Source organism: Rhea pennata, chromosome 4 (assembly GCF_028389875.1).
Source record: "Rhea pennata isolate bPtePen1 chromosome 4, bPtePen1.pri, whole genome shotgun sequence".
NCBI classification, from domain to species: Eukaryota; Metazoa; Chordata; class Aves; order Rheiformes; family Rheidae; genus Rhea; species Rhea pennata.
Window position 1 is genome coordinate 10,412,172 of NC_084666.1, and position 130,594 is coordinate 10,542,765.

The window sequence follows — 130,594 nt, forward strand, 5'->3', positions numbered from 1 at the left end:
TTTTTGAGAAAAATGTAGCCTTATATGGCTATATTAAAATGCCTTCTGTCTGCCAGGGACATTCTGATCTTGTTCCAGAGAGCACAGGGGACTAATTAGAAAATCACTTCAGGAGCTCAGATCCTGCTCTTGAGAGGGGTTCATCAGATGTCAAAGAATAGAAGAGCATCCAAATGCATTTAAAATAGCATTTGGCACTCGAGTATTCAGTTATTCCCAACCAGTATACAGAGTGGCACTTAGCTTTCTCCAGTCTTTTCCTTCCTATTCCCCCTGCCTCACAGCCCTATGGTTATCCAACACATATAAAGCAGAAATTAATACATAGTTACCCAACAGTATGCTGTAGAGCTCAACAAGAGCTCAACACTCAAGAGTCCTCAACAGTCTTGGCTAGCCTCATAGCTGACCCTGCTTGATCAGGAGGTTTGACTACAGACGTCCTGAGGTCCCTCCCAGTCTGAATTATTCTGTGACTCTGTGACGATTCTGTCAACAACATTGTTCCTGTTCTCATACCCACTATTAGAAGTATGCATTCTTTTTTTTTCACCTGAATCTTATTACTGCAGATGATTAGTAGGTTTTTGATTTTTAAAATGCAGTGGAAAGTGAAATTTTCCTTTTTTCTGCCTAGCATTTTATTGTTTTATTAAGAAAGTTACATATTTCTACATTAGAATCATGTCAGAATTATTGCCTTGAATTATTTTGTGCTGAGTCTGTTCAGCAATGGGCCATATCTGTGCATGGGGAATATAGGTGTTGATAGGAAACTGTAGCTCTTTTTCCCATTGTCCATCATGGACGTTATTGTTCATGATGACTCATGGTCATTCTTCCACTAGACTGCTGCTGCATTGCAGGAGCAAGTATAAATGCCATGCATAATAGGAGAGGTAGTCACCTGAGAGGTTATCACTTATAAAGTGAAATAAAAGTTGAGGTTATCTACATTTGAGTGGTTCATGAGAAGGGGAAATTCTAATATGTAACTGATATCTCACAATTAAAATTCTAAATAGGTTATGGTTAGCAAACTTCTTTTTGAGAGGCTTGGAGATAACAATTCCAACTTGCACTCGGCATTATTAGGGTATTTTGTTAGAGGAAGCCATCTCGGGATGGGTTATGGTTTTCACCTATGATGAATAAATGGAGTAACTGCTAATGGTTTCTTAGGCAGTCAGAAAGCTAAGTGTGTGGGTGTAGGGGAATACAGAATGAAAAAATACAGCTCTCTGGTGTGTTAATACAGAATTTGAAATGAGCAGTCATAATTCCTGTTCAACCTAGAGTCACAGCCCATGCCAAAGCTAGGAATAGAATATTTGACAGTGAATCTTTCTCTATGACCTTCAGGAAGTCTGTTAGGAGATCTGTGCCTGTCTTACCTTCCACCCCCCTCCCTTTTTTCCCTTTCCCTAAAAAGGAGGGGGGAGGGAGAGGGGTTACTGATAAATCACTCCTTTCTAGTTAAGTTAAAGTTAGTGTTATGTGGTGATACATGATGTCTGAATGTCTTAATGTGTTGGGGGGTTTTGATGAGATATGCTAGAGAAATATATTTTAAGTGATGATACTTTATTTGCTGGCTGACTATAATTTGTTTTAACATAAACAGGACATATCAGAATTTCAGATCTTGGATTAGCTGTGCAGATTCCGGAAGGAGAAACAGTCCGAGGGCGAGTTGGGACTGTTGGTTATATGGGTATGTAAAGTATCTTTAGTTGTGTTTTACCAGCAAGTTTGGTTAAACTTCTGTGAATACATGAATGACTTGTCCAAAGAACTGTATTAGATCTGGATTAGTTGTTAGACTCTGTGTGTGAAGAAAGGTTAAACTATGTGTTGGTAGATGTTAGTTGTCAATCGCCAGCCTTCTGATTAAACTCAAGCTTAATTTTGGAAATACTAACTTCTAAGTAGAATTTTAAGAAAGCACCTAATTTCTTTTGAGGTTCAGGGAAATCTAGAGTCACAGATAGGCAGCCTATTTCTTTTGATGCTGACACTTGGATTTTTCTTTATACTTTGGAAAAACTTCATGCTCAGTTTGTAAACAGTATGGATCTTAAACACTTCAGTGCTTCGGTTGGATATCCACAGAATCTTCACTGTAGAAATTAATATTTATACAGGGTACAAAGAATCTTTGTGCAGTACCAGAAAACTACCTGGGAGTTTTTCAAAATTTAATTAATTTAAAGTAAATCTTCATAAGAAATCTTTTGGTTTGTTTTTTAGCTCCAGAAGTGCTCAAAAATGAAAAGTATACCTTCAGCCCTGATTGGTGGGGCCTTGGGTGCTTGATTTATGAAATGATTGAAGGACAGTCTCCATTCAGGAAGCATAAGGAAAGGGTCAAACGGGATGAGATTGACCGAAGAGTAAAGGAAGACCAGGAAACATATTCAGACAAGTTTTCAGAGGAGGCAAAATCCATCTGCAGGATGGTGGGTGAAGAGACCTAGAGGTTTGAAAATTAAATTTCTAGCCCTTTCTAAGCGCTAAACTGTTTTATTTTAACATCTTTTACTGAAAAAGTTGGGTTGATGTGGAATAAGGGTTCTTAAATCTTTCTCTAGTTCAGATAAGAATTTGTGAGAACTCATCAATTGTTCAATTATGTTATCAAACGTGGAGAATTCAGACTTTTTTCCAACTTGAAGAAAGGCTGAATAAATCTATTTTTTAAATTCATGTGAAAAATACTGTGTTTTACATGCAGTACTCATTTGTGCCACACATGATCATAGTACAATAGCACACTCAATTTTGATACTGTATAAGAAGATATGGCAGAGTAGTATACTGGTTTTCTTGTGTTAGTCTGTACAAGACAGCAGCTTGTTAAAGGTAACATGCCTATACAGAATAAAAGGTTATAAAATGTTTTTATTTTATGGAAAATATGTAGTACTTAAACTCACGGAAATAAACATTAATATGTATTTCATGAAATTAAGGTCAGTGTACTGCAAAATCTATTCAGCCTGGCATTGATTAAAATATCCTCATGTATCTTTGGTTATAATCTTTACTTTCTGAATAAGTAATGGTCTACTTTTCAGGGGGCGTGTTCTTTTTTTGTTGGTGTTGCTGGATTTTTTTTTTTTTTTAATTTTGGATACTGAAAATCTTTATGCTGCCAGACTGCTGTTGTAGTTTGATATTTAAGTTCATTTTGATAGCATGAGAAAACTAGTCTTATAAGAAGGCCAAGTAACCAAATTAATTCTTCTTATCCTGAAAGATTCTGTATATAGTTTTTTTTTTTTTTTAATTACGGGATGATATCACTGAATCAGCCTTCTTATTCTTATTTTTGCAGTTACTTGCCAAAAATCCAGAAGATAGACTGGGTTGCACTGAAGATGGAGCTGCTATTGTAAAACAACATCCTATTTTCAAGAATATTAACTTCAAGAGGCTGGAAGCTAACATGTTAGAACCTCCATTCTTGCCAGATGTAAGTAGGTGAGACAGATTCGATTAGTATCTAAAAAGGCATGAACTGTCATAGTTTTATATCAGTAATCTTATATCAGCAATGGAATGCCATGTTAGCAAATAATAGCTAGATGTTTTGTGGCATTTTTGTCTGAGAAGATTAGAAAACACTTCACAACAGTCATATTGCTCTATGAGACTTTGTAGCTGATTTCTTACCTATTAGAACCTGACTTCCTCAGCTCAAGCGCTGAACAGATAAAGATTAGCCTTGAACGAGTTGCTGTGGAGTTTAACGGAAGGAGACAAAGGACAGATGAGTTCTGATGACCACTGAGAAGTCTAGAGAACAAGTTGCACACTCTTTCTGTATCTGCAGGATGGATTGAACTTCTTAGGTGCCTTATGACAAGTTACTTTAAGCTTTTGCGTTACTGCTGTGTACTATAGTGTAATTTGGTGATCAACAATGTGAAATATAAAATTGCAAAAATTATCACCTCCTACTTCTCATCTAGGGGATGAGGGAGGGGGACTTAATGAAACAATCTTGTATTGTACTGCAGCCACGTGCGGTGTATTGTAAAGATGTCCTGGACATAGAACAGTTCTCAACAGTAAAAGGAGTGAATCTGGATACTACAGATGATGACTTCTATTCCAAATTTGTTACGGGTTGTGTCTCAATCCCTTGGCAAAATGAGGTATTGTATATTTCAAAGGTGCTTTTTTGTACAAAAATACGAGTTAATGGGGAATATAATTACAGTGTTAATTTTCTCAATAAGATATGTGAAGAAGTTTCTGTTTCAGATTTCTTTGCCAAGGGACATCAGAGAGGGAAAAAAAAATCCCCCAAATATTAACAACTTCCTAAAGGTGGAAGGATTACCCTGAATTTACATAAAATGGAATATGGTGTCTTGTTGCCATAGATACTGATTCTGATACAGTTCTGTATGCTGTATGATCACATTTTCCTTGTTCTTGTATTATGATACTGAGTATTCCTCTTCATAGGAGGAGGATAGCATACTAGTCAAACTAATACAAAAGCAAATTGGCATTGCAGCTTCAGTGTTTTGTGCATGTATAGCAATAGAATATCTGAGTAATACGTAATACAGAACTGAAGATTCACCTTTTCTAAGGTTTCCAGACTATTTCTATTCAACATCAGTTAAGTCAAACTTTATCTTAAGACTTTTTCAACTGACTAATAAATGTACTCATTTATTAGTCTAGGATTCTTCAAAGATAATCATTCCTCTCATTCAATGTTTTGTTTATTAATATGTTCTGTTCAGGTTATAAATAACCACATTCATATTTATTGTATGAGACTGTTCTGAAATCAGCAGAATAGAAGAGAAGAAGATCTAATATTTAACAAGGCACAGAGTAAATCCACTTCTAATTCTAAAAAGCTTCTGCTTCCTTGCATCATGAGCCTTACTGAAGTGAGCGGCAATCTTAGGGCTTGCTTTCATGATAGTGCTGGTGATTGGTTCTCCGGACGCACAAGAAGGTTTAGTGTAGACTTTGTGCCTTCCTTCATGTAGGTCTGTGAGTGGTGTAGTTCAAGAAGCATAAAGTTGTAAGTAATAGATTTGTAATTTGTTAGGAGTACACAGCCAGAGTAAAGGGATAAGAAATGGAACATGTCTGAGGGGCTTGTTTATATTTCATTCACATTTCATATTTTTTCATAGATGATCGAAACAGGATGTTTTGAAGATATCAATGCATATGAAACTGATGGTACTGTGTCACCAGACAGAGAGAGGTCTCCTAAACCAAAGAGAGGCTTCTTTCACAGACTTTTCAGTGGAGAGGCAAGGATACTTATTTTCTTTCGTAAGAAAATTACCAATAAAATGTTAACTTTCAATCAGTTTTAATATTTTTAAATATTATTTTATGACATGAAAAATTGTTCTCTGAATGAAATGAAATCTGGTTTATTAGGGCTTTATCTTGCATTCCCTTTCAGAAACTGTGGCAATTTCTATAATACCAAGAGTCTGTAGCCCATCTGCACATTCCCCTACCCACTTTTTTATTCCTCAGTGTTCTGTTTTCCTCTTGAGATGCCTAGCTGTTATATGGGGCAAGTTAGCTGTTAACAGCTGAGCTGGTCTTTCCTCCCTGACTATATTAATTTGGGTCATGCTCTTACCTATTCCCTGGCTTTTATGAAACTTCTGGGGAGGTGACTTCAAAGTTAATTAAGGTCCCTCTGTAAAAACTTGTCTGAGGCTGATATGAACTGAGAAGCGGGTGTGACTGGACACCTCAACTCATAGTGCTTGCTCCATTAGAAAGCTGGACTGCCAGTGCATTATTCCAGGGTATAAACTAAGCAGTGATATCCCCTAAATGAATAAGAGGTGTTATGAAACAAATGTTAAAATATATTAGGAAGTTTAATGCCATCACCAAAACAACGACATACTGTATGTTTACATAATTTTTGATAATACACAGCCTTTTCATACATGCATAGCTGGTATTTCTTAATAAACATTTAGAGGTGTAAGAATTGAATCCCAAATTTATTTTACCTTCTAAAAGGCATGAAAGGTAGTGTACTTGCTTATAGATTATGAGAAATAGACTATTGGTTAGGTTCTTTTTTGTTCCAGTTGAAGATGTCATATGCCATTCTGCTTACTCAGTATGCCTGCACTTAAAATTTCTTGAGATGCATGATTATATTCTAGTAAAGAACACTTCTGTAGAAATTACTTTTACTTACAAGTAGAAATGTAGTTATTTAAAATTGCTAGGAGCATATCCTTAAGTAGCCACAAGGCCATATATTAAAATTGCATGATGGTAACTTTTGTTATCAGCTGGTAATTCCTCCCTGTAAAATGTTATGTTGCTAATGGAATTTATAATACTGCCATTTTTAGTTTACCTTTCTGAATTCACTTTTTCCCATTTATAGAAATGGAATTGTTAAATGTACTAATAATGACACATAGCTATAGTTAAAAGTTTTGTCTTACTGTAGGCCCATCATGCTGAATCATCAGGGTTTAGGCCATTACTGTCCTGAGATAGTTTTTGGATTGAGAAAGAGTCCTTTAAAAATTTAATATTGATGGAGAGCTGTCAGTTGCTTTTGAAATGTTAACATTGCAGTTAACTGCTTTGTGAAGTCATTAAGAGAAGGTAAGAACCTATGGTTAAATGGAGTTTTAAGGACTTGAGTTTGAGTTGTAGTTTCCTTTGATATTTCTAAAGCATTTAGTTGGTATGGATCAAAAAGTACTGGAAAGGAGCCAAAACCCCAAAACCTTCCCTGTCCCACAAAACACCTAGATCAATAAAAGTGCCAGTTCTGCAGCTAAATTGTCGTTTTGTCTTCTCACACAGGTCTGTTTTAAATCTGATTGCAGTGATGATGAACAGGAGTCCTCCAGACTTTAAATCATTTTACTATCATCAGAAAGGATGAGCGAACTTTGAATGTTTTATATCTCTGTAGCAAAGTGTATTATACATATTTTTTATCTGAGTTCAAGGATTTTTGTACATTTGTACTTCATTTGTTTTAAGATGTATATTTTCACTAAAGTTTAACTGTACAAAAGACAATGAGTGCCATTTGAGTGAATGTGTGTTTCTGTATGTATTCTGATTTTATTTTATTTTTTTCCAGTGGAATGAATCTAGAAATACTTAAAAGGATTTTAAAGCACAGAGATAATAATTATGGCATAAACTTGACTTTGTATGCTCCTGGTAAGACTCTTCACAAGCACTATTTCTTGTTTGTTAGGATCTTTATTTGCAGTATTCTTAACAGCAGAATTGCTGTACTGATGAATTTCATAGCAGTGTTGTGCTGCCAGATAATAGCAGAATTATTATCTGATCTCTATCAAACTTCTAAGGGAGGGGAAAAAAAAGTTCTGTGCACCTGTTATTTATTCTGAAATACTCTATTGTTTATATCTGAAGATTATCTTGAATCTCTATCTACTTATATATAGAATTCTGGACATTAGCTGAATCTTGTAGCAAACTGTATTGCTCCATTCTTCTCTTACCTACCCATCCACACATCATCTCCATACAGTTTCTGGGTATAGATCATGCAAGTAGACTCCTGTCAATTTTATAAGTAACTATATTTTATGTACTTTGCTGCTTTTACTAAAAGAGTTTCTTTTAGCTGTGAGGGTTCTCTCTTTTTTTTTTTTTTTTTTTTTTTTTTCTTGTAAACAAAACTGTTTACAACTTTGTGCTGTAGGAAGATACAGTTTTATAATGGGTTTAAAATCAGAAAGCATCTTACTATTTATTACCTGCCTCTCTCCTTATTATAATGTCTTATGTTACTGGGTTGACAGTGATCACTGCCACTTAGGGAAGGACAAAGTAGTGTGTTAGGTATCAAATTAATTATGTAAATAATCTTTCCTTATAACCTTAAAGTTAAACATTAACCTGCTTTTAATGATTGCTTGATGCAAATCTGGAGCTGATGTTGATGGTTTTAGTTAAGATTACCTGATATTCATTGGTAAAAGACTGTTTCCAGATGCTTGGAAGCTCGTTGGATTTCCAGTCTTCTGGGCTCAAATATGCCAGATATTTCTTCCCTTTTTCTCTTGTGAAATTTCAGGTAAAACTATTCAGCTGTGTATGAGAATAAATTTAGGGAACATCTTTCATTGATATTAGAAATATCTGTCAGTGTTCCATTAAGAGCCTCTTCTGTTTTAAAATTTTGAATTAGGGACTTCAGAAATACAATGCAATGTTCTTGAATTTGGAGACATGACTTTTGTTTTATGTTCTGCTCTGTATTCTGAGGATTGTCTCCACTGAGCATTTTTTTTTTCCTTCCAACTCTTCAGGGTACCAACCAGACCACATATGTATTATATGCACAGAACAACTGAATATCCCTCTGCCTCAGTAGCTTTCTGCTTGTGATCCACACACCCATTGGGAGAAACTTAAGCTACTTCTGAGATGCTTGCAAGATGCAGTTGATAGTAGAGCTTATTGTCAGGTTTTATCTCACAATATTGTCTCTAGTGCTTTAAAGGACTAGAATTTGAAAAATGTTGCGGGGAGGGGGAGGGGAGAGAGAGAGGGGGAGCAATTTTACAGCATGCTACAGGGCCTGAGCTGCTGATGTCTATCTGAAATTGCTCCTCTTGGCTACTGTACCATAGGGATGAGGAAAGAGGCTGTGAAGAAAATGGATGAGATGAAGAGAAAAGAGCAGTTGCTCATAAGAAGTTGTTGCTCCCTGAATTATTTTTACCTCTGCTTCTTTCAACAAGGACCTTGGACTATGCAAGAAAGTTGTTTTGCTTTTTAATGAAGCTTCATTTAGGTTCAGTCCTCAAGTTGTTCCTGATGTTCTGGACAATTTTTTTTTTTTTTTTTTTTTTTAAGCAACTACATGTTTGCAAGATTAGGACCTAAATTGTGTGGGTTTTTTTCCAGTAGGTTTAAACTGGCGTTTTTCCACTATAAGTTTGTCCCTTTTATCTCCATTTGAAGAATATGACCTAACTCCTTGTACAATTTAGTAACTTTATTACATAGCCAGGAAATAAATACATTAAATCTGTCCCTACCAGTGCAGATATCAAAGTATTGCAATACTGTCGATAAGAAAAGAAATATAACCACTTAATAATGTGGTAAATAGTAATTTACTAATGTAAATTCCCTAATGAATGAGAAAAGGCTAGAAGCTGAAGGAGGAACATAACTCTACTTAAATGGTACACGGAGATTAAAATGTTATGCTACTTGATCTAAGGCAAGTAATACTGTTTAAATATCTTTAGTAGTATTAGCATATTGGAGATGATCTTTGGAATTGGGGAAATGGGAGAAGGGAAAACACTTGAAAGCAAAATACTGTGGTGGGATAAATTTTAAAAACTGCTCTTGCTTTTTGGAGGATACATAACTGAGACAAAGAATGGAGAAGGCAGGGGGTCATGTAAACTGACTATATAGGCTTTTATCACAATTGCAGAATGGTTTAGGTTGGAAGGGTGCTGTGGGGATCATCTAGTCTGACCCCCCCTGCTCAAGCAGGGTCACCTAGAGCATGTTAGACCAGATCATGTCCAGGTGGTTTTGAATGTCTCCAGAGAAGGAGATTCCACAACCTCTCTAGCCAGTGTTCCTGTTATTTTCATGAAGCTGTAGAAAAAAGACAAAGTAAATTCTTGTCGTGTAGTGTGACTTCATTAAACCTTTCTGAATTCAGATCAAAGGTTCACGTCTTACAATACTTTAATAGCAGTGTGACAATCCCAACAGCCTGACTGCTTTGTTCTCCTGGTACAAGATAGGATAAAATTTATGGAATTCTGTGGAGTTAGTTGTATGAGATTGATTGTTATTGTCTGTGGTTTGTGTTTCCAAGCAATTATGTGTTTAAGTCTTAGCATTTGCTTGAGCATACCTCATGAATCTATATATTTAGCTCAAAACTCAAACTGTGAAACAACATAACTTACTTATTAGTTTACTTTTGAATGTTGTGACCAACAGAATTAAATCTAATGTCTCAGGGTGTTTTCTTTTTTCTATAAAAACAAACTTTTTGCAGAGATAGTGTTCATAATAATGATGGCATCATGTTTCTGGATTATAACAACATCAAAACAGCCCCTGTTAAGGAAAAAAAAATAAAATAAAAAAAAAGAATGAGTACTTAAGTAATTGCTGCACAATAGAAAAACTTGAAAACCTGTGGTATCTCAGTAACAAGGATATAGCTGTTGCCAAATTTTAACTTTTAATAAAAAAAAATGCTATGCCTTTTTTATTACTCTTAATAGATCTAAAGGCAAAAATCAATTTTTAGACTGCATTTCAATTATTTTTCAAAGAATATTGATGGGAGGTATTTCTTACCATCACTTAAAATCCAAAATACTGTTTACAAGATACTGAAAATAAGTCAACAGAAGTAGTATTATTTTACTATGGTTTACTATTTAGTATTATAATAATTTAACACTTGGGTTTATCACCTCTGTTTTAGTGTTGATTTCTAGAAAGTACTTCTCTAATACTCACAAATTGGAATTAGTTTAAAACTTTAATGAAGAACATCTTCAAGCTAAATTTATGTGCTTCTTTTTTGGTGTGTGTGTGCGTGTTTGTGTAGTTTCTTTGAATGATTTGTTTGTTGTTAATGATGTCTCTTCTGCTGTACGTCTCTTTAATTTTGTAATTGTCCATATGGTGTAACTTATTTTTTTGCACATAACACATAGATAATTTCTCACATGTTTTACATGTGTTGAGAGCACCAGAATTCTTTCCAAGTGTAACCATTTTGATGGCTAAATGTGATGTGTTGCTTCCAGTATTTCCAAACCACTGAATTGTTCTTGTATGAGCTGTTTTCCTGGATGTTCTAGCATTTGTTGCTCCTGAAATAAAAGAAAAACACTACTGCATGTCTAAATCACATGTATTATTGTCTTAATGTGATTTATTCACTATGTCTGTCATGGCAGCTGAGATAGATAATGGAAAATGGTGATTTTTAATTCACAATTTGTTGAAGTAGAAAATGTGTATTTTATGTTGCAAGTTTTTTGCCAAGTAAGACTGTCAGATCCAGGAGACAGTACTCTAGCTCTGTATTTGCTCAGTTGATACCTAAAATCTTGGTCTGATACCTAGTTTTTTTCATACATTTCAGTGTGAAAATAGAGAATTATGGTGATTGTCTATTTTTCATTAATTCATTTATTGTGCTAACACTATGAATGTGAATGCAAGACTGAGCAATAGTGGCTGTAGTTTCGCTTGTGATCAGTCTTATAGATAGTGAATTGTCCATAATCAAAGGAAAGCACCTGGACATCACTCTTTAGCTTGACATTAGTTGGACTTTTTTCTTGAATGCTTTTCAACAAGTATATCTCAGTTTTCAAAACTTTTTTGTGCAACAATTTTCACTCTTAATTTTGTAATTTACGAATTGAAGGCCTAAGCACTCAATTGCTATACAAAACGGCATCTATTTAAGTGACTTTAATGATAATATAACTCTGCTGTGGCATACTGTAAAATATACTTGCATATATCTACATGGGCCAGTCATCTCATGAAGTCTATTGGACTATTTCTCCTAGTGGTGCCAAGTACCTTCTTGTGTTTGTGGAACCACAGAAATGTAGGAATGCAGGGTCAAGAGTGACTTCAGGAGAAGCATTTGTACTGTGATAGAGCTACAAATATTCTTGATGTGCTCGTCTAACCTGTTCTTGAACACGCTTGTATTTCACAAGCCTGTGCTTGGGAAACTTCCACATTCATGACCTAAATGGTCTTCCTTTTACATAAAATAAACGCGTCTTCTGTTCTCCTTCTGGGAGCGGAGACAAACTTATCACTGTTCAGTAAAGTATATATAACATTTTATGTATTGGGTATTACTCCATTAAGTGTATGACTTTTGGGTTTTTTTGTGTTTTTTTTGTTTTTTATTCCTTCACGGTAATGACTGCCTTCCTGCTGTCTAACGCTGTCTGCTTGTTCATGCCCCTTGCCAGTTTTCTGTGCCTTTATTTCTGTTAGCCTATCTGTTTTGTGGGGCTGCTATTTGAATAGGACCAGTGACATGTGTCAGCCAATCTAAAGTGGGAGAACCTGTTAGTATCACACTTGCCAAAGAAAAAGCTCAATACAAGATATGCCTGGGTGCTTTTCTTCCAGTTATCCCAGCTCATGGGTGTAACAAACTCTCTTGGGTGCACCAAGACAGTCCAAGAAAACAAGAACAAAGAGTGGTGCTGCTTTAGGGGCATACATTGCCTTAGCATTTCTGCCAGTGGGTCAGCAACCCTTAGGGGACTGTACATATTTTGATCTAAAGTTTCAAAACAATTGTGCAAAGCCTGCCTTGATAGGGGACTTCTTCAGCCTTTATAAGGGCTTATGCTCCTTTTAATGTACTTAAACTCATTTCAAAGTGTGGAGTGGTACATGCAATTTGTGCATACTGAATGCAGCCTTCTGCTCTTTTTTTTTCAATATATCATTTGCCAAATAAAAAAAATCAGTGATCATCTATATGGTCTGGAGAAAACTCTGCAAGCTGTGTCGTAAGATAATAGGGAATCGTATCTTACTCTTACCTTAAAAGTTATGTCCACATTCAAATTGAGAACTTCTGTCATGCTTTTATAATGAAATTGGGGCTTTGTAATAATCTGAATTGCTTTCAGTACTATAGATGCCCAGCTGACTTCTGAGAGGTTTCTCAATGGTGTATGTCCTGTTATTAACATACTAATAGAACTACTAAACAGTGTTTATGGAATATTTGGCAACAATATCTCTTTCTCAGGGAGGCTGTTTATGGCTTTTCCAGTATTTACATAAATGATGGAATATGAGTTGTAGAGGGTAGGAAATTTGTGCACAGGGGCTAAAGTTCAATACTACTTTTTGTGATATCTGTCTCATGAGAGAACTGCTCTTTTAGATTTTTTCTCCCCCCTTTGTAGGCAGTTTCTCCTAACTTCAGAGCAGGAGAACCTGTCACTACTTAAGTGTTCCTGAATACTCTGAAGTAGAAAATGTCCTCAGGTAAAGCAAAGCAGGAAGCCTGAGAGGAGTGGTAGAAGTCGTAGGCTGACAGCGTTTAAGCGTTTTGTTCCTGTAACTGCTTTCTGGTCCCACGTCCACGGTGGGCACAGAGCCGCTTCACAGAGCCAGGAGGGCGGGGCGGAGCAGGCTCGCCGGAGGCGAAGCGGCGCAGCCGCTGAGTGCCCAGCGGCCGCGCCGTCCTTCGGCATCCTCGGGGCCGCGCACGGCTGCTGCGGGGCGGGTGCGGTACCTCAGCGCGGGGACGCCTCACCGCCCCTCCCCCCAGCAGCGGGCGCCGCGCTGGCCGCGGGGCGAGGCAACCGCCCAGCGCGCGGCCAGGGGGCGGGGTCGGCAAGGGGCGGGTGAGCGCCGTTGGTCCGCGCTACGGACCGGCACTTGCCAGAACCACAGTGCTGTGACCTTTGGGGGGGAGTGGGCGTTTCTGATTGGTCAGCGAGGTTGTCGCTCCCTGGCGCCCTGCCCCTCATCTCGCCCGCGTGCTTCTGTATATGTGTACGTACGTTAGGGGTGCGCACGTGACTGCAGGCTGGGCGACGGGGGCGATTGAGCATGCGCGCCGCGCGCGGCCGTGCCGGCGGTTGGAACCCGGCTGCGGAGCGGGCGGAGCGGCGAGGGAAGTGGGGGGGCGGGGCAGCGGCGCGGGGGATGACGGGACGGATTCAAGATGGCGGCGGGGTGGCTGAGGAGCGCTCGCGGCCCCCTCTGGCGCCTCCCTCATTCATTGCGGCCGTGACGGGCGGCTCGGCGCAGCCACCGGCGCGGCGTGAGGCGGCGGCGCCTCGGCTGGCTTGAGCGCGCCGGGCGAGCCGGGAGGAAGGCGGGGCAGAGTCGGGCCCGCGAGGAGGAAGGCGGGCGCCTGCGAGAGGGCCGGTGTCGCCGGCGCGGCGCGGCGCGGCGCGGGCGGAGCGGGTATGGCCACCATGGAGAAGCTGATCAAGGCCTTCGAGTCGCTGCGCTCCTTTCAGCAGCAGCAGGGGCCGGCCGCCATCCCCGAGGAGCCGCTGCAGAGACCGTGAGTGACCGGCCCCGGGCACTGGGAGGGCTACCCTCACTCGCAGGCTCCTGAAACGCTTCGGCGACATCCTTCCTTGTGGAAGGAGAAGTCTTATGTCCTCCCAACCCCCTTCTCCCGGGGAGCCCAGCCCGCCCTACCGGGCTGCTGCCGCTCGGGAACTGCTGACAGCCTGAGCGACAGCTGGTAGCCGCGCTCCCCCGGAGGAGTGCCCTGGGGGTGCTTCCCTCTCCTTGGCAGGAGGCTGTACCTGTGGACGTGTTTAGGAGTGCTCCCTGCTTTTTCTTTACGAAGTCTAGAGTTAGAGTAACTTTCTGGGTAAATGCGGTGGAATATACAGTTACATGGGCAACGAACAGCAGATATAACAATGGTATATCGCTTTAGTAGGCTGTTTCTAGAAAGCAGAATGTTATTTTCAGCTAACACGCTTCTGAAAAAATGACAAGTGAACATGATTTAAAGTCTAAGCTCTTTATTTATCAATTTTGGGGGACTTGATGTGGATGTCTGTTTCTGACAAACTTCATTTTAAATCTTGTCCTGTGACTGACTTGCTGTAGTGAGACCCAGGAAGAATTAATTTAAATGTCTATGATATCCTTTTGATTTCTTTAAACTTTAGGCACAAATGCATTGAAGAGGCATTTTTTTACATCCATGTGATGTTCTAGTCTCCAGTCCTAGTGCTTTGTTGGAGGACTGGGCAAGGAGCTGTTCAGTACCGGAGTGCTGCGTATTACATTATTTTTCTCTAAAAATAACTTCTATTGAACAGGTGAAAAGGCACTGAAATTTTTACTAGATAAATACATGAGTCACAGTATTGCTTTTGCTCCAGATATTAGTGAAGCAGGAGAAGCAGAAGGGCTGAGGAGCAGGTAACTTCTAAATTGGCAGTTTCAGAGTGTTTTGGCAGGTGATGATAAGCAGTAGAGCTGGGCTCTTAGCCACCTGCTCCCACAATACACTCTGGTATGTTTGCCAACTAAATTATCATGGTTCATACTGTTTGGAGAGTGTTTTCTCAAACAATCTCAATGCATTTTCTCACTTCGGGAGTATAATAGATGAAAAAGTTGGCTCATCTCTCCTTCATGAGCCAATTCTTTTCAGATGTCCTTGTGTTTTGCAGGGACTTACTGTGCTGTTATGTGGATTTTTTTTTTTTTTTTTTTTTTTGTTAGTACTTTGTGTGACACGGTGAATAGGTTAGCATCTAACTTCAGTCTTTCTTATATGGAATGGAAAAAATCTGTCTAAGAAGTTATTGATAAGATCACGTTCTTAAAAAAGAAAGGCCTGTTAATTATTTGTGATGCTAGCTGAGGGATGTAATGTTTCTGGTTTGAGGGTCTGAATTTAGGCCTGCTATACTCAAACTACTAAAAAGCAAGGCTTGTGATTGTTCTTCCTGACTTTGCTTTGTGTTTAAAAATACACTGTATGTTCTCAGAAAGCTGATAGTGTTGCATGCCTCCAGGAGCTTTACAAATTCAATAATAACAGCCTCACAAAAGGCTGCGACGGGATCTTATGGCAGTCTCTGCTGAAGAAGTTTCCCAAACTTCTTGTTAAATACCAGGTGACATACTATCATGCTTCTGTCTTTGTGGTGTTTTTTTTTTTTTTTTTTTTTTTTTTTTTTTTTTTTTTTGGTAATGGACTTGAAAGGAAAAATGTCAATGTATTTTCCTTGCTTTTTTGCGGGAGGGGTAGTCCTATTAATTGTGGTTGTGTACAAGTTGCTCTTAAATCTTTTGTCCTTGATGACAACTTTCTATCTGTTATCCATGTACTGTTATGGAGAGGGATGCCACTCTGCTAGTCAGTAACAAGGGAATGAATGAATTGGTGAATGTCCTGGGAAAAATGATAATAATTTGCTCTTTAATTGTTTCATTAAATGTCTATTTAACACTGTCTGTTGGATCAGAGTTGTCCTGTTACCTAAATTAGATGAGACTGGCTATCATTCCTTCAGTTGCAGAGTTACCTCATTATTACAGATTTTATTAGACAATATTATTATGTGGTAGAAGTAAGTGGATGGAAAGTGGTGTTTTTTTTTTCTTTTTTCTTTTTTTAAGTTCAAATGGTAAAATAGATTACAGTTAAAAAGATGCCTAGAAAGGCACGGGCTTGAAATCTTGTGTTTTCAAGTGCTTAAGAAGCCTCAATTAAAAAGATACAAACAACAACAGAACGCTGGAATGGGGTGCCCACAGAGAGGTTGTGGAGTCTCCTTGTCTGGAGATACTCAAAACTCACCTGGAGCTGATCCTGTGCAACATGTTCTAGGTGACGTTGCTTGCATAGGGAGGTTGGACTAGATGATCTCCAGAGGTCCCTTCCAACCTCAACCATCCTGTGGTTTTGTAAAAAGAGGGTGGAGATAGCTTGCAGTAATGTAAACTTGAGGACAATCTATTGTTAAATAGTGAGTGTTTCAATGAAAATCCATGTGAAAGAGATGCGGCTGGGGGGATGTATACCCTCTTTTGCAGCAGCTATGTTTATCTGCTGCCATGAAAGTAAGACTTACTGCTGATCTCTACTGTTTTTCTTATTTCCAGATAAGTTACTTTAAATTCTGATAACATAATGTTACCCCTACAAGATTAAAAAAAAAAAAAAAAATCCTTCCTATTAGAATAGGCCGAAACTACCCTTTAAAAATATTTAAATATTTCTGTTAAAAACTGAGCACTCTGTCTGGTTAGTGAGTGAGTCCTGCTAAGGGTTGTTTGCCTGATTATGTGAAATATTTTAAGACCACAGAGAGAAACTGAGAGTTTAGTAGGACACAATTTTTTGCATAAATATGTTGAAGTTTTTTTTTCCTTCCATTTTCTTCTTGTAAGATAAAGCTAGGATATTTGTTTTATCAAGATAACAAAAGTCTTTTATTATTAAAATATTAATTGAATTCAAGCTTTTTTCCAGGGAGGTAAGAGCTTCTTCTGTAGATTAAAACCTCTCACTATAGAAGAGTGTGGTACTCTTAGACCTTATCAACGCAAGTCAATTTCTGGCCTTCTCTCCATGAAAACAGGTTGAGTTTTGTCACCATATTACTTCTACATGCTTCTGCTGTGACACTTTATTTTCTCTCATATCTATTTCTTACTTCTTCCAGACCTTTAAATTTTGAGGGGAAGAGGATTGGCTTTTTGAATACAAAGCTCCCACTGACTTAAATTTTGATTAGTTTGATGTAAAAATTCAGAGTTTAATCAGTGAAACTGAAGAATAGGTGAACTGTTAGACCACATCTTATTTTCTGAACTCTATTCATTTTTACAACTTGTCAGTGAATGGAGCAGAATGACTTGCTAGTGTGTCTTCTGGAAGAGTATCCAACTTTGATTTAATTGTTCCAAAGGTAAAGAATTCACCTTTTCTCATGTTAAAATTGATCTAATAGTTAATTACTATGATTATTCTAAACTATGTTCTATTTCCCATTTGACTTTTTTTGACATTTGGTTCTAACCATTAGCTTTGCAGCAAAAGATTCTTCAAGCACCAAAGAACTTTTCAGTATTAGGTATTTTTCTGTACTTGAACAACTTTTTAAACTTTTTTTTTGATTGCAGCTGTTGTCATAGATGTATTTTATGGGTGCAGTGTATATTGTTATCAGTTTCCTGCTTCTTGTTACTCCCCTGCTTAACAGAGGACCAGGTGAACATAGATAATTCCCATTGAGTTTCTTGTCAGTGGCAATTCCTAGACAGTTCTTGGAGTTATTGTGTCTAGGATAAGGTTTTCTAGTCTATTTGACTGTTGAATGTACAAATACTCACTTTTTTTGCAGTGCCAGTTGTATTGGGGCTTTATTGTATTTCAGTTATTTTTTGACCAACTTGTATTTCTGTTCTTCACTCACAGACTCTTCTTTGGATTTTCCCATTACTTTACACAAGATTGATGTCAAGCTATTTGCCTTGACTCTTTTTCTTAATGCTGTGTCAGCATTAGAGCTTTTGCAGTCTCTTTAAACTCTGTTAATTCCAAGGGTTAGTAAAAATCAACACCAGTGAGTTAGAATGCTTACTAACATAGAACTTAAAGTTCTAGGACTTGGAGTGCATAATTCTTTAGGCTTGCTGGTTTTCTTATATTGCTTGTTTATCTTCTTGGCTAGAAACTGTAAAAGCAAGAAGATTAAACTCCTCTGCCTGTGAGATAAGGCTCTTCTGTAGCTACCTGCTACTTCTAATATCGTCTGCCTTCTGTTGTCCATGGAATTGGAATGAGTGGCTTGCTATTTCAATTCTCTTCTAAGAAATGTGTAATGGTGTTACTGTTGTTGTCCCTCCCCAGCTATTGTCATCAGCAGCTATTTGCCTGAGGACTTTGTAATACTACTAAATAGTTCTTAAAAAAAAAACAAAAAAAAACAAAAAAAACCATGAATTCTGTCTCAAGCTAGAAAATATTTTTCTGTTATCCTTCTCACTCTACCAGCAGAAAATCTGTGCATGCACATGATGCATATTAGGTGTTTGTCTTCAGCCTTTTCTTTCTTTCCTTCAAAAGGTGTTTTCTTGGAAGCTGATTTAGGCAATGGCAGATGAAAAGACTGAGTGCTGCCTGCTCAGTTCCATGCTTTTTCTTCTTCCCCTTCATTCATAGTGACTGGTTAGTTTTCACCTCTAATTTCTATTCTTTAAGTTTAAATGATAACCTGTGGACTACATGCATTTCTTCTTTTTCACATTAAAAACAAAAAATACACTCCAAATACAGAAAGCTTGAGTTACTCGTTTCAGACATAAATTCAGTATTAGATGAGCTGTTTATTTGCAGAAATCTTCATAAGAGATTGATCTGTACCACTGTGGGTAGTATTGCATACTACTGCTTGCCTTGTTCAGGGCTATACTGTATTTAAAGAACTTTATTCTAAAAGCAGTCTCATTCAGCAATTTTAGTGTGTTTTGTATCTGAAATAATGAGCTCATGGCAAGTTCAAATGTGCCTGGAATTGATAAACTGTATTCCTAGATTGAATATGTATTGAAAATGATGTTAGAAACAGGGGTGGGCAAGGCAAGGTTAAATTTTTTTAAAGCTTGAAGTGATCTATTGGTTTTTCTTAAGTATTATTGATGAGAACAGGCACCTAAGTTACAAAATCACTTGGATGTTTTAGAATATATTTACTGTTTTGTTAGAGGTGATCTGAAAGTGCTGCTAAAGGTTCTGTCGTGCTCTTTCAAGAGCTAAGAGAGAAAGTCGTTGTATATTTTTATCAAATTCAGGTTGGTTACTCATATTCTGCCAGTTGCTTATTTTTGGGTATGACTTTCTCATCTTCTGTCTTCAACAGCTTTTTGTTTGCTGATTGTTAAACTCTTGTTTAATGGTATTTAAGTGGCTTTCTAGTTGAGGAAACTTGACATTTAAATTTACCTACAGTACTTTACAGGTTATTTGAAGATGAAAGGTTATTTTAAATTACAATTAGAATTTTTGTCATATGTAAACCAGAAGAAATTACTTCTATTATTTTTTCCTTCTGTGTTTTGTGTGTGGGGGCGGAGGAGAAAGGAAAACGCAGTCCAAAGAAGAGATCCTCTTTGAGGAGGAACACTGAAGCTGATGTAAACAAAATGCTGTCCAATGTGTAATAGACAAATATTTTTATTCCAGACTATTATTTAAACTTTCTAAAGGGAAAATATTTCTGGAATGAGATTAGAGGATTCCTGGGAGAAAATCTGAAATGTTCATAGCAAATGCTTTTAAACCTTTGCCTTTCAATCTGCTGGAAGAAGGATGAGGAGGGTGCTTAAACTGTAAAAATTCTAACAGCTTCAACATAATGCTCTAGTAATATTAGTTTCTGAAATAAGTTGTTCCTTTTAAGTCCTCAAATTTTTTTCTTTAACAATATTTTGTGTTACCTTATTTTAAAGTAATTATTGATTAATTACTGTTGGTCCTCAATGTCATGTTAATTATGTTAATGTTACTGCTCAAGGCTGTTTTAATCTTTTTCCAACTTCTCATTTCAAAATGATTTTTTGCTTCTTTAGAATTGTAAGACAGAAATTAAAACTAAATGTTAAAAATGCAAATGATTTAATTTTCACTTGAGGAAAAAAAAGATTCTCTGTTGTCTTTGTTATGATACAAACACAGCAGAAGTACTTTTGGGTGTGTAGTTCAGCTCCAGTATTGTTACTGGTTAATTATTTAAAACATCTTCTTTCAAGTGATTCTGTGTCAAAGTTAAGAGTAGGTGACATTGTGTATAGTGGGAGGGGGGAAAACACTTAGCTGTGGTTGCTGTAAACCTATCTCACTTTCTTCAGCAGTTTTTTTTGGAAGGGCTGGGAGTGAAGAAGGAAAGAAATTTCACTTGGGTATAAAGACTTACAGAAGTTTACATTATGATAAAGTGAATGATAAAAAGTTTCATAGAATCAGTAAGGTTGGAAGGGACCTCTGGAGATCATCTAGTCCAACTGCCCTACTCAGCAGTGTCACCTAGAGCATGGTAGACAGGGTTGCATCTAGGCAGGCCTTGAAGATCCCCAGAGAAGGAGACTCCACAACCTCTCTGGGCAACCTGGTCCAGTGCTTCGTCACTCTCACAGGGAAGAAATTCCCCCTCACGGTCAGGTGGAAGTGCCTGTGCTTCAATTTCTGCCCGTTGCCTCTTGTCCTGTCGCATGGGTCAACTGAAAAGAGTTTGGCCCTGTTCCCTTGACACCCTCCCTTCAGGTACTTGTACACATTGATAAGATCCGCCCTCAGTCTTCTCTTCCCCAGGCTGAAGAGGCCCAGCTCTTGCAGCCGTTCCTCATAGGGCAGGTGCTCCAGCCCTCAGTCCATCTCTGCTGGACTCTCTCCAGTAGCTCCCTGTCTCTCTTGTACTGGGGAGCCCAGAACTGGACACAGTACTGGAGATGAGGCCTCCCCAGTGTTGAGTAGAGGGGCAGGATCACCTCCCTCGACCTGCTGGCATCACTCTTCCCAATGCACCCCAGAATACCATTGGCTTTCTTGGCCACAAGGGCACATTGCTGGCTTATGGTCAATTTGTCATCCACCAGCACTGCCAGGTCCTTCTCTGCAGAGCTGCTCTCTTCATGTTGTGCTCTGCAGTGGTTTTAGATTTACAGCCTTACTAGAGGAAGAATTTTTTTTTTTCTTTTTTAACCCTTTTAAATTTTATTAGCTGTTACACTGTTAATTGAATCCGAGTGTTAGACTACTTTTGAGTGGTCATGTAGTTTTTCTTTCTAACAGCTTGAGTAGTAGTTGACATCTCTTGGAATAGATTAAAAATCCTGGATTAAAAATCCTATATTCTGTTACCAATGGAAATGTGATGTCTAAAAGCAGTATTATGCAAACTTCATTGCAAGTTTGCTAGCCTGTTAGCATTTTATTAAATCTTTGAAGCATTAGGCTATTCATTATGTTCATTTTCATGGAACATTTGATAACAACCAGCAAGGGCTTGAACATGCTGGTTCACGCAGATTGAGAGTGCATCTTGAGAAAGAGCATAGCCATGATTTGAGGCCATTGTAAACTGAATTTCTCTTTTTGATCTGCTTATTCCTAAGGCCATGAATGAGACCTGTGGTTTGTTTGACAGCTGACTTTTATATTGGATTTATTTTTTCTGTGTACCTGATTTCTTTCAAAAATGCGTTCTTTTCCATAAAGCTTCTTTCTCTTTCTGGGCCTTATCTGTTAATCAAAAGGATCATCTCAAGTTGGGAGGTAGGAGAGTTGAGTGCTGTTTTCCTCACTGTTGTCACACTGTTCTCCATTATCAATTTGAATTTTTTTATTCTTGATATTTTTTCCTGATGGTGTGCATGGAACTATCCTAACTTGAGGTGCTGGGGCTGGGGTGGGAGGTATTTGGTTGGTAGGCCATATGTTGTTATCCTATGGAGCGTCAGTGATCTGGGCTTGCAGCATTTTATTATCGTTCTTTAGCTAATGGGTTAATAAAATGTGTCTTGTGATGTGTCATTTGTGTTGGATCAGACTGAAGAATGATTCCCAAACCTCTGTGGTTGTGTTCCCCACCTCATTGGGCTCCTGAGTCCAGATCTTTGTGAGGCATGCAGCACTTCGTTTGGTCATGACCACATAGTTAAGAAACTGCTTTCCTGGAACTTTGATTGCTCTCAACCCATTGCTGCTTTGCGGTATGTTGTTTAATGGCATGGAACTACCACTGTCTCAGTAGCCTTGAGGGGAGAACCTCTGTGTCAGCTACCGTAAGGGGCTCCTTAAAGGACTCCTTAAAGGACTGTTTTATGCGGATGGGCCTTTGAGGAAAGGGCTTTGTGGTTAATAGGGTTACGTTACACCATTAGACCCTTCCATTCGGTCATACCTTTTGCATATCTGAGGGTGAGAAGTACATGTTTTATCCTTTACATTCTGGCAAAAATGATGTCCTTTCTTCCAGTAGTTTAGACTAGGATTAGAATTTTGGATGCTGCTATGGGTATTATTCTGGAGAAGATTTTGCCTCTTGTGAGGAATATGCTATACGCGTTGCCTCCCCTGAGTTCTCAGGTTTTTCATTTTCAGCATTGTAGAGACCTACTTGGGAATATTTTGTCACCACCTTGATGGACAGCTGTATCAGAATAGGATTATAAGAAGATGCCCTTAAAATAAAGTGGGAAAGGGTGCTTCATTTCATCTACAGTGTCCCGTACAGTTACAAGAATGCAAGGGAAGAGAGAGAGATTCAGTGTGATCTGGCAGATCTACTAATGTCAGGAAAAAATGGGTAAGGTGCTGGTCGCAAATTCTGGATGACTTGTCCAGTTAGAGTTGGAGAGATTCTGGAGATGTCCTTATTAAATTTGTAACTTAAATGGCATCATGAATGTCTCGGTTTACGTTCTTGTGGACAAGAACGTTCTTCTTACGTTCTTAAATGCTTATGATAGTATGTTGTTTAGTTTGTATTGTGTTGCTGATGATAAACTAATAATCCTGTGACAGTGGTCATCTTAACTTGGTTGGCATTAATGAAAAGTACCTGCAAGTCAAAGTGTTAGACTTCAGAAGTTTAGGTAACTCTTACCTTGCTCTTATGTCAAACCTTGAACTGAAAACTCTTCAGGGACTGCTGAGTTCTGGAGCAGCAATCCTAAACTGTCTTGTGGAGCATCTTGGAGATCTCTCTGGTCATATTGTACTGCAAAGAGCATTACAGTGCTGTTTGAATATAAAAACAGCCGTGTTATGTTAATAGCTGTAATTGTCCCATCTGTAATTTTAGTATTCATTTTCTTGAGGGGAAAGAAGCCAGAGTCTAAGTCATTCTGTCAATCCAGCATGCACGTGTGCTTGAAGAAGAGCAGTTTTGCACTTTTTTCCAACAGCTGCTTCACTGCTCTTTTCACTCTCACTTATTTGCTCTCTCCCTGGAGTTAAGAGTTCAAGGTTCTGACATTAGTGAAGCAAGTAGTTACCTGCCTGGTGTACTATTAAATCATCTTGGAACAGTAAAAATGCTTAAAATCATCTTTGCAATCATTCTTTGACCGTTGTGAATTCTATTCTCTTCCCTTTTAACCTTGTTTGCTGCAAGTTGGCTAAGCTTGATCTTGCCTGGACTATGCAAGTGTTACCTTATGAACATTACTCTTGACATGCATAGACTGTGGTACAGCTTTATGGTACAAAACCATTTTGGAGAATGCAGCGTATGGTAGGATTACCTCAACATCCTTTCCAATCAGTCGTTCTCTTAAAAAAAAAAAAAAAAAAAAAAAAAAATCTAATGTGACACTACATGTGAGAAAGGTCTTTTAAAAGTGTTTTTTCTGAGTTTTCAATGCTTGTTCTCATTGCTTCCTTTCTCCAGCCTTTTTATCAGTGTCTTTATTTCAGCTTCTCTCTGTTTGACTTTTTCCTCCCTTTCTTTCTAGTCCTCTTCTTTCTTCAGTTTTCTATTTCCCAAATATTTTCCCAGTTATGGAATTAGTATGACATTTTTTGTTAAATGGTTCATTCTTTTTATAAGTTTGTACCCTTCTCTTTGCTTGAGTGCCTGTTTGCCCTTATGTGCATGCTCTCAGCAGTTCTAGTGTATGAGATCCTAGGGTCTAGGGAAACAGTTGTTTATATGATAGCTGATGCACCTTTTTCTTGTATAATCATTAGACTCTGGCAAGTGTATTTAAATAGTTACCACTCACTTTTGAAATCTTAGCTCAGATAATACTGTGTTCTTCTTTTAGAAAGAAAGAACTTTCAACTACCAAGAAAGATCGAGTGAATCACTGCCTGACAATATGTGAAAACATAGTTGCTCAGTCGTTGAGGTAAGGCAATGTTTGTCTGTAACTTATTGTGTTAATACAAATAACTATTCTACAGTGTTAGCTGTTTGGAAGCTTTTTGATAATTGCTGATTTTTCAAAGTGTGTGTGTGTGTTTGTTTTCTAATCAACCCAAAGTCTAAGAAGTAATTAAGCATTGGAAGAGTAGACATTGCCTTTCTACCTCAGTGGAAGTGAGATACAGAGGTCAAATAGCTGCGAGGTTATGTAAGGAAGTTGGAGAGGACAAATGATGTAGATCTCCCCGTTCCTGATGCAGTGCCTTATCCATTAGACCTCTACTCCTCTCTTATAATTTTGTATAGAGTATATGTGATTGGATTATGTACCCACCTTCCCCACAAATAACACTGTTGGATTTATGTAGTGTACACACTAATACTCTAATGCTTGTTTCTTTAGAAATTCTCCAGAATTTCAGAAACTACTGGGGATTGCTATGGAACTCTTTCTCATCTGCAGTGAGGATGCAGAGTCTGATGTCCGTATGGTTGCTGATGAATGCCTTAATAAAGTTATTAAAGTAAGAACTTTATATATGGTGTTACCAGGCTTGACCTCTTCTGAATGCAGTGTCCTGTACGAAGTCAAACTGATGTTCTTTTTATTGCTTTTCTTCATTCTTGATAATTTGTCTTAATGTGTTTGAGAGGTCAAATAAGCCTGTTTGGGGAATTTTGTATCTCCTCTAAGAAGAGGTTTTTGTATGCAGAGAAGGTATCTAATTTAATCTGATCACAGTTTTAACTTCTCTTCTGTACTTTGATGTTCTAATTTATCTTTCTTCAGTCATTTATTAACTTTGTAGAGAAGCATTGCTAATTATGTAGTGTTATCTTATAATGACAGGGAGTGAGGAAGTGGGAATATTTTTTGCTTTTTTGTTTTGCTCTATTGCCCTACTTTTTTATTCATTCTGATTTAAATATTTTTCCACCTTACAGGAGTTTAGCATTCTATGAAATGTGTACACCACTACATAACTGTTGATTTGTTTTTCAGGATGCTTTGAAACAGACTTAAAGAATGGTAACTTACTTCAGTTTTCCTCCATTCCACCAAACGCTTCTGTAGGCTTGATGTGAAGTTAACCAATTAGGTTACCTAAAACTTCAGTTACCTAAAATCAGAAAGTTAGTTAGTCCACTAATCTGTTTAATGATTATTGCTGCTTTCTGGCACATTGCTATGTAAGCTGAGGAACTGTACTTTATCAAGATCTGAGCAAAGTTAGTTTTTGTTTTAAAGATTAAGAGGATTCTAAATGGCAGCCTTTCTTTCAGCCACTGTTTAGTCACAGCTATGAAATTGTGGTTGTGATATTCCAACCCCATGTGTATATTAGTCATTGACCGTAATCTAAGCTGGTTTTACTTTGTATTTTGTTTCTGTGTTTTATGCTGTGTGGAAGCAACTTAATTTTTAATCACAACGTTGTCTGGTGTCTAAATGCTGAAACAAAGATATACAGTTTTATTTTTGATCATACAAGTAACATTTTTGTGACGTGGAACAGAAGGGTCAGACCCCTAAACTTGCATATAAGTCTGTATTCTTTTTTTTAATACCTCAGATATTTTAGAGGGGAAATAGTATTATTGAACTAATTCTATTGCTAGAAAGATGCTTTATATTTCTCTCCTTAGATATAAGAATATAGAAATAAACTTTAGCTGTGTAACTGTGTGTCCATCTGGTGATTATGCTGGCTAGTAGAATTAAAGCACCAACACTTTTGTATGAATAAGGCTATAAACCAAAGCAAAAAGATAAATTTAGATAAACCTCTGTACGTCATCCTTAAGCATCATTATTCCTGCCTGTCAGAACTTCATAGACAGCATAATAGGCTCAAAGTGTAAATAGCTGATTGTTTTTTGTTTTTGTTTTTTTAATAAAGATATCAAGTTGGGTGTCATCAGATGTTTGTAGGTGAGGTGTTATGTCAAATTGCTTCTGAAGCTGATCTACAAACTTGTAGTGCTAATAATGTTGAGGAGAATGTTAACACCAATGGTAGTACAATTAGTCTTGTTTTTTCTGGCTGGGGTGAATTTTTAGATTCTAGCCTGATAAAAACAATATAGGTTTACTTTTGTTAAAAGAGTTGCCATGGTTGTGTGTGACGTAAAGAGGAATTACCCTTGAAGACAAGTTGTAGTTGATGCTTTTTGGGGTTGCTTGGTATCCTTACCTACAGCACCAGTGAACTTCCCATATAAATTAGGTTTGAGTAAGGTAAGTGGGATTAATCCCCATCTAGCACAGTCTAGGTGTACCTACAATTAATAGTTGTGGTGTGTATGATAGTGTAAGGTTGTAGGCAAGGTAAGATTTTTTTTTTTTTTTTTTTTTTTTTCCCTGGGCAAGGTAGTATCATTTTATTAAACTGCCTGGTAAAATGATGTGGAGGAAATGAAGTTCTTAAACACGCAGGTTTAGGATAGGGGAGTCATCCTCTGGAGGAGCCCAAGTTACTTCAGTGACTGCGCTTAAGCGGTTTTGGGCTCTACATCAGCATATACTGCATAAGATTTTGTTGTCATGGGTAGTCCTATCAAGATGTGAACTTAATGGTTGATGTTCAAAAAGCAGATAGAAAATAGAAGCTTCTAGGCAAGGAGTAAAGAATGAAATACAAAATGATGTAATGCTACTGTATAAATCCGTAGTGCATGAACTTGCACATTGTATGAAGTTCTTATTCCACCTGGGGGAGTGATGGTGGAAGTATTTTATAAATAGTATGTGCTATGTAGGGAAAAAATTTGAAAAGTAAGGTTAGTCGTAGGTATAGAAAATACTTTGTCGGAAAAGATGAGATTACGTATATATAGCATGACCATTTTCATTTTTTCTCTCCTCCTTATGAAAGATGGAGGGAGAATGATTCAGTTGAAATGAACAGAAAATTATTTCTTCATTTTATTTCACTTTCATTTCATGTACCCTAATTCTTAACCAGGCTACACCTTTTTCAGAAGCTGATAAAGGTAATGGTGCAAATACAGCCTCAGTTTCTTAAATACCTGAACAATAGGCCTGCTAGAAGCTGGGGATATATAGTAGGGAATAACTCTAATTTACTGTTAGTGCATAGTATCATTATGATTTGTTTGAGTCTCTGATCCTTGCCAGAAAGCATGTTAAGCTGGCTGTAGCTCTAGTCCGATCTCATATGGCTGTTCCTAGGCAGGTTGAATGGATGCTGTAATCACTGTTACCTGAGAATATCTAATAGGGTTTGTGAAATTGTATGCTTTTTTGTTTTTGTGCAGAAGATAAAAGGCGTCCCGTCTTAATATTCACCTTGTCTTGTATCTAACGCTTTCCTCCTTATGTCATATATAAGGACACATATTATGACAGTTACATAGTTCCATACTTTTCTAAAGCTGTTTTGCTGCAAGTGTAACATTGTTACTTTAGAGTGCCCCTGTTCTGATGCAGTATATTCTCAATGCATTTTATTGCAGGCTTTGATGGATTCAAATCTTCCTAGGTTACAATTAGAACTGTATAAAGAGATTAAAAAGGTGAGTTTAGTTTTTTTTCACATACTTTTGAATACGTCAATTAAGAAGTTTTTTAGTATATTCAAATATAGCATTAGTATAAATAAATAGTGTGTGTTTTTAATGTAAAGGTCAAATCTTCACTTTGGAAAGATCTGTGACTGTTGAACATATTATTCTACTCAATTCCTCACTGTTGACCCTCTTGTTAGATTTTAGCACCCCTGAAAGCTTATCTGGCTGAAAATGTATGGACATTTGCTGTGAATAGCACCCCCCCCCCCCCTCCGGAAGAAATCTTGGAGAACGGAGTTATATAGCTCTTACTGCTCACTCACACTGTCTTTGACAGCAGTCTGTCTCTGACAGCAATCCCTATTGCCTTGTCCATTTTACCCGTTGTGAACAAATGCAGGGGTGTGCTTGGTTGTTCAGGTGCCATGTGCTTCTTGAATAGCTGCTGTTAGACTCATAGGATAGGTGAAAGAGAGAGGTATTGGGTATAACAAACACACAGAAGACCCAGATGTAACGGCATTTGACTTTTAAATCACTTTGGGAGCCATGCCAGAATCTGTTGTATGACTCTAAACTTGAAAAACGCACACTTTGTATTTTGGATGCAATTTTTTTTATTACTTACTGTCCTTGTAAGGCCACGAACCTTTTATATACAAGCTAAAAAGAACTGAAAAAATACAGTTTAACACCTCCATCCTGTCCTCAGAGATACTTGATTTGAGTAGTATTTTGGTTAGGTTCAAACTAAATTTAATATGTAGTTTTCACAGAGAGGGAGGTTAGAACAATCGTGTTTTTGATTTGAGCCAGAATTTGTTTAGACCTAATATTGGAGGATATATTACAGCTCCTTACTATTGTTGAAAATGTAGAAAACTGGAAATTATGGTAAGTTGTCAATAGAGACAAATTGCTATTAAACTTCAGAATGCAAGCCATTATAAAGTGATATAGATAACTGCATGGAATCTTTTGGTGCTCTTAGGAACTGAAGATTATTTACATATCTGCATTGCTATTAGTTTGTGCTGTATTTACATCTGTGCAAATGTTCCTGTAACTTTTCATATGCTCTTGTATCATCAGTCTTTTTTTTAACTGGATACCACTTTCTCTGTAGTATTTTAAGCTGATTTCAGCAGAGTGGGGAGGCAACTAGAAAAATGAAGGCAGTGTGGCTTACAGACACTTTACACTTTTATCTGTTTAAATATATACGCATACACACACACTTTAAACAGTTATAGATTATTTTTTAGAGTAAAAAATATTTGCTTTCTGAAATTTAACAGTTATATAATTTGTCTAGAATGGTGCTTCCCGAAGTCTACGTGCTGCACTGTGGAGATTTGCTGAGCTTGCCCATCTAGTTCGGCCGCAAAAGTGCAGGTAAACTCACCGCGGTGATGAATGGCCCTGGATACGTTTATCAAAATCTAGGTGTTAACAAAATATTATTGTTAAGCTTTGCATAACCCTCCCAAAAGTCTTACTCGTATCTTACTGTCTTCTCTGAAGTAGTTTTATTGGATTAGTTTTCTGTAGCAGAAGTTTAGTTGTGCTGTACTTTACTTTGGGGGGACGGGCAAAAAGAGCATGTGAAGACAAAGAAAAACACGTTTAGAAAATTACAAGCATTTAATTTCTTCTGTCTTAATATTCTAAACACAGTTTGCAGAAATTTTCTTGTTTTTCCACATGTATGTGTAATTATTGTGTGTATATTATATTTTGTAGTAATACTATGGAATATGAGCATGAATTAATAACAGCATATGTGGTTTGGACAAATGAAATTGTTCTGATCTCTAATTTTTTTCCGTTACCATGCATAGGCCCTACTTAGTGAACCTATTGCCCTGTCTAACACGAATAAGTAGGAGGCCTGAAGAATCTGTACAGGAGACACTGGCTGCAGCGATACCAAAAATCATGGCTGCATTTGGCAACTTTGCAAATGACAATGAGATTAAGGTATCTTTCTGTAACATATTAATACTCCCTGTTATGTATCAAGGCACAGTAGGCTATCAGTACCATCAGTCAGTTGTTAAAGAAAGCAGTGTTATAGCTGCACATGTGAATTAAGACAAAAGTTGCTCTTGCTTGGTGTACGTTACTTAATATCTTGAATGGATACTTTTCTTCTATAAAGTAAATGTCTTTGTTTTCAGGTTTTATTGAAGGCTTTCATAGCTAATCTTAAATCCAGTTCCCCAACTATCCGTCGAACGGCGGCAGGATCAGCAGTAAGCATCTGCCAACATTCACGAAGAATGCAGTATTTTTATGCCTGGTTATTGAATGTACTTTTAGGTAAGATTCAGGGGAAATGTTTAAATTTACTCAAGATGGAAGCAGTAAAATCATTGTTCAGCTAAGACTTTTCATATGTGAGAGGTTTTCAGACAAGGCAAAAGTACTGACAACAGGTTAAATACTTCTAATGCTTTCTGTCTTATTTGCTAAGTTAGCTGAATATAAGATACTAAAGGTATTTGTATCTCTGCTGAAATACTGATTCATAGTGTTTTAAAGAAACAGCCAAAGCTAAGGAAGCAAGTAGTATGTTGGAAGATAAGGAACTGTAGGGACTCAGGAAGAAGTTAGTCAGGAGTCTTGAAGACTGCGTTATTGAGGTGGAAGATATGAGTTCCATTCTCAATGTCTGTCATTAGCATATACTCTGTAACCTTCTTTAGAAAGTGCCCCATAAAAATCTTGTTGAAAACCTAGCTCTGACATCAAAAATGGAATATCTTGATTTAAAAGCACATGACTCTGAGTGAGGTAATTGTTTTCATATTCTTCTAGCTGGGAAGTTTGCACAGTCTTTGGGGATTTGTAGAACTGATGATGAGAGACTTGCACTAATTTCAGTGGGAACTTTTGCCTCAGTTGTGGCACTGATAAGAGATTCTTTCATATATAGACTATATTAGAAAATGAGAGGTAAGGAGGACAGAGGTAGATGCATAAAGCGTATTTCTTTTCAGAATGAGTAAAAAAATACAGCTTTCATGTAGTGATTTTTCCATGTTCTGTGTGACTTGAAAATGGTGTACTTCTGCTCACTCCTCCTTTCTCTGTGCACATACATCACTCTTTTCTGTTTCAGAGATAATAGTTTAAATCCAGTGGTACTGGATTCAGACAGTAGCAGTAACAGGAGCTTCATGAATTGATTCTAATTTTTCAGTTAGAATGTTGTGATTTGTTACTTAACTTATTGTTCTTAATGTATTTTGGGTTTTATTCCTTGTGATTAGCAGGCAGGTATATTGGCAAGGTTTCCAATATTTCAGAGAGGAGACGAGAGTATCAGTGTCATTCACAGTAGTGGCAGGTAGGAGGAGGAGAAAGTATGTGTGTAGCCTCAATTAACTTCCTAAGTGGAGAGAGGAGGGGGAGAATCTGGAGCAAGGAAGTCTAGATCCCTTGGTGAAATAGCAGGGATTATGCAAGGTAAATTTCTTGTGTTTTTATTGGGCAAAGAGTAGTAGGGAACAGAGGAGACAGGGCAGGGTGTTTTGACCACTCTCACATTTAGATCTTTGTTGTGAATATTAGATAAAATACTTGAAAGTATGTCTACATTCAAAGTATGCTCTAGTTAACGGCTATTTTTTTAAGAAGCTGTTAGGGGAACTACATCAAATACTACTTGTGTTGAAACTGGCTGTTACCAGTAAGTGGTTTGACTTTTTTCCCTGTACCACTAGGCTTGTTGGTTCCCGTAGATGATGATCATCCTACTCTTTTAATTCTTGGTGTATTGCTTACACTAAGATACCTCATACCTTTATTGCAACAACAAGTAAAGGATACCAGCCTGAAAGGCAGCTTTGGTGTAACAAGAAAAGAGACGGAGATTTCACCATCGCCAGAACAGCTTATACAGGTGAAAAATGAACAGTAATGTTAATCTGAATAGTACTGTTTGGGGTGGGGGAGGAGAATTCTTGCATATGGTGTGATACAGCATTAGTTTGGTGCTGGATATGCTGAATTCTTTTCTTAAATTTCTCTTCATTCTGTTATTTGACCTTTTGTCCATTGATTGGAATTCTTGATAAGTATTTTTAATAATCAGAAATACGATGAAAAGCGGTAGGTACTAGGTTTTTCCAGAGGAGCTAAAGAACTGTGTAAACCTTACTACTGTTCTTTGATCTTATTCTCCTTTTACAAAAATAAAAAGAATAATGAAGAGATTCTATCCAAAAAGGAGTTAAGTGACATTTTTCTTGTGGGAAAGGATGATACAGGTAAAGCGTGTCAGTCACATGTAATGCACTGCTGAAATTTAATGTGGTATATGAGTGTATCTTGTATATCTTGTGTTTTCAGAGACACTTAAACTAGCACTTGATTGGGTTTTTTTAGGTTTATGAATTGACTCTGCATTACACTCAACATCAGGACCACAATGTTGTGACTGGAGCTTTAGAATTATTACAGCAGCTCTTTCGAACGCCACCACCTGAACTTCTGCACGCCCTGACTGCCTCTGGGGGCATTGCACAGGTCAGTGTATCCAAAGATGAATCTACCAGCAGGAACCGCAGTGGGAGCATAGTGGAACTTATAGGTAAGCTATATTTTTGATCATTTTAGTTTAAGGGAGATGAGTATACCTCACAGCGTCTGTTTCTTAAGCTAGTCAAAAGTATAAAGAATAAAATCAAATGTTTAAAATTGTGAATGAAAGCTTTTTTTTTTTTCCAGGTATAGTAAAAGACTTTCTTCTTTGCTTTGAATGGATTTGTGTATATTGTGTAATGTCAAACTCCAGTGTATTTATTGCAATTTGTGTTTTGTACTAGTGGTTTTTTCATTATACAGAGTAAGTTAACTTTGACTGACTTTTTCACAAAATTAATGTTCTTATCAGATATCTGGCAACTCTCAGTTGATTTATAGAAAGCTGATCTAATTGGAATTTATGTTAGCTGAGAACTCCTTGCTGAATATCAAAACCAGCATGAAATTAAAACACTACTGTTAAGTTTATTCTTAACTTCTAAAATCAGCTTTCAGTGTTCCTGTTTGAGAAGTGCATGCTCTTAAAAAAATATTGTCTCTTAACTGCTAGCTAATAATTTCAAAAGGATCTCTGGTTGGATTGCTGTAAGAACTGCTGTAATCAACTAACGGATCATTCTAACATTGCTGCTATTAGAAGGTAATTCATTAGCCAGGAGCAATCATAGCAGTGAAATATAGAGAATTTTTTTTTTAAAAAAAAAAAACAAATTTTGTCGTGAGCTGCATGGAATAATAGTCACTTGACAGCAGCCTCTTGAGAGTTATGATCCAAAAAGATGTGAACCTCAAAAGGAACAGGTTTGCTGTTTCTTCCTGGCTTTTAGTTTTCTTTTTTAATCACATTTGTGGCTATTAGAATTCCTTCATGATTTCAGCAGCTCTAGCCTTGCCCTGATGTGTTACTTTCTGTGATTTGCAGCTGGAGGGGGGTCTTCATGCAGCCCTGTTCTTGCGAGAAAGCATAAAGGTGATTATTTTCAATAACAAAATTTTTAATTGCATTCCTTTCTGATTTCGCCCACACACTTCATTGTCTTGCTGAACTCTGGTCTTCATTCACAAATGCCTTCTTGTTATCAGCTGAGCGTAATCAATATAAATCTTATCAGAAATTATTGCAGATTTCTTTTCTTGCAACCAAGATACACTGAAACTATTCAAAACAGTATCGTGTTTTTTTCTGTAGTTCACTGGCAAAATTATGCTGATGGATATTGATCCAATTTTCATTTTAAAACAGCACATCTAAAAGTAATCTCTCTGAACAGGACATTCTTCCTTTTGGTTATATTTATCCTTGAATGTAACTCACAAAGCAGTTAACCTTCCTGGTTTTGTTAGGCCTGTTTTTTTTTCCTCTTCTTTCACTAATGCACGTGTATGTTTGCATGTTTTGATATGATGTTTTTTAGTTTATTTTTCTTTCCTGTCCTTGATGACTAACAGTACTCATTTTGTGTCTTAAAGTATGTATTCTGATTTCTTCAGTAGGTGATATGTGAGTAAGATTTAAAAAACATAACTTACTGTGAAGTATCCCTTTCCCAGTTTGTGCATGAAAGAACATCATGTCTAGTTATACATTTAAACTTCGCTTAAAAAAAAATCACTAGTGGAGTTGCTCAAGATATGACAGTATAACAGATCATTTACATGTTTTAGGTTGATGAAATCTTGCCACTGCAGTGGAATGCACGAATATAGTGCAGTCAGTACAAAGATGATAGATGGAGAGGTACAACACTATTAAAAGAAATTTATTCAAAGAAAAATAGTGTAAGACTAAGTAGTATTATACAGACTTTAAAGACTATTATAGTACCTGCCTTACACTTTTTAACCAAATATGTCTTCCTGTCTTTCTTCTGTGCATACAAGAAATCTTTTGCCTTTTTGCTATAAAAAGGTACTTAAATGTGAAAAAGTGGTAGTTTTGAAAGACACAGAAGCTACCACTGCAACACTAAGCACTAACTTAGAAATGATAGAGTGAAAGAAAGGGTATTCTGAAAAGAGAAGGGCATTGGTGCAATATCCAAAGGTGGGACAGAATGTAACAGTACAGAATAACAACTCCTGTCAATTTTAAAGTGTAGTGTTAAAATTAACATTTTGATATTTAAAATGTGTCAGTGGTCTTCAATGAAACATTGAAGTATTATAACTGTAAATTAAAGTATATATTAAAACAGTAATCTTTTTCTTCACTGGGTGGTAAAATACATGAACTATCAGGTTCCATCTTCTTGATGTGAAATTGTATTGTCTAAAAATTGATGTAATTGAATTTGAAGAACTCTGATCAGGATTCTGTACTTTGTACAGATTTAATCTTAAATTTCAAATTGTTCATTTCCTTCTCTTCATCGTAGAATGGAGGGCAGAATTAAGTGTATTCACAGTTCCTTCTTGAAATGGTTTTACAATCAGTCTACTGTCAGTTTACTATCAGGAGGCTTCTGCCGTTAGCAATAGGTAAAACTTGTGTAAAGTGAAACAGATCTACTGAAGCAGGTGATCCTGACTTCTAAACTCAAATATTCCATACCTTTTTTGGTCACTCTGCTTCATACGAACTTTAGTTTTGAGGAGCTCACCTGTGTTGGTTTACTTACATTCCAGCTTCAAAAAATTCTTTGCAAAAAAGGCTGAAAATTCATCTTCTGAATGAAGGCCTATGTCTGCATCTTAAGTGTTAATTTTTTTCAAAATAAAAGAAAGCTATTTTGTGGCTTGTTTTATATAATTATCTAAGCATTTAAGGGCTAATATACTATATTAATAAAGTGTTTTTCAGTATCCTTCCTTTTTTCTTTCTTACTTTTAAAGGTGATCAGCTACGTGGAAAACTGAAGACTGTCCTGGCTTATTTCAATGAAATATATCTAAATTGGGGAAAGAACATAAAAGAAAATACTAGCTTTTATGCTTTTGGTTGGGAACTCATAGCAGGAGTTTACTTGTTGTTTTGTAGGAATGTGTACTTCTATAATATTTTATTGTACATAGAATGTGCATCAAAATGTCATGGTTACTTTTCTGCCTTAACTACAGGTTTGAATAGCATAAAATACATCTTTTTCTAGAGGAAGACAAATCTACAGTATTTTTTCTACATGTGAAAGCAATTGTGATAAAGTGAATACAAAAATCTGTTAATGCTTTCCTGCACTTGTAACTCTAGAAACACAGAAATGAGATAGGAAAGAATTCATCTAGAGTTGTCAAAACATTGATATTTTGCATGGTAGATCTTGGACCACCAGTGAAGCTTATTTTAAATTGTAAAACAGTCTCATCTCTAGTGAGTAGTCGTAAATGTGTATGTCTCAGCAAGTGACTTGTGAGATCCAGAAAGATGGGCTCAGTTGCTCCCTCTGTGCTTGATCTGTATCCTCTCCCAATTACAGCCTTTTCAGTGCAGTTGCATCCTTGTTTTACTCCCAAGGAGTATATGTTTGCAGATATATTCCTCTCTCCATTGCTTCTGTTTTAAACAGATATTAAACTGAGTGAGTTCTGAGATTGTTGTGTTGGCTTATCAGTGGTTCTCTTTTTTTTTCCTATGGTTAAAGTCTCTGTAAAGGTATTTTTGGCTTAGTGGCCCCTGAATCTTAATGATTGTTGTCCACAGTTCATCTTTTCTCACTCGTCTTGTCTTGTGCTTCTAGTCTGTTCTACTCTTCCTGTAAGCATTTTCCATTCTGTTTTTATTGGAGTTACAGGCCCCAAAGTGCCAGTAGCCTTTGATCAGTAGCTTTTGTAGCCTTAAAGAGGGAGAGGTTATTCAATTATATATCGTGCTTAATGTCCCTTTGAGCCCTTTGGGCAGACATCCAGGTGCCAGCCATCTAGCCCTCAGCAATAGGACATGCTGGAAGAAATTAGCAGTGGCTTAAACATAGTCCATAAAATTAACTGGAATAAATAAGGTCATAAGTTGTCTCCCAAACTGTTATGATGAAGTTAGTTAATTATGTGTCTGCTTGTTATTGCTGTCCTTTTCTATCCTTACCAGATAGTGAGAGGCTGGATGCTCACTTTCTTCGTTCCTTTCTCTCTTCCCTCTGTTGCCTGTCATAGCTTTGAAAAATAAATCAGATAAACTTTTAAAAAATAGTTTTCACATCTAACTGACTTCAAATGTTCAGCATTTCAAGTTGACTATAATATTGGAAAACTAAATGTATTTACTCTGCCATTTTTCAGGTAAAATACTTCTTGGTGAAGAGGAAGGTTTGGAAGATGATTCTGAATCTCGATCAGATGTCAGCTCTGCATCCTTTACAGGTAGGTGTTTTTCCTTTCAGCAATGAAATGAATGTGCATTGTTTCATTGTAAATTCACTCTATTACTCCTATGTAAAATATAAAAGTGACGTTTCATGGTGACTTTGGCTTTTGTTACCAAGCTTTTTGAGTGCCCAGCTACTCCAAACCACGGTGGCCCATGTGTATAAAGCTTAAACTTACCTCATTAACTGGAGCCTGATCGCAAAAATAAATAAATAAATAGAAAGCTTTGTCTGGAAAGCTGTTACATGTAGCTGCTAGATATAGATAGAACAGCATAAAAGCGAGGAGACTTGCTAAAAGAGGTATGGATAATTATTTCCCTACCTGTAGTTTAACTACTTAGTTACAAACTTTGCATAGAGTAACTTAATATGAATAGAGTTTTTAACTCTTGATATGGATACCTTTAAACATAAGTTTGAACACTTTTTGGCTCATTAGTGTCTTTGTGTTGCAGCTTCTATGAAGGGTGAGATAAGCAGTGAACTAGCTTCTTCATCTGGTGTATCAACAACTGGGTCAGCAGTGAGTTCAGCTGCTGATCCTACTGGACATGATATCATTACTGAGCAGCCACGTTCACAACATACGTTGCAATCAGACTCAGTAGACCTGACAAGCTGTGATTTGACCAGTACAGCTACTGAGGGAGAAGATGATGATGTGCTTAGCCGAAGCTCCAGCCAAATCAGTGCTGTCCCATCAGATCCCACTATGGACTTGAATGATGGTACACAGGCTTCCTCACCAATTAGCGATAGCTCTCAGACTACTACAGAAGGTCCAGACTCTGCTGTAACCCCTTCGGACAGTTCTGAAATTGTAAGTGTGCAATGGGCGGGGAGGGGGGATGTTCTTTTACTGAGGGGCCCAACATACCTTGGAGCCCTTCCATGAAGGGTTCAGACTTGGATTCATCTACTTGCTCGGCTTTTACTTTTCTATTCTCAGCTAGTAACAAGGGAAAGGTCAGCAGCTCACACCTTTATTGGAGAGCCTGACCTCCTTTTAACACTTTCACTTCAGCAGTCATTAAAAACAAGACTACTATAATTGGTCTGGTCAGTGAAGGCAAATGCCAAAAGTTTATCACTCACTGGAAGAATGTCAGTATCAAAGGCTGTACGTATTTGTCTCCTCTTACTAGCACATCCTTTAGTTTCTTAATAGATACATTACTTAATTTTTATTTTTTTATTTTTTTAGGTATAGAGGGGCTAATGGAAGTGTTAAAGGGTGAATGTTCTATTTGGAATGGTAGAGTATTTTGAAACCTAGTATTTCACATTTTCTTCTGCCTATGCATTCTCACTTGACAACAGAACTCATTTTTATTCTTTTTGTTCCAGCTTATGAATTTCTCCTATACTGGCCAAATGTTGCTTGATTTGCTAACGTAGCAGTTATGTATCTAATAAGTGCCTGAAATAACTATATGCTATAGCTATTTTAAGAAATTCATCTCTTCTGGGCAAATATGCTGTGAGGTTGTAATAAAAACATTGAAAATATAACTGGAGAGAGACCAGAAAATTCAAAAGAGCAAACATTTAGAATGTATTTTTCAATTCTGTTTTCAGATATTGTCCATCTTCTGACTTAAGTTTGCTAATGGTAACTTTGGAAGAGTTAAATGTCAGTTACTAAAAATGGTTAATTTACAATTATGACAAGCATAAACTCTTGTAAGTGTGAGGATTTGAGAACCAAAGGAGTGACAGTAGGTGCTCTGACTATAATGTAAGCAGTGCAGGGGCTAAAAGGAGTAGGTACTTATTGGCAAGTTGCATTTCTTAAATTCTTGTCTGACTGTTAGGCACGTCAGACAGTTTGTATACAATTTATAAGCAGTAGTTACAAATAAAGTTCTACTGACAACTAAGGGTCATCCCTTTTGCCCACACATGGGCTTTTTTGACTAACAATTTCCAGATGCTTCTACAGTCAGGGAATAACTGTAGTAGTATCTTTTATCTTCCAATAATCTTACAATGAAATGTTTCATGTTTTATTCTTAGTATGGTTATCACTTTTATGGTTATTTTTACGTATTTCATTAAAAATACATTGGTACTAAGTGTCAAACTCTTTCAGAAGTATCCATTTTAGTGGACTCTGATTATAGAATGAAGGAATTAAAATATGTTCAACCTACTTTTTTACTTTTTTATTGTATACTGTGCTCCCCATTTGACTTTCCTGTAACTTTACTCGTTCTGAACATGTAGTGTTTGACACAAGACTTTTTGGGACACATTCAAGTTGTGACAGTGAAGCTGTTGATTATGGTTTGCAACTATTAAGATAGTGATAGTGTTTAGAAACTTCTGAAATGAGAGGCAACTATGCTTTTAGAATAAGGAAGCAGTGGTAGTTGAAGAGAAGGCGATGCACCATGTATTTGACCTTCTCAGTCTTAGCATCCAGGTTCGTGATTCAAGTGGGAGACTCAGATGTAACCATGGGCCCTAACAGCTTAAACGCTTGAGAAGGAGGAAAACTGCTTCGGGACCTGCGTACAGCTATATGCCAATATGTATCATGCTTACTTTGCTTGGAATTATTTCTAAATTGCTAGAATTACTGCAGAGTAAAGATTACTGCATGTTTGAGATTCAGTACTGTGTGTTAAACTAAATTATTCTAAGTCCTGTCTTTGCACTGTGTAGGTTTTGGAGGGTACTGAAAGCCAATATTCTGGTATGCAGATTGGGCAGCTGCAGGATGAGGAAGATGAGGCTGCAAATATTCTCCAAGATGATTCATCAGAGTCTTTCAGAAATTCTTCAATTGGTATGTTGATAAATAAATAAATAAATAAATAATGGTTAAAAAAAAATACAGAATTGGTATCTTCAAGGCAGCTGCTGCAGGCGCTGTGTAACTTCTAGAGGACTGACAGCTCTCTTAATGGATATGGGAAGCAAAAATCCAGGTGGAAATGTAAAATAACATATTTCAGCACTTCTAATGAATCGCTTGTTTAGATCAGTGCTAATTCATTGTTCATGTTTTTACAATGAAGCTCAATTAAACTGCTTTTAATTTGCCTCTAAAATGGTATTTCATGAATTATCTTTTTTTAAAGCTGTTCAGCAGCCTCACCTGTTGAAAACCATGAGCCATAGTAGGCAGCCTTCTGATAGCAGTGTGGATAAATTTACATCAAAAGAAGAAGCAGCAGATCCTAGTGATCATGAAAATAAGGTGAGATGTGGTCACAATAGCCTGGTTTAAAGTTTAAAGCAACTAAGCTTTTTTAAAAAAAAAAAAAGAGAGAGAGAGAATTCATGTAAATTAGTGATAGGTATAGGAAATGTATGTATGTAGTATACTTCATTATAGGATGAAACAACCAAGGTTGAATAATAAGTCTAAGTTGCAGCCTAAATTTTTTTTTAACATGAGATAGATAGACAAGTGTTAATATCATGAATGCACCACCAACAAAAGCAAAACTGGATGCACACTTAATCTGTGAAACTGAAGGCAGCAAAACTGCTGAGGAGAAGGCAAACCCCCCCCCCCCCCCCCGTCTATGCCTTGGCAGGGTGCACTGAGACTTCAGATTATTGTCTGAAATATCTTTGTGCTGGTTGCTAGTTGTATAAGGGAAAGACTCCTCAGAGATTCTCTTCTGCCTGTCTGAGCTGTTTCTCTGCACAGAGGTTCGTGTCATTCTCTGGGTTTTTAGTTCAGCATTAAACCTTATGCTGAGCAAGGGAAAATGGAGAGTTGGATTTGCAGCAGACAGTTAAATCAGGTTGGCCTGTTGTGGAGATCAAAAAAGTGCAAAAGATTGCCTTTGCCAAAGAAGCCTTTCTTTGAAAACAACTTAAGAATTAATTGCCTCTCATACAATGCTTCTAAAGGTCATTACTCAGTGACAAAAAAGTCGTTTCTCAAACTGCTTCAGACACAAGCAGTAAGTCTGGGTAATTTAGAAATCTACTGTAACTATTGTAGTTTCTGTGATTAAAATTAAAGTGATTCTGATACTAGAGGTGAACTTTCCAAAACCATCAAAGACTGCATTTTGCAATATGTATTTAACATATTTTATAATATAAACTTTATAGTTTTTGCTTTGCGCAGTACTTCAAAATTTAGTTGTGCTTAATTTTTGTTTAAATTGAGGAATAATTTGTATCTGTGTAACACCTGTGATTTGCTTTCAATAGCCTTCCAGAGTAAAGGGAGACATAGGTCACTATACCGATGGGAACTCTGCGCCTTTAGTGCACTGTGTTAGACTTTTGTCAGCCTCTTTCTTACTTACTGGGGAGAAGGGAGGTAAGTTTTTGTTCAAGGCTCATTGGTTAATTGTTTGTCCAGTGTATAATGTTGTAAATGTGATCAATTTATTCTGCCAAGTTTTTAAACTCATTTTACTGAGGAATTTTGATTGCTGCTTCTATGACAACCACTGGTTTAAATGATTACAATAGAGTACAGAGAAACGTAAAAATGCCTAGACACTTATGTCATTTTGTAAGGAATCCAATTTTGAACCATTTGGCTTCTTAAAATAAAAAAAAAAGGTGCTACTGTAATTTTCTTGTCAAATATCTGGTTACATTTACCATGTCAAAAAAAAAGAACTCCCTAGAGATGAGTTTTTAGAATTGCTACACCTTTAATTTTTTTGTGAGGCCACTTATAGATTGTGTGAAACTGGCAAGACAGCCCAATACCAATATTTGCTTTTAATCAGTTACTTCAGAACACTCAACTTGTCTGTTATAAAAATACCAATACCATAGTAAAAGCTAAAGAAATACTTTTCTGAGATGCAGTCCATTCTACAGAAATTCCTAAAAAGTTTAGAAGAATGTAGTCCTCTCAGATACTTGTTTTAATATTCTTTATCAATTAGTTATATTTAGAATACCAAGCTTGTGATAATTAAAACAAGATTAAAAAGTGTATTTTTTAGTTTTACTACTCAACTGATGTTTTAATTCAGTGTTGTTTTTTTTTTTGAATATACTTCAGGTAGAGGAAATACAAACAAGCAAAACAGTATTTGGGAAATGTAACTCTGAAGGTTAAATGGTTTAGCTGTAGTAAAGAGGAGAATTGATGTAAAGTTTTCAAAGACATAGCTGAATTTGGAGTTCCAGCTATTTTTTTCTAACATTTTATAGCATCTGTGTAAGTTAGTGTGGCCATTCTTTTTGACTGGATTTTCCATGTGTGATAATGAAAAAAACTTTTAAAAATAGGTGATGGTTATCCCAGTATGATTTTGATCCAAACTGAGCATGATGTGTAGCACATGAGCTACTGAAAGCCTTCATTTAAAAATAGGGACATTTTCCTTCTAAGAAACTGTCCCTTTCTCTAATATCTGTAATTCCTTTTAGAAAGGGTGAATATGTTTTTATCCTTACTTATTTAATGCAGACCTCTTACCGGTAGTGTTATTTCTGTTTATAAAGCTGTATTTCAATGGCTTCTCAGAAAGGCTGTCTCAACAGAATGCGTGACTTATGTTGGCTTCCATCGAAGTTAGGCACCTATGTAGCAAATATTTTTTCATGCAACTGTACTTCCTTCAACTGTTTTCTTATTTCTTAAAGCTTTGGTGGTATGAATCTAGAAAGGTGTATCTTCAAGAAAAAATTATGTGCTGGAGGATGTTGATGTAGCAATATAGACTTTCTCTCCAACTATAAAAGCATTTTGCAAACGACCTTTTCTTAGCTGACTTGCATATACATGTACATATGTTCTACAAGGCTCAAGTTGCTCTGTTGCTAAAGTAGTGTTTTTATTAGAAAGCCAGGTGTTTTTTCCAACCTTACTTATGTTGTCTGATCTAATCACTGAAAACACTTATACCTGTGGTACCCTCAGGGAACTGATTCTGACAGATGTAAAATGTTAATAGTTTCTATCTAGTTAGTTCTACCTTTTTTTCACTTGAGTCTGTATCACAAGGGTGTTTGTGTGTGTCGTTGTTTATGATTGAAGTGAAGTGATATGAGTGAAGTGAGTTTTTTTTTTTTTTTTTTTTTTTTTTTTCTTTCCTGAAGTCTTAATGTGTTTTTCTAATGCAGAACTTTTGGACAAGCAGTATTGTAACTTGAAGCAGATAGATTTATTTATTTATTTTTAGAATGTGGTAATGTGGTATATAATTAGTGCTTCTGGTAACAAGGCCTACTTGTTTTGCCTTCAAAATCAAAACAAATTTTTTTTGTCCAGGCTAAACTGTTTATACCATCTAGAGTTACTAATTAACTTAAGCTTTTTTTTTCCTTCCTCTCCCCAGCTTTAGTTCCTGATAGGGATGTGAGAGTCAGTGTAAAAGCCCTAGCAGTAAGTTGTGTTGGAGCAGCTGTTGCCCTTCACCCTGAGGCTTTCTTCAGCAAACTGTATAAGACACCACTCGAAGCCATGGGAGAAGAGTATGGTATGTTGTTGTTTACATCATCTTATTATTATTTTATCTTATTTATTATAATGTGTTTGGATTTTCAAGTAAGTGAGGCATCATCTCTACCAAAAACTCTTTAAATCCAATTTAATATTTGCAGATGTGTAATATGGGACTAGTTTCAAATACATTAGCACTGTCCATTACAGAGCCACTGGCAACTAGGCTATAGAAAGTAGTGCACTTGTTCGAGTGTTGGGTTTTGTTTTTTTTTTTTTGTTTTGTTTGTTTGTTTTGTTTTTTTTGTAATCAGACTCTCAAGCTCTGTGGACGGACTTGTACAGCTTCAAACAACTTGAAGTTGTTTTAGCACAACTGCTATACAAAAGTGGTTTGTTTCTGTTAAAAATGGTTTCTTCTGATTTATTTAAGACCATTTTATAATTGCTTTATAGGCTGCTAGGTTCACTTCTATGAATAACAGTGTGAGCTGCAGGATTTTGAAGTATTTGGTTTGATACTGATAGTGGCTAAACTAGAGGATTGACCAAAACCTCTTAGATTATTCTAATGCCCCCAGAGCATTTTGCATTTAATATTTTTTTTAAAAAAAAAAAAAAAAAAAAAAAGCTATGCAAATTCTCAGCAGTTTTTAGTCAAAGCAGGTGAGATTCTTCCCTAAAAGGTCATCCTGACTGAAATAATGGACATGCTGATCTGAATTGTTTCCATGTCTCAACCTGTAAGTTAACTGTGTGACTGCTGTATTCGGAGATTAGCAGTTAAATTTAATCTTAGTATTTTTAAAATAAAGTAGTTGTAACTTTTTTTTTTAAGAGGAGCAATATGTATCAGATATTCTGAACTACATTGACCATGGAGATCCCCAGATTAGAGGAGCTACTGCCATTCTCTGTGGAACAATTGTCAACTCTATTCTAATTAAGTCCCGCTTTGATGTGGAAAAATGGCTAACAACTGTCAGAAGCTTAACAGGTAAAAATAAAATAAAAATAAGATTTTTGTCTGTCTTTTTTTTTTTAACTTAGCCAAAAATTTTATTTTGTTTCATGTTCTGAATTCCTTTTTTGTTAGGAAATCTCTTTTCCTTGGTAGACTGCATACCTCTATTACAGAAGACATTGAAAGATGAATCCTCTGTTACATGCAAACTGGCTTGTACAGCTGTGAGGGTAAGGAAAAGCAGTGATTGTCTTGCAGCACTACAGATCATAGGGGCCTTAGTCATCGGCTACAATACTGTTATACTCAAATGTATAAACGTGGAGCAAAAAATGACTGATTGCCCCAGAACAGTGTTGTAGAAAGCATGAATCCAGGCAGAGAAATGAAGGAACAATTAGAAAACGATTATTGGTCGGATTGCTAAGCAGTATTCTAAAGATTAGATTTCATATCATCATAAATGTACAGGAATGAGCTGTAATGGTACATAAACCCAAAAGTAGGATGAGTGCTTTGGATATATGGGAGATCTAGTCTGAATACGGAAGTGTGAATGTATAATCTCTGGACATAGTCTACATTTAGCGACTAATTAAAAAAATGAGAAATGACAAGTGATAGTGATTATTTCTTGAAATAATAAAAGAAGTAAGTATTTTAATTTGGGTGAAGGTTGCATCTGGCAGCTCTCAAAGTAGAGATAATAGTTTAATTTCCGAGCAGAATGTAGAACACCATAGAAGGTGTCGTATGAAGAAACAGAGGTGAACGGGCAAGGTCTTTACTTGGGAAAATTTCCAGAAAAAAAAAATAGAAGAAAAAAGAGAGAGGAGGACAGATCAGTGGCCTAGGTAAGCTAAGACAGCAGGGAAAAGCACAGCGTTGCTGATTCTGTTGCTGCTTATAGATCAGTGAAGCAAGGTGTAGCTTTTAGTACATGTAATTCAGTGTAAGGAAAGTATAATTTCAAGTGATACAGCTGAGTAAAGGACACCCAATTAGCAAATTACAATGGTGCAGAAATGTGGAATATCCCCTCCCCCCACCCCACCCCACCCCCATTTACTGATACTGTTTTAATATTTTGTTCTGTGATCTTACTGTTTGTGTCTAGCAGTTTCACTGACAAATCACCTTTTTGGAAGACTTACTAGATGTTGTTCAGTTCAGGCAACAAATGCCAGTGAATTTTGACTTTATTTTTAAAATTCTTTTTTTAATCTTTATACCTAATGTGGTTGAGGTAACCTGGAGTTACCATTAGCCATGTCTACTTTCCTTTTAAATATTCAGTAGTTACAAGACTTTCCCCATTTTGGCAGAAATGCATTGTGGGTATTAATCCTCAAGAAAGAAAATGTTTTCACATACTAAAATAAGACATGGGAATAGAGTTCCATAACTTGGTTGCGAAGACCCCCCCAGTCTAAAATTTGTTGAACAACCATTAAAATAGAGGTATGAATAAAATAACTTTTGTGGTAGTTTACGTTCTTTGGTTCTATAGTATAGCTGAACATTTTTGTTTTTTCTTTTTAGCATTGCATCATGAGCTTATGTAGTAGCAGTTACAGTGAACTAGGTTTACAGTTAATTATTGACCTCCTTACGTTGAGGAATAGCTCATATTGGCTAGTAAGAACAGAACTCCTGGAAACACTTGCAGAGGTAGATTTTCGGTAAGTGTATGTATTTTTCTATGGGCATTGTAGCTACAGTGCCAAGCAACTGTGTATAGGAGGGTGGGAGCGTAACGGGGAGGTTTCTTACTGAAAAATTAATGGGTTTCATAAAAGTAATGTGGACCAATCAATCATATTAAGAATGTTTGAATTCCTAATATGGATTGTAGGAAGCTAATACTAACTTCACTACCAAGTCCAATCCTAGTAGCACTGTGCTTAGTTTGTTTTATCTTAGCTTCTAAAAATCTATAATCAGATTGTATAATCTAGAACCTAATTTGGATTTCATGTAGTAAAGAAGTCCTTGATCAAACAAAGGTTGTTTTCCATTTTTGATAACTCTCCTCTAAGTTTTTCAGTTGTACTGAAATAATTTCATTTGCTTTTTCCTGAATTCTCTCATTCTCTATGGGTTTTTCCAAGCTGAAAGACAAAAAATCTTTTTGTGAAACTCTATCATTATTCATACAAAATTAGACTCTTTCTGAATAGTGCAATTTGGGATGTGTTACCTTCTTTTCAAAGGAATCTGATTTAACCTGCATGAGAAAAATACAATCCTAATGTATAAATCATGTTTTTTAATTAAAGAAATAAAACTGTTCTGTTAGGCTAGCCAGATCATAGTTTAGCATGTAGCTTGCCTTCCAAAGGTAGCTAAAGTTATGTTTACTCCCTACATTTATGGTGCTGATTACTCAAATTCTTTTTTTTTATCATAGTCTAGTCAGTTTCTTGGAAGGAAAAGCAGACAGCCTGCACAGAGGTGGTCATCATTATACTGGTGTAAGTAAATTAGTATTTAGTCAATCTTCTGTGGTTCTGGGTTAAGGCAGGAATGCCATCTCAGCACTTGATGTTTAAATTCTGTAAACACTGGTATGTTACAAGTATGGTTTACATAAGTAGACTAATACTCTAAGATCTGATATTTAATTGGAAAGATACTTTACTACTAAGATATAAATATTATAGTGGTTTGTGTGTGTGTTTCCTAGAAATGTAAAAAGATTTATAAAGTATCAACATGGTCTATTCATCAATGTGGAAGTAAGTGTCACCTTACCAACTAGGATAACGGAAGAAATTTCACTTGTTAAGAATTTAAGTGTGGTCTGAATGATGAAAACATTCAGTGAACTTTCTGGTGCTAATTTATTTCCTAGCTCCTAAAACTTCAGGAGAGAGTGCTCAATAACGTTGTAATCTACCTGCTTGGAGATGAAGATCCAAGAGTACGACATGTAGCTGCAGCTTCATTGATGAGGTATTTGTTAAAACGAAGGCGTTCAGAAAGATATTTGCGTGTTATTGTGTCCACAACTAGTGCTTAGTGGGTTTTATTTTATTTGAATGGGGGATAGGAGATACACACAGTTTTTGATATCTGAAATGTGCATTGTTCTTAAGCATCAGATAGTTGTGCTTTGATTTTATACTATTACAATTATATTTAACTATATTACATTCTGAGTAATATAGTTGCATCTTCCTCAAGTCTTCTGGATGGTGAAGTGATTTGTTCAGCTGACAATTTATCCTGACAGTAGTTAATGGGCTTAAAATTTAGCAATTTTAGTGAGCCTTGCTCACACTTGATCACTGTAGGGTCCACATGATTATGAATAGTATATGTTCCATGCTCATTGATTATAGTAAACTGCTAATCTTGTTAAAAAACAGATGTTTGCTGTTAATCCATTAGTTTTAATTGGTATCCCAATGAAGGCGCTAAACAGTAATAACAACTTGGTAGTTTAATTTATTTGAGTTCAAGGTCTTGTCTTTTACATTTAATTTGAGGTACCCACTATTGAATTCCTAGAATACTTTGTCAGAGGAGTCTTTCCTAGTTCTTCAGACTATTGCTATCCATTCCTAATAACATAAAGGACAATTGGCAAAGAAGTCATAACTGTTGCATTGTATTTAGTATTAATTGCTCTTATTCAGGGACATGATTTGGAAATAAAGTTATTTTGTTAAACTGAGTTTGTTATTAGTCAGTTTTCTCTATGTTTATGTCAACTTTGTGTATTGCATATGTATTGGAAGAAGAGGAGAGACTTACTTTCCCAAGAAAGTTGTTAGTTTACAGGCTCACAGAAGCCTCTTGAAACAGACAGAATGGGCATTAATTGGATGCGCTGTCAGTGAGCTTATAGATGTGTTTTGTAGCTTTTCAGTTTTGCATAAGCTGAAAATATTATTGTTCAAGTAGAATTAATTTTATTGTGTGTTTTAAATTTTCCAGCATAATAAAATCAGATGGTCCAAAAATGTGACATTTACTGTTAGTTAATTTTCAGCTGTCGTGGGTGTCAATGGGGAAGATACCTGTGGAGGTAGGGGAGCATGGAGAGAGAAGTGCTGCAGAGATTGTTATATACTTTTGCACTGCTGTAGTGTATATTGCATTGCAGTATACATTCAGGTCATTGTAGCATATATTTTTTGAACTAACATATGTAGAACAGTTCTTTTGTCCTAATTTGAACCCTTTGGTTTACAATAAAATGTAGTCACGTGAATTATGCATAATGATTAGGCCAATGTGAGTTTTATTAACAGTTTTGAATTACAATCAGATGCATGTAGCTTTCTGTATATAGAAACATTTTTTTTGTATATAGAAACATTTCTGAATAATACTTTCCCTTTTTTGACAATTGTCATTAAGGCTGGTTCCAAAGCTGTTTTATAACTGCGACCAAGGACAAGCTGATCCAATTGTGGCAGTAGCAAGAGATCAAAGCAGTGTCTACCTGAAACTACTCATGCATGAAACACAGCCTCCATCTCACTTTGCAGTGAGCACTATCACCAGGTACAGTATGTGGTTCGTCTCATTTTAAAATTTAATTCAAAACACCTAAAATCATAGGATCATAGAATCAGTAAGTTTGGAAGGGACCTTTGGGGATCATCTAGTCCAACCTCCCTGCTCAGCAGGGTCACCTAGAGGACGGTAGACAGGGTTGCATCCAGGCAGGCCTTGAAGATCCCCAGAGAAGGAGAGTCCACCACCTCTCTGGACAACCTGTGCCAGTGCTCTGTTGCTCTCACAGCGAAGAAATCATATTTAGGTCCTGCAAGTTCATATGCTTATGCATAGTCTCTCCAATTTGTAAAAGCTTCTGCAATAGTCTTAGGCTGCTCGGAAACAGGTGTAGGTCTGAAGGATAAACTGACATGAGACTCAGTAGTGATATGCTCACACTCTGATCATAGGATATTATTGTTCTGTGATAAACATTAACATCTTCTCTTGATCCCATAGTCATCCAGTTTACCCATTAAATTGCTCAGGTGCAGCTTTGTAAGCTAATCATAAGTGTGCATTATTGTTCTTCAGGTATATTGATCATGATTTCTAACTGTTCACATCCTTATTTAATGACTGTAATTGCAAAAATCTGTACTACCAGTATAATTTAAAAAATAATTTTAATATTGATAATGTGATCTCGTTGCTGTCTCTTTGTTGCCGGATAGTTCTCAGTCTTGCAGACAGAGAGTTGTATATATGTATGGGCTCTTTGCTTCTGTCAATTTGTCATGTGAATTTTTAATTATACAAACTTTTCCATACAGGATCTTGATAATGTTACTCAGATTTATATATAATAGTATGGCCACAACAGAACTTCATAGGGAATATGTTCTTTCAAATACAAAATAGCTCTTTTTAATGCTACAGTAATAATCACAAGCTTGAATGTGCAAAAATGTTAGATGAGTTCAAGCAGAAGCAAAATGTAATGCTAAATTAGTGGGGATTTCTAGAGAACCTGTTTGGATATTGAATTGGTTTACTGTTTGCTAAAAAATTAGATGATTTATAATCATCTAATCATGAAGTAGAGATGCAAAACTATTAAAGTATATTTATACGGTATTTAGAATGCACTTGTTTTTTTAATTAATTTTAACAAGTTATCTATAAAATGCATAATAGTAACGTAAGCCATAATCATTTCTGATTAAAGTGTTGTTTAGCTTCTTAAGTACATGTCCTAGTAGTATAAATATTTTTATTTCAGAACATACAGAGGTTACAGTATGCTGCACAGTCCAACAGATGTCACTATGGAAAACAATCTTTCAAGGGTTATTGGAGCAATTTCCCATGCATTGACAACATCCACTACAAGAGCACTTACAGTAAGATTTCTTAGACACTGTAGCAACTGACTTTTTTCTTTAGTTGAAATTTTTTTCTGGCTATGTGTATCCATAGCTTTGGTATCAGGACAGTGTTAAATATAATTAAATATGTTAAATATAACAGTGTTAATTCCCACACGTAAGGTGTGGTGTGATAGGCTTTTTTCTGTTTGTGCGTGTGTGTGTTTGCACACATGCACACTAATTCTTCCATTGATGAAATTGATTCTGACTTGTCTTGACTTTTCAGTTTGGCTGCTGTGAAGCTTTGTGTCTTCTCTCTACAACATTTCCAGTCTGCACCTGGAGCGTGGGATGGCACTGTGGGTATGTTCGTTCATTCAGTATTCAAGCTTCTAGTGTTCATGTTTACAAAAACAGAGAACACTCAGGTATTAGAAGTTCTATTTTAGATATTTGCTGTTAAGCTTGTCTTAGCAGCTGTTTTAAAACTTCATACAGAAGGGTATAAGATCAGGTTGTCGTCATATTAAGTGTCAGCACTGTCATCTCTGGAACCGCAGCGTGTATCATAGGGGTTGGCTGCAGCTACTGTAATAAAAAGGTATGTAAAGTCGGTGTCTACCAAATGGAGATAGAGAGGTAGTAGGAGAAATTTTCCATGCTTTTAAAGAAACGTGTGTCTTCAAGTTGTTGAGCATATTGTATTATCTCTTCAAAATCTTTTTCACCTCGATCTCGTGTTCATGCTGGAAACGGTGTGTAGAGGAAGCTGGTTCATACTTGCTTTTACAACTGTAGAAGTGGCACATCCATTTAAGTTGTTCTTGTTACCTGCGCTGGGTAGGAACAGCAAATGAGGTGCCTATAAAACTTATGTATGTGTTATGTAGGTAATATATGATGGTCCCAAAGTACTTATATTCTGAAGAAACTTTTCAAATTTAGCTATACAGTTGACAGCTCTAAAGCTTTGATCTTGCATTTGGCTATCAAGGTGTTGTACCACAAGTTGTAAAACAAGCTGCTTAGCATGTGTGAATTTTGGGGGGGAGGGTGCTTGGGGGTACATAACATTATTTGTGTTGATCTGTTGTTGTTTTGGTTACATTTTAGAGAGTTGTTAATAAATGTTAGCTGTCCTGCTGTTTCCTGCGGTTCCCATCTGTCTGCTCTTACCAAATTCAGTCACATGTAGTCTCTGTTACATAATTGTTGAGATGTATGTACTGCTTTTGAGTCTGTGTACTTCGGTTGCTTAGGTCTCTTCATATTTAAATAATTTTTCATTACTATGTGCTCCTCTTTCCAAAGACACTGTCTACTTTTTCTTTGTCTAAATTGCAAGAGGTGTCTCTACTCTGATTTTACTCTTAGTATCCTGAATTTCTATTGTAAAATCTGTTCTTATGAAAAGGAAGTTGATGCTTTGCTTATCAGCAATATCATAGAATCAGTAAGGTTGGAAGGGACCTCTGGAGATCATCTAGTCCAACCTCCCTGCTCAGCAGGATCACCTAGAGCAAAATATCCTTTCTTTCCTTGCCAGACGCAAATTAGTGACACTTACTAGTCCAGCTGTTCAGTGTGATGTGCTCTGCATATGCATTTTAAGATGTCTTGTCTCTTAACAACTAGGGTAGGTGCAAATTTGAGCAGTGCCTATCCGGAAGACAAAAAATAAACACGGAGTGCTTCTAGAGTTAGGACTGGTTATTTAATAAATTGTGTGTGGCCATCTGGGTCTCTGTTTCTCATTTGCACTGTTTGTAATCAATTTTAGCATTCTCTAAGCTTTGTTCTCTCAGTTGCGAAGCTAGTTTGTTTTATTTTGAATATACCTTCCTTATTCTCATAGAATTGCAACAATGTGTCTTCTGTTCTACCTGCCTTAAAAAATGCTGCAGGATGTAGTAATCCTGGGTGATGCAATGACTTAGAATTTGCCCTTTCCTCTAATTCCTTCTTTGCAAATTTCCCCACGCTCATATTGATTTGCATTGTTATTTTTTTGTGCAATATGAGTTTCTTACAGTAGATAATAAGTTTTGGTGTCTAGTGCTGTGTAATGTGAACGTGATAATTTATTAAAATTCTTGTCTGATTGACGTGTTGACATTCATCTGGTCTTAAATAAATTATAATAAAAAGAGAAGTAATGGAGCTGCTGCATTCCATCTCTGTACAATCCAGCAGAGACTAATTCATGTTTTTCTGAAGTTCTGCCTAAAATAAGCAACACTTGCATATTAAAACATAAATTTGATTTTGAATGAAAGGCAGTGTATATTGCTAGTGCAGCTTTGTCAAAGTAAGTTACGCTTAATAAAATTGTTCTTGTGGTGTTAGACCAAAGCACTAGATTGAAAGATTTTGAATTACAAAAGAAAAAACCCTTAAAAGAACTCCTTTATTTAGAGGTTGCTTAAAGTGCTGCTCTGAGAGAAAGCTGGTAGTGTTGTGCAAGTCTTAACGTCTTTGGAGCAATGTGTATGATTCACATGGTATTCTCACAAACATCTTCTGGTGAACTATGCCTGTTCTTTTTGAAACTTGTATTGTGTGGGACAGTATGATTTTAAAAATATTGTAAAGGAAATAGTATGCAGCAGCAAATTAAGATTTGATTGGACAGACTCTATTCAACATCAGGAAGAATTGATTACAATTGGTTGATTAAATTTTTGTATCTTGTTACATTGCAGTGCTACTGCTTTAGATTTCTCATTAATACGCTGCATATTTCCAAGTATTTTAATTAGAGATAGCTTAGGACTGTATTTGTTAATTCTTCCTGTTTATCAGTAGATGTCACTAGCAGCTTTGATATTTGTTATTAAAAAAAAAAAAAAAAAAAGCTCGTCAAGCATACAAATTTGTTAGAAATATGTGTGTGTTTTAAACTCAAACCAGAGTGTTAAATATTTTTTAGCCAAATAGTTTGAATATTTCTATAGCACTGATTTTTTTTTTTAAGATTAGTAGTTAGTTTACTCAAATGCTATTTATCTGAACCTTTAAACTTAGTTATTTTTTAACATTCTACAATAAAACTTTCAGTGTTTCCCAGCCAAGTCCTTCAGATGAAGCTCAGAAGGGCTGTACCATTGGAATGGCTGGCATGGTCCTCTCTCTCCTTTCATCGGTATGGTTCCCTTTGGACCTTTCTGCACATCAGGATGCTCTGATTTTGGTTGGAAACTTGCTTGCAGGTATGGAGGGAACAGAAAAGTAGAACTATCCTGTTATCTCTTCTGTTAGCATCAGGTTGTCTTTATCTTACCCCATCCTGATTGTATACAACAAAATATCTCCATGATTGAGTAGAAGAAATAAAGGAAGAAGGAACTTTGTGCACCCAGCAAAGAGATTTGAAGCACTTTTGGAAAGAGAAAAAGCTTTGATCAGCTAGACAGCTAACACTCATTCACAGCTGCTAGCTAGATGCATAGATTAATGTTTATGTCTCTAAGTCAATACTGTAACTGAGATACTGTCATCTCTCTCCCAGTTTCACTTTATGTTCTTCTGTAACTTGAAAGTTGGTAATTGCATTTTGTACTTGATCTGTGCTAGAATTTTAAATTTTGTCACTAGTTCTTAGAAACTACAGCCTAACATTCTTGAAGGCAGAAGATTGCTAGCCAGCAAGTGGCAAAGAAAAATGAAAGGCTCCTGCATTGAAACAACTTAATGAATTTTTAGGTTTAGAATAACTTTGTAAGATTACTGGAGATGCCACAGGATCTCTGGTAGTTTGCTTGTTGCAAATACCTTAATTAGTAGTTATTGAAGAGTGAGACCAGCTTGTAAAGGTTGCTGTCATTTTCAAAGGATGGGCTTATATTTTTAGAGTATCTTAACAAATTGGAAATGTTCTGAAACCGGGGGCACAGTTCCTTAGTGATAAAGAGACTCAAACATAATGACTGTTACCCCTGTGGAGGAATTAACAACTAAATGAGTACAGAATGGGGACTAATTGGCTAAATCTCAGTCCCACAGTCAGGGATCTAGGACTATAGAGGATAACAAGTTGGACAGGATGCAATATTTTGCTCTTATCAAAACAGAAAATGTGTGCAGATGCATTCAAATGTATACATGAAAACAAATGCAAGAATAGCAAGGAAACTTTTTGCTCCACTAATCTTGTAGGACTATAGTACTTCAGCTGCTTACTAAGGATTCTGTAGGATACTAGGAGAAACCGGTTTCATTTGTAAGGATAGCAAAGCCTTTAAGAGGTTGTGGAGATCCCACCTAGAACAATCTTTAAGTAGGTTCAAAATGTCTTAGGATTCATACATATGTACATGACCCATGAACCGTGCTTTTAGGCAGGAGGATGAACTGGGTGACTTTATGATGTTTCTCTCCCCCCCCGCCCCCCCCCCCCCGACGTTCTACATGGAAGCAAAGAAGTACGATTGTTAGATGATATAACGAACGCTTCTTGAGTGTTTACTTTCATTGTTTTAAAGGAATGAGGAGAAAAGAATCCTCTGTGCAGTGACCAACCCAGGAATTACATAGCTCACAAATGTTTGCCATTTATTTATTGGTTTGTAAGTCTGTTCCTTTAGATGTAGCCACCAAATTTAACCAGTGTAGCTTCAGTACTACAGTTTCACAATTCACTGCATATGCTGTGTCTATTTTGTTCTGCAATTCTATCCCTTTTGGTAAAAGATTTGATTATGAGACAGGAAGGAAATCTGTGCACGCTCATATAAATGCAGTTACATTAAAAATTAAACTTGAAAACAATGTCTAATGTTGTTCCTCATGAAATTCTACTTCAGAATATTGCTGCTCCAGTAGGTAGGAAGTTTCTTTTGAATCTGGTTCTAACTTTTTTTAAAAAAAATCTTCCTCCCCACCCCTCAATTGTTCTAGTTTCATCATTGATCCTGAGTTTTTAATTACCTGTTGCCTTCCCTGGTGGAGGAAAGCCTATAACTTTTTTTTATGAGGAAGAGTTCTGTCATTTTAGGCTTCATTTTTTCTGGACTAATCGAAATTATTTAGATGCCACCCAAAAACTAAAAATTTCCTCTGGTCACCAGAGGAAATGTGCTTAAAATTACAGGCCGAGTACAGAGAATTAACATCTTTTTGTTGTTTAATGTTATGCATGTATGTGTTTAAAAAAAAAAAATCAAAAAAACCCAAAATAGAATTTCTTTTTTCTACTTGATTGCCTGTTCATATAGCGATAATGAACATGTACCTCTATAATTTTCTGATACATAATTGCAAATTTATTTTTTAAAATTTTTCAAGTAATGTGATTCTTATTGCAGCAAGTGCTTCCAGGTGCTTAAAGAATCCCTGGAGTGTTGAAGAAGATGCTAACCAAGGTGTTGTGAAGCAGGAAGAACCCTGGCCAGCTCTGGCAGACCGAAGTCTTGTTACTTTAGTAGAACAGCTTTTTTCTCACCTGCTGAAGGTCATTAATATTTGTGCACATGTAATGGATGATGTTGCTCCTGGCCCAGCAGCAAAGGTTTGCATTTAAATAATAAAATTACATGACTTAAATACAGTTGTGATACAGAGCTGTGCATTCTGGAACTGATACAGGCAACTACCTAGTATCTTGATAATTTGACTTCACTACATGTTGAGAAAGTAACATGAACAGAGACTCAATATGGTGTTCTTCCACTTAAGAAGTTTTTGTTTAGCTCTGCAAAGTTTGGAATGTTATCTTAAATTTTGAACCTTTTGTTCCTGGTAATTTTACTTGGAACATAAATTCAGTGAGGAAGGTGTCCAGTAAATGGAGTATGGGAGTGTGTACTCTGGGAAACTTTGGCTGACTTTGATTCAGCTGGCTGCAGTGCAGCAGTGAACTCCTTTTTGGGCTAAAGATAATTATTCCACCTTCGGAATATTCTGCAAAATGTTTTTACTTCTGAAAGAGCTCTTATGAGGTACTTTTTTGAGGTAGCTAAATTTTGAGACTGGTTTAATGACTGTAATATAATGTTGTTAGGATAGGTGTTTTTTTGTATTTTAAAGACATATAAATATTTTTGACATTCCTTTTATCTGGAATCAAATTTTAGTCATTGAGCTCTAATGCCCTCTGGCTGGTTTATGCTAAAATTCAGAAGAAAAGTAGAGACTGTATTAAACCTCTCAGGGTGCTCATGTCCTGATCTGAAATGCTGAGTTATTTTCATTTAACTGACAGTTAAATCAAGGAGATTTTAAGCAAAACATGAACATGCTTGTGTGTGTTTAGAGGAAGAAAAGCTGCTTGTATGTAAAAATTATTGATGCTTTTTTTTAATTCTAGGCAGCATTACCTTCTCTCACAAACCCACCTTCTCTTAGCCCAATCCGGAGGAAGGGGAAAGAGAGGGAGTCTGTAGAACAGGCTACTGTACCAATGAGCCCTAAAAAGGGTGCTGAAACTAGTCCAGGTAGGCATGTTTATTTACACGGGAATAGGAGTTGGGAGGGGTAAGAGGAGTATGGTTAGAGCACAGAAAGAGGATGTAATTAGCCGAGTAACTTATTTTCTGAAATTTTAATATTGATTAAAAAGGCCAGGTGGCCTACTGTGAAAGTCCAAGTTATTATTGGTATTGCATTGCAGGAAAGGGCATTGCATGTATGTGATTTTGTGTGTAAGTGTGTGCAATTTAGCAGCAGGGAACTTCTAGACCTCTTTATCATTGTTTTTCTGAATCCTCTCAGCTATTGGCTGAAATTAAAAAGCAATGTTTGCATGTATTTTACTCTCAGAAGTTAGAGTTGCTTTGGAGCTTTTGGCAGGAGTAGCTTACACTGTTCTTGGAGAGCAAGATTCTGAATCTTAAACTGTTATTCTTAGTAATGAGTGAAGGAAATAGAAGGTAATTCTGCTTTGGAAATTGTATTTGCATGTCAATAACAAGCCCTCTGTTTTAATTTCTCTCGTCCCGTAGAAAATTAGTTTCTTGGAATGCTAGTTTATTTCCTAGTTGCACAGAATGTGTTCTGTAGTTTAAATATAATATAAAAATATTGCACACAGATGCACTTCATGCTAACTGTGATATTTTGTCTAATAATTCAGATATGGTAAATTAAGTGCATTTCATAATACTTAGTTATATTTCATGAATGCCTTAGATAAATTACATTGTACTGATCTGTTTAAAATATATATTTTTAAGCTACTAGGCAAACTGATGCCGCTGGTCCTGCACCAACAAGTAAATCATCTACAGTAGGAAGCTTTTATCATCTTCCATCATATCTGAAGTTATATGATGTCTTAAAAGCTACCCATGCTAATTACAAGGTACCGCATGATATCGTTTGGGTAAAATAAAATGTGGTCAGGCAATTGCTTTGTGTTCCTTTTAAACACTGCTCTGCTGAGACACTGACATCATGTGCTCCATCACTGAATTGAAAATACCAGATAAAATGGGTTCCAGGACTTGAGCTGTACCCAGAATTGACGTCTGAGAGAAGCTCAAACTGTCCAAGGCTTCTGATGTGTTCAGGCTCTCACGCTGTTTCCAAAGACAAGCAAATATCTGCTTAAAACAGAACAAAACAAAAATCTAATAGACATTGTCATCTTATAGCTTGTTTCAAACCATTACAAACACTAACTGACCCTTTGTTGTCCTGGCTGTGCCAAACAGATCATGATGTCAGCAATTTATTCCAGGATGGGTAAGCTTTTTCCTCATTAGTTCAGGTAATAGAAGATGTACTGCATAGAGGCTTGATAATCTAACTTGTATGAGGGGGGCATATTCTTATTACACCTGCTGTATTTCTAAGGAATATATTATCAGCATTATCAGCATTCTGGGCTTTTCTGGATGCTGTAGGTTGGAAGACCCCTTTTTTTTGTACTAGTCAAATTGAACTCCTAGTTTTCCACCATAAGGGGAAGGCTAAGATGGCAATGGTATTGACTGAAATTGGTTGAAATTATAGGCAGAAGTTCATTTCATGTCAATACCCTCTTCTTTCTTTACTTTTTTTTCTCTCCTGGTAACTGTTGTATAAAAGATCGTTTTACTTTTGTGACAAGGTTACTTTGGATCTCCAGAACAGTAATGAAAAGTTTGGATGTTTCTTACGATCTGCGTTAGATGTTCTGTCTCAAATTTTGGAGCTTGCAACTCTTCAAGACATTGGAAAGGTATAAGATTAGTGTTTTGTTCTTTATAGTATTAAGTTACCTGATATTTGTGGTCTTTATTAGGAAAAAAGCTGTGTTTTTGGTTTCAAAATTGGTGCTATTGAGAGGGACTGTTCTAGAAGCATTGTGCTGCCAAACTGTTGGGAAAAGTGCTAAAGCACATTTTCTGTTTTAGGTTGCTGCTGTTGAAATTTAAACAATACAGACTGGTCAAATTTTCATGTGGAAATTTTTCTTTCCAGCAAAAGGACTCCCTTTCAGTCATTCTTACTATATTAATACTTAAATATCCTTATGCTAAATATACAAACCATCAGAAGGCATACTGGTCTTCCCTTTTCTCCTGTGCCTTGGTATTTTCTCTCCTAATTTGTTATGTCTAGTTGTATTTTAACAATTATGAAGCAGATCTTGCTTTAATTTTTATTTCTTTATAGATTTTTCAGTGTTTTTATGTAGTCAAGACCTGTGCTATTGTTCAGTTTTCATAATAATGCTATCTGCATCCAAAAAAAATGCAATTAAGTGGTTTGTTTTTCTTTTTTTTTAGTGTGTGGAAGAAATTTTGGGATATCTAAAATCATGTTTCAACAGAGAACCAACAATGGCAACAGTTTGTGTGCAGCAGGTAAGGAGGTAAATTTTTTGTGTTGAAGTTTAGCCCGATGTTTTATATTTACCAGTTGATAAATTTTTTTAAAGGAGAGGGAGGTGATGAGGAAACTGTACATCAGGTGAAGCAAACAGAGCATGTTTTCCCTGATTTTCATGACTTGTTCTAGACTTGATACCATCTGAATAATCTGTTTTCTTCTTGACTTCTAATTTAAAGAGCTGCCTTAACTAATGCTAAGAAAATGTTTGTTTACTACTTTCTGAAATGTGTTCTGTAGCCAGTTAACTAGGTTAAAAGATCTAGAAAGCAAAGAGCTGTCTTATTGTGATGGATTTCTTGCAGGTTTCCAGTCAAAGCTCTGGTGTCAAGTCACCAGAGCCTAATTTGGGGAGGAGGAAGAGGGAGTAAGATTTACTTTATTGTACTGTTTTGAGTTGTTACATGGTCATTTTCTGTGACTGAAGCTATTTCTGTATCTTTGTGGATCAACTGTAGGTTGTTTCTTTAGTTCTTCCAGCTTTCTTCTGTTGTCTTATATTTGATTACAATATAAGACAGTTTGCAGCTGTTAGTGTTTGGCCTCCCTTGCAAGTTTCTTGAGAGGATGAAGAGTCAAGTTTCATGTATTCCTAAGCAGATGTTATTTTTTTCCTATTTTTCCTTTAGTTATTGAAGACATTGTTTGGTACGAACTTGGCTTCTCAGTATGATGGCTTGTCTTCAAACCCCAGCAAATCTCAAGGCAAAGCCCAGCGCTTAGGTTCTTCTAATCTGAGACCTGGCCTCTATCATTATTGCTTCATGGCACCATATACACATTTTACACAGGCTCTTGCTGACGCTAGTCTAAGGAACATGGTTCAGGCTGAGCAAGAACATGATGCTTCAGGGTAACTCTTTCTTCCTGTGTGATGTAATGTTGACTTGAAGTGTCATTTTTTTATTATTTTTCATAAATGCAAGTATCATGGGGGAGGTTGAAACTTGAAATCGCTGCATTGTCAGTTATAATTTCTTCTGTACCTTCTGTCTGTTGTTCTGGGTGATGGAAGTCCTAAATGAGACACTGCATTGACTGTCATTAATAGCTCCTCCAAAACAAAGTTAAATCATCAAAATGGATATCCCTTTTTAAAAAAAGTGTAATCATTTTAAATGCTTCTATTTAAAACTTTCATTAATTTGCTAATTATAGCAAACAGTCTTAAAGGAAAGGCAGAAGAATGACTAAACAAAAATGCCAGAAATTCTTTCTCTAAGTATTTGTTGTCCACAGATCTACATGATCTGATCAAGGTTTTTGGTAAGTTGTTCCTGTTGCTCTGGCTGTGCAGTAAGTCTATTTATAGTTTCCCATTTTCTTCTACTAAAATTATTGATACAATTAAGTAGATAAAGAAAAGTTGATAAACAGAAAGTGTGCTTTTAAGATGAGTTTGTTTATCCCTCCTTTTTATGTGTTTTTTCATGATAGGTGGTTTGATGTGCTGCAAAAAGTTTCTACACAGCTGAAAACTAGTGTTACCAGTGTTACCAAACATCGTGCTGATAAGGTATTTATATCTGTGTTATTACCAAAAAAGCCCTACACGAGACTTAACACTTCTTCCTTTTAAAAGTAGTTTGCTTTTGAATTGGAGACTTGTTCAGATATTAGATTACATTAAAAAATCTCTCTATTACAGAATGCTATTCACAATCACATTCGTTTATTTGAACCCCTTGTCATAAAAGCATTAAAACAGTACACTACAACAACATCAGTACAGCTGCAAAGACAAGTTCTGGACTTGCTTGCTCAACTGGTTCAGCTACGAGTTAACTACTGTCTTCTGGATTCAGATCAGGTTGGTAATTCATCGTTTTTGCAAACTTGTCACATGCAAGGATGTCATTACCAAGCTAAAGAAAACTTGCAATAAAAATACTTGACATGATCTGTTGCAAGTGAAAACAAAGACTTAAAGGCAGATGAAGCTCTGTCCCGACCCCCCCCCCCCCCCCCCGACTGCTAAGAACTTCAGTTTGTTTTTCTGCTGTGTATCAATTGATTTATAACCTCAGCAACAATCCTTTAAGGGCTACTTGTTGTACGATCTTACTCCTAAAGTCAGCCTGGATAGTACTATCAGTATTATTAAATAGAAATTTCAAGTTTGTTTACAAATATAAATACCTTTTTTCTGTACTAGCAGTGTGGACTTGAGTATGACTGGTAGGGACCTTCATAACTGATGAGCATGAAATGATTTTAATAGTGAGATGGAAACTTGTGGCAAATAGAGTAGTCTGTGGTTGTCCATATAAACAGTAAATCTGTAACAAAAACAATTGTTTTATTCACAACAGTATTTGGTAGTATGGTTGCAATACATAATTTTTCTGTAAGTTGATACACAGATGCATAATGCATAGAATTTATCTTTGTTCAGAGTTAGGTTTCTTGATTAAGAGTTTTTAATTTTTTGAATGTAATGCATCAAATAGCACATACTGTGTTAACATCTAAGAGAAGATTGCATTTAAAATGCATAGACTGTACTTCTAGCTAAAACTTGACATGAATTCATGCAAAATATAATAAACTGCACAATCGTCAAATTTCTTAAGTTGTCCTCTGTAAATGGGAGAGGAGTGGAGAGAGGGAGAGAAACACCACTTCATAACATATCAGAATGAGATATAAATATTAAATGGTTTTCAGTGCCTGTGCTTTCTCGCCATTCCAAACATGCACTTTTATAACTCGATCTGTCAGGATAATTTTAAACAGGAATTAATGTGGTTTTTATTGTGTGCTCTTCTTTAACACGCTATTCTCTCTCTGTAGGTGTTTATTGGATTTGTATTAAAGCAATTTGAATACATTGAAGTAGGACAGTTCAGGTATGAAACTGGAAAAAAAAATCCTTTCAACAGTGTGGATTTACATGCCTCCTATTCCAAAACATGTAGTGATTAGTTCTGGTAGATATTTTCCTCTTATGAAAAGGGGACAGTTCCAGTCTAGACAATACATTTCTTATTCTCTGGCTCTAGTAGTAGCTTTTTCAGAGGATTTAGGTTCCATGTGGTAGAAGTTGGGAAGGAGCATACGAAAAATCTTGAGCCATGTCATGCTGTTTCTCCGTTTGCAAAAATGATTTGTTTGGGAAAACCCCAAAGTTATGCTTTCAGCTCTTCACAATTAGCGTTCAGTTGCTGAAGGAAGAGTTAGGTCTTCCTTTTTGTTTGTGAATCTGTTTTTATTCTGATAACTGGGTGTCCTGAGTACTCGATCCATTCTTATTGTCATTTAATGCAATATAAACAAAGGAGTGTTTTGCTGTTATTTCAGTCTTTATTGCACACGGATTTGTGTGGAGAGGTAAAAGTTGTATACAAAAAAAAATCAAATAAAAGTAAGGTAGAAACTGTTCTGCACTGTGGATCTCCTACAGGAATGCTATATACGTTATATATGTCATGTATTATTAGATAGTGTGCTATAATATTTCTAGTGATAGTGAAAAATAGACAGTTTCACAAAAAACCTTGGAAAAAAAATGGTAGTAAAAATACAGCATGAATGTTTTTGAAATACCCTACAAAAGCAGGGGAGCACAATCCTATGAAATTCTTAGTGTAAACAGATGTATTTCTATTAAACAGAGCTATGCAATTCAAACTTGGTATTTTTGGTTTCTGTTTTCAGGGAGTCTGAAGCTATTATTCCCAATATCTTTTTTTTCCTGGTTTTACTGTCTTATGAACGATATCATTCAAAACAGATAATTGGAATTCCTAAGATTATTCAGCTGTGTGATGGTATCATGGCCAGCGGGAGGAAAGCTGTTACGCATGGTAAGAAAAAAGAAAACCCTAATAATGAAATTAGCTTAGTACTCAATATTGTTTTTAATTTTTGCTGAACTATTGCCATAGAAAAAAGATAGTACTAATCGTGCCAGAAAACACTACCTTTTATTTATTTATTCATCTTATTTATTTTAATGCAAGAAATAGATATCATAATTTCTTCAGGAAATATATTGTACTCTACTAATACTATTACCACATTATTTTGCATGATTATGTAATAGCAACTGAACTTTTATTTGGAACTTTCTTTAGTAAGTTCATACAGCAGTATTTTAAAGGCTTTGATTTTAATTTTTAGGACTCTTCTTTTTTCCTCCATTTTTGCATCTCTTTAGAAAAAACTTCTTTCACATACTTTCCAGTGATTCTGTTGAGAAATGTTTTAGAAAAATAATCTATTTTTATCTCTGTGATAATGAGCAAACGTATTCATAATATATTTTATTTTGTTAAAAGTAAAAAAATAAAAGGCATAATTATGAAAGTAAGTTTGCTTCAGGGATTGGTAGAAGCACAACCAAACTAAAGCATCATTTTTTTGTTATCTGAACTGTTAGAAGAAGATAAAATTGCTCAAGAATGACTTGTCTCATACTAAAAAAAGAAATTTCCGTATTTTAGCAATACCAGCTCTGCAACCCATTGTTCATGATCTGTTTGTGTTAAGAGGAACAAATAAAGCTGATGCTGGAAAAGAGCTGGAAACACAAAAGGAGGTGGTTGTGTCAATGCTGCTGAGGCTTATTCAATACCATCAGGTAAGAGAGGAGGACAAATAAAAGTCCTTGTTTACACTTTATCAAAGGTACTGTTGCTTTGACTGCTAAAAATACTTCAGACAACACTAATTATCTAAACAAATCTTGAATAACTGAACTCTGTGCTTGGACCTTTCCTGGTATGAAGAATAAGTATAGATATCTTTGGAAGTAGGGGGAGGGCTCGTGTATGTAACCTGTGGCTTACGTACAAATCACTATTTCAAGTCAAAGAACGCATGTCGGATGTTATAAACAGTAACATCTGTTTGGTATGTGTAACGTAGGCCATTAGCTAGCCTCAGTAACAAAGCATTGAAAAGCTCCAGTTAAGGTGAAGATTGTGGTTGTTTTATAGATTGAATAAGCAGCAGGTTAATGGAAAAGCTATGATAAATTAGCATCCAAGAACTTTGAAAGAATGGGAGGAAAAGTGGAAAAGGACAAGAATAACAGTAGAAAAGATGCTAGAGATTATATAGGTATTGCTGTACAACAGAAATATCTTAAGCATTTAAAATATTTTATATTTTAATAAAATAATGAGACTGGTATTTATACAGTTATCACTTGCCACTTTGCTGTGGACCTTATGGGTCTGGAGAATATCTTGTTTTATGTAGAAATACAAGAATGACTTTTCTCAATGTACTTTGTTTAATAGAAAAGCAGCAAAATAATTTTAAGACGAGACATAACTAATGGGATCTTATTGCTTAATCAGGCAATTAACTTAATGTGCTTTTCCTTTCATCTTGTGAAAATGCAATTCCAATGTGTTCGTGTAAGCCATGTATTTTCTGAGAATAGTGTGTGGGGGATAAGGCAGTATATCTTGTCAAATGTGAGTCAAAATAATTTGTTAGCAGTACATGTTCAAATTGGGATAATTTTATGTATCCACATTTTTCTATTGAATTTGTAGTTTTATAATCATAAAATGACTTATATAACTATATGAAATGACACCGTAGACACTTTATGCAAAACAGTGAGTAATTTTTCAGTGTTACATAAGGTGCTGCAGTTGCTAGCAGATACTCTCCTGACACACAGCTGATTAAAGACCACCCATGCAGTGCTTTCCTTCCCACGCCATCCAATTTGTAGCTCTAATTTTGTGCTCTTGCTGCACTTGGTGCCGTTTTGTGGTCGCTATAAGCCTGGGGCAGTTGTGTGGTTGCTGGGCTGGGGCTGGCGTGTTCTGCAGTGCCGTTCCTGTAACCAGAGCTCCCAGGAGATGGAACCTTGGCCCTTTTCTCTGTTACAGCAGTAGCCACCACATGAGGAGCTGGAGGTAGGGAGTTCAGATCATTCAGCCCAGAATCCCTCCCATCTCTTCCTCCATGCGAAAGCTCCTTGGAAAGAAAACTGTCTGGTGACTAGACGTCACACTTGGTGGTGCTTTCTCTGATTTTTCTCTGGTTTTCTGAACCAGCTTCTTCTGTCCCACTGCCTGGTCCATGTATAACATTCTTGTGTCCCGTGTCTCTTTGGCCTCCTTATCCTTGAAGCTGTGGACTTTGTAACTTGAAAGCCCATAATACGTATTTTGCTACAGGCGAGATCTTTGCTGCTGGTGTGCTCAATTACCTGCTCTCTCCTGAACTTTATAAGAAAAGTGACATATCCCAGGTGAATGAGCTGCGTAATATCATCTGTGCTGTTTCCTTGGCCAAATTAAAACTTAGTCTGTACTCGAATGAGGGTGTGTGAGGGAAACGACTCTTTCCCCTTTGTGTTGAGTAGGTAGTGCGCATTGTTTATTAACATTTTTTCCAGTTAGTTAACTTTTGACAAATGCAGTTTAAAGAAAATGCAAAAGCATTTTTTCTAGTTCATAAAAGTAACTGGAAAATTCTTTTTTTTAAAAAAAAATTCTTGTAAATAAGAACAACCTTTTAAGCCGAAAATGGAGTTTTAAGAATATTGTCTTACTTTCTCATGTGGATTTTTTTTTTTTGATTCACGTGGTATGTGCAATAAAAAAAAAAAAGTTGAAATGAAGTAGGTGTACTTTTTCTGGCCATTCTTGAAAAAGAGTATGTGGATACTGATAACTCAAGGCAATAAATTAATCTGAGACATTTTTTGTTTTGTTTTGTGGGAGACGGATGAAGCAGTAATAAAGCTAGTAAAATATTTCTCCCACTACAATATTTCTTACATGTTTACTGATAATATGGGATGTTTACTTGAATTCTTTTGGGCTTTTCCTCAGGTGCTAGAAATGTTCATCTTAGTATTGCAACAGTGTCATAAAGAAAATGAAGACAAATGGAAAAGATTGTCCCGGCAAATAGCTGACGTTATTCTTCCAATGCTTGCAAAACAACAGGTTATTTTATGAGTGTATATATATATATATATGTATTTCTTAATCTGTAAACATTTAATATAATTGTTATATTGCATGTATTATAGCTTTGATATTGTGATTTTTATATAAAGATAGAAATATGTAAAACTCAATTTACTTGAAAATGTGGTCAATATATCTGGAAAAACAGTTATAGTAGGGTAAATGAAAGTTTTTGAAGTGACAAATTTTGTATTTTAGATGTATAAAGTGTACGTAGTATTTTCTAGGCTATTTCCTGATAAAGTCCATTCTACTGTTAAGTACACAATTGTATCTTGCTTAGAGCACTTAGTAAATGATGTAAAAATTCTTTTGTATTTGTCAAATGTCAAAATTACTTCTTCGTAACTGCAGTGTGTCAAACTACATCCCTCTTTAATGAGGAGAACAAAATAGCATCATCTAAAACTGCATTTATAAACCATAGAATAGTTGTGTTTGGAAGGGACTTCTAGAGATCATTTAAGTCCAGTCCCTGTGCTCAGAGTGGGGTGGGGAATCCAGCAGAATGTCCAGGATTGTGTCCAGCTGCATCTTGACCATCTCCAAGGACGGATGCTTCTCAGCCTCTCTGGGCAACCTCTTCTAGCATTTGACTACACATATATATGTTAAATACATATATATATATGTGTGTGTGTATATATAAAACAATATTTATAAACAATACGTTTTATATACATACACACACATCAGTTTCTGCCCATTTCTTCCTTCCTTTCCCTAGGCACCACTGAGAAGAGCCTGGCTGTACCTTCTTTGCTTTCCTGTTCCCTCCCCCCCCCCCACCACCACCAAAGATCAGATATTTATACACATTGATAAGCTTTCTGCAGACTGAACAGTCCCAACTCTCTGAATCTCTCCTCATATGGCGGATGCTGAAATCCCTTAATCATCTTTGTGGCTTTTTGCTGGACTTGCTCCAGTATGTCCATGTCTGTCTTGCCATGGGGAGCCTGGAACCAGACATGGTACTCCAGATTGGGGGTGGGGAGTAGACCTTTTCTAGCTGAGAGGAAAGAAGACTCCTTTTTTAAAAAAAAAGAGACGTTTGGTGCTGTGCTCCCTCAGCAACGCAGGTCTTGCAATACTATCTTTGGAGTAAATTATTTTTCATTCTAGGATATGAAGTAAATCTAGTGAAATTGTGCTCTTAATGTTCTTTATTGCATGGTGGCAGATCCCCACTCCCACAAGGATATCTAATGGAAAGTATTGAGGGCTAGCCAACAGATTGTGAGGAAAAACTAAGATGTTTACTAACTGAGGCTGCTCTTGTTTTGTATGAATTTGTGCACTTGCTCAATTGTGCAGTTATGTAGGCAAGATAGGCTCCTCCAGATTGATTGAGTCCAGCTCTCCACTTTTCCTTGCAATCAAATGTTTTATAATATAAGTAATAAATGATCAACAACTACTCTTTTAGTAAGACTTTGCCTCAACTGCTGCAGTGCAACATCACTGTAGCTGTTCATTGTTCTGTTGAGGAGGAATTTTTATCTTAATTTTCTGCTTAAATTTATTCACAACCAAGACATTCAAGTTGTTCTTGTGCCAGTGTTCTCTGTGAATATGTAGGGTAAGGTGTGCATTGCAGAGGGGGGAAGTTTTTAAAATTTATGACAGTTTTGTGATCTCATTAGTTGTTCTTTAAATATGTCTGTTTCACCTAATAAAATGTATGTTATATGTGTATTGAATTTCATATGATGGATTTCTGTCTGTGTATTTACATCCTGTTCAGGAAGGCCTGCAATGAAACTTTCATTTACCTTTCATGGAATTTGATTGCTCCAAGTTTTGTGTTATAAAGGACAGTCTTATTATGCATAGGTTGTCATAGAAGTGTTTAAAACATGAAATGGTCATTGTGTGTTGCAATTACTTTTAGTTTTAGTTATAAATTAGTTTTGTGGGTTTTCTTTTAAATAGATGCACATAGATTCTCATGACGCTTTGGGAGTACTGAACACTTTGTTTGAAATTTTGGCTCCTTCATCCCTTCGCCCAGTGGACATGCTTTTAAGGAGCATGTTTGTTACTCCTAAAACAATGGTAAGTAAGTGGGAGCTTGCTGGGGCAGGTGAAATGTTTCTAGTTAACAATGGAAGTGTTTTTTCATTCTCAAGGAAGATAAACTGGTGTGTTTATCAGCAAAAGTGTGTGTTTATTGGCAAAAGAAAGCAGCAGCAAAAGAGTACTAAAACGTTCTTGTAATCTGCGTTTCTATTTCCAGTGTGGTGGTAGAGTACGTGGAGCAGATTTTAGGAAAGAATTTATTAAAAGTAAGATTTACCAGCTGGCAGCTGGCGCTTTAAGCAGGAAAATTCTGCTTATGGATTATCTTTTTGTGTTTTGAGGATCAGGAGTGTAAGAGGAACATACTAATATGGTTCTAGCATGCAATTTAATAGTTAAATCATTTTCCTTATATGAAGGTTAATATCATTTATATAGTTGATTTTTTTTGAAGACTTGCCTTAACATAGGAATGTATGCACCTTTTCTACATTGAATATTTTTAACTTAAAACTTGCTTTACTTTACTCTTCCATAAAATCAGACACATCTGAGAGTGGAGCAAGCAGGAAACAAATTTTATATTTGTATCTTCCAAGCAGGAAGCAAATTTTATATTCAGATCTTCCAAAATGCTATTTTTATGGTACCTAGGAAGCTTGCTTATTCACTCTGTTAATGGTCTTGTGCATTTTTGTGTTTGTGTTAGGCATCAGTGAGTACTGTCCAGTTATGGATTTCTGGAATTTTAGCTATCCTTAGAGTTCTGATTTCACAATCAACAGAAGACATAGTTCTATCCCGTATTCAAGAGCTTTCCTTCTCCCCGTATTTGATTTCCTGTCAAGCAATTAACAGACTGAGGCGTGGAGAAAATAATGTGTCTGTACCAGAGGATCACACTGAGATTAAACAGGTGAAATGTCTGCCTGAAGAGACATTTTCTAGGTATGTTGTCTTTTGAATAACTTTGGAGAAATATTGAGTTTTCTTAGAAATTGCAAATATACTGTGCAATATGTACGTGTCCATAGAAATGTTACCTGATAAGGGAGGTGTTGTGTGTAGGAGATGAAGTAAGTTGGACAGTAAGGGAAGGAGATGAACAGCTTTTAGTGGGAATTTTGGGCTATTCTGAGATCTCTTCTCAGGCCAAGGGAAGGTTTTACTTGAGCTGTGGATAAATAGGTAAATCCTGGCCTTAAAATGCATAAATGATTAAAAAATGGAAAATGGATAAATCCTGGTCTCGTCGAAATCTCTGCTGAAAGTTTAACGGGTTAGTTGTTTCCATGCTCCCATTTTGGGGCCTGAAAGATTTTTGAAGATGATCATTTTCTGTATTGGGATCTTGGTGGCAAATAGATTCAAATCTCATAAATTAGTCCTGCTCTTTATTTTCTGCTTTTAAAGAGCTAGCTTTGTCTAGTGAGCTTCCTATCCTGGAGTTCTCCAAGAATGGAAAAATTGGGCAAAAGAAGACAGGAGAGGTGCAGGGGTATTGTGTTGACATCTGAAATAACTGCTTGTTTAAGAATTTTTTCCTCCTGAAGTATGAAACTTTAGATGAAAAATTTAGATAAAAAACTTCTTTTTATTGTTCAGCTCTCTGAGGGTAATGGGGAAAGGGTATTGAGGACTCCTTTAACATGACCTTATGTCCATCAAGAGTGAGCTGAGGAATGATTATGGCTAGGAGTGAGAATTGCTTGTCTCAGAAAACCCTTTCAGATGTTTATTTTCTTTGTCCCACTCTCTGTCCCACCCTCAGCTGGAGGGATGATCTAGAATCTGTGTGGGCACATGAATGTGGGTAGCTGATACTTCAGGCAGCTAAATTACCAAGTTGCTCCTCGTCAGCTGAGCTGTGGTTACTGTCAGGATGTGTTCTTAGCTCTTTGCAAATCAGTATAAAGAGACAGCATCATTTTGTATAAGTTTTCTCTGTAAGTGAGGTGGACTGGTATATGCATACTGTCATTTATTATGACTTAGCTGATGAATTGGTACCATAGTTCCAATGTAAAATTAATTCAATTGGTTGTGATCATGTGTCCATAGCTATATCATACTTGCTTTAAATCAGTCTTGTACGGTTCATTAAAAAAAAAAAAATCTTATTTAGGACAAATGGGCAATGATTTTATATTTTGTGGGGTTTTTTTTGTCTGTTGAGTTTCACAGACAAAACTCATGGTGTTCTGAACTATGTTGCATTGATGTTTTTTCTGTTGATTGTGTGCATGATTTTTCAAGGTTCTTACTGCAACTGGTTGGCATTCTACTGGAAGATATTGTTACTAAGCAGTTGAAAGTGGACATGAATGAACAGCAACATACTTTCTACTGTCAGGAGTTGGGAACACTGCTTATGTGCTTAATACATATCTTCAAATCAGGTAATAATTGAAACAATGCCATGTGTTGCAGCATGTAAACAGTGATCAGTGTTTTCAGTTTTGAAACAATCCTTGTATGAATTGAAGAACCACTGAGAAGGAAGGCTTAGGTGCCACAGAGATGCTATCTGAGGCATTTCTAAGAGAGATTCCCAAACTTTGGGCTTACACATTCAAGGAATGTGTTTTGTAATGCTTCCTTTCCTTATAGATGAAAACTCACTACTTAGATTCTGCTCAGTCATCCTTTTAACTGTCCAAAATTCTCCAGCAAAGCATTGCAAACAATCTGTCTGTGTTTCTTGCAGTTCGTTTCTACTGGGAGGTTGGGAGGTAGATTGAAGCTTAAAATACTTAACAGACCACTGGATCAGACCCTTGACAAGTTTAGTTTCTGTCCTTCTTTATCATAGTTTTAAAAACAAAAAAAGTAGGAAAAGTAGTATGGTTTCAAACAGTACTACTGTTTTGTAGGTTATAGTTCTCTTCAGGTTTGAGAATTGTGCTGTATATGTCTTCTGCTGTATATTCTCTTGGCCTTTAAGAACTGGTCAGATTTCTTAATCTTATTTTCCTGATAGTGACACTAACAGCTGCAGTCTGTTTCTTCTCTGTATTACCTGCCCCTTTTATGTCTGACTATGACTGTTCTTTCCTTCATTCTGATTTTCAGCCTTCAGCATCTGACATTTGACAGTATAGCAGACCCTCTCCTGCTTACCTTGTTCCACATGCAGTTTTCCCACTGACCTAAGGGAAGTGTGGTAGCAGCAAAACTTCTGGAGTTTTGCCAGCTATCACAACCTAATTGAAGCAGTAGGGCACATTCATATGGTTGCTATTATGTTGGAATTTTCAGAGTTCAAAATTTTGTCTTTCAGGTTTTTGTCTTAGAACTTCTTGCTTCTTTCAGCCTTTTGTCCTTTCACGACAGGCCTAGCTCTGTCAAATCATTCCAAAGGCTGTTGTAGACCAGGATCTCATGAGGAGTAGCTGCTCATGTGTAACTCCATGGACAGAGAGAGAGTGCCTTACTCCTAAGATGCAGACTGTTAAAGCTGAGAGGCTTGTAGGACATGTACCTTGACCACTCTCCTTCCTTAGTCTTGCTTGGTTTGGGGCACAGTCTGCCTTTATGGAAACAACTTAGAATGATCTGGTGCTTAGCCAAGAGGAAACTCTGCTGTGTTTTATAGCTTCTGAATGCTGCTCTGTGTGGATCTCAGTACTTCTGTAAATACATAGAAAAGTGTTTTCATTGTTAATTAAGTTCCACGGTGAAAGAATAGGGAGTTGCAAGTCTTGTTTCAAATTTTTGATTACTGACATAAGGAAATCCCCTTCACCAAGAAGCAACCTATAATACTTTCTGTTCAAACCTCTGGATAGATTTTTGCTTTTCTTCTTGAAAGACTTGGAAAACTGTAGCAGAGCATACTGTAGGGCCTTGGAAAGAGATCCTGTTAGTAAATAGTCTCTACTTGCTTTCCTGAACTTTCAGAGTCTGGCTGTATTTAAAGATGGTAAATGTATTCTCATGGTTAAAGTCTGGCGGAGTACTTTGTAATCTGGGTCAACTTCAGATGCTAGTGGCATTAATTTTATTTAACTCTTTCAGTTATATACTTCTATTTGTTTCTAAAAGAGATATTTTATCCTAAAGTGGCTGACAATATTTTGGAGCACAAACATAACATTTTCTTAGCTACTGTTCCTAATAATTCTGGCACTCTAATCACAGCCTTATCCTCTTCCTAGTGAGTCATTAGCAAGTACTTCCCGCTCCCATTTTCAGTACCTCCATTGACAGTTTTTCTGCTCTTATTGCCACAGATTTCCTCCTAAATTTTGTGTTTGGTAGTAAGAAGTCGAAGGTGTCTCTCCTGAACAGAGTCCTTGAAACACTTCGCTCCTTTTTGTTCCTTCAAAGCACTAGTGTTCAGACTCCTTGTCTTGCCTGTTGAGCTGGCCTCTGCCACTTTTTCACAGATCTTGGATTATGGTAGATAGCTGCAATTTTTAAGATCTTGGCAAAGTCCTAGCATCATCTTAAACTTTCCAGTATACTGGACTAGTCACTCTGCAGTCTAGGTCCCTCTGGGGACCTGTAAAATGGCAATTACAGTACATCCTTACTTAACAGGTGTGAATAACAAAAAACATGCATACAAAAGACCCTTGTTAGGCATTTAGCCTGATTCTGTATTTGTGTCCAAACACTATCTGATCTTTTCTTTTAAGCTTTTCCTGCAGGGTGCACTCTTAGGAAGTGTTTAAACCTTCCCTTCTCCCCCCTTTCAAACAAAAGAAGACCAAAGAGAACTCCCCAAATCTTTGTTCTGTTACTCTCTTTTCTACCAACTTCTTGCAAACATATATAACTCAGATATGGACTTAAGCAAGCAAACAGACTGATGGAAGTTTTGTAGCTCTTCAACTGCTCCTTCCTACTAGAGGTCAAAGTTTGTTTTGCTTTGATTTAACAACTCCTAGTCTTCAGTGACTCAGTAATGAGTAGGAGGGAGAATGGGAAAACAATTGAATTCTGTTGCGAGGGAGTTTGTGCTGCCATGGTGGATCTATTTTTTAACTTGTCAAAAGAGAGCTTGGTTAAAGAAACTGAGCCCTCCCAACCTGGATTTTTACTCCCAAAGACTCCAGGGTTGTGAGGTAAAAGGAAAAAAATGGTTGTATTTAACAGAGCCTTTCTTGACCTTTTTCTAAGCCTGCTTTAGCACTGATGCCCCTCAATGTTGTGGGTGATTGCTCTCTTCTCCCATGCCCCTGTTACTATTGTAGTTACTGTGTATATGTCCTGCTAACGGCTGTTATCAAAGAACAGTTGAAACGTGAATTCGTAAGGCTAAATGGTTTCAGGTAAGTGGTTAAATGGAGTCAAGCTAGGATCAATGAAATCAGAAAATCAAGCTGGTCATTGAAATTGGGCAAGTGTGTGCTGTAGCAACAGGAGCTGGGGATAATGGAAAGGGAAGGTTCAGCTAGTTCTGCTGTGGGGACTAGCTTCAAAGCAATACTGCCAAAAACGCTGTTGAAACCTTGTATAAAATATTCATACCAAGCACTGGATTATGCTTGTTTGCTAGAAGTGGACTTAATCTAGGACTACAGGTATACTCCAAGTACTAGTAGTAATAGAGTTATATTATAAAGTAGTATAAAGTAGAATGAAAGTTGTTTGGACACCTGAGCTATATTTTCATGTCTTGTATATTCTGCTAGGTTTAGGCTTAACTAAATGCCTAGTTTTTTTAATACTTGTCTTTTGCACAATGAAAGCTTGCTTTTTTTTTTTTTTTTTTTTTTTTTTTTTTTTTTTTTTTTTTTTTATTATGTCCTTCTGGCTACAGCTTAGTGTCACTTGTGTCTGGGAACACACACTGGTCTTCTGTCATTCCTAACTGTTACTCTACTTGTGTGTCTTGTCATCTTGCCCATTATGTTTTGGTCAGAATGCTGATATTGATTACTCCTGTGTATTCAACTACTGGAAGCTACTAGACTAGAGATGAAGATTCCCAGTGCAATACCTTAAAGGTAGTAGAAATGAAAGGCATAATAAGTAAGGTGTCTTTGGAAGAGTAGCATGTAGTGGCTTTCATGACTGTAGAAAGTCACTAGATGGTGCACTTGTTGCACAGACAGGAAGCTTGAATGGAAATGCACTGGCTTGCTGCTAAGTAAAACCTGAGTTACTGAAGTCAGTCATTTTTCTATTCTTGGGTATTTGCACTGTGTATTTGTCGGAGATACAGGGGCAACTTAGACTGGTCCATGTGGCTGTGGAGCTTACAGCTTGGTATGACTGGCAATGCTGCAGATTTTTGTTATTTTGATTAGCTTTTACTTTCTAACTCTTTTCTTTTTTTCCTCTGATCTCTTCTTTCTGGAACTCAAAAGGTCTTTTGCCTTTAAGCACTGAGTTTCTCTGTTTTCCTTGTTTTCTTCCCTTCGTTTTGGCGTATAAACACAGAAACAAAGTCAGAAAGCAAAATTCAGCTTTTGTGTGGAATGTTCAACATGCAGGGCAGAGATTTTTTTCCTCACATAAACATCTACTTTTGCACTTGCTGCAGAATTTGGATGGAAGGGTATCAGCTTAGTTTAATATATTTAGGGAGCCGTTATCTGAAGTATGAGACTTGAAAATGATCTTTCTTAGAATGTAGACTACTTACTATAGCATGGTTCTGATCTTATTTAGGACTTGTGTTCAACTTCATTTTTTTTAAAAAAAGGTCTAATAGTTAACAACTTAAAGTTTGGTAAAAGTTTTCATGTGTTAAATTTTTTTAATACATGTTAGAGGCAAGGTTAGAAAATTTCAGTACAGCTCCTAATCTAAACACCTAATCTAAGGCATTGAATACTGAATCTGCCAGCTGGCCTTTACTGGTTCCCATACTGCCTTCTGGCAAACTGCATGATTTCTCTACATTTATAAAAACCACTTATGATTTCCCTTGCTTCCAGGAGTTGGTACTGACTTACAAAACAGTTCTTGTATTTTCAGGCTACCCTGACTAATTTTAAAACTTTGCAATTCCAGCTAGAGCATAGATACTCTAATATGCTTTTATTGTTTTCAGGAATGTTTAGAAGAATCACAGCTGCAGCCACCAGGCTTTTTACAGGAGATGGATCTGATGGTAGTTTTTATACCCTTGAAAGTTTGAGTGATCTTGTTCAGTCCATGATTCCCACGCATCCTTCTTTAGTTCTTCTCTGGTGTCAAATCCTGCTTCTTGTCAATTATACCAACTACAACTGGTGGTCAGAAGTGCATCAAACTCCAAAGTAAGATTTGGTTTTGATCCCTAGTAGAAGTAGAATGTCTCCTAATTGTATTTCCTACAGTTATGTGAAAAAAATCTAGCTTTTAATCTGCTAAACCTCTCAGCTGTTGAATAGTACTGTTTGTACTGAAATAGGTAGCTCTTTTGCATTTATTTTACGTACCCAGGTACATACGTATTGTGTGTTCCAAGTTCAGCCTGCCTTTTAAACTAAGGAAATACATTCTATATTCAGTTTTCCCTCAAATACTATTGGGTAGTCTCTCCACCTTTAAACCAAGAAAGCTCCATCTACACAATTATTCTAACTATAATTATGGAAGTAAGCATAAGAATATTCAATATGCCAGATGTTATGCTTCAATGGGGAATCTTTATTTCATCTTCTAGCTGACAGCCAGATAGTACAGATGATAGGCATTGTGTTTATAAAAATACAATCTGATCAGTATACTATAGATACATAACTATGTTCTGAGTGGGTCTATTACTAGATGCCATCAAAACATAGTATTAGCACCAGCCATCATAGTAACCTCACTTCAGTTGTCTGGAAGTCAGGTGTCTGATCTAAAAGTAGTGTTCCTTGGTCTGAGGTTGGTTCATCCCATCTGCCAGACACTTTTGGGATGATTCCCTCTCTGAGGCTAAGGAGGCTGCCCTGCTGTGTGAGTGTGTATCACTCTATGTTAACTGTAGAGAGAGAGAGAGAGATTAACAGCTAGCTTAGGTGACATTTCTGATGTTTGTACAGTGAATGTTAGGGAGGATTAATCTTGCTCTACCACATGAGTAGGTTAATAGTTTGAAAGAGTTGCATCCAAACATGAGATTCTGGCCTCAGATAAACCTGACGGTTTGGAAAGCATTACTCTGATCTGAGGAAACATCAAATTATGAGCAGATCATTGTTCATGAGCAAACTAAGGCAACTAAAATAGCTAAGGTGACTTTTGCTATTTATCCTAGTTGTCTTTTTTTGATTTACCAGTATTACCTCCATTTTATCTCTGTTGGGCATCAGTTTCAAATTGACACTGGATTTAGATGCTCAAGAACTGGTTCGATGGGTTGAGAAGAAGACACGGAAATTAGGATCTGTTATCCTACCAGAGACATGATAAGCCATGTTTCTCTCATAAATAACTGTTGAAAGAAGTAATAAATGCTGAACAAAAAAGGAAATACTACAATTGTTAGAGTACTAATGACAAATCATAGGGGCTGTTTCAAAGCAGTAATAATGTTTATAATTAATTTCCAGGAAAATAGATACTATATAAGGACATGGGTAGAATATTCCAAGCAACTGAATATTTTGATAGCCATAGTAATAAAACATAATATGCTTCTTGCAGGAGACACAGTCTTTCTACTACTAAATTGCTTAGCCCTCAGATAACTGGAGATAGTGATGAATCAGATTTGGAATCTAAACGTGGCATGTGCAATCGAGAGATAGTGAGAAGAGGCGCGCTCATTCTCTTCTGTGATTATGTTGTAAGTTTTGATTTGTGAATTTTATAAATTTTATGGCATTTTATTAGGCTAACAGTACTGATGTATATGGAGTGAATCTATGTCAAGTTCACAGGTGAAAAATGAACGTTTGTGAAACTTGTCATTTTATTTTCAGAGGGTGCTTATCTAAGCTCCAATATGACCTCTGAAATCCAGTTTTTCATTTGGTGTTTTTTTTCTATTCTGAGCTTAGAATTCTTAACATCTTTTAAAGGATACTTGGTAGACAGTAAAGTGACTGGGTGTCATGTCCCTTACATGTGAAGTCTTAGGAATATAGTAAGAAGTTTTACACTTCTCAGTTGCAGACTTAAAAAAAAAAAAAAAAAAAAAAAAAAAAAAAAACAAAACTTTCCCTCTTTACTCTTTACCATTTCACTATTTCACTTCCGTTTTGATACCCTAATGAGTGCAACTCCTGTGGATTCAGCCTCCTGATGCATTAATACTAGCATTTTAGTTTAGATCTGAAGTGTACTTCTGAAGTGTATCTTCCTACAGTCCGTTCTTATTGCACTTTGTTGGTATTGCAAGGCAGTTTTTGGGAAAGCAAACTGTATTCAACTTGAACAGAAAGGTATGTTTAAGAAGCCCTGCAATGACTAACAGGCATTCAGTCATCAGGCTCAGATTAGAGCTATTTCAAAGTAAAACCCTCCAAAACTTCTGTACAGGGGAATGTTAACTTCTCAGCGTTACCAGGTTAGCTCTGCAGATCTTACGTTGCGCTGCTTGTTGATATAGACAAAGCCCCTGTAGGTTTAGAATTACTGACAGATCATTTTTTGGACTTGCTTTCCAGAAATTATTCATCATGTGTTTAAGACATATAGTAATAATACAAAGTCTTTAAAAAGAAGCCTAACTGAAAATTTCACTTTACAAGAATACTTTGAGTATGTATCTTTATTTCTGATGACATTTCATTAAAAGCAGCATCTTTGAATGAGCCTTATTTCACTTGTTTCTAACTTGGGGTTTTAGTGCAATGATCCTGAAAAATGTGGTTGAAAATTCATCATAACCTTCTTAATTTACAACAAGATCAAAAGCATTAAAAAAAACCCTCTGTCTTTTGTAAATAATTCTGATAACGATTTTAAAATAATTGTGTGAAGTGCCCATACCTAATACTATCATCATCATTATGTTATGAAATACTGGATAAGCTTTTCAGTGATTAAGTGCTTATAGGTGTTAAAGGAATCAAATACTTTTTTTCTCTTTTTCTCCTTCCCTTTTAGTGTCAAAACCTGCATGATTCGGAACACTTGACCTGGCTTATTGTGAACCATGTTCAAGACTTGATTAATCTGTCCCATGAGCCTCCCGTACAAGACTTTATTAGCGCTGTTCATAGGAATTCAGCAGCCAGTGGTCTCTTTATTCAGGCCATTCAATCACGGTGTGAGAATCTTGCAGCGGTAAGTTTAACTTTTTGACTAATTCTAAGAATAGCTATTAGGCAGCATGTTGAAACGTAATTAACTTTTTGTCCACCAGGACTTCCAAGGCCTTCTCAGCAGAGCTGTTTTCCAGTAGGTTATCCCCAGCCTGTACTGGTGCATGGGATTATTTCTGCCTAGGTGCAGGACCCTGCTCTTGCCTTTGAATTTTACAAAGTTCCTCTGTGCCCAGCTCTCCAGTCTGCCCAGGTCTTTCTGAATGGCAGCAGAGCCTTCCGCTGTATCAGCCACTCCTCCCAGTTTTGTAGCATCAAATGTGTACTCAGTCCCCTCATCCAGGTCATTGATGAATAAGCTGAACAAGACTGGACCAAGTACTAACACCTGGGGAACACTGCTACCTACAGGCCTCCAACAAGGCTCTGTCTTTCAGCCAGTTCTCAATCCACCTCACTGTCCACTCAGCTAGCCCACACTTCCTGAGCTTATCTAGGAGGATGTTATGGGAGATGGTGTCAAAAGCCTTGCTGATGTCAAGGTACACAATGTCCACTGTTCTCCCCTCATCTATCAAGCCAGTCATTCCATCATACAAGGCTATCAGAATGGTTAAGCAGGATTTCCCCTTGGTGAATCCATGCTGACTGCTCCTGATCACCTCCTTTTCCTCTGCGTGCTTAGAGATGACATCCAGAAGGAGCTGTTCCATCCCCTTTCCAGGGATGGAGGTGAGGCTGACTGGCTTGTAGTTGTCTGGGTCCTCTTCCTTCCCCTTTTTGAGGACTGGAGTGATGCTGGCTTGCTTTCAGTCCTCAGGCACTTCTGTTCTCCATGACCTTTCAAAGATGATGGAGAGTGGTCTAGCAGTAACATCTGCCAGCTCCCTCAGCACTCATGGGTGCATCCCATCTGGGCCCATGGATTTGTGGATGTCAGGTTTGCCTAAATGATCTGTAACTCCATCCTCCTCAACCAAGGGAAAGTCTTCCTTTCTCCAGACTTTCTCGCTTGTCTCCAGGGTTGGGGATTCCCGAGGGCTGCCCTTAGCAGTGAAGACAGAAGCAAAGGCAGTATTCAGTAACTCTGCCTTCTCTGCATCCTTCGTCACCAGGGCACCCACCCCCCTCAGCAGTGGGCCCACATTTTCCCTAGTCTTCCCTTTGCTACAGATGTATTTGAAGAAGCCCTTGTTGTCCTTGACATCCCGTGCTAGATTTAATTCCAAATGGGTCTTGGCCTTCCTCCTTGCATCCCTTGACAGTGTTCCTATACTCCTCCCAAGTGGCCTGTCCCCTCTTCCACATTCTGTGTACTTTCCTCTTCTGTTAGGGATTTGCCAGTTGCTCCTTGCTTATCCATGCAGGTCTCCTGCCCCCTTTGCTGGGCTTCTCACTCATGAGGATGCACTGCTCTTGAGTCTGGAGGAAGTGATGCTTGAATATTAACCAACCATCTTGGATCCCTCTTCTTTCTAGAGCCTTAAGCCAAATCCTAAACCTACTGCGTGCAAGCGGGTCCCTGAAGAGGCCAAGTCTATAAATTCAAGTAGGAGTTGGCTAAGCTGCTTTTCTTCCTTCCTAGGTATTACCCTGCATAATAAATATCTGAAGGGCAAACTAAAGCTCTAACTTTCATCTTTGATTTCAGTACCTTGGTTGCATACCTATTGACTACACAGGAAAGAATAGGAACCACTCCATCTCCATGGGCCGTAACAACTGAAGAGAGATTAAAATGATTTGCTAGCTCATGCCTTCTTCCACTGGTCTGATCAGGAAGTCAGTGTGTGATTACTGTTGATTATTTTAGCTTTCAAATTAAAAGTGGATGATGATTCATAGGGACGTAAGCTTGGATACATCCTCTTAATTTTGGGAATTTACTCATCTAAGTGTGAATTGTTTGCTGGGCTTCTTATAAAGGCAACGGAGGGAAGTGCTGTCAAGACTGAATAGCGTGCCAGTGCAGCCTATCTTCCACTTGCCTATGTAGGAGTTTAGGACAGTTTTATTAATACCTTAAGCATCTAAGTAAAATGTTTTAGTGTGCTGAGTCTGGGTTGTAGGGTGCATGTCTAAGAATGGGTGAGATTAACTAAAGAAGCCTCTTTTGAAAGAAAGGTTTAGTCATTCTGTGAAATGTTAGTAATTATCAGAAAAGTCAGTAAAATCAAAATAACTTGATACTAGACTGCTGTAAAACAAGTTTGGCTCTGTGAGTCTTACCTTTGTGTTGTTCTGTCTAAATTATTGGTGCTGTTGTTAATTTTAGAAAAAAGTCTTTCCTTGTATCATCTCTTAATCCTGAATAAACATTGCTGTTTTTAGAACTAAACATTTGTGTTAGCCTATTTCCTGTTCAACCCCCCCCCAGATGTTTATTTGGATTTCTTACTTGTGTCCTGTCTTGTCTCTGCTCATATTTCTACCTCCTTCTAGCAAAAATTTGAGCTTCTTGCTATTTTCAAAGCCTTTAACAATTTTACTTAAAATTAGCTTTTTTTCCTGTGAGCTTTGCTCCGTACTTCTTATTTACTCTTCATCTGTAACTTTTTTTCATGCTTACTGCTTTCAAAACTAAATAGTAAGCAAATCAGTGTTCATATTAATTAAATAACCTGGTAACTTAGACCTGTTCATATACAAATAATTATATTGATCAGGTAATTGTCTATGATTTTTTCATTCTAAATACCTTTCCCTTTAGCTCTGAGATTTTTCTGTTGAAATTGATAACTTTTTGTCCTGTTCCAGCATCATCTTATTTAACTCTGCTGTCATTCATGCGAGATATATAATGTGACTCTTTTTGTTTTGTTTCAATGTCCAGCCCACAGTTCTTAAGAAGACTTTACAGTGCTTGGAGGGGATACATCTCAGCCAGTCTGGGGCTGTCTTAACATTGTATGTTGATAAGCTTCTCTGTACTCCGTTCCGTGTGCTAGCTCGTATGGTAGACACACTGGCTTGTCGTCGGGTGGAAATGCTTTTGGCCGCAACTTTACAGGTAAGGATAAGTATGTTCATTTGCAAAGCAGACTGGTTAGTACTAGCAGTATAATTAAGTGTAACACCTGAAGTACGTTTGATTATCAAGGATGCTTAAAATGAACCCATTGGTAAGGGGAATCTTACACATACACACATATGTATAGGGGTGTGTGAGTGTATATATATATACACAGACACACATATTTTATACAACTTTATATTTATAAAATTATTGCATTTCACTTCATCTATGTTTTCCCTAGTCTATTCAAAGTGCACGTGGATATCTTACTCATTTTAGTCCTGTAAAATTCTTGTTACTTTTTCCTATAGAATAGCATTACTCAGTTACCAGTTGAAGAATTAGATAGAATTCAGGAATACCTTCAAAACAGTGGATTAGCAGCAAGGTAAGTAGTATAAATAGATGTTAAAATTTATTACTTATACTAAGTAATAAATATTATGTGGGGGTTTGAGGGTTTTTGTGTTTTTGTTTTGTTTTGTTTTTTTACACCATTGATGACAGTAGTAGAATTGGGAACTCAAAAGCTCTGCTTTGGATTGATTTTTAATCCATAAATTGAATTTCTTAAACATAGATTCCATTTTACTCTTAAACTCTCCTCTTTTTTAAAGAGGTAGATTCTTTTTTGACAACTGTTAGAACGTACTTACCTGTGATCAGATTGTGTACATACTGAATTTGATTATTCTTACTCATTAAAAAGACTTATTACGTTAAAAATTGAACACCTTTTATTTTATACATCAGCGTGTATAAACATTAAGTATTTTAATACTAGTGTTCATTTGTTTTGACTGCTGGTAGCTGCTTAAGTTTGCAATTTATGTCATATGAGTGCATGCATACAATAAAACGTGGTGACCCCACTGCTTTTCCCTCCCAGAATTAGGAATGGCTTACTAGGTGGCTTTCTGTTTATAAATGATTTACAAAACTGAGCAAGTTAGCTCTTCACTGATACATATTTCCATTTTCAGACATCAAAGACTTTACTCGCTCTTGGACAGATTTCGTCTTATGGTAGCACCAGACACGACTAGTCCTTCACCTCTGGTTACCTCACATCCACTAGATGGAGAAAACCAAGCACCTTTAGAGAATGTAATTCTAGACAAAGTAAGATTATCTTTTAAAAGATTGATTAAAAATATCTTGGCTCAAAATAAGCTGTTGTTCATTACAAAATATTTGAATACAGCTTATTTTTAATTTACAGTTAATGTTCTCAGAATTGTCGGTGAATCTCAAATACAGATCTGTGATTTCCTGTGTGTTGGCTGAATGGTAAACTGAAGATGAAAAATTGACATGTGCATTTATGTTTTTGATGGTGATTTGAAAAATTCTCAAGCTTTTTTTCCTGTAATACTGATTATAACATTTGTATAATGTCCAGTAAAGACAACGTATGTACTCTTATTTTTGTTGTTGATGTGTTTGCTGTAGTTCTCCTTTTATTCATTTGTCCGCTGAAAACTGTTGGTTGACTTTCTTGGAAATTAATTATTAGTTCATCTGTGCTCTTGGTTCCCACTTCTCAGCTTTACCTTCAGAGAAAACATGACCTCTTAACTACTACTCTTTCATGCAGTTAAGTGTATTTGTCTCCAAAGAGGGATGGGAGGCTGAGAGCAAGGCTCTTGGAGTTTACTTGCTCCTTTCTCTCTAGTTTATCCGATGGCATAGATCACTTCCCCTTTTCATTCCCTTTTTTTTCCACAGAGATGCAAGGTAACAGAATGCTTTGGGGGGGGGGGTGTTGTTTTTTTTTTTTTTTTTTTAATCTATCTGTATGTGTCGCTATATATTAGGGACGGCAACTGTTTCTGCAAACATGGCAAAAGTGTTCTTTGGCTGACAGTTTGGAGGAGACTGATACAGCGATTGAATTCACTGACTTAGACTGAAAGTTACTTAGGTAGCAGGAGGCAACATGGTCCACAGAAACCATTGATCCATGGATTTCTGTCCTCAAATTAACCAAGAAAATCCTTTTACGATAAATCTAAATTTTGCCCAAAGGAAGTAGTTGAGCATACTTCTACCACAACCCCTGAGTATTTGCATTTTATTTGGAATTTATTCTGTTCAGATATCAGATAATTTGTAATGTCTGTTTGTGACAGAGAAAACACAAAAAGGGATAACTGAAGCTCTTTATGTTGTTTAGTTAAATCTTCTGCTGGAAAGTATAGCTTTCTCTTCAAGTTCTCCAGTAACATTGACTGATTCCTGTAGCCTCATCTCCAATAACTTAATGAGTAAATATTCAGTGATGTGTTGTGGTTTTCATTCATTTCAGTAAGTGTTGTAAGATAGATGCTGTCTTTGTATAATAAGTTACTTGGTCAGTGATTCTGAAGACTTTGCTTCCTTGGTCATAATCTTTTTTTTTTTTTCTATTACTGATGTTTGTTTGACTACTGAGTATTCCATTTTTCTAGACATTTTCTTCAGTTTTAGGATCCTCTTATGAGTATGCTACATGCTGAACTTTTTTTCTTCCTTTCCAGTCCAGTCTCTCTGGCTGTAGGCAATTTACCAAAGAATGTCTATTTTAAGATTGTCTGTTTATCAATTATATGTACTTTGCCTTATCTTGTGTTTTTCCCTCATTCCTGTTTCTCCTAGTGACTAAAAAAGAGAAAAAATATTTGAAAGTTTTAACATTAATGTGGTCTAGCTATTTCTTATAAGGTCTACAATTCAATGCCAATGGGCAGTGCTCTCTTCCCATGAAATACATTATCTTCTGAAAATGATTATGTACTAAATTTAATTTTCCTTTTAATAAAGGACTGGTATGTGTCACTAGTGAGATCGCAGTGTTACATCAAGTCCGACTCAGCACTCCTAGAAGGTGCAGAGCTGGTAAATAGAATTCCTGAGCCTGAACTGAACTCCTTCATGACCAGCAAGGTAACTTTTTTGTCAGATGAAACACATTGAGCCTAAAATGCTGTAATTTATTATTTCTAATATCTTTATTAGTAGCATTAATAAATTAGTCTTAGAGGTAAACATCTAGTATAATATCGATGGTTCCGATCTTGAGTTTCCCTCCATTTGGACAATTAAAATAGTGTGGATATTTTTTTTGTCTGTTGAGGCTTCTAGTCTTAGCATTTTAGTAGTACAAGTTAGATATTTACAGTGAAATAGAAGATTAGTTTCTACGTTTAATTCACAAAAACTCAAATTTTAAAGTTTTACATAATTTTATCGTTTCTCTGGACAGTATTTTACAAGGCCACATGTTTCCATAATTTTTTTAAATACCTATGCTAGATGTACTTGTAATATGCTTGTAAGAGGCAACACATTGTAGATCTGGCATAAAGGGGAACATATAGCTATTTCTTAGTTTTCTTGGAACACATTTTGCTCAAATTTTCTACAATACTTTGGCATGCAGAAATAGCAGTGGGAAGTTACTTTTCAAAGAGGTTTTGGTTTTGTATTTTGTGGAGAAACAAGGTTAATATTCAAATGTGGAGTTGCAAAACTAAACTATACTTTTACTACTTTTCTTAGAATTTAAAATTCTGTTTACTAGAAGAACTTTTTAGAATGCCAAAATAATAAACTTCTAGGCTAAATTGTGACTTGCTTTTTCAATTTAAAGTAATTTAATTTAATTTCAAAATAAAGTAACTACGTCTATGAAGCTTGTGAATTGTGTAATGATGGTAAACTTTTTTTTAACCAAGTCAGACTCAGTTAGTGACTTGTTCAAACTTACGTATCAAATAACTGATAGAGTTGAATATAAATTTTAAATTTTCTGTGCTTCTACAAGCTTACCTGAACTTCCAACATGGATGCAACTGGTTATGTCCTGTAAGAATCACGTTTTGAAGATAGCTCGGTGGCTTGTACTTTTTCAGCCCTGTGCTCAAGTCCTCATACTTCTGTCAGATTTTAATGTTTTGGGCTGAATTGCTAGTGTTAGTTGTCTGCCTCATCATGCTTCTGGACAGTTACACCAAATTTAGTTTTGTAACTTCTGAGAGTTAGGTTGAGGGAAAGGAAAAAGGATGATGCATTATGTTTTTAGGCAGAAGACACTAGTTTACTTTATACTTTGCACAGCAAGAATTTCATTCTTATGGAAGTACTTTGTCAGCAGAAGTTTTCTTACTATGCAAATTGAGAAATTTCCAATTTGTTTATGATGAAACTTCTTGAAAAATCATTTTACCTATTTTAATATAAACTATTTATTTGGTAACTTAATACTGGAGAATTTATTCTATATAGGTCATATTTAAGCTTTATTCACAGATTGCTCTGGAAATTTGGAAGGAGTGCATTGATGGTGTCATGTGTCGTCCGCCCCCCCTTACACACACGCAAAAAAAAATCTCTTAGTGTTTGGAATTTAAATACAGAACAAAAATGATCTTAATTATGATATCGTTACACTGTAGTTGAGCAGAGGTCGTATTAACATTTTAACTTACTATATTGATTTGTCAGAATAGTTTCCTACTATGTTTAGCTTCTCTTTAAAAGCAATTTCTTTTTATTTACTTACTTCATTTCAGGAATTCAACCTAAGCTTGTTAGCTCCTTGTTTAAGCCTTGGTATGAATGAAATCTCAAGAGATCAGAAAAGCAGCTTGTTTGAAACAGCCCGGAGGGTAACTCTGGATCATGTGTCTACCATTGTACAAAACCTTCCTGCCATCCACCAGGTTTTCCAGCCGTTGTTGCTAACTGAGCCATCAGCTTACTGGAAAAAGCTAAGCGATATCTTTGGTAATAGAAACAATAGTCTTTTTAAGTTTATTGTCTTCTCTGCAAAGGTATTTTACAGATGCCTTGGTAATACATGAACTTACTGTTAAAAAAAAAAAATCAAAGTACCTGGTGTAAAACTGCCAATGAAATAATTTTGAAAACGTTTACTGAGGGGAAAAATACAAACTGCTGGTTTTCATCTAGTCTTATTTTATAGGAGATGAGGTGATGTATCGGTCTGTGATGACCCTTTGTCGTGCACTGGCTCAGTATTTGTTGTTACTCTCAAAACTACCAGCTGGTCTTCGTGTTCCTCCTGAGAAAGAGCATGACATCTTGAAATTTGTAGTTATGTCAGTAGAGGTAAGAAACTATAGCATAATTAAAAATGTGATAAAGTTTTGAGAGAAGAAGCAGCTTTGACTTGAATTGATCACCATTTTTTTTTTGAGCTAGACAATTTCTTATCTTACTGTAGAAGTCTATTCAGTGGTTATTTTATTAGATACATGCTAGAAATTCAGGTGAGCTTATGGACAAGGCCAGCTTTTTGCAAGGAGACATTCATTGAACAATGAAAAGATCTTGGCATTTGGGAGAATGGCCCTGCACTATTTGTGGTTTTTTTTTTTTTTTTTTTTTTTTTTTTTTTTTTTTTTTTTTAGGAAAATGAATAGAGAAAGTGCAGGGGATTTTTTGTTTTTTCTTTTTTCCTTGTACAATTCTCATAATTTTCTTGTGTAACTTTCTGAGAGAACAGAATATATTTTACACAACTTGTTAACAAGTATTAGGTATTGCTGAGTATAAAATAAATTTGGTTATACAGTTATATATTGGACAAACTTGATATTAATGGAATTTTTTATTTTTGCATAGGCAGTATCATGGCATTTAATACATGACCGGATTCCACTAAGTATAGATCTTCAAGCTGCTCTGGATTGTTGCTGTCTGACATTACAGCAGCCTAATCTCTGGAATTTGCTGGCTTCTGCAGTTAATGTGACATATGCTTGCTCCTTAATTAACTGCATTAGATTTATAATAGAAGCAGGTAAGTCTGATTTGAACAGGTATGAAAAAGTTTCCATAATAAATTATCAGCCATCACTGACCAAATGCTAAGTGTCTGGAAGTGAGTCCTTTTAAATTGTGTGAGCCCCTTTAAATTATTTCTTTGACAACTTTATTTGTACTATTTTAATTTCACATTTTAAATTTTGTTTACTTTAGAAGTTGGCGGATACTTTGGAAATGTAAATATTTAAGAAAGATTGGGTTTGAGGAGGAAAATTGAGCATGAGATATGCAATGACTGTATTTTTAAAATATTTTTCTCTTAATTCAGTTGCAGTTGAACCTGGAAATCAACTTCTTAGTCCAGAAAGAAAGAAGAATACTTCAAAAGGCCTAAGTGAGGATGAAGTTGATTCAAACACACAGAGTAAGCAAGCAGTGAATTTGTTTGGCTCAGATTTTCACTGATGAAAAGTTTTTAGGTCCCCTTTTAATTAACTGCTTTTTATATCAATGAGAATTTGAGTCTATATTCCTGTTTGAAAAATGCTTATTAAATATAGGTTGGTTTATTTTGAACATGTATAGCTTTCTTGAAAGCTAAACATAAAAGCAGGGTTGGGTGGTTTTTTTTGTTTGTTTGTTGTTTTTTTAAGGTCGTGTCAGTTGTTTATACTGTGTAGCTTGAGCTTTCTCTGAGCAAGACTATATGAACTGTTCAGGTAGTACTTGTCTTAGTGGTATGGCATTCTTAAATTTCATGTGGAGAGATATAATTCACTAAAGTTTCCATTCTTCAGAAGAAATACTCATTATCTGCCTTCCTACATTCAGGGATATTGTATTGAGGTGAAGGTCAAGAGAGATCTGTGAGACTGGACAAACTGATTTCCATATTCAGCTGTGCTGGTGGAAGCAGATACCACAACCACCTACAAAAATCACCTGTTTACCATATTTAGTATAGAGCCAGTTATGAGAATGTTTTCTAATAAGACAGATGTGCTTGGTCATTTTAAACTTTGGCAGAAATTCTGTATACAGTGTGGCTCATATTTGTGGGTGTTAGGATTAGGAAGGTGACACGTGAACAGGTCTGCTTACAGATCTCAGGTTTTGGTAATCTTCAGCACTTAAGCAATGACAAGCAATTGCAAGGAGGGTGATAGGAATACTCTTTCACTAGTTGAACTACTGTAAAGTATATGTTTGTCTACAACCTTAGTGTGATCTTTTTTTTCCCTCCCCTGTCACTTTTCCGTAGAAATAGTCTTCCTTTTAGCACTTTGAGGTTTTTTTCTGCATCTTTTTAATTTGTGTTAAATTCATAACACTAATTCTGTTTTTTTTCCCACAAAAGGGACAAAATACATTGCTGCAGCTTGTGAAATGGTAGCTGAAATGGTAGAATGTTTACAGACTGTCCTGGTATTGGGACACAAAAGAAACAGCAGTATTCCAGCATTTCTTACTCCTGTCCTCAAGAACATCATCATCAGTTTGGCAAGGCTGCCCCTAGTGAACAGTTACACAAGAGTACCTCCCTTGGTATGTTATGCTTTGTTTTCAGGATGCAACAAGTATTGAACAATTTCTTTTTGTTGTTGTTAAAACAAAAAAACAATGTTGCTGTATCTTTTATGTCAATAAGACTTCAGCCTTTAACTAGTTTGATCGCCCAGTTTCTCTTTTTAAAGAGTAAAACATAGAGATATGAAATGAGAATTCAGTGTGGAAGATAAGAATGAAAAGAGTGACTGCACTCCTTTCTAATCGAATCTTACATGAAAGAATTTCCAGGTGGTAGTTAAAAATATGGAGAAAAAAAAAAAAAAAAAAAAAAAAAGGAAAGACTTTAATGCTCTGTGAATGCCAATGTTTCCTTCTGCTCAGCCAGATAAAACTCTAAAAAGTGCATCACATACACTACTAATTTCTTTGATAACCAAATTTGTATTGTGTCATGCAAAGTCCCACAATAATGCAGTAGTACTGAGGTGGTCCTAGTGTTTGAACTAACTCAGGTATTTTCTGCAGTACCCTGGTGTGCTGTGTAGATACTTTTGGATTATATATTACCTTTCATTGCGAGCTCATCTGCTCACCTTGAATGCTTTGGATAAGGACTTTTTTTTTTTTTTGGCAAATGTAACAAGGGTTTAAGAAAACCTCGTAACTGCCTCAGTGTTTTATTGGTGTTGTGAAATGACTTTTAGGAGCTTTGATAAACTGCAGAGTCATCAGAAAAACTTCTAGAGTCTTGAGGGGTAGAGAAAAAGAGTGTTTCCTGATCTGTATGTACAGTTGTTCATCATTCTGTTTATGAGGGTCAATCAGGAGGAATTAATCTCTGAGACATTTTTTTCTACTCCCAGATACATCTATGTGCTTTTTCGGCCATCAGTTGCATGGGAATCTTTGGCCTTGAATTACATTTTTGCATCATTACTGTACTGTGCTATGTCTAGTAATGACCTGGCACTTAATATCACTTAATTTTTAAACTGAATTGTGCAACAAGAAAATTCTTCGCTTTCATGTCCAAATTTGCACTGTAAGACTGAATAATTAACTGATAGTGAGGAAGATGCAAAGTAAGTTATTAAAAAAATTTAATGCAATAGCAGGGTAAAATGTGTATTAGCTATAGTAGATATTTACTCTTTGTCCAAGTTTTGTGTATGGATGTCTCATTGCTTTTGTATGATGCATATATGTTTACAACTGTCATGTTAATGTGATTATTTTTTGAATAAATAATCTTTCTTTGTTCCATCAGGTCTGGAAATTAGGTTGGTCACCTAAGCCTGCAGGTGAATTTGGCACAATTTTCCCTGAAATCCCAGTAGAGTTTCTGCAAGAAAAAGAAATCTTTAAAGAGTTTATCTATCGAATTAATACACTTGGTATGTATAAAATTAAAAAATGAATATGGTTGGCTTTATTTCAATATTTACTTCTGATGTAAAGCTGCCAGATAAAACTGAATATGGTACCTATTGTTGACCCCTGTTGCTTATGTGGAAGAGAGATTTCAGAGCAGATTAGTAATTGTGCTGCAATAGCTGTTAAGTTTTGCTTAGTACAGAGAAAAACTATAACTTGTAGTAATTGAACCAAGGTTTTTTAACTCAGAGAAGTCTTTTCAGTATATTCTATAGAATGATCCTTTGTTTTCTGGTACATACTAACTGACAGCATGTCTAACTGTATTTTGCTATTTTCACCCCACTCTTTTTTTTAATTAATGCATAATTTTCTAAATAGAGGTTAGTGCCACACTCAAAATTCTTTAAATGAGATGCTGCAACTTTAAAGCTCCTGCGTATGTCAAGGTTTACTGAAGAGGAGTAGTGAGGCTTAAAGAGTTCAACTCTTTTCAACAGATGGGACTGTCAAGAGTAATGCATCAGATTTTCCACGTACTTACAAAAGCCCCTTTCTTTCTCTTGCTCTACAGGTTAATTTTTGACTGACTTGTGGTGTGGCACTGTTTTCTGTTATGATCACTGTAATATCTAGGAGAGCATTCTCATTTTGAATTGTTTAGATACCATTAGTGTAAACTGCAGGGTTTTATTCAAAAATCCTTTACAGTCTTTTGGAGTTAGAGATCTGCGTGGAAAATCTTTTCAAAAGTGCTTGAATTTTAATAGCATGCTTCTAGGCACTTCAGTCCTTTTACTTCTAAGATTCTACAGAGCACGATCATTTCTTGGATAATTTTGGCATTCTTCTCAACCCTTTCCTGTGAGAACTGGCAAATTTTGGATGCTTTTCTGTGTTGTTAAAACGTGACAGATATCATTGCTTTAAAGTTACGCAATCAAAATATCTAAATGTATGTAAGAAATAACTGGAGTAGGACCATTTAAATAATAATGTTCAGAACCCTGCTTAAGGCTTGATACTCTGAAATAGAACAGAATAAATTTAATCTGTTTTGATTACAAAAATGCCAAATTGAATAGGAAGCAGCATAAAATTAAATCTGTGGAAACAATGTGCCTTTTCTTAAATGCTGTTGCACATTTAAGTTTGTAGTAAGAAATAAATGACCAGCTGCTCTGCATGTTTCCTTAGGATGGATTAGCCGTACCCAGTTTGAAGAGACTTGGGCTACTTTGCTTGGTGTTCTTGTAACTCAGCCTATTGTAATAGACCAAGAAGAGAACCAACAAGAGGTAATATCATTCACTGAAATAAGCATCATTCATTTTATTTCGTAGAGACAATTTTCTTAATGCTAATAAATCTGTCAAGCAGAAAATTAGTAATCTGAGAAATTTCCACTTACATTTCCTTGTCTTCGTATGGCTGTGAATTTAGACACATCTGCCTTCTGGCTTAAAGCTTCTGAAGGTGTGTGAATAGGCTGGAGAAATTCTAGAAAAGTTTTTCAACTTTATATTGGTCCTTTGCTTAACATGTGCATGGAATTCCAATTTTTCTTGATTAGATGTTTGATTTTTTAAGCACAATAGAAACCGTTAAAACTTCAAGACAGAAACCACAAGAAAGATAAACTTTTAAGAAATATATGAGTATAACCGTAACTAGTATGTATACTGATTCATGCAATTAACTGTGCTATCTAATGGTCAAACTTCAGGGACAACTTTTTGATTTTGATAATCATCTTGACCAGAAATAAATCAACCTGGACATGCACACTCATACCTTTTGAATGCAATTGTAGATTGTGTACTGAATAACTGGGCTTCTAACTTGGATGACTCTAAGTGCTCAAAATTCAGCAGAATGAATGTGGGGGTCAGAGCAAAAGAAATATATTTATACCAGAAGTGAGTATGAGGGTGAACTTTGACAACTGTTGAGAAAGACTTTCCCTCTTCAGAGGTTTTAACTTGCTAGCTAGCTGAATTTACTAGGTTCTAGCTGTCTGGCCTAAAAGTTTTTCTTCCCCTAAGCTCATGTAATATCCACACCCCCCAAAAAATTAGTCAGTTAACTACGCACCTGATTCTTGCATACATTCCACTGAGATCCAGACATGGAATGGTGTCATCTGTAAGTTGTGAATGGTCCTGATCTGGTAGGTCAGAGCTGTTCCTAAAACATCATAAAGAATCCATAGGGTAGGTGCCTACAGGCAGTGGATTCTGGGGAGCAGGAAAAGAGGTTTGTTCCCCTTGCTTCCTAGGTGTCAGGTGCATAGGCTCCAAAAAGGAGTATGCTATTGTCCATCTCCCCTGGGTTAGCATTTTCTGTTTGCTAGATTGAGTTTGTGGCTTGTTGTGCAGCCTGCAGAATTTCTGAATCGTTCTTGACAACGTAATGGCGCTGCCACATTGTACAGAAGGACATCCAGCCTTTAGTAGTTTGTTGTTTGCCACGCAGAGAAGAGAACTCTTTGGTTTGAGAAGAAAGGTGGTAGTGTTCCTTCACTTTCCAAGGAAGGTTAATGTGTTCAAGATTGCAAACATTTTAAGAATCGTTATAAATTTTAATATGTTAGTATTTTCTGACATAAAATACCAAATTCTGAAAAAAGTTAAATTTGTTACTATCACGTTTTCTGAAGAAGATCAGATGAGATGAGTTAATGACAGACAATTCATTCAGACTTTTGTTTGATACTTTGAAGAAGGTCAATAAAACCAAGCCAAAAGCTGTGAGAAGCATCCTGGCACTTTGGAATCTGCAAGTTTTTGTATTCAAAGTTACTAAGTTTAGTTAGTAAACTGGGTTTTTCCATACCAAACTACTAATGCTGAACTGTTGTAAACAAACAAGTAAAATACACTGAGAAAGGTTCTTGCTGTCAGCAGCACGGAGAGGATGAGGCTGGCATTCCACAATGCCAGAAGTCCTTTTTAAAAAGTCCTCTTTAAAAAGAGATTTTTAAATAAGGTAAGAAACTGACTATTGTAGCTGTGGTGATTTAGGGTGCAAAGTACAGTGCATGCAGTGTGTTGTTTTGAATACTTTTATGAGGGAAAACTGGCAATGCCTAAATATGAATAATATATATCCACATTTTTGCAGTGGTGGTAAGTGTAAATACATGAAATACTTTCTGAAGAATGATATCCAGAAAAATACTTCAAAAATTCATAATGAGACTGAGTTTTGTTCCTGAAAGAGTGATTCTTAAAATTACTTAACACTGATTCCTCTCTGAAGAGTTTCCAGTCAGATTTGGCTTTATTTGATAATGTGGTTCAGCAGGTAATGATAGGCTAGGTAAAAACAGGGGAAGTATATACTTTGAAAGCTCTTAAATGGTATTGGACATCTTGAGATTTTAATGGCAATGAGATGAGAGAGAGAGAGTACATGCAGAGTGGCTGATGAGATGGAAGGATTTGTTGGTGCCATAGCAATAATGCTTTGTGTGCGTTGTTTACACGTCAGCTAGATTTCTAGGTAGGAAGAAGGCTAGTTGCCAGAGTTGTTGATGATAATTTAGTGGAAGGAAACAAATGCTAATATTCAGGGCTTTCAGACTTCTCTTTTTTTTTCCAATTCAAATTACAGTAAGTTCATTTTACAGGAAGATACAGAGAGGACCCAAATTAATGTTCTTGCAGTACAAGCCATAACTTCCTTGGTGCTGAGCGCAATGACAATACCTATTGCAGGCAATCCAGCGGTTAGCTGTTTGGAACAGCAGCCCCGCAACAAAGCTTTAAAAGCTCTCGACACAAGGTATTTTTTTTTCAGTTATCCTAAAATGCATAAATTTGTACTTGTAGTTAGTACTTCATTAAACTACACTAACTTAGCTTAATCTGGCGATAGCAAAAGTGTGTATTTGTATGTGTATGCAGATTATTTACATAGGTATCACGTGGACTCGGCATCAGGAACCTGGTGAGTTAAAAGATGATATCTGAAAAAGATATCTCAGTAAAATCTAGCAAACAGTGTTCAGAGTGTATCTGTTTAAACACTTCTCAATTTAAGCATCTCTGAAAATGAAAATAAGCATAATGTAACATAGAGCAAGCTAGTCAGACTTGCATGAAAGAGTTTTTAAAAAAATCTGCTTACTTTGGTTTCTGTTGGGCTTTCAGATTTGGGAGGAAACTAAGTGTTATCAGGGGAATTGTTGAACAAGAAATCCAAGCAATGGTATCTAAGAGAGATAATATTGCTACTCATCACTTATATCAAGCTTGGGACCCTGTTCCGTCGCTTTCTCCTGCTACTACAGGTAAGTGCCTTTGAGTGGGGAGTGAGTGGTGGTTCTAAACATGAAAATTAGAAATTTATTTGAACTCTTTTTTGCAGGAAATTAAACCATTTTCAGATCTGTTCAGACATGCATGTTTTAAGAACTTGTATTCTGTTTCTTCATAGGTGCTCTTATCAGCCATGAAAAACTCTTACTGCAGATCAATACTGAACGAGAAATAGGAGATATGGATTATAAACTGGGACAGGTTGGTTAAAGTTTTAACTCCTAGTTTACCTTTTATTACTTTCTCCTAATTTGTGAAAACTCCATTTAAGCAGCTTTGCTAACCATCAGATTTGAACTAAAGGCTCTAATTGACATACAGGGTTATGTCAATTTTACGTGGTTAACTCTTCTCAGCCAGCCGTCTCACCTCTAACAGCATTTTTGCTTTTATGTGAGAGATCTGCTCATGATTGAACTATTGAATTGTTGTGTTTTCCAGCATTTGGCCTTAAAGAACCCTAGCAGTGGTAGATTCCACTTCATCTCCTGTATTTTAATTTGCTGTAGCGTTCTTGCAGTAGACCTTAGGAAAAATCATTGGACTTTTTTGTACTATTATTATTTTAAGTATACTGAATTTAGGGATAAAATAACAGGATTTCATTAGTTGAAAATAAGCATTTAGTGTTTAAAAATATTCCTGAGTCCAATTCTTGTCTAGTAATTAAACTCCTTGAAAATTACTTTACGTGAAAAGCTGCGTATACACTTTAAATGTAGTATTTATTTCACTAGTCCTATTGTGTGTATTAATGAAAAATATACCAAAATCATATTACTTTTTTTTTTTTGAGTACTCTTACGTGTAGTGTGTATTGCCTAACATGAGAAAGCATCTTATGTAAAGGTGAGTTATTTCACCTAAGAAAGATTTCCTGAGCTATGTAAGGTAAATAACTTTGAAAAAAGTTGAAAACATGGAAAGTGTCCTCTTGGTATCTTAAGATGTACTATTTATTCAATTCCTTCAAAATATTTCTAGAAACTATTTTAAAAATTTCCTATGTTGCATAAGTCATGCTGTATGTTAATCAAATAATAAAGATTCAATTCTTCAAATACAAATACCAAATCTTACAGCATTAAAATAAAAGCTCTGATACAAGTTTCTTGGGTTTTCTGTTCTTTCATTTTTTTTCTTTCAGTTTAACTGATGGTATTTTAGCCTTTGGGTAAGAGCCAGCTGAAAAGTAGTTTGCAGTCCTGACCCTACGATATGCAGCATACAGTGCTAATAAACATATGTAGAATATTCTGAATCTGTTGGTCTGAACAAAAATAAATGACTTTTTTATATCATTTCCATATGAGTTACTTTGGGAATGGGTCATACGTAGAAAAGAATTCTTGTAGTTAGAAAACAAATTCTATCTATACTTTTATTCATTTTAATTTACCCTTTCTTCCTGTCTCACCATTCTGTTTAGCCTAAAGAGCTGTCTGAAGAATAACAGTCATGAAGTATTTAGCTTCCAGGTTGAATTTGTACCAGAGTTCAGCCCAAACTGAAATCTGTACTCAGTTTGAGCCTTGATAAGAGTTCGTAATTGAAAAAAATGATGCAGTTTATCATAATTGTAGCAAGCATTTATTCTCAGTAAATGGTATGTATATGTAGAATGAAAATGTCTCCTTTTCTTGGAGTTAAAGGAGTTTTTGTGGTGCATTATAATGCTGCATATTATAAATCAACACATGGAAACTTTTTGATGGAGAAGCATGTGGATTTGTATTGTTGGTACTTGTTACAGAACAAGCAAAAAAAAAAAACATATCTTCTGAAATGGGGAAAAAATAACCAATCTTCATGAATAAATCTAAAGAACCTTAGAAAGGGATGGAAATATGTAAACATATCAAGAAAAAAAAGAAACTCCATCAGTTAAGTCTTACACTGATGAAAGCTCTATGAAATAATTTATAAGTTTTATAAGAGCTTAGGTTTATCCATAAAGAAGAAAATGTTTATCTAGCCTGAACCTGGGACCTAAAATCTTGTTCTTAATTGATTTCAGAGAAAAAGGTTAAGTTGCAATTAGATGTACTGGGTTCCGGTTTAAAAACATTTAGAAATGTCTCTTCTGTTGAACTTCTAACTTGCTGAGTCATTTTCTTGCTTAACATGAAATATAAATATTTACATTTTGCTTTAGATTTTGGAGTCTGATATATTGACTTTTGGATGATGTGCAGTTGTTAGTGTGTGCTTTAGGTTATAGCCAGAAGCTACTGTTAGTATCGCTTGTAAAACTGTACTAAGCTGCGTGGTTCTGCTGTTTGCTGTGCCATAGATTTTAAAGTTCAGCTACAAAGGGTGAACAAGGTACAAAAAATTTAAGTGATGTGTAGTTCATTTTATCTGAGGCTGTGTTCATTGCTTGTGTCATTTAAATGAAAACTGTATTGGATTTCTAAGATTTTCTATTCTGATTATGAGTGTTAAATAATGGGCTTCTTTTTATTTTTGTTTTTTTTGTGTGTGTGTGCGTTGCAAGGTCTCTATACACTCCATATGGTTAGGAAATAATATCACTCCATTGAGAGAAGAAGAGTGGGGTGAGGATGAAGAAGATGAGAATGATATACCTGCTCCTTCCTCACCACCGACCTCACCTATTAATACCAGGTGTCTTTTTTTTTTCTTCTCTCTTCTTTATCTTGCTGATAAACTCTTCATTCTGAGCTCAATAAAAGAATCAAAACAGGATTCATGAATTGGGCAATAACTACGCTTATGATGTCCTGCTAAAATAATCAGTTTGAATAGCTATCTTACCACCTGCTCATTGTGCTTTGCAGGAAACACCGGGCTGGTGTAGATATACATTCTTGTTCTCAGTTCTTGCTTGAACTATATAGTCAGTGGATATTGCCATCAAATCCTAGCAAGAGAACACCAGTCATTTTGATCAGTGAAGTGGTGCGATCAGTAAGTAAAAAAATTACCATGAGTCATAATTGAGTTTATGTTACTGAATGTTTGGAGGTAAGCAGGGTTTGTAAAGCATTTTATAATATATAGGAAAACTGTTTTTTATTGACAGTGCTATTCTGTCAGCTGTGTAGAAATACAGCTTGTGCAACTATAGCATTAGAGTGTTTTAAATTATTTAAGTACTTGGATTGTGTATTCTGCTACTAAGTCACAAATACTTTATTTTTGCATAATGATAGTGCCTTCTTTTACTTGACTACTTAGTAAAAGTAGCTTTCAGATCTATCATCCTATCTTTTCATAAAAACAAATGAAAACAGAAAAACTATGCAAGAAAATCTGTCTTAATGGACTTGTACGACTATTGAAACATCTGAAAGACTAAAGAGAACATGTGGAATGTGTCTTGATAGCCATTGTTTACTATCATAAGACTTAGATGAAATTATCCTTCTAAGAGAGTGTGTATTGTGTATTTTTGGATGTTTCAGTACATAATAAATAGCAACCTTCATTTAGTTTCGAAAATCATGTACTATAGTGAGTTTGGTTTTGTAAATCTTTCTAAAAAATGACTCTTTGGAGATAACTGTCTTCAGAAATGGATGATGGAATTAAACAGTTAACAACTATTATTCCAAACATTTATTTTCACATGATGAATAGATTGATTGAGGAATTGCTAACAATTACATGAAAAGAGAGCTTTTTTTCTTTTTTAAGCTGCGTGCTAACAATATTTTTTTTTAATTTGATTTTAATTTATGTATAGCTTCTGGCAGTGTCAGACTTATTTACAGAAAGGAATCAGTTTGAGATGATGTACACAACCCTGACAGAACTGCGAAAGGTGCATCCATCAGAAGATGAGATCCTTGTACAGTATTTGATACCAGCCACTTGTAAGGCTGCTGCTGTTCTTGGAATGGTAAGAAATTTCATGGCAATTTATTGCAAATCTGAGTGTCTAGGCTAAGTAGTACTTTACTTCTGCCACAAAAATATGACTTAGTAAGAGTGGTTCTACTCTAGGAAGATCCTTTAGCTGATCTTTATGGCTGTGAGAATTAATGCAATATGAAGCCCTCTCTCAAATATAAAAGTTCCAAAGTATTCTGGAGATTTTGAACAGCACCTTCAGTTGCCCTGTTAGTCATACTTTGTGATGTCTGAGCATAGATCAGTGGGATTTATCTATTTATTTGTTTTAGTTCATCTTATTGAGGTGAGTGTTACCTTTTTGCTAGAGTTCATATATGCTGTTGTATTTCAGCCCAGAAATTATGACCATGCAATGACAATTGCTGGATTTGTTACAGGTGAATGACTCTTAAAAGAAGCTGAAACATTGCATATGATGAATACTTAACCTGGTAGTCAAGTGTCCCATTTCTTTCCCTCACTCTTTTCTTTCTTCCATTTCATCATTCTGTATTTAGGGCAAGGACATTATTAAATGCAAATTATTTAATGAAATAAGCATTACTCTTTTTAATTCTGTAGACTAGAGAGAAATATTCTCCAAGGGACATTCCAAGGGAATTATTTTTAAAATTTTACAAATACTTTGGAAGAAGCTAGCATTTCTAGAAACTCTGTATGAAACTTGCATAAAACTATATGGATAATAGTGATAAAGTTTTGAAAGCTTTTGGGGTTGGACCTTCAGTACCTATTCTAGCAGCAGTTGTGCAAGGAAAGACTGTGAAAGTCCTATCAAAAAATATCAAAGCATATCTAGAGAGAGCTTATTCTGATAAGGGGGAAATTCTGTAATTTTCCCTAGATGAGCTAGTAACACCTTTTTGGAAGCAAACAGCTGAGTATAACAGGTTAATGGGAAAAAAAAAGGCTTGATTCCAGCAAGAGTTGCTTGTTGTCCTGTTTTATTATGTAGCAAATCTGCTTTAAAAAGAGCAACTAAAGAGTGCACACTGTAAAGCTGTCATTTGATACATACTTGGTGAATATAAGGACAAGGTAAAGCAAATAATTTTTCCTAAATGCTTACTTTTCTTGCGGTGCATGTATATTTTCTAGATAATTCATTAATACAAGGACAAGGTAAAGCAAATAACTTTTTAGTGAAAACATACTTTTCTTACAGTTTATATATTTTGAGACTTTGCTTCAATCTTTGAATTTAACACAAGTTGGACTAGGTTTCACATAATCAAATAGATTATTGTATTTTGATAATGGGGCTTGAAGTGTCTGATACCAGTTTGATGCTTCAAGACTAAACCTGTGCGCCATGGAGCGTTCAGGTGTGAGTGCCAGTGGCTTTGCCGAACAAATAAATGGATCACTGTACTTTTAGCTGAGTGGATAGCAGTGAATTCCCTTTTATGCAGTCTACAGGCATCTACCAATTGGTTTCATATAAAAGCATCCTTTGTGTTGTAGATGGAGAGCCAGAAAATCTCAACTGTCCAAGTCCTGTATGTGAAAGATACTTACTGTCACCTCTGGCTTACTGAATGAATGCTTATCTTGTTTGTGTTCATTTTAAATTGTTACCATTTTTAAAGGTAAAACAAAGCCACTCAATCATCATGTGACATCTGTTTACCAGCTAATCTGCAAGTCTTCTCTTATTATGTTAATCTTGTGATGTTGATTCAAACTACTGTTTTAAGTCAGACTCGTGGTTTAGGCTGTATTTTCTGCTTTTTATTTTGTTCTAGGTATTTCCAGATGTGAGAAGAACCAGAACAATATACTGAGCTGGTATTGACTTCTAATTATTACTTTTGTATTAGGATAAAGCTGTGGCTGAGCCAGTAAGTCGACTGTTGGAGTCAACCCTGCGAAGCACCCATATGCCAAGTCGGATTGGAGCTCTGCATGGAATTCTATATATTCTCGAGTGCGACTTGCTTGATGAAACAGCAAAGCAGCTCATTCCAATTATCAGCGAGTATCTGCTCTCCAATTTGAGAGGAGTAGCACAGTAAGACGCGTGCCCCCTGCCCCATTGCCACCTTCATATTGGGAAAACTTTCCTTTATGTTAAGGAAAAAAGAAAAAAAAAGCACATAGAAATAGCTTGTCTCATCTTGACCTGATTTTAAAAAACTAAGAAAGAGAAGAAACTTTATCAAGACTTCTAGGGTTGTGGTGTTTTAAGGAATGGTGTTTTAAGGAATGTTTGTATTGTCTGTCTTCGTGACATACACTACTTTGATGTAAGTAACCACTGGTGTTTTTGCTTATTTTCAGTTGTGTGAATGTCCATAACCAACAACATATCTTAGTAATGTGTGCAGCTGCATTCTATCTGATAGAGAATTATCCACTTGATGTAGGGCCTGAATTCTCTGCAGGAATTATACAGGTATGTTGTGATTCCCCAAGTTACAGGTGCAACCTGCATAGATATCTTTCACACTAACTTGATTATTATAGTGTAGGTGTGCTTTGGGGTTTAGTTTCATCAAGTTTTCATAAAACAACAGTCTCTGTAGTTGTATACGTACTAGGTGCAGTGGTATGCTGCTAGAAGATGACCTAAATACATCAAAATAACAAGCATTTGACTTTGCTTCTTTATTTCAGATGTGTGGAGTCATGGTATCTGGAAGTGATGAATCGACACCGTCCATTATTTATCATTGTGTCCTGAGAGGGCTAGAACGACTCCTCCTTTCAGAGCAACTTTCTAGGCTGGATAGTGAATCGTTAGTTAAACTAAGCGTTGACAGAGTGAATGTACAGAGTCCTCACAGAGCAATGGCAGCACTTGGGTTAATGCTGACTTGCATGTATACAGGTATTTGCTTTTTTATGCCTTATATCTGCTGAGAGATTATTTTATTCTGAAAAACCCTTTGACTTACTAACAATGCCAAATTTCTTTGGTTTTTGTTACTAAGGAATCACAGTAAATTTATAATAAATTATTTTCATTTAGGAAAGGAAAAAATCAGCCCCAGCCGTACCACAGAAGCAAATCCTGCTGCTCCCGACAGTGAATCTGTGATTGTAGCTATGGAGCGAGTATCTGTCCTTTTTGATAGGTAAGATGATAAAACCTGTGTCATGAGGAGGGAAAAAAAGATAAATCCTCTTGACATCGTGTGGTCGCTGCTCTATTTTACAGTTCTAATATTTAATTAATGATGTTTCTCTGCTTACTGTTGCTTAAAATCAGTATCACTGATGGAACTGCTGAACCCAGCACAAACATACAGGAATGTAAATGGGAAACAGACATCTCCTAACTGATACTGTGTGTAGCACAGACAATAATACTTTATAAATGTATTTCCAGCTCCCTTTTGGTCAAACTCTTAAGTGCTTTTCAGGATGTCTTCTCAAGGATATAATCAAGGATATAAATCCAGTTTACAGGAAATCTTTCAAATCACCCATAGGAGTTTAAAAACCTCTTTCCCCTTCCCCCAGCCAAGTGTTGCTCTTTCTATGGCTGTTAAGTAATTGCATTGGAGGGGCATGCTCCATTTCACATGGAAATATTTCAAAACTCCTGTTTTGATCTGACAATCTCAAGCTGCGTTAAATTAGCATAGCATGTTAGATTTTTTTCATGGTAGCTTGTGGCATAATTGTTTACATTTTTAAGTGTTCCATGCTTTTTCCATAGAATTGGATGAGAGTCATATTTATGCACTCAGTGAGAACAGGGCTAGAGCAATGCCTGGTGCTTTTGAAAATATAATTCCTAAGTTAGCAAAGCAAATGTGAATAACAACAGCAGAAAATAACTTTTGTGGGCAAGATTGCAAGACACTAGCTTGATTTTGATATGTCAACAGATGCAGCCTGTATTAGGAAGGGCTTCCAATCAGTGGTGCCTAAATAAAATTGTCTTTAAATTGAAGTAGCTTTTCACAGAATCATAGAATGGGTAAGGTTGGAAGGGACCTCTGGAGATAATATAGTCCAACCTTCCTGCTCAAGCAGAGTCACCTAGAGGGAAAAAAAACAGCTGGCATTTTAGTTAAGGTATTGAAATGCTAAATTGATTTCTATTATGAACACTGTAATAAGCGTATTTTGCAATGGCACCCTATAAGAAGGTATGGTTTTAGTGAACATATCTTGTATGCCTTTTACGTGCCAAACCTTGCATGCACTAGACTCAGGCTATAAAATACTATGTTGAAGCCACTGGATGGATTTATTTATTTATTTATTTTTGCAGCACAGCTTGTTTTTCCTCTTTAATATATTGGATATTCTGGTCTTGAATAGAAGAACATGCAAAGATATTATGATTGGAAATCAGTGTTTTGCTTTCTCTGATAACTAGGAGTAATGATCTCCCTCTCCTTTTTTTTGTTTTTTTGGGGTGGTTTGTTGTTTAGTTTTTCAGGATTCCAATTGCTAAGCCTTGTCTCTGGTGCAGTTTCAGAGCTTCACAGAAATACTGGCTCTTAAAACAAAAAACAGGTGCATGAACATGCGTGCACACACACCCTTCTCATAGCTTTGGTAGAACTCTTTGGCTAGATTACTGGAGTAAGATTAGATGAAGACTTGGATTGCTCAATGTTGAAGAGTTTATCTGCAGATGAAAAAATGTAAAGTATTCTTCCTACTGACAACTAAACTGAAAAATAATGAAATATTTGATTGGAATTAATTCACAAATCTTGTTCTTTATTTTTTTTCTTTAGGATCAGGAAAGGATTTCCTTTTGAAGCTAGGGTAGTTGCTCGGATCCTTCCACAATTCCTTGATGATTTTTTCCCCCCGCAAGATGTAATGAATAAAGTTATTGGAGAATTCTTATCCAATCAGCAACCTTATCCACAATTCATGGCAACAGTAGTTTATAAGGTAGTGTGTTTCCCCCCCTCCACCCCTTTAAATGTTACAGAGGACTCCATATATAACCTGCAGCTCTTCAGTACTGGAATCTGAAGGGAAAATACCAACTTTTATAGATCTAGTAAATTATGTGGCAGTGATTGAACTGTACTGCTGAGAGCAGTGTCTTCCCAGGGAGATGAAGTACTAGAATCACCCAGATAATAGGAAAATTAAGAAAAAATTAAGACTGGGAATTCAGTGCTCAGACTGTTTAGATCTCAAGGAGCTAGACCAGGTCCTCCAGGCTTATGAACTCTGGAGTCAAGCTCCTGCAGACTCAGTTGGGCTTCTGAGTACCTAGCTCCTCAGTACCTACTTACTGGAATCATGCATCACTTCAGTATGTGTGTGCATGCCACCTCTGATACATTAAAAAACAGAGCAGAGACGAGAACAGGGCTCGTTTGTTCTGTGCTTGTCTGAAACACAGGCTCTATAGAGCTTGTGTTTCTATATGCTCCCCTTGGTCTGTCACAGGCAGATGTTATGAGTCCAGCTGGAACCTGGCTGACTCTCTGGAGAATTACTTCGTCTGTGTGTTGTATTCATTAATTCTTTAACTTCAGAGTTGTCTCCAGGGATTCAGATTGTGAATCTTAGAATTTAACTGATGAGAGCCTTCACGAGAGAAACTAAACTCTTTTCAGTGTCCATCTGCCATGTCTTTATTCCTGTGTAAAATGTTTTAACATAAAAAATTTTAAACATTTTATAACCCTTGCAGGTATTTCAGACACTGCATACTACCGGGCAGTCTTCAATGGTTCGTGACTGGGTGATGCTCTCTCTCTCTAACTTCACACAAAGAACACCTGTGGCAATGGCGATGTGGAGTCTTTCCTGTTTTTTTGTCAGTGCTTCCACCAGTCAATGGATTTCAGCAATGTATCCTAAGTAGACTGAATGTGTGCCATTTCTGAGTAAGCGTAGTGATTCTGTTAAGCACATTGATAGCTCTGGAGGTAAAAGTACAAATTTGGTACACAGAAAGCATGTTGAGTGTAATTAGTAGAGATGTATACCACTTTTGTGCTATTGGTGCCTAAGGTTTGACAAAAAAAGGAGAACTTCTAAACAGATTATGAGAAATCAATTATCTAAAACTGCTGTCTGTGACTATGTGACTATGCAAAATGGTTGTAACTGTCCTTTCTGAATTTGATCTGTAGGAGCTGTTTTTGAAATTCCTGGTTAGGAGATGCTAGTTAATACAAAATCTATTACCCATATTAAATTATTTAAAGACTTATAACTATTTTGATATATAAACTGCACTATTAAAATAAAAATTTTTTTTTTCTTTTTAGAAATGTTTTTTCAGAAAGCTTGGTTTTTTGCGGGTATTTTAAGGAAGAAGCTAAATCCTCAAACTGCCGGGGGAAAACTTCCTATTCATGATGTAGTATGCTTTATATGAAGTAGTATATAAACAAATTAAATTTAAAATAGTATTTTCATGAGAACATGAATATTTATGGAAATTATATTTAGAGCTTCACCAGGCATTTTTGCATTGTCCTCTTAAAAACATTGAGCAATGTTACTTCCACAAGACAAAATAAAAAATCCAAACCCAACAACCTCAAATTAAAGAAAATTGACCTCTACATAAAAACAAACTCTATTTTGGAAGTATCTCTGTGGAGGTAAACTGTAGTGATAGTGAGCTTTGGCAATAGAATGACATTGGCCAAGTGAGCTGGAACAACTGAAAGCCATAGCGCTATCAGTGCTAGGTGAATTTGAAACAAACCAGAAAACAGCTCTGTTGCATTTCATAACAAGCAAGAAAAGTAGTCATGTGTCATTAAATTTTAAATTTCCTAATGGCTCTTCATTTCAGCAATTATTTTTGCCTGTAAGCAGTTCAGACTGTGTTGCTGATGGTGCTATTTCCTCTAGCAGATGAATAAAGAAAAATACTGCCAGGTTAAAATGAGTCTCTGAGAATAAAGAATTGCATAAAGTTAATGAAGAAATAGGATTTCTTTAGTGGCAGTATAAATGCTACCTTGAGACTATTTTGCACTTTATTGTTGTTGATGAACTCAAAAACACACAATTTTATTGGAGAACAGTATTCAGCTATTATTAAAAAAAAAAAAAAAAAAAGGACTCACTTCAGTGTGCTGTTGCCATCGTATTATGACCTTAACTTATATCTCAGTCTTCCACATATTATCAGCAGAATGGGAAAATCGGAGCAAGTGGATATAAACATCTTCTGTTTGGTGGCCATAGACTTCTACCGGCATCAGATAGATGAGGAATTGGATCGGAGGGCCTTTCAGTCAGTGTTTGAGGTGGTGGCGTCTCCAGGAACCCCATATCATCGCCTACTGACTTGTTTGCAGAATGTGCACAAGGTCACAGCCTGCTGAACATCCTGAGGCATAACGGAATTGTATGACTAGTGTTGGAATCTGATATGAATGTTATGGGGAATACAAGATCAAGACAGCGCCTGGATTGCATATGATAGATTTGGACCTGCCAGTTTCTACTTGGAGACTGCATGGAGAAGTGCTCTGCAGCACTGAGAATCTCATAAAAAGTCTAGTGTAACTTTGCTGTTGCTGACACAGGCAACTGTGGGTGAAAAGAAATATGTCAAAGTCTCTTAAGGGACATTTGGGACTAAACTGAGGCAGATTTACTAACTGTAAAATACGAGCAAGTACTACACGCAAGGTAACTGATATTACTCCTCTTCCTAGTGTTCAGCTGAAGTCACTGTGTTGCAGCTGGTAAGAAACTGACAGAAACACTCTCTTCTTGCAAGTTGCAGTCATTAGAAAATTACGTTTTATGTACATGTATATACTGTTGTGTAGTACAGGATAGAAATTGTTTCCTAATGTTTCTTCTAAACAAGGAAAAGAGAAAATGGCTTTCGTGGGTTGCACTTCCAGCATGTAATTCTTCTCTCTGGACTTTCTGATACCCTGTGGTGTATGTGTTGGTGGTTTCAGAAATGTAGTGCACATACGTAAACCACACTTTTTTTTCTTTGTTCTTCTCAGGATTTAAAATTTGAGTACAGTATATCAGTAAAAAATTTTAACTTAAATATTTGTATATCATGTACAGTATGTAAAATTATAAGATGTGGTGCATGAGCTATGCTGTAATTTGAGATGAACAGAAGCCACGCTACTGAATGTCTTGACATCTGTATTGTCCTCATCTTTTTCCTTGTGCGCAAATTCATGTTCCTTTTAAAAATCCATCTTAGTATAGATTACATTTTTGTTTTGCATCTCACTTTTTCTTAAAGTGCTTTAAAACTGGAATATATTGATTAATTTGTGTTAAGAGAGCGTATTAAGGAGGCTTTCATGCGATCCATTTTACTGTAGCTTCTTTTGAATTCCTTTATTTTGAGACGTAATGGTAAAAGAGGACTAGTTACTCTGGATCAGCCTTTTGTATACTTAAACTGCTCTTATTTGCTGCACAGCTTTTTAAGAGACGAAATGGTGCAAGCTCCCCAGTAGTCAATACCTATTTGACCTTTCCTTTTATACTGGCTAAGACCATGGAGTCATCTGGAGTCAAACTACTCTCACTTTAAACAAATGTATGCTAGCAGTTGAGAATCAGAAGGCTGCTGTGGTCTACTTTGGGACTGGCTAAGGTGTTAGATTACACAACCTCTTTTATTACCTGTTGTATATGCTTTAGGCACAAACACAGTATGAATTTTAGAACACTAAGCAGGGCCAGATTTTTTTTTTAATTCACCAGCCAGGGAACTCTAGTGATTCCTAAGCATTACATAAGGAAATCTAGCGCAGCACTTCACTTTAGTTTCATTTGCTGTAATTCTTTAATTTTAGAGAAATGATACCTTGATTCTCAGTCACATCCTACATATAACCTTCCTTCATTTTCCTATCACACCTTTTGGTGACACTGGGAAAAATGAGGTAGTGTTGTCAGGAGGAGCATGTACTGTATGTATTTCTGTATATAATGTATATGTTGAAATTATACACATGTGACAACATTTAATGTATACAGATGTGTATATTTGTATTTATTAAACCCATGTATTTAAACTAATTCCAATCTAGACCAAAAATTGTTGCTTTTGCCCATAAATTGATTAAAAAGGAATTGCCCACTGATGTCACTTCCTTTTATGATAGATGATGAAACTGATAATATGGGCAGTAGAAACAACTGTAGACATAGCTGTATTTAGCTCTCTACAGATCTTATTATCATGAGCAACTATTTCTGCCCTTTAGTTGAGTTACTCTTCTTTCTTGGGCCACAGCACTGTGGTGATTTTTAAAAGAAACTAAATGGAGTTCAGAGGAGGGTTTAATAAAATAGATACTGTTTAAAAGTTTTGAGTTACATTGGAAACTTTCTCTAATTCTGATAGGAGACTTAATTCAAGGCAGTGAGACATAATGCCCTCTGCTTTCTTTAAAGGTAGTATATAGATCACTATTCCCTTTTGTAGCTACCAGTAGTCGTTTTTTACTGTAAACCCACACACCGGTTAGTTTTTGTATGATATATAGTTTAAGTGAAGATATTTTTGTAAGCTATTTTCCAAAATTTAAAATAGATTTTAATATATTTTTTAATCATCAGGTTAGTCATATTCTCACCATATAATAGTATATGTTTTGTTGTAAACTGTTATATTATTCATAATTTTAAGCTCCTCATGATTAACACAGGATAGTTGGTTCGTTTACCTTGAGCTAATAGGAGCTAGCCTCTTTATTTACAGAACTTTCCAAACAAACCTATTTGGTACTTACCAAAAATTTTTCCAGCCAGTGAAGGGAGTGTGTATTGAACTAAGCAGTCAGCACGAATGGCTAAATAACGTCTAATGGGACAAACTCCCTTTTCTCAAATGCCCGTTGCTGGCCTTCAAGCAAATATTTGCATTAGCTGGTCCTAGTCATCACCCTAGATGATAAGCTTTAGAGCCGATACTGTCCGGTCTAACCTCGCGCAGGTTCTCTGCTAATAGTAACTCCATCTGCTCTAGCCTCTCTTGGAGATTTGTCCTAGTAAACCTCCTGAACCGTGCTTCCCGAGCGTCCAAAGAGCGGCACGGCTCTCCGGCGCCTCCTTTAGAAATTCTCAGTGACCCGCAGGGAGCGTAACCTAAGGGTCTTCCTGGCGTGGAAATACACACCAGGAGTGCTTAAAACAGAGCATTTCACTTGCGGCACGCTTTTCTGTCTACTTCCTGTACTCACTTTCCTCACCCTTACTTCTTTTGGAGTGAAATTGTATTTAAAAATCACTCCTGCCTGCTTCTAGTGACGGGAGTCAATAGGTGTGCTTTGGGGAGCAAGCCAAAGTAGCAGAACAGGAGGGCATTACGAAACACTGGTGTTGGACTTGAAGCAAAAATAAATTATTGGTAATATTTGAACTTTGAGATTGACCTAAGGGAAAGTTTTATTTCGCAAAAAGGTTTTATCTTGCTGTAGGCAGAAAGTGAATTCTGAAAATCAGCTGGCTCTTTTTTTTTTCTTTTAGGAGCCAAGGTATAGATGTATTTGGACACAAGACTTGTATTTGGTGTCCTGGCTGACCAAAAAACCCCCCAATTTCTTTAATTTCTCTGCAGTGAACCTGGGTTCTTCACAACCTTGCCCTGATAAAGACACGACTGAATGTTAAGCGTACTTAAGAAAAGGCTTGAGTGAAAGGGCAGATTGATGTTTAAAACTTCATTTACCATTCAGTTGTCAAAGAACCTACTTTACTAACTCCCTAACGTGGCCCTTCTTTAAGAACATTGTATCCTAGCCCGCTGTAGTAAACAGTTCTTGGGCCCCGTCGGCCCGTGACAGTTTGTTTGCCTTCTGTCCCAGCACGTCCTCCCCTCGCGCTTTGGAAACTGAGGCGTGCTGTAAATTGGTTCTTATTAAGGGGATTCAAAGTATTTTATTTACTGCCTATGCTCTTTGCCAGCTGAAACCTAATGTAAGTTTATTTACATCTTCTCTCAAGTGTATATTCAACTGTCCTTTCCTCCCTAGAGCGCCTAGTAAATGGTCGCATGTTGCTTTTGCCGGGGTAGGGATGCCTCCGCAGCCCCGAGGAGTTGCTCGCTTCTTAACTGACAGTCGGCATTCCTAAAGCCCTGAGTAATGAGTGAACTGATTTAGGTCAAAAGAAGCAGGGAAATGAGTGGGACCTATTGGGTTAAAAGTGATTTTTTTTTTCCTGTTCTTTTTTTTGGTATTTAGTAGATTTGCCTTAAGAGCATTCTATCTTATAAATAGCAGTTAACTTTATATAGCAGATAAGGAGGTTGTGTCAGTAGCACTGCAAAGACAGTTCTCCAAGAGCAGCGGATGTATTGTCTTATGATTTCTGTGGAGCTGTTGTGGCTAAGCATTTATGCATCCTGAATAAAAGAAATAGTAGGATATAAAGAGCAATAAATATAGCAATAAGCAGTCAAGTTAAATTTGGTCATTCAGGACCTTACCCAGTGGTTGAAAGGGGTGGTGTGGGAGTAAAAGCGGAACTGATTTAAGGACATTCATTGTGTTAAACAGACTTTTTCACATACAGTCCCAACTCTGCCACTTAGTTGATCTCTGCCTTTAGTGCAATGATGGGTGCTTTGCTCTTGGACTTGTAAAGCATCTTCAGTTATAAGAATGCAATTGATGGAAGTTATTAAAGAGCAAAGTACTTGGGTAGTTTTTAGGTAGTTTCCTTACTATGAAGCTAAAAAACCAAGATGCTGTAAGAACTACAGTAAGCAACACAGGGAAAATACGGGGAAGCCCAATATGCTAATTTTATCTAATACTGAGATTTCAAGGGAACTTTTCTGTGCATGCTATCTTCAAATATCCATTGAAAATCTTGAGAATCCCAGAGTCATACCCAGGAGAACTTCCCTGGTGTGTCAAGTTTTAAGTGTATTCAAGTTAGCTGGGTATAAATGCTGCAGAGCGCTTGTGAGGCATGCGCTGCTTTTTGTCATGTGCATTTTGTGTGAGCTTATCATTCACATGAGCCTGTGTTACGCATACCATCGAGCTGGATCAGCCTGACGAAGGGGAAGGTAAATGGCACGTGACACACCTTGTGGTGTGGTCTTGCATAGTTTGAGGGCAATGATAAGCAAAAGCTTGGAGCCCCAACACCAAAAGCAATTGTACTCCAAGTAAAAGGAACGCATATAATTTCAGATGTATGTTTTAAGTTTTAAAAATGCTGAAAATACTGCACATTGAAACTAAAGAGAAAATAAAATACAACTATTGCTGTAAGTGATTTTTCCTCTCGTTATTTAAAGATGGTCTCAATGCATTCCTGTTAAAATTTTTCCCAGCATCTATTCTTTTCAGCAACGATCAAATATGGAGTATTTTGAAAATACGCAAGAATATCTGAACTCTCTGCAACTGCAGGTGTGCTTTGCAGTAGCAGCACTGTTTGTGGTAAACACAGGCGTATCACAGCTAAGCTGTTAATTGCTTCTGATAGCCATGCTTGCCAAAACTTCTCTAAGCAAGGTTCTAGATGAACATGAAACATGAAATTTAAGTGTACAGCTGTATTTGTGAACGTGGATGTTTTTCTCTGTAGCCGTCCTCTGGGATGGGTAACGTTACACCGGAGAAATAGTAGTTCAGCTTGCCTAAGCTTGGTATCCCAGCTGTAAGGCTTTCCGCTGGGTTTGCATCTTAAAAGAAAATTCTGGGTGGTCCTGTGGCTGAACGCTGGAGGATCTCTTGCGGTACTTGTCCGTTCACAGACATCTTGTTTTGATTAAGTTTGCGGCGCTTGGCTGTTTTCTGGAAACTGTGAACAAAGCTTTGATGTAGCTAAACGTACAAGGCACATGCTGGCTTCGTTCTTAGTCAAAATAACTTTTTTACATGATGTTTTCTCTTGTTATCATTAGTAACAAATGATCAGCTACTCTTGCCACCTCTTATATTCGCCATGGAGTCAAGGAGCAGAACTGTACCTTGGTAAGCTTTTTGTCTCAGAAGCCCTAGACTGATTTGAATAATAAAGTCTTCATTGACTTTTTTTCTCTTTTTCTTTTCTTTTTTTTTTTTGTGTGTGTATGTCGCTCAGAATAATACTAGTTTAGTACTTGAAAAGTTTAATTGTGAAGATGAATTACTAGATATTAGGAGGTGAAGCTTTGCCAACTTGAAAAGACTGGAATTATTTAATTTACTATAACTCTAACTCTTCCTGTCCCTTATAAATACCGTTTTATTTCTTTTGAGTCAGTGCAGCTATGTGAGTATTGCAGCCATCATTTTGGAATTGGCTCAGCTCCACTCTAGGTAAAAGACAAAAAACTTCAATTGCTTCTAGAATTTTACTATAACTTTTGCATAACTGTTTTAAGAGATGGAAAGATTTGTTACTTTTACTTTTGTTGGAATGTTGGAAGTAGAAACATGAAAAAAGCTTATATGATACATAGCTATAAAATAAGGTTTTTTTGGTTTTTTTTTGTTTTTTTTTTTTTAGCCAAACCTGCCCTTCCATTGCAGCCATAATTCTGTCTCAGTTTTGTTTCTGTTCTTTCCCATAGCATTTACATCTAAATGTGGTAGAATAATCCTCACTCCAGGTGCTGTTTTCATATCTTTCAAATTGCAAATGTCATGGGTAGGTTTAGATCAAGTGCAACCTGCTTGTTTTGCCTCATTATTTACAGTTTGGAATTCCCTCAGCCAGTCTGCAATGTTTGAGCTCCCAGCAAAACGCATCTCTGAGGGCTGGTTTTGACTGTGCCACAGGTGCTGGTTTGCAGAGTTGAGAACCAGATTAAGTTGGACCGTTTAAATTGCATGTTTTTGCTAATCTAGCTCATCTTGAATTATATGCGTCATAAAATTTCTGCTTCAGCTCAACATTTCCCTAACTTGAAATGACCCATAAATGAGAAGCCCATAAATAAAAATCTTAAATACATCTATAACCTTCCCTTCCCTTGAGAAAAGGGAACTACGTGTGCTTTCACCACTGTCTCGGGCTAAATGGGTCTAGTATTGAAGTGTAAATCTGTCTGGACATCCAGTGGAAGTACAAGCGTAAAGCTTGCTAACTTAATTTTTCTGTTCTTGATAAGTCTTGTCAATGTTGACATTCCAAATACCATCTTTGGCATTTGAGCTACCATCTATGAAAACACCACAACTCATCTTTTTATTTCAGGCAAGTTTGGACAGATATTCTTTTACTTATATTTTGTTCATACTCTGAAATATTTTTTCTGCCTTCATAATGGCTTCAAACTAACACTTCTTTTGTTTTAAATGAAGGCTTACACTGGGAGGTATTTTTAAGGACTTTTAAAGCATCTACTCCTTACAATGTGGCTCAGGTTTGTTCCTGCTCCCCCCCCCCCCCCCCACTGGTTTCCTCTGCATTCACCTCTAGATTAAATATTTTAACTGACTAATGCTTGAAATAAAAGTTTCATGTTGTCATTAGATTGGTACATGTCTAATTAACAGAAGAAAAGATTGAGTGATCCAAAGTAGTTGGAGTTTATGAATGAACTGTGGGCTCTGAAGAAGCTTTGGAAGTCAGCTGAAAAAAATCTGCAGTTTTTTAATACTTAATGTAGAAATCTAATAAGATTGTTCAGATGCTTATCTTCATCAATAACAATCAAAAGCTTCCAAAGGTGACATTTCTATCTATTTTTGTCTCTCCACTGTTTTTTGGGTTCTACCTGCTCTCTCATTAAAGAAATGTACTTATTACAGAGTTGCTTAAATGTGAGCTCCTGGAAAATACCTGTTCGCATTCTAGTGTGATCTGATAATGTGAGAAACGTGATCTGGCAGCTGGGAAACCTGCAGGCAACAGTAATGGTAAAAGTGATAGGAGCCTGCTGCCTCGGAGAGCGTTACCTGGGACCGAGGCACTTTATCAGTGGCAGAGCAGACGCCGCTTACGTTATGCTGACAAGCTGCTTTTCCAGTTCCAGCACTGACTGAGGTGTTTGGAGTATCCCTTCAAGGGAAAAACACAGTACACTTGAACAGAGTTGAACAGAGTTGGATCGTTTCAGATAGCTGGATGAAGCAAACCGAAGTTTCTTACACTACATAAAAATCCAGATTGCACACTCTGTCTTTGAAACCAATTATGAAACTAGCAGTGAAGCTGGAATGCTGTGAGAAGTCCCGCTGAGCTATCCTGTTGCTCCTGGAAGGGGGGCTGTGGTTGCTAGACCACATGTACCAGTGGAAATCTGAGGAGCTCAGTTTGCCGCAATGAGAGTTAGTGTTTGAGGTTATGTTGCGTTTTTGCTGATAGGTTAAATATCAAAGTGGTTATTAATTATTAACTTCTTAGCAAGGTCTGGCTCCCCTTTGTATTAGGTATATACTTAGGCCCTGTTCTCCTTTTGTGTGTGTGTGTGTGTGTGGTTTTTATATCATCTTCCTATTCATCTTCAATAGCTTGTGTCCATTCACCGCACTGAGCCTGCGAATGTTTCCTGCCCGTTGTCAAAGGCTGGAAGGCATTTTTCCAGTTTGCCTCCAGCTTTCTGCATTTAGTTTGCTCTGGCTGCATGGATATTTACACAGCAGCAAGGAAAGGAAACATTCTTAAATTAATGAGATGTGATGGCAAAATGAAGGATGGTTATGGACCTTGAAACTGCTTCCAAGTAGTCTTTTACCTTTATAACTTGAGATATTTAACTTGAGTGTTGCTTTAGACTGGATTGTAAAAAGAATAAATACTTTATTTGCTCTTTGAACTACTGGTTTCCCTCTAAATTACTACTCCACGGTGAGCCAGAAATATCTATCTTCTTTCTATACTGGTGCCTTTCATCTATCTAAGTAGAGCAAGCGGGGATTTTTTTTTTTTGCTCATTTTCCAGGCAATCATAAAAGTAAACTTTTTTTCTGCTTTTTCTAGTCACAGTTGCATCCGCTCATTTTCTGTAGTGACAATCTGATGTTTTAATGTTCAGAGGTACTATTTTTGCATTATTTTGTTTCTGAATCACATTCCAGAAAGTTACCTCTCTGAAAAGAAGCCATTTTAAAGTTATAAAATTGTGATATACCAAAGTTCAACTTACACAACATTAAGATTTATCAGAGACTGGCTCTTTCTGGTTTTGTACACTGACCTTGATATGAATGTTAAAAAAAAAAAAAAAAAAAAAAAAAAAGTGAACAAAACAGACCAAACACTTGCCTGGGGATCAACTGTAAAAATTTAGTATATAAGAGCTTATTCCTACATACTCAAGTGGCTGACAGTGCTGTCAAGGTAGGATGGAGATGGCTCCTGTCTAAAATGATGATCCTTTTAGGAAAGAGTTTCTTCAGCGCTATGATCTGATCTGAAAAGACCCCAATTCTTGAACTTTTATATCTCAGCCCCTTGTAAATATAGCCAGATGACAGCTACATAAAGCCTCGTGAGCTGTTTTCTCCATGTGGTCTTGTCTCTCTGCTCTTCCTTCATAGGATGTGCTCCTGCAACATGGTTCGTGTCCAGACTCTTCCAGGAGATCCGTGCCTACACACACATGCCTGTGGACTTCGGCCAATGTCCAGCAACAGAAATGACAACTCTTGAACCACAACTGAGCAGAAGGGAAACCTTGAAAAGATGATTTTCAGGTATCTGAAAAGACTTGAAATTGTAAAGGAAAGATGAGAAATTGGGAGAGGTTAGGAAGAATTTATAGCTAATGGTGATTACAGAACAAATTGCTGTTTTTGAAAACTCATCACAGAGTCACTGCGGTGGGAAGGGACCTCTGGAGACTGCCTCGTCATTCACCCCCCCACACACACACTCAGAACAGGTCAACTAGAGCAGGTTGCTGGCTCATGTTCTACTTGTCCACCGGGATCCCCAAGATTTTTTCTGGAAAGCTGCTTTCTGGCCAGTCAGCCCCCAACGTGTACTGGTGCATGGGGCTATTCCTCCCCAGGTGCAACTCTGCACGTTCCCCAGTAGCTGTAGCAGTCGCTGCAGCAGCTGTGTCAGAAGCTTCAACCCAGACAGACCCTCTGGCAGCAGATGCAGCTCTGCGGGTCTGAGGCTGCAGGGAGTGCTGGGGCCTCTCGGTGAGGCCTGGGCTCGCAGTCTGAGTGCCCTGGTGACGAAGGCTGTAGTGCAGCGGAGTTACTGAACGCCACCTTTGCTTCAGCCTTTACTGCTAAGGGCAGCCCTCGGGAATCCCAGGGCCTGCAGACGAAAAGGTCTGGAGAAAGGACGACTTTCCCTTAGTCGAGGAGGACGATGGGGTCATTTAGGCAAACTTGACACCCACGAAGTTGGGTGGCGACATTCCTGAAAGCAAATCTTACCAATCATAACTGAAGCAAAGAAGGCACTAAGTACCTTGGACATTTTCATGTCCTTTATCAGGAGGTCCCCTGCCCCATTCAGCAGCAGGCCCACATTTTCCCTTGTCTGTCTTCCGTTGTTGACGTACTTGCTGAACCCTTCTTGTTGCCCTTCATATCCCTTGCCAGACTCAACTCCAGGTAAGCTTTGGCTTTCCTAAACTCATCCCAGCACCCTTGGACAGGATGGCTGCAATTAAACATCTAAATCCACATTTGTGAATTTGAAGCAAGTATCATATGAAGTTAGGGGGAACCATGCTGAAAGCGAGCAAAACCAGGAGTTTTTTCTTTCAACAAGCAGTCAAGCTGCAGAACTTGCCAAAATTATGCTTATTTGGGTGTTTAAAGGTTCAGACAGCTTCAGAAGAAGACTTTATAGAATACTAGTATTGAGGATTGCTAAATATAAAAGAAGCGCATCTGTCTCAGGAAGTCCCTGAGCTGAACAGATGAAGACTGAGAGAATACTTCAGGAAATTTTCCTGTATGCTTGTCATCCTCTTTTATGCATCTCCAGGTGACCATTGCCAGCTTGCTAGAGACAGGACACTGGACTTGGATAGACTTTTGCTCTGATACAAGACATCTTACTCCTATGTGCTTTTGACTGAGATTGAACATTTGAATATACAGGAAGACTCTTCCAATTCTTCTTCTTTCCTTTTTTTTTTTTTTTCCCCCAGAAGTGAAATAACATTATTTCTTTAGTGTTTTCTTTTTTCCAGCTTGTGAATTTTCACATCTGTAGTGAGGCTATCCTGGTCAGAAAGACAGGCAGTGGTACGGTGGTAGTGTCAAGAAGCCCCAGGTTCCTTAGACCTAAGTGTTGTCCTTATACATCACTCAAACACAAGGAGCAGGGCTGAAGTTTGGCCAGTTCAGCTTTGTCAGCTAGAAAAAAAGAGTGGGAAAATCACACATGTAATCAACACACAGCTTTGCCTACTAACAAGATTCCTCTGTAAATGTCAAGTATTTTTTTTTTGCTGATCTAGCTTATTTCTTTGAGAAACATATGTAAATGCAAAACTCCAGAGGGAGGCGTCTCTCTAGGAGGAAGTATTTGCTGGCATATCTGGATGTGCAAACTCTTTACTATGGATAAAGAACAACATGAGGCTACACCGCTACCGGAGAGGAATTTCAAGAATGATTTTTTTCAGGAGCATGTTGTGGCATAAAGCTTTTTCTGGAACTTGCACACATGAAGGAACATATATGAAATTTTTATGACTACATCTATATTCGTACATAGCTTGAAATTTTTGTTTGTCCTAAGAGCAAAGGTTTTCAGGAATCCAGAAGCCCCATTAAGCATTTGCTTTCATGCTGATCTAACAGTCTTAGGCAATGCAATGTGAGACACATACATAATAACTTGCCTTTTTTTCCTCTTGTATTTGCTGTCATGTAAGAATTTCAAGTCTGTAGAAAGGCTCCGGAGACCAACTGAAATGCAAATCAGGATACAGCAGCCTTAAGAAAATAGGAAGGATATTATCAGGAGCCTTGAAACACATTTTCATTTCAACTCTGAAAAGCACTTGCAGAACAATTTTGCAGAGTAATCCCTTCTCCTCCAGATGTGGCACTGGACTGGACCTGAGCTTTGGTTCTTATTTACCTTTCAAAAAACTGCTTTTGTTATGTTGTGTGTGCCTAGCAAGGATCCTGAAGACAGACTTTTTTAATGTAACTTGAAAGGAAAACGGGCACCCCAGCAGAGTGCAAACATAGCCCCCATGGTGAAGGCGCTGCCGGCCACGCGGACGACTTGTCGGAGGAGATGCTGCGCTCGTGGAGCTCACGCTGGCGCCGGCCTTTCAGGCCTGGGGAGGGAGACGCTTTCGGGGAACTATTGCTAGCAGATAAAAACCCGAATTCACAGCCGGGTTCTGAAACGATCCCTTTCATAGCTTTTTCACACAACTTTGAGCACTTCTGCCTTTCCCCTCGCAACGTTTAGCTTTGACTTTCTTCTGCTTATCTGTTGCTAGTCAGTAATTGTCCTTTTCATAAGGACCTTGCTTTAACCTTGAGCAGCAGTTCCTCTGGTGCCCTGATGTGTGTTATATACTATATATATATATATATATATATATACTGATGAAAAAGCGAGGTATGATCCTAATGTCTTCCTTGATGGTTTTTTTAAATCTGTTTCAAGGATGCCTTTCAGATGGGACATGAAAGCTTTCCCTATTACTACAACACTCTATGAAATCTTTTATTTAAAATTTAGATGTATACTTGGAAGGAAAAAAGTACTGAGAATCTTAAGAGGCTGAAGCAGCAGTGCCTGAGTTGTCATCGGTGGCTGGTTTCTGCTGTTTGGTCTGGGCCCACCTGTGAAACGGGCATTTTGTTCTTGAACGCACCTAGAGCCTCTCACCCTGATGGCTCCCTGCACGCACGCTTCGCTGTTCACAGCTGCATGGGACGCCTTGCCAGTAACAGGTAGAAATTGCTATGATAATATTCTGACAGGGAATGCTGCAACCAGGTTATATATGTAGTGGAAAGTGAGAGCTCTCATTTCAGGGAATGGTTGAGGCATGTTCAGTCAAAGGAACAGAACTGATTTAGTTTTACTTAGCGTATTTAGGAATAAATCTCCTGCAGCAGATTCCTGGCTGGGCTTGCCCCCGGTGTCAGGCTGTGGCAGGCAGACGCAATCCAAAATTAAGAATAATTTGTCAACTTGAGAGAATGGTGAGGGCTCAGTGGATAGGAGCAGATGTGTATGAAGAGAAGAGAGTGAAGAAGCTGGGCTTCCTCCAGCGCACCGGAGGAAAGCTACAGAGCTGCCACAGACAAATAAAAAGGAAAAGGAAAGTAAGAGTAGATGTTTTTACGGGTAATGAGCAAGGCACATTCTTGAGCAGGTTTCAGATAGGACAGACAAGAATGGTCTTGCAAAGCTAAGGTAAACCTCTATTTTAGAAAAAGAAAGGGAAAAACCCCTTCTCATGAGGTTCGATGGAAGTTATTGACAAGTGCCACCAAGAATGGGGGAAAATAACAGGTCAGCACACAACCAAACCACGCGAGATGACTGACATGCGCAAATCGGCAAAGATGACTTCAAGGAGAGTCGAGAAGGGAAAGAGCTCGATGAAAAGGCGGGCGGGTGCGTGAACTTGTTCGCTCCCCAGCCTGGGTGATCCTTCCCGAGGGATTCGGCCCCTGTTCGTGCGGATACGACCGTGCGCTACGAGCGTGGCCCCTGCCCTGGCATCGAGCCCGGGCTCGGCCGGCCTGGCGGGAGGCAGGTTGCTTTTGCCCTGCCCCAGCCTTGGGCTATCGCAGCTCTTTGCCGTTCTGGCTAGGAAACCCATGGATAGAAAACCCAGAAATAATCCTCGATGAACCCACGAGCGTTTGCCAAGCCAAGGACGGTCCCTGGCACCCACGAGAGGCGGCATGGCTCCTCGGTTTAGCCCTAGCGAAGAGCAGGGGAAGGATGGTTTGGAATATAAATGGAGAAAAGAAAGTACAAAATACAAGGGAAAGGGGAGTGTGAGAGGTCCTGGGATATTCGTTACGGCGGTAGCACCCGTGCAAAGGAAGCTCGAGCAGACGGTGCTTGGGCCGCCCCCGGCGGGGACTCGCGCCGAGGGCCCGGCGCGCGGCGGCCGCTGCGCCGTCTCTGCGGGACGTCGCAGCCGGGCGGCTAAAGCTGCGCTTGTAACTCTTTCTACCCGCGCTGGCGTCAACCCGGTTGCGGACGTTCTCCGAAATCGCAGCCAGAGCCGGTTTCCTTTCAGACTCTGTTCTGGAAGCTGGGTCCGCTTAAGGGCATGCACGCGGGTGCGCGTTGCCTTCGATAAATAGAACTGAAAACAGGTTTGGCTTAAATCACCGCAGGTTTTAACGCAGGCGAGGCCTCGGCGAAGCCGCAACCCCCCTCGCTTCCCTCGGAGCGCGGGCTCTCCCCCGCGACGCTCGGGCGCTCCCGCGCCGCGCCGCGCCCCGGGCGGCAGGTTCTCCTGCGTCCGATCTTCTCCGGAGACGATCCGGCTACTTCGGAGTTGAGCAGCCTCTCCGCTGCCCCTGACTGGCTATTCCGCTTCCAATCAGGCACAGAGGAAACGTTTAAACACGCAGCCCCTCGGCCCCGTGCTCTGCTCGGCGCAGGAGCCGGCCATGCAGCTCAGCCCAGGTAAGGCCGCGCTTCCCCGCGCCTGTCGCTGCGACCTGCCCTTTAACGTGTTTTCCGCCCAAGCGCCTCCGTTTATTCCTTGCTTGTGTAAGGAGTCTGGGGGGAGGGGGAGAGCAGAAACGTCCCCCCCGCCCCAGCCCCTGGGGCAGCAAGCTGGGCGGCCGCAGCCCGGCTCCCCCCGCGCCCGCGGGGCCGTCGCGCCGGCGTCCCCAGCGCGGCCTCGGCGCCGCCCCGGCCGGCGGGAAGCCGGCGAGGGCGCCCGGCGCCTCCTTCCCGCCCTGCCCGCGTGCCGGGGGACGGCTGGGCCCTCGTTGCGGCGTTTTTTTTTCTGGGCTGCTGCCCAGTGTCGCGCGTGGGGTCCTGAGCTTCGGCGTTGCGGCACTTCGGGCGTTTCGACGCTCTCGGGGCGGTTTAACGTGCGCGATTTGACCCCCCCCCCCCCGCCCCCTCGAGGCCTGCAGCTCGGGGCAGCTCGCAGCGCGCCCCCGGCGAGCGGAGCCGGGCAGCCGAGCCGCGCGCGGGGAAAACTCGGCAGAGCGGCTGTGGTCGCACGCGCGCGCGCCGGCGCCGACCGAAGCCTGACGGAGAAGAAAGGCGAGACCCGCAGGGCTCGGCACGGCCGGCGCTCGGCAGCCGCCGGGGGCTCGTCCCGCAGAAGCAGACCCGTCCCGCGCAGGCCTTCGAACCAGGCGTTCAGCCCTCAGAGAGGAGCAGAAAACACCAAAGTCGCGAAGGCTTCCCTCTCCGGAGACGCCCGCGGCCCTCCTGTCACCGCGCTCCGAGTGGAGATCCGCTTCTTGCCGCGGCGAGGTTGGGCGAGGGGATTCGGCGCGCCCGGCTGCCGCGGCGCTGGAACGGGGGCCCCGGCTTTACCGTGGGCTGCTCGGATCCCTGCACCTCGACAGTCGCTTTTCTTTTTCTGCATTGAGCGGTGAGGTCTCGGCGCTAACGCCACACATTAACTTTGATGGCGAAGATGAGCCGTATTTGTCTTTAGAAAAATAGTTTAGTCTTGTGGTAAACCAGAAACTCTTTTGTCCTGCTAAAAGCAGAGGCTCCGATTCCAGAGGGCTCGGGCAGGAGTGTCCTGCGTTGAAAAATGGGATTGAAATCTGCATGCTCACGCTAACAGCAATAGAAATTGCTTAATCGCCTCTAGATCTTTTAAATAAGATTGCCTCAAGGAAAAGCGTAAGCAGGGAGATGGACCTGAGGCAAGTGGGCAAGTTGGAACGGTAGCACTGTGTTTACACGATGTCTCGCATGTTTATCTGTTTTGTTCACTTGAGATTTAATCTTCTGGCCATAAATAACTTGTCAGATGTTTTAGCTGAAAAAATCAGAATGGGGAGCAGATCCCCTGAGGAGAAAATGATTTTCTTGGTTTGATTGCATGTATTTAAGTATATATACCCCTGGAAAACAGAAGTAACGATGGTGAGCAAATCTCAGTGTTTGAGATTATTTCGGTTACATATTGAGGAGACTTATTTCAATGAACTGTTAACTAGTTTTATCTACAAAACTCAGGTTTTGCAGATCACAGGTATGTCATTTACTGCACTGTGCTTTACCATTGCCTGTTGCAGGTGGAAGTGTGAAGCAATGCGCACTTACATCGTATAACTTATTTGGAGCTTTTAGTGTAGAACTTGTGTTTGGGTTTGGAAAAAAGTAAGATGGCAAGGGAGGTATTTGAAGTTTTCTCTAGTTTAAGTTTTAAATACAGACTCAGGGAATTAGTCAACAGTAGTAGGAAGAAGGGACGCCAGAATGAAGTGCTCTGATGTTAAGGCAGAGAAAGGCCCAAAACATTTGAATGAAAACCGGTATGGTATATTTTGTGTTTCTTCGAAGACCCAGGCTGTGAAGGCTTTAGTGCACTTAGTCTCTGTGAAAGAACCTACAAAGACAACTTGAGCTGCCCTTGCAAATTGTTGAAATAAATAGGTAAAACTAAGTATGGAGGGTGTCTCTAGGGGTCTGTTGTCTTTAATATGTGTCTGAAGTATTTTTGCCACTCAGAGAGGTGTGTATGCTGCTAGCTTATTGCCGAGCTTATTGGAGAAAGTATTTCTCTCAATGCAACTGTAAGCTAAATTAGAGTCACGATCTTTTGTTCAGGCAAGCCATAAATTATATTCTGGAATAGAAAAATGGTGATAAAGTAACATCCATACTGATAGTGTAGGAAGCAAAATGCTGAAATAACTCATAAACATACTCCTTGAGTAGGTTCCTCTATAGATTGGGAAGTGTCTTGACTCCATCTGGTTCAGTTGATGTTCTTGAGCATTTTGAAGATGAAAACGGAGAGGATCTCAACCCTCGCCCTTTCTCCTCTTAAGAGGAAGACAGTTCTGTGAGCCAGGACATTTCTTGCAGCAGAACAGCCTTTCTGCATAGGCTGTTAGAGAGGGCATCTCTGTAGTTATTTATACTATGCATACCAGGTGTGCTGATTATGAAATTTCCCTTGAGGCTCTGGAAGGAAATGAGATCTTAATAAATGCACGAGATAGTGGAGCAGTGCAGCTGGATTGAAAGTTCTCCTGGATGAAAATCAGTCATTTGTGTCAGTGATTCTCCTTATGTGGGTTTTTAAAAAACATTACAGAAGATAATCTTAGATTTGTCATCCAGACTACACTGGAGGTGACAAGAAACTGTGCTTCGAGGGAACTTCAGTAGTTCTGCAGGAAAGAGAACAAACAAGGTTGGAGAATGCAGTTCTTATCTCGGAGACACGTGGAGCTGGAGGTGGCCACATTGATGTTGTTAATAAATTAGTTTGTAATTAGTATTATTGCACAGTGATGACTGAAAAAAAGTCCTTAAACAGCCTGGAAAATTCTCCTTATTAGAATGCTGATGGAAGAAATCAGAGGAAGATATTTTAGAAATATGGGGCTCCTTTTTGTCTTGGCAAATAGAGAAATCTTACTTGGAAGACCGGAATTGTGTTTGTTTGAGACTCCTGTTGTCAAGAGTGTATTCAGTGAAGTACAAGGGATGAAATGGCCCTTGCCTGGAGGGGAAACAGAAAGAAAACTAAAGGTGGGAGCAGAAAAGAAAGAATTCAAAGTGAAGGAAGAGGGAAAGCAACTGATGGATCAGAGGGAAATGGCCTATTGTAATAGGAAAAAAAGCAACACTTATTTAACCCTGAGCAATGCATGGTGACTAGAACAAACTGAAATTTCTCTTCCTTGAGCATACAAAAAACCCCGATCAAAAAAAAAATTTTAACTTTGAGAAATTGAATACCTGAACATCAGAACGCTTGTTACAGTTTTGTGGCTAAAAGAAAATTAAAAGGAACAGCTAAGCAGTAAGATAGTTGCAAGGAAGAGGAAACCAGCGGAAAGATGGTATAATACAAGCTCAGGAAGGCGGGTATCTTTCTTCTGTTGAAAAGGCTTGGGTAGAGCTCTCTGAAAAGCTGATATTTTTAAAAAGAAGAGCAGGGAGATGTTGGAAGTAAAAAGATATCTTTCAGAAAGCGGAGGTCATGTTTGAACAGAGAAAATAGAAGAAAGCATACACTCTGGCAGTTAAATAAGGCAAGTTAAACAGGCAGGTAAAATCAATTTTGAGGGACAGCTTTCTAAACTTACAGAAACCATAACAAACCCCCTTCCAAAGGGTGAAGAGCAGGAAGCCTGTCAGTCAGTTGCCTTGGTAAGTGATCGCAGTGTAACAAGAACCTTTCAGGAACACAGGGCTATCTCCGAAAGGCTAAATAAATCTTTGCCTTGGTGTTCTTCTAAAGGATCTCAGGGATTTTTTTTCTCCTGGAGTATTTTGGTCTGTGAAAGAGTCTGAAGAACCATTTTAAACTGAAGTGTTGGCAGAATAGGTTTGGTTCAGAACAAATTGATAAAAAGCACAGTACTATTGATAAAAATCCTCCCAAGAGTCCCAAATGTAGTTGTTTAGTAGTTTCATTTGATATAATTACATAACTATTGCAGAAAGTGAAGGTGGCAAATGTATGTGATTGATATTTTAAAGAAAACGGAGGCAGGGATTGACCTAAGGGGTTATATACTGGTAAATCTAACCTTCCTCAGGCAAATTTATCGAAACAAAGATGAAAAACAGGATTACTAGGATACTTATTATCGATTGGGTAGGTGTCAAAATAGATTTTGTAGAAGGAATTTGCCACAAATCTGTACGCCTTGAAGCCCAGAAGCTGATAGAGGTGATTCAGTTGATTGGGTATGGTTAGTCTTCTCCAGTTCTTTGCTGATGGACATCAAAAATCTAAATTCTTGAGGAATAGGAGGGAAAGCCTTCCTACAGTTTTGAATAGATTAAAGTTCTAATTGGTTAAAAATAAAAAAACAGAGAGTAGGACTTGAATCATCAGTTTTTCTAATGAAGGAAAATTAACAGACCACAAGAGTCTCTCTTGGCACCTTCGCTGTTAAATTATCTACTAATGCTATAGAAAATCGGAGAGAAGACAAAAAAAATTGTGGTAGTCAACATCATTACTGCTGATACAGATAGTCAGTCGTTAAAAACAACTGAATAGTCTTTTCATTTTCTCACCCAGTCTAGATAACTGCAAAGGGGTGCATAACGGAAAGGGAACCTTCTGCATCTACAGTGATGGGCTCTAAATTATCTGTAACTTCCAGGAAAAATATCTTGGTGTCATTTGTGAATATTTCTTGGAAAATATCAGCTCAATCCTTAGTAGTCATCAAGCAGACAAATAGGATATTAGAAACTTTAAAGAAAAATAAAAGGTAGTATTTTACTTATGTGTTAATCCATAGTGTGCCGAAGTGTTACATGGTGCAGTAACTGGATCTTGAGTAAAGCAGAAGAAGAAATGGTACAGAGAAAAGCTGTAAAAAGACCATCGATACAGAAGGGTTTCTGTGTCAAGAGAGCTTACTCCTAAGATTATGAAGGACCTCTTGGGTCATCTTGTCCGGTCCTCTACTACTTGCTGGCCACAGTCTTTTCATCTAGTTCTCAAATATATATCGATATATATTCTTTCTAATTTCTACCAGAGAATTATCTGATCTCTCTAAGGTGAATTTGTGGAATTTCTCCAGCTTTGCTTGTATATCAGTAGATAGCTTTCCGTCCACTCGTCTTCATCCATCCTGTCTTCCTCATGTTCAGCACTGTCATTCTTGCTGAAAATTGATCTGGATTCTAAAACTTTTTTAGTTTTTGAATTGCACCTAGATTAGAATAACCTCTATCATATCCTTCTGAAAAGCAGACCTATTTTCCTTTCCCTGTTTCTTTTGTCTATGAAAAATCCTCTTTTGTATTTGTTTTGCTATTACACAGCACAACTGAGCTTAGCTTTTGGCAATTCTTAATTCGTTTCTTGACCTCCAAAACATGGTTATCTTTGCTAATTAGTCTTTTTTTTCCCATTTCATTATATTTTTTCTATTCCTTTTTTTTTCTCTTATTACTAATATTGTTCTTGAGAGTAGTTCCATATCATTGTACAGGCTATTACTTTTCAATGAATGCTGTCAAGCAGCCCTATATCCTATATTTCAATATTTTTTGATATTTTTAATACACATTAGCCCATAAGATCCTGCTTAGATCCTAGGCAGAAAACAGCTTGAAAGTTGTTGGAGTTGTTGGCTCTGTTAAATGTCTATTAAATTAGAAGTTGCCACTTCAAGAAAAACATAGGACATATCTCATAACGCAATGCCTAAAATTCCCAGACTATATTCTCCATCTGACTGACTTGCCTTCTCTTGGTTTCTAGTATGTGTTTGCAGGACATGGAGAGAAACCAGTGGGGACTGAAGGGACCAAAACCCAGGTCAGAATAAGGAGTTACAGAGGTGGAAAATGAGTGAACAGAGGGGCTGAAAATCTGGGAGGGAAGTTTCTGAGAGAAGATCTGTGGGCTATGTGGGGAGAGGTGAGCATGTGAAGCACTGCGGTTTCCCCTAGTCCTCGTTAGAGGAAGGAAGTTGTACAGCAAATCTTTGCTCGTACTATTCTGACGAGTGGTTGTGTGATAATGTGAGGAGAGAGCAGTTAAATGAGTTACAGTTAAGTTTTGTTACAGAAAAGCTATGCTGACAAAATCCTTCATGTAGCTATAGTTATATGGACAGTTTTCTTGTATTACTTATTATACTTGATACCTTATTATACTTGAGAAACAATTCCATACCAGCAAACTCCCCTTTTTCATACTGAAAATCAAGTCTGAGCAATGATGGCTTGATCATAACCAGACCACTATCTTCTTGTACCGTGATATAATTTAATTGAGGATGTTTATTTGAAATGGACCAAATTTTTTTTCTATAATCTATGAAACAAAACAATATTTTCTCTGTTTTCACTGCTTCATGTATGTTGCTCGCTCGCTTGCTAGCTTCTCGAGATGCATCACAAAGTGGTGGTAGATATCTTCAGTGGTTCACCTATATGTTAAATCAATGCTGAGTTCCTGTGCCCAAAGTGAAAAGAGATGTGAAAGAGGAGGGGGGATATAAGGCAACGATAGCTCCTCTATCACTGAATAAAGAGGTGGTGGTGTGCCCCATACCACCTCCAGGACTGGACGGCAGGTCCTGCTGGAAGAGCAATGTAGTCAGTCTCTGCTCCTGCAGGGGCAATGTGTAGACCAGACTCTTTGGCACCACCAAGACTACGGATGATAGAGACACCCACCAATGCCAGCTGGTGGTTCTGATCATCTGCCAGAGTCTGGATGTGGATGATGGACAAGAGGCCTAGCAGCTGGACAAGCCTCGTAATTGCTGTTTGCCATCAGGAGATACTGGCTGGCTTGGGTCAGCGATGTGGAAGCGAGTGGGAGAGAGCTGCACTGCAGGATCTCAGGGGAGGTTTCTTCCTGTGTTTCTGTCACCAGCATTTTTGGCTCATGCTCGGAAAGGAGGGATGTGGTCAGGCTTCAGCAGCGGATGCCGGTGGCATTCCTCATAACAGCATTTGGAGGAAGGTGGCACTGTGCAGTAGGAACTTCTGAAGCTCCTTTCTCTTTCTCCATGGGTGCAGATTTTAAACTGATGGATTTTACAGCAATCAGAAATCTTCCCCTCAGTTAAGCAATACTGGCGCCTCTGTGCAGTCTGCTGGAGGGAATATTACTGTTGGGCATGCCACAGAGGAGAAGGGTAATATTTTGAGAGCTGGGATCATTTCTTGCGGATGTTTGAAAATTGGTACAAGGCAAATGTTTTGATGGCAGGAATTAAAGAAGGATTGAGGGAGCTCTTCAGTTCATTATAAAACAGAAAAATGCTCTGACTTATGAGGCAGTGGAGAAGAACTGATTCAGCATGTCACTGGTGTCCACACCGTGGTGTCCATTGAGCCAAAAAAGCCTGATCTCCAATAATAGCGGGGGTGCGCCCACCGGGTGCAATGCCTGCTAGCCATCACCCACGGACGATGGCTACGGTGCATTGAAGACGAGCGTGTTAAGAGAGGATATTAGTTTTAAAAATTCTGACCTGATGTAGGGTTGACAAGACTTCAGTGTGTCTTGGCATGGGGTACAGATAATTTTTGGATGTATAATTAAATTCTGTCATGATGCAGACAGGGTTGGCCAACAAACTTCTGCAAACGACAAAAGCCGTGTTAAACTTTGCAGCGCTCCTGCACCGTTGCAAGTACAGAGTGAATGGCCACAGCAGCAGGCAGTGAGGGCACAGCTGTACAGCACAATTTCTTCCCCAGCCAGCAAGGGCTTGACTGGAAGGATCACGAGGGAGGCTTCTGTCCTCATGCTCAGTGTTATAGGACCTGCTCTTCTTCTTTTACTTTTTCTTAGAATAACATTAAGCACCTCCAAGCAGTTTAATCCCTCTACAAGCCTCTACTTATTCCTAAAAGAAGCCCCCAAAAGGTCCTTTCTAATGCTCTAGATACGTGCTATCAAATTCCACCAGCAGGTGTCTTCAAGAGTTTTGAGAGTCGGGTTGTGAGGTTGTCTAAACCTTGGTAGAGATTTTTAAATTATCTCCTTGTTAAGGTGAGCAGGAAATTCTGTCTAAAAGTCACTGGCACAGAATATTGCAGAATTTTAGCTTTAATTTTCTTATTTTACGGGAGCACATTTAGGGGCACTTGCTGCTCACTTTTAATGCTATTGGATAAACTAAAGACTATATGTGGCTGTGATTTATCTGAAATCTGAATTGAAATCTTGCATCAAACTTTTGAATGGGCCTGAAATAAAATTCTGCAGCTTTTATGCACCTCTAACTACAAAATTATCTTGACAAAAGTCTAAAATGGATTGCAAATATTTCCATATACTCAGCCCATTCATCCATACCTGTTTAGAGCAAAATACCTCCTATTCTGTCAAAAACTTGTCACTTTTCTGTTGCATACCTTCTATTTTATATCTTTCAGCGAGATTAAAGTGTGCTGCTTTTTTCAAACAGCTTTCTTTGCAGCTTCCAAATACTGCTACTTTACTTCCACTTCTTTCACATATAGATTTAAAGAATTAGAAGAAATGACAAAATTGAAGAAAGTCAGGCTTGCAGTATTTCAAGACACATGCATACACATGCTCTTTGATTTCAAGCACATAATTACATACCAGTTAAAGACAGAGGTAGCTATTGCTTACTTTATTGCCTTCGTTTCTGATAAAAACAAATAAGCAAACAGCTAGTTTAAAAATTTCTGCAGGAAGCCCCCTTAGAAAATTTTTACAGCTAAACTCTCTTGATTTTGAGGTGACTGTAGGAAGCTAGATCAGAGACACAACAGTTTGTAAAACTGCAGAAACTTTCTATAACCTGTTGGCCTACAGAGCATTTTATGATCCACTTAACAGTCCAGGAGCCCAGACTATCTTAACCTCCGCTTAAACAAACACTTAAGGTAGAAGCACTTTGGTGGTGATAGAGATTTTAGTCTGACATGTTACCTCTAAAACAAAAGGTCCAAACCGCAAGTGATGCAAGCTGATGCATCTCCATTGGTTTCAAGAGGGCAACGTTGACTTCTGCCAGCTGCGAATCTGCCCCATAAGGTTTATGTGAGAAGAAAGCTGGAGGTAAATTCAGCACACGGCGATGAGGTGGCCAGTCTGACTGTCCAGATGGATTGCATGGTCTTAAGAGCACCTACCATGCCCCATAAAGCCCCAACCTTGCTTCTCTTGCGCTGCATTGTACCTCTTCACCATTGACCAAAACCCCAGTCTGGTCTCCTCAGAGCACCCAGATCTGCCTTGCTCCTGCAGCACGTGTGCAAGACTGCACACCCCTGGGCTCTTGCAGTCACAGATTACCACGTAGCAGGCTGTTGACTCCTGAACCAACACCTTTTTTTTTTGTCTATATATTGCCATCAGTAACTAACTGCTTCCCCTCTCTGGATAGGTATGCTCTGGAGCTCCTGGGGTGTCCACACAACCTGTGCTTGTTTGCAGGATCTTGATCTTGTGCTCCTGGGTGCCCTTTTCTCACCCCCGTCCCTGGCCAGCTCTGACTGCCGCATCTGCGTGCCACAAGCGCTCCCGTGCTCTGCCAGCTTCAGGCCCGGCCGAGGAAGCCAAACCCGTCCCTGCTACTGAGGCCCCGGCTCGCAGCCTCAGAGTCACTGTTCAAGAGACAAATGATTGATGTGGTGGTTTTCATGTAATGACTTAATGGTCGTAAAGCTTTTCTCAGAAGTGGTTAAACTCGAGTTTAAGTCCTCCTCCTCCTAAGGGATATTCAAATCTGCCTGTCTCTTCCCAGGCTGTAGGCAACCTCTCAGCTCTGCCTCTTGAAGTTGTGCCACCGTGCGGAGAGGATTCACGGAGCCCGAGAAGAGAAGCAAGCAGGGGCCTGACTGTGGCCTGCTGGCAGGGAACTCCCCTGACTGGAGGCAGGAGCAGGTATCTGGCTTTATTCCCAAGGCTGCTTACTACACTCTTTGCATCAAAAACCACCCCCCCAAACCATTGGCTAAAAATCAAACGCAGCCTTGGAGGCAGAGTCCAAGCCCAGCAGCTCTCTCCGCACAGGGAGAGGTCCCAACCACCTTGCCCTGGCAGCAGGTGGTATTTTCATGCCAGCCCAACCACACCTCTTCCTCCAGTCACGTCTTTAAATGAAAGTCCGTGCAGCTGCCGTTTCGCATCGAAGCCAGAGCTGTTTCGAGGAGCGTTAGCTTGGGTCACGTCTTCCTAATCGCAAGTGGGTTTTCATGCGGATATGTGCTAAGGGGTTCAGCTCAGAGGATGCAAAATTTGAGGTACCTAAATACCTTCTTTTTTTTTTTAAAAAATGAATGGACTCGTAGGTGTGTGATCAGTTTGTTGGAGGAGTAGAGAAGTCCTGGCTCATTTAGCTCTTGGTATTAGACTGAGAAATCATTTCCAATTATGATACTCTTTAGGTATCTCCATGGTTTTGAGGGCTTGGCTCAAAGTGAATTAAGAACGTGTTTCATTTTGAGATGTGACTGAAGGATATGCAAGGGTGATTTAAGCATTAAGTGTCCAATTCTCTTTTGAAAATTGACTTCAGTTTCACAGTCACTTAGAAGCTTTTGAAAATTTTACTATCTCTGCATTCTCCTTGTCTAAAATAGAGTTAACAGTACCTTCAGGACCCACCACAGTTTAAAAAGATTTATGATCCTCTGAAGAAGAACACACTCAGTATTGAACATTAACTCACTAATGGAAGAGTTTGACAGATGAGAGAGCAGTCGGGCAAAATTTATGTCTGTTAGTGGATATTCAGTAATTAAAGGAGTGGGCAAGGCTGGCATCCTTTTTAAAGAGATACCTTTTGCTGGCAGTTGTAAGATGATTAGATTAGGGTGTCTGTCATATTCTTTTGGCTTAAGGTCAATAGCTGTCTGGACATAGTAATGAGGTTGTTGAAGGCTTATGGGCCAACTCAAGTCATTTATGGTGGGACTACGTAGCCCAGGAAATATGTTTGTCCACACTGTTTGAAAGACTAAACTACTTTGTAAACTCAACTAAAGCCCTCTAATCTAGACCTTTAAAAGATAAACTCAGCTAGGCACTGCTGACCTTCCTTCTCGACTATTCTGCAGTGTTTCCTCCCCACGCGCTGCATTATTCTGCCAAATTCTCTCTCTCACAGATACGAAATTCTGCTCTGGGCCAGTGATCTGCTGTGAGGATTCCTGCGTTGACTTCAAGGCTCATGGAGGATCTTCTGTTCCTAGGACAGCAGGTACCAAAGATTTTTTTTCTCTCTCTTCCGCAACTCAGAGACCTTAGAGTTATAAATGTGCAGCTGTGTGTGTTTCTGTGCCCCGAGTCTCAGTTTTGCTCCACCTTTGGAAAGCAGTGCAAGAGAACAGGGGAAGGGCACTTCAACGTGGTGAGAGCAGCGGGTGGAGAAGCCGCTGTATTGCCTTCTGCTCA

General features: G+C 37.6%; 2 protein-coding genes across 8 annotated transcripts in view; both read left to right on the top strand.

Moving 5' to 3' along the window:
• Positions 1–7,048, top strand: part of GRK4 (G protein-coupled receptor kinase 4) — a 39,083-nt gene extending 32,035 nt beyond the window's left edge. For 3 of the 5 annotated variants that reach the window (XM_062574553.1, XM_062574552.1, XM_062574554.1), the window contains exons 11-16: positions 1,625–1,714; positions 2,251–2,459; positions 3,338–3,475; positions 4,023–4,160; positions 5,169–5,291; positions 6,841–7,048. In XM_062574553.1, coding sequence (XP_062430537.1) covers positions 1,625–1,714; positions 2,251–2,459; positions 3,338–3,475; positions 4,023–4,160; positions 5,169–5,291; positions 6,841–6,894 — 752 coding nt within the window. In that variant the 3' untranslated portion in view covers positions 6,895–7,048. Of the gene's footprint in view, positions 1–1,624; positions 1,715–2,250; positions 2,460–3,337; positions 3,484–4,022; positions 4,161–5,168; positions 5,292–6,840 lie in introns of those variants that run through there. The other 2 variants (XM_062574555.1, XM_062574556.1) reach the window with 2 other exon arrangements.
• Positions 7,049–13,821: 6,773 nt separating this feature from the next.
• HTT (huntingtin) lies at positions 13,822–106,728 on the top strand. 3 transcript variants are annotated; one of them, XM_062575273.1, is made up of 67 exons: positions 13,822–14,092; positions 24,337–24,420; positions 24,841–24,961; positions 27,915–27,974; positions 29,284–29,363; positions 29,810–29,948; positions 30,149–30,290; positions 31,697–31,875; positions 32,361–32,565; positions 33,442–33,489; positions 36,732–36,812; positions 37,276–37,640; positions 39,488–39,611; positions 39,907–40,025; positions 41,000–41,111; positions 43,096–43,236; positions 44,038–44,196; positions 44,296–44,393; positions 45,706–45,845; positions 46,574–46,637; positions 47,018–47,118; positions 48,532–48,678; positions 49,895–50,015; positions 50,269–50,345; positions 53,040–53,191; positions 55,286–55,488; positions 56,287–56,413; positions 57,152–57,279; positions 58,030–58,140; positions 58,691–58,768; positions 59,423–59,646; positions 60,231–60,309; positions 60,442–60,603; positions 61,587–61,642; positions 62,451–62,599; positions 63,239–63,375; positions 65,597–65,713; positions 67,673–67,795; positions 68,469–68,707; positions 70,016–70,158; positions 74,766–74,973; positions 76,331–76,472; positions 77,738–77,917; positions 80,729–80,905; positions 81,223–81,299; positions 81,895–82,033; positions 83,714–83,836; positions 85,465–85,678; positions 85,878–86,023; positions 86,540–86,717; positions 87,012–87,107; positions 88,041–88,228; positions 89,460–89,586; positions 90,764–90,864; positions 93,198–93,352; positions 93,721–93,860; positions 94,007–94,089; positions 96,386–96,516; positions 96,690–96,819; positions 97,598–97,753; positions 99,588–99,778; positions 100,048–100,162; positions 100,384–100,597; positions 100,739–100,844; positions 102,468–102,630; positions 103,388–103,548; positions 104,831–106,728. In XM_062575273.1, the coding sequence occupies exons 1-67, from the start codon at positions 13,992–13,994 to the stop codon at positions 105,042–105,044; spliced, it is 9,291 nt and encodes a 3,096-aa protein (XP_062431257.1). In that variant the 5' UTR covers positions 13,822–13,991; the 3' UTR covers positions 105,045–106,728. The 3 variants fall into 3 exon arrangements, with proteins under 3 accessions (XP_062431257.1, XP_062431259.1, XP_062431260.1); XM_062575276.1 differs by lacking the exon at positions 13,822–14,092 and adding an exon at positions 15,623–15,677 and having other exon boundaries at positions 24,341–24,420; XM_062575275.1 differs by lacking the exon at positions 33,442–33,489.
• Positions 106,729–130,594: the final 23,866 nt, after the last annotated feature.

What these genes read in the sequence shown, in the direction of transcription:
- HTT (XM_062575273.1), top strand. Translation starts at nt 13,992, where the DNA reads ATGGCCACCATGGAGAAGCTGATCAAGGCCTTCGAGTCGCTGCGCTCC. An exon ending in CCACTACAAGAGCACTTACA is followed by an intron (nt 50,016 to 50,268) that starts GTAAGATTTCTT and finishes TTGACTTTTCAG; the next exon opens with TTTGGCTGCTGTGAAGCTTT. An exon ending in ACCTCACCTATTAATACCAG is followed by an intron (nt 96,517 to 96,689) that starts GTGTCTTTTTTT and finishes TGTGCTTTGCAG; the next exon opens with GAAACACCGGGCTGGTGTAG.